The following is a 103,277-nucleotide window of genomic DNA, read 5'->3' as shown; positions in this document are numbered from 1 at the left end:
ACTCAATGCAGCAGCTTCCCCCTGGTGGTCAAGTGTATTCAGCCACTCAGCCAGAAGCCCTGAGCCAGGCAAACGGCTGGCAAGTGCTAAGGGATGTCCAACTGATGGCTTAGGTCTGCTCTCCAGGCGTGGGCCTAAGCTGTCAGTTGGGCATCCCTTGAGGGCTTCTAGACTGTGAGATGGTGCAGGCCAGGCTGAGGAAACTCCCCTGAGTGAGTGAATTTCATGCACCAGGCCTTTAGTAATTAAATAAGTTTGCATAAGTAAAACACTATCGTATAAACAAATATAGAGACACAGAATCACAGAATGCTTGAGATGTTTGTCAATAGTTGTGTGCTATTTTGTCTTGTCAGCAAATCTTCAGGTTTAAATACATTCTTAGAAGGCATGGTATTAAATGGCTCATCATTCCACAATGCATTTATTTTTTAACACATTGGGAAAAAATAGACGTTAGTTCTTTTATCTCTTTCTGTCTATATTTTTTAATGTCTCTATATTTTTTACAATATTAGAAATACAAACCAATCTCTTTTCTATTCCAAAAATGTTTCAGTCTTTGTCTAACTTATCCACTGGAGGGCAGTAGAGAACCATTCAGGCCATCCTTGATTTTGGACCTTCCAGGCTCTTATCTGGTAAGTCAGACCTTAAAATTTAATACATATTTCCTGCTGATAAAATGCCACAATCAAAGTACCTTTTTAGGAAATCTATTTGATCGCCTAAAATCACAAATGTAATTTTTTTGTGGTGGGACTTTTACACAGGAGCTGAACTGAGTGAGGCTTCCTAAAATACTAGGCCACAAAAGTACAATGGGTGTGATTTGTATCCCATAAACTGATATATTTCATGCACTAGTGGGGGGATCCCTCAGCCCGGCCTGCGCCCTCTCACAGTCCAGGACCCCTCGGGGGATGTCCTCCTGCCTCCTTAGCACTTCTACGGAGGCGGGAGAGGCTGCTGCCACTGCCAGCCGTGAGCCCGGCTTCTGGCTGAGTGGTGCTCCCCCTGTGGGAGTGCACTGACCACGAGTACGCATCATATTGAACAGTCCTTCTGCTGGTAGTTCCTCAGTTGGCTCGATTTGCATGTTAGGATTTTATTATATAGGATGTCATATTAGATTGTTAAAATTAACTATAATTTGAGCTCACAGCCAACCAAAATGATGGGAAAGTAAACCTCAGTCATTGTTAAGGCTCTCTGGCTACTGTAATCCACTCTGAAGTTACTCATCAATCCCAGGGTCATATACTGGAGGCACCAACAATTCTCAGGCTACACTGGTTATGGCTGAGAGGCCCATTGTCGTTTGAAAATGAACAGGCCTCTAGCACTGGGCTTTTTTTTTTTTTTTTTGGTTACAGCTAGAAATCCCAGTGTCCAGGCCCCACCTCCCTAAGATTACCTGCCATCATTGACCAGCTTCTATCACCAACCTGGATGCTTTCAACAGCAGTCACAGTCCTTGACCTTGCAGAACCTCTCCCTCTCTTACTGACTTCTCTGGCCTACCAAGAGAATTCATTAGTCCCCTGCACACCTGTTCCCACCCAGATTCACAGCTCAACTTCTTCAGGAAGCTTGGGCTCTCACTAAAGGCTAGACCAGGGGTAGTCTTTAAGAGCTTCTGCTTAAGGCCCAGTAATACAAAGCACTTCTGAGATCAGCAAGCACTATGGACCGGCAATCATCAGCACAAGGTTGGGAAGGAAGGAAAAGTACAGCAAAAACAAAATACACTCTAGTGTTTCGACCAATTATCCTCCGCAAAAGCTGGAATTGAAGACAATTTCCCCCTAAGTAATCGCCCTACAAAAACCACAGGCATTCTTTATGCTTTTAAACACCTTCAAAATGCATTCAAAATTATGGTTGTGAGTCTGTAAATCTTCCTTTGCTAATTTGTTGTACATGAATGCCCGCAGAAGCTTTTGAATGGTAAATGCTGTGGGAGGGGCAGTTTCCATGGTGACTGTTCAATGCACCCTTTTTTTCTTGCACTCACTCTTGTTAGATCTTCATTGCTGATCTGCTGTGAATTAGAAGGTAACAGCTTAATCACATCTGGAGGGCAGGAAGAGATGTGAGAGAGGCAGCCTTTCTCTACACAGCCACATCCTGAACCCACTGAGTTGTACTATGCTTGCCTTGTGCCATTTCTTCTTCATGGTTGCCCTGGCCCCTCTGTAGAAAAATGTACTTGCCAACACACATGACAAAGAGCCAATTTCCTTATTAAAGAAGGAGAGCTTATAAGTGACTATGAAACATACCATAACGCAATAGGAAAAGGACAAAATAGGCAAAGGACATAAACAGGTAGCTTATAAGAAAAGAAAATGAATGGCTTACATTGTCTGAAAATATACTTAATTTCATTCATAATAAAGGAAACACTTAAATTAGATTTCATTTTTCACCTACCAGGTTGAAAAAGATCTAAAAGTTTGATAATGTATAGTGTTCAGAGAAGGTGGGAAACCCATGATTTTATGCAGTTTTAGTGGGAGGGTAAATCAGTATAATCTTTTTGGAAAGTAGAATTAGCAGTTCCTCTTTTATAAATTCATCCTACGAGTGTAATTACACTTGACTTAAAAATACAAGTAGAAGAATATTTATTGAAGCATTCTTGAAGCAAATGATTGGTACAGGTCAGAGTTATTGATACTTCTAAACAGTTAGGCACACAGGGCAATGAGAGGCAAAAATAAAATTGAGTTTTCATCACATCCAGTGAATTGTATGCTTAATCTGTTTGCTAAATGCATATTGTTAAAGGATAATTCAAAAAAAAAGAGAAAAAAAATGGCCCAATGGTGTGGCTAAGTTGTTGAGTATCAACCTATGAACCAGGAAGTCATGGTTTGATTCCCGGTCAGGGCACATGTCTAGGTTGTGGGAAGGCTCTGTCCCCAGTATGGGGTGTGCAGGAGGCAGCCAATCAATGATTCTCTTGTTGATATTTCTATCTCTTTCTTCCTCTACCCTCCTCTCTGAAACCAATAAGAACCAATTTTAAAAATTAAAAAAAGAAAAAGTAAAATCACCACTTTCATGCAGGTGTAAAATGAACATAAGTTGAAGATTTCATCTTGCTTACAATGAAGGGACTAGGCAGATGTCATGATTAGTTCAAAGGATAAGTCAAAGAAGCACAAATCACACGGAGTAAAGGAATGTTAAAGCGAATGCTTGGATGGAAGCAAAACAGATTTTTTTCCACGAGTGAGTAAGGATATCTCTCCACCTGACAGAATTGACTTGCATGTAAATTGATAGGAATTATTCTGCATTGTTATCAGTAATGGCTAATTTGCAGAATTATAAAATAGCTCTCATAGAAAAAGGATCGGTAATGATGCAGGGTCTGCGACAGTACAATTTTCCATTGATCGGAGCAATTTTCTATATAAGATTGAAATGATAACTGCAAGGATCTAACAGTATAAGATACTGGGGTCCCAATGACATATAAAAAAGGACATTCAAGTGTATGAACATAAGTATATGAATATATTCACATTCACATTGACTTCCTCAGTGGAGACAGAAGAAATTGGTAGTTGTGGCTGACACTGGGGAGAGGAATCTGAGACAAAAGGGGCATCTGTTTTCCACTGTAGACCTTTCTATACTGCTTGATTTTTTCTTTGCTTTTGCCATGGGCATATATCAAATTTTTTTTTAAAGAAAAAAAGGCAATCTTTCATAAACCTTAGTGTGACAAATGGTAAATAATGAAATATGTAAATCAAGCATTGCAGGAAATACAAGGAGAAATAGATGGAAATGTAGTAGTCATGGCAATCCTCTTTCTGGTTTTGATGATGGAGCAGACAAAAAGTAGGACTATGGAAAGCAGTTTTCAACAGTCTGCATATTAAAAGCATTTTGGGAGCTCCTTTAGAAAAGCATTTTTATTTCAAACACATGTAAAATAGACTAGTCTGATGAACTCACATGACCCACCATCCAACTTCAACACTCAACAATTCAAGACCAACAAATTCCCCATCCACTTTCCCCCTTTTTTATTGAAGCAAATTCCAGAAGTCATATCATTTGATCTATAAATATTTTCTCTGGTGAATAGCTCTAAAAAAAAATAAGAACTGTCTTTAAAGACCATAATTACAATACCATAACTATTTTAAAAATAAATTCATTAGTACAATAAAATAATTAGTACAATATCATTGTCAAACCTAAAAAAACGACAGTAATTCCTTCATCAAAGATTCAGTATTAAAATTTTCAATTGTTTCATAAATGTCCTTTAAAAAATTTCTTTGTTTGAATTAGAATCTGAATAAAAACCACACACTCTGATTATTTGATGTGTCTCTCAAGTCTGTTATAAACTATACATTACCTGGGGATCTTCTAGAAAATACTGTTGTTCAGGCTTCTTCTTGATAATGTTGAATTGAGCCCTCTGTTCCTGGAAAATAGTGACAGTTAAGACACACACACACATACACACACACACACACACACACACACACACACACACACAGCCTTGTCTGCGTTCTGGAAAAGACACTGCAAAGAACCATCATTTTCCATATGACTTAGGTAAGACTCACATAGCCCCCCTCATTTACCTATGACAAGGCCAGTCACAAACCCTTGAAGTTCCCCTTCTTGGTCTCATAAATAATTAGCTGAACTGCTTGTTCCACTGAGCAATCAGGACAAAAATGCGTGTTAGCCAAATTTTGGTTAAGATCCTCTCCTTCTGCCAGGTCCCTGAGTTTGGTCCCACTCTCAGCAGGAGCCAGTACACAGCTAACTCCTTCTTAACCTCTCCTGAGAAAAGGCTGACCTCAGAGTTAAACATTCTCTGACCTGCTATCCCATCAGGTCACTCTTGTTTTTCTCTAGTCTTGTTTACTCCTCTCTACTGTAAATGAAGAATTCTTTTTGCTTAACAGGAGATGGTATGTATGGTCCGAGCTTCTCCCTATGCAGTAGACATCCTCCATCTACTGAAGGTCCCTCCCACCCTTTTCCCCCTTGCAGTCATCCTTTCCAAATAAAGTCTCTCCTTAAATCTGGATTTTAAAAAAATGTGACAATTCCAAGAAATTTTGATGTTATTTTTCTGTAGTTTATTGTAATATGAAATGAGATTTGAGAACCTCGGCTTAGAGGATGTGAATAGTACAATTGCTAGGATAATCTAATACACACATGTCTGTGTTAGTCTGTGTTCCTCCAGAAAGCAAGTGCTGAGGCGAATCTTGGTGTAAATGGTTTATTTAGGAGGTAATCTCAGGAAGCACAAGAAAAAGCAGGGACAGCGAGACAGGAAGGAGGAAAACCACATCCAGGATGCATAAAGGAGTGGGCTTTCTGCTGTGGATAACAAGCTCAGTTCCTCTGGGGAACATGTACAATCGCCCTTCAGATTTGATCTCTCCAGATGACCGTCCTGTGGAGGTAAGTTGGGTATGTTTTTCAGCCACACTGTTGCTCACTGAATGTATAAAGTGGCTATGAGCCAAAACCGGTTTGGCTCAGTGGATAGAGTGTCGGCCTGTGGACTGAAAGGTCCCAGGTTTGATTCCCGTCAAGGGCATGCACCTTGGTTGCAGGCACATCCCCAGTAGGGGGTGTGCAAGAGGCAGATGATCGATGATTCTCTCTCATCGCTGTTTCTAACTCTATCCCTCTCCCTTCCTCCCTGTAAAAAATCAATAAAATATATTAAAAAAATAATAAAGTGGCCATGACATCAGGGATTTATGCCAGGCTTAGACTTTTTGTCATGAAGATTGATCTGGCTATTGCTACTGTATAGTGTGCAATATGCCAACAGCAAAGGCCCATGCTTAGCCCCTCATATGACATCACCCCCTTGAGGGAAAAGCCCTCAAGGGGGTGATGTCATATGGTGGGAAGCCCTGGTGGGAAGTCAGTTATACTGGAGCCCTTATTGTCAAGCAGGTAGAAGCACAGAGTGACTTTATGAGAGTGAGGTATGGGTTGGAGGATGAGAACAAAGGGTGGACCACACTGATCCTGTGCTTTATGCCTCGCCCTGTCCCTTCTGTGATTGTCTGGGGCTTGCCCCCTGCACGCTTCATTTTCCAGACCCCCATGTCAGCTGGCCTCTGGCTGGTTCAGCCAATGGGAGGCGCTACTGGGAGCCTGGAGAAAAAGAAAAGAAACCAGGGAACTTCTTTTTCCCGTGCTTCCTCTCTGCCTCATTTCTGGCAGGGACCGTGTTTCTTCCATAGTCTAGTTATGGCACAGCCAGAGTTGGTGTATGTGAGTTTGTATGTGTGTTAAGTCTTTGAAACGTGTCTCTGGACCACTACTTTTACTATATCTGCCAAGAAAAAGAGAATTGGAAGACACTGTTAAGGATGCACTTAATACACTTTAATAAAAAGTGGTTTTCTCTAAATGGTGACATTATTGATAACTTTTCGTTATCTGGTTATTTTTTTTTTTAAAAGAAAAGGATGCTCCCTCTCACCTCCATTAGTGCTCTTTGATGATCAGTGCAAATTGTCACCTGGTATTTATTTTCATGGGTCCCTAATTGCAGCTAATCAAGCATTTACCTTTGCATTTATAAGCTCTTACTGCAGGTACATTTTTAGCCATCCTTAGTAAAGACACATAATTGCAGTAGAAACCATAGAAATGAGCATAAGCAAAAGTAAGAGATGAGGATCATCACTTATTACTTAGGCATACTCCCTTTTTTCTAAGCTACATAGAGACCAGGAAGCAAAAACAGCATCTTAAGTAGAATTTATGAAGCAGGGAAGCGGGTGGCAGGGAGCCCAAATAAAAACATCATGGCATTTGCATGTAAAGAAGCCATACCCAGGACACTAATTTTATTCAACAAATAGAATTATGTATTATTTAATTTGTAAATCTCAAAGACCAAATATTTTTTTCTAAAATGTTCTTATTTCTATTTTAAAGATAAAAGAATTATCTTGTCTAGATCAGCCTGACCTGTTTTTGCTGTTCAGAATAGTATTGGGAGAACATACGATAATTTTCAGACTTAATTGTAACCTTGGTGACCATCAAGTGCAGCCCCTCTTATTCAACAGGAAATTGAGACCAAGTGCTTTGTTAGATGAGTAAGTGGCAGACCTAGAACCACAAACCATCCTCTTGACTCTATCTTCTCTGCTTCCTATAAATATTAGCGGTTCTCAAGTGAACAGTGGTTTTTCTTCAAGCCACATGTATCCCTTCTCAGCAACCCTGCTTTGTGATTCTTTATGCCTCTTCCCTAGATTGAGAATTTTCCGCTTCTTAAATCAAAATTTGAAATCCCAAATGTACTGCGATTGTGGTCTCTGAATCAAAAGACTAAACTGCATGCCCTCTCTCTCTCTCTCTCTCTCTCTCTCTCTCTCTCTCTCTCTCTCTCTCTCTCGTTTATGAAATAGGACTTTAAAAAATTTGATTTTAGAGGGAGAGATAAAAACATCGATCAGCTGCCTCATGCGTGCCCCCTACTGGGGGTAGTCTCTCAAACCCAGGCATGTGTTCTGACCAGGAATTGAACTGGCAACCTCTCTGTGCATGGGAGGACATTCAGACAACTAAACCAAAGCAATGTTTTCAAAGTTGAGGGCAAGCCCGGCCAGTATGGCGCAGTGGTTGAGGGTTGACCTATGAACCACAGTTTGATTCCGGTCAGGGCACATGCCTGGGTTGTGGGGTTTATCCCCAGTAGGGGGTGTGCAAGAGGCAGCCAATCAATGATTCTTTCTCATCATAGATGTTTTTCTCTCTCTCCCTCTCCCTCTCTGAAATCAGTAAATATATATATATATATATATATATATATATATATGTATATATATATATATATATATTAAAAACTTAAAAAAAATTGAGGTCAAGAAAAACAACAACACTAGAACTTCTACTTATATTTTTTCTTTTTTTCAGTTTTTATCTTAAAGTTATACATGATTAAAGTCAAATAGCTCTATAGGACTCCTGGGAAAACACTAGCCCCTCTTCTCCATTTCCCTCTCCCCAGAGGCTACCACTTCCACTTCTTTTCTCAGGCTTTTATGATTTATTTCATTCCATATCTCTAAATGACATGATTATATTTCTATATCATCTTTTTTCTTTTTTTTTAAGATATATATTTTATTGATTTTTTACAGAGAGGAAGAGAGAGGGATAGAGAGTTAGAAACATCCATGAGAGAGAAACATGGATCAGCTGCCACCTGCACCCCCCCCCACCCCCCCACTGGGGATGTGCCCACAACCAAGGTACATGCCCTTGACCGGAATCAAACCTGGGACCTTTCAGTCTGCAGGCTGATGCTCTATCTACTGAGCCAAACCAGTCTATATCTTCTTTTTTCAGAGTTATCTATTGACTTCCTACTGCACAAGATAAGGATTTGGTGTTTTATTATAAAGCATATAATTATAAAGAATAGCCAGATGGAAGAGTTGCATAGGACAAGGTATGGGGGAAGGGGTGTGGAGCTCCCATGCCCTGCCCAGGTGCACTAGCTTTCTGAACTCTGCCCTTTGGCTTTTTATGGAGGCTTCATTATGGAGGCATGATTGACTACATCTTTGGCCTTTAGTGATGACTGCAGGGGTCAGAAGGTGGAGCTGAAAGTTCCAACCCTCTAATCTCATGGTTGGTACTCCCTGTCAACCATCCCCCATCCTGAGGCTATAGGGACTTTCCCAAAATCACCCCATTAACATAAACTCAGGTGTGACTGAAAGAGGCCGGTTAAAAAACGACAAACTATCCAGGTCAGAAGCAGCAGTGCCTCCTAGAGTTGGTTGTAATGTGGACAGTAAAATCAGAAATGAAGCTTAACCTCAGTAGATGGCAGTAGTCACAAAGCAGATACTTGTGGGGTTTTGTTCTTTGTTTTTCAGTACTTTAGCTTTAGGTGTTGAACATAGCCTTAAGGCTTAAACACGCAGGCTCTGGAAACCACAGCCTGGATGGACCTTACAGTCTTCAGCCAGCATCACCTGGGTTGCAGGTGACCACCTTTGGCAGGGATGGACCATTCCCTCTTCTCCCGGTGTAGTCCTTTTCCCCAGAAACTGCAGTGCTGACTCCTGTTCGTGAGCTCAGGGGAGTCTTATTATCAAAGTAATTACTATAGGAATTCGCAAAATGAAGGTCATACCAACCCGAAATGCTTAGTAACAAATTCTTATAAAGCTAGTCCCCACTTCACACCTCCCTCTGGCTTAACACTGGCATCCATCTTCCCCCAACGATAATGTCAGATGTTTCACTGTGATTACTATGCCAACCAGTTGCAAAGTGAAATGGCCACTCTTGCAAAAGATATGGGATTTTACTAAGATACTGAAAGTGATGGTGGAGGTCTGATTCAATAATTATTAGGAAGTCTCCAAGAAATGAAGATTTGGCAGAATTTTTTTGGTCACAAACGGGAGAGAGAAAATCAGCATAGATTATCTCTCATAGGCTTCAGGAAGGGATGATCAGAAAAGGGATAAAGCCTTTGAATATTTTGCAAAATTTCCTTTCTTTACAACTTTTCTGTGAAGGTCCAATGAGAAGTGACAGGTGTCATATTTTGCTATCTTACAAATTTCCCCCCTGAAAAAAGCATTCCCAAAACATGTCTTGATGCCTGTTATGTTCTAAGAATTAGTTCACTGTTGCAGTTATAATAAAAATGTGGTTAAATATAAAATAAATTTACTACCATAATTTTTAATTCTTTTAAAGATAAAGCCCCAATTCACACTCCCCCCTACTTCCCACTATTTACTATAAACTCTTGCTTCCCATTTAAATAGGTTCATTTAAAGTGACTTTTTCCTAGGACCAATTATCCTCAAAAGGGTTTTTTTTCACCCCCCTAAAGAACTCCTTAATTGTACCCTATAAGAGCATATAGGGCCCACTAGGCATGAAAGCATTTTGAACGTGCTGTGTTTTTGGTTAGCGGAGATTGCAACCCTGGCTCCAGATCGTTGGCCCAGCTCCCTCTATAAGAGGAGTGAGGTTTCCTCATGAGAGTGGTATCTGCTTTTCCCAGACTTGAATCAAGGAAAGGCTGGGCTGGCTCACAGAAACGGCTCTCTGGGCTTCGTGAGAAATCCAGCTGCTGATGTAACTGGCTGTTCTTCCTCTCCTTAGCACTGCAGCCTCATTTCTTAAAAAGCAGTACATGTAAATAAAATATGTATAAGGTGAACCAACTCTTAGGAAGCAGGGGAGGCATTCATAGTAATCACAGTGAAACTCCCCCTTTCATGGGAGGGGATTGTTAAAGCAAATATTTTATTGATTTTGTACAGAGAGGAAGAGAGGGACAGAGAGTTAGAAACATCGATGAGAGAGAGTCATTAATCAGCTGCCTCTTGCACACCCCCTACTGGGGATATGCCTGCAACCAAGGTACATGCCCTTGACCGGAATCGAACCCGGGACCTTTTAGTCCCCAAGCCGACGCTCTATCCATTGAGCCAAACTGGTTTCGTGTTAAAGCAAATATTTTCTCTTTCTTGGGAAGGGGATTATTAAAATCCTTCCTTTCCCATCCCTAATTTATAGACATTTAATGTATTTATTTTATAAATTAGGTGGCAAAGGTGATGGCAGGAGATCAGCTAGGAGACCATTGCAATAACTGAGGTGGGAATTGGTGATCACTTACACCAATTCTAGGTGGAAGCAAAGGAAGTGTTAAGACTGATTGTCTTTGAAGATAGATCCAACATTTACCTTGATGCATTGGATATGTGATATGAAAGAAAGAGGAGTAAAGGATGATTCTTGGTGTTTGTTTGTTTGTTTGTTTTTTTGGCTACTGAAAGGACTGAGTTTCCGTCAATGGACATGGGGAAAACCAAGTGGTTTGAGCATGAAAAAATCCTATAGTTTAGCTTTTGATGTGTGAAGTTCAAGATGTCTACTATATATCTCAGTGGAGATATCAAATAGGCAGTTGAAAATATGAGTTTATAGATTAGGAGAGAGTTACAGGCTGGAGGTATAAATTGATTGTCAACAGCAGATAGATGGTAGTTGACAGATGAGACGACTAAGGGTGGTAGTGGAGAGAAGAGGCCCAGGATGGAATCCAAGGGCACTAATATATTAAGATCTTGTGGAGAATAGGAGGACACAAAAATGAAGAATGAGTAAGAGCTGCCAGAGAGGTTGGAAGAGAACTAGAAGAGTGTGGTGTATATATAAAAAAAGGTGTATATGAAAAAAGAGAATGATCAACTGTCTTCTGCAGTTAAATTATCAAAGATGTGGACTGGGAAATAGTCATCAGGTTTAACAACTTGACTTCACTGGTGATTTAACTTGAGAAGTTTTGTTATAAGGATAGAGGCAAAGGCCTCATTTGAATGGGTTCAGAGAAAACAAGAGGAAAGGAATTGGAGAAAGTAAGAATCGACAACCCTTTTGCTGCAAAGGGAAGTAAAGAATGGGGCAGAAACTGGCAGGGGATGTGGAATCAGAAGAAAGTTGTTTTTTTTTTTTATTAACATGAGTAAATGACAGCATGTTTGCAACCTGGTAGATAGAAATTATTCATTAAAGTGGAAGATATTTTTGTTGCAGAAGAGAAAAAGGGAGAAATGATGAAACTGTGTTTCTGAAGTTACAAGAGGGGATGAGACATGGGCACATGTGGAGGGGCTGGGTCTAGATAGGACCATGGAGAGTCCATCCAAAGTAAAGAGGGGAGTATGGTTAGCTTTTGTGGTGTAACAAATCACCCCAAAACTTAGTGGCTTAGCGGGACGGTTGGTTCTTATCTGGGCTATCTTGACTGATCTTTCCTGGGCTTGCTGTGGTCAGCTGCTGGATTGGCTGGAAGTTGGATGATCTCAGATCATCTGATTGGCACTCATATATTATATATCTGGAAATTATCTGGTTGTCAACTGGGGTGCCTCTTTGTTTTCCACATGGCCTCTTGTCTGCTGGAGGCTAGCTTGAACTTGTTTACATGGTGGTCTCCGATTTCCAAAGCTCAGCAAGGGAAGACAAAATACAGTGTGCAAATATTTCTCAAGCTTTCATTTTCTAATGTCCTACAGGCCAAAGCAAGTCATAAGGCCAACCCCATATTTAAGAGTTAAGAGAAATAGATTCTACCTCCTAATGGGAGAAGCTGCATATTGACATTGCAGTGGGAAATGGGTTCAGGACGGGGAGAATTGGTGGCCATCTTTGCAACTTGCTATAGGACAGAAGGCAGTGACTATGAATGCAGATGCTAATAGGTGGGTAGACGTAACTGTGGGATTCTGGGGAAATTATCTTCTAAGTGTTTAATTTTCTCAAAGGTAAGGTCTCATGTTGAAAGCCCCTCATGTTGAAAGCCCATGCCAGCCTTATGTTGATTTATTCACTGATAATGAACAATAAAACTGTCAAGAGAACCAGGTCTGTATGGAAGCTTCTGGAGTCTACCTTTAGGAAAAATGTCTCCTGGAAGCCATCTAAGCATGTCTGGGACTCCTACAAAAGGATCTAATTGGATAACTGCTGGCTGATGTCATGGAGCTTGACAGCCAGATGCATCCATTCTCGAAAAGGTCAGACTTTCCAAGTTGATTAAAATATTCTATCTGCTAGGCACCCCCTACTTTGGATAATGCTGTATGGGTGCTGCTGCGCTCTGCTCTTTGACTATTTTCTCTGTGCATCAGCCCTTTATCCACCTACTCTCCACGACGTGTTGACAACAAGGGTGCAATGGCTCCGGTTCTTCTTGATGTGGTCCTGGAGGACATTGTGACTTCTCAAACATATTTCATCCCAACATTTACCTGATGAATCTTATTAATTTAACTGCCAGTGTTTGAGAGGTGTTGACACTTGAGGTTTTCTTTCTTTGAATATATAGATTTTTTTCAGACCTCTATTCCTTTTGGACTTACAGTGTTTCCCTATAATTTTATGCAATCTCATTTAGTGACTAAAAGCTTCTATTGGCCTGGTTTTATGATCGATGCATGACTTGATTATTTCAGTGAAATTAATTCCTCTCCTGTTTAGTATAAAAGTGTGCATGTGGAGGGGCTGGCTCAAGACAGGACCATGGAGAGTCCATCTAAAGTAAAGAGGGGTGTTTGGTTAGCTTTTGTGGCATAACAAATCACCCCAAAACTTAGTGGCTTAGCAGGATGCTAATAATTTTAGAGAGATGAAAAAGAATCCAAGGTCAGCTTTATGGACTGAATGTTTGTCTCTCTGCCTCCAAATTAGTGTGTTGAAACCCTAACCATCACCACAATGATGATATTAGGAGGTGGGAAGTAATTTGGTTTAGATGAGGTCATGAGGGCGAAACCCTCATGATGGTATTAGTGCCCTTACAAGAAAAACCCAGAGAGCTTTCTCTCCCCACCCCTACAATCCCCACTTCTCTCTCTTTGGCAAGAAGGTGGCTGTCTGCAAACCAGGAAGTGGGCTCTCACCAGACACTGATCTTAGATTTCCCCTAGAAATCCAAGACCAGCCTTCAGAACAGTAAGAAATGATCTTGATCTTGGATTTCCCAGCCTCTAGAACTGTAAGAAATAAGTTATTTAAGCTACTTAGTCTATGGTATTTGTTATAGCAGGCTGAACTGGTTAAAATAATCAGCATAACTTTGAGACACCTAAATGGTCAGAAAAGGTGAGACAAGTTTTGGTTCAGTGCCTTTAAGTGGCATTTGAGATGCACTTTTGGTCAGGCTCCCTTTGCTGATTCTTGTAGCTTTGGTCCTGAATTCTTCAATGAGTAAGACTCCTAGGAGTGTCCCATGTCTGGGGTCTGTTGCCCCTCATGAACCCCTTTAGAAATATTTTCTGCTCTCATGGCCAGACAAGTGCATCCCCAAGCACTTGGAAGTCACATCACCTCAAACAAACACAGTCACAGTTGATCTAAGGCAGAAAAGTGCCTTGGGAGATGACTTTTTCTCTCCCTTTTTCATTGCAGTCATTTTCTGGGACTGAGTGGGCCAAGAGCAGCATAACCACTGGTCCTGAGAATCAGTCAACTCTACCTGTCCTTGAAAGTCACTGGATTAGAGAGTCAGCTCCCACATGGGCTATGTGATGCTCAGCAAGTCACCTAACCTATCTGTGCACTGGTTTCCTAATCTCTAAAATAGTGACTGCACCACTCTGGTGGGGTTTGCTCTAAGGATTAAGTGAGGTGAAAGGTGTGAAAGAGTTTTTATATGACACAGTGACTTTAAGGGTATTTTTACTATTTAAAAAGAAACAGGTAGAAGGTAAAGGGATTTCCCCTTTTGTTGATACATGAGTTATTCATGTAATATGCATGAGCAGGAGAAAGAGGTAATGGGAAGTTGGCTGTCAAGATAGATCAGCCAGAGGTATGCAGATTGTCTGTAAAGACAGATAGCAGAAGTCAGTAGTTATATTTAGTGAAACTATAAGCTTAGAGGAGAGCAGTGCCTTGTCTATCAGTGTTTCGGGGCATAAAAGCACAGAGCACTCTTGGGGAGGATTGAGCATTCAGCTTCGAGGAGGATTTGGCCACAGCCAGTCCTGAATAGATTGAAATCCAAGTCTTTACTCTCTGACTTAACCATGACAGATCAATTTATCAGGCCTTCAGTGAAAAGCTGTACCCATATAGAGGATGTGTGGAATGCAAAGGATGTGTTGAACTTTGTTCCTGCACTCAAGGATCTTGGGGAGAACAGAACTGTGGGACTTATTTGCAGTCTAAACCACAGACTGCAAGTTTAATTGCTTACCGGGACTTAGCAGGGGATGCAGCCAAGGGAGCCTACCAGTTGTAAGAAAAACAACAGCACAGAGGCAATATAAATGGCATTGACCTTAATGTGAGTGAGTAAGGGGAGTGGCAAAGGCAAAGATGGAGGCAAGCAGAGTGTGTGTCCTGTCCATGGGGCAACCTCAACTCAGCTTCCAAGTTGCCTGGTAGGAACGCACACCTAGAATTTTCCACATCTTTCAGTTTGGTAAAAAACAAACAAACTAAGAAATCCAGGTGTTTATATGGAATTTCACAGTTTTTGTAAATTCTCAGTTAATTTTTAAAAATTGCAAAACATGGGTCTGTGATTCTCCTTTGTGATCTTTGCAAACGTGGTGGTGAGTGGAAAGCTGGGTAAGCTTAGAGAGTAGAAAAGAGAGGTAGGGGGTCAGCCTGGCATCCTGGGCCTGAAGGATGGGCCCTTTGAATGGCCAGAGGGCAGGTCCCCAGCTCCCTCTGGGCAGAAGACAGGATTCAGAGGCTCATCTCTGCACACCTTTGGAGCCCAAGGACTGTATTTAACTGGTCAGCTTCCCTCTTAACAGCTGTTTCCCATGGCAGTGGTCGGCAAACTCATTAGTCAACAGAGCTAAATATCAACAGGACAACAATTGAAATTTTTTTGAGAGCCAAATTTTTTAAACTTAGATTTCTTCTAACGCCGCTTCTTCAAAATAGACTCGCCCATGCCGTGTGGAAGAGCCACACTAAAGGGGCCAAAGAGCCGCAAGTGGCTCCTGAGCTGTAGTTTGCCGACCACTGCTGGGGAACCATGGTGGGAGTGTGGGTAGGTGGATCTTTCCTTTGTTCATGTTACACAAAACAATATGGAATTCTAAAAGTAATTCAAGGCAAATTTTTCTAACATTTTCAGAGCATAAAAATAAGAGCTTCCCTCCCTTCCTTCCACTATTCCCCCATTTCCACTTCTAAGAGGTAATTACTGATAACATTTTTGAGGCTGTCATTTTAGAAATATCTAAGCATACAAAACCATATGCGTGATTTATTTCCCCCCCCTCTCCTGGCAGATAGCAGAAAGACATGATTGACCACCAAGCAGAGAGCAGAATCCTATCTCTGCACTTTTGTGTCTCCTGCTCAGAAGGCCTTTCTCTTCCTCCTCATCTCCTCCCATTGGAAGGCCGCACAGTGTAGCGACAAGGAACACAGACTCCGAGTCAGACTTTCTGGCTCGCCATCCTGGTTCTCTCATTTACTAGCTCTAATTCTAGCTGAATTACTCAGCCTTTTCATGCCACCATTTTCTCATCTCTTCAAGGGGATTAAAGTAGAATCTGCCCCAAAGAGTTGTGAGGAATGAATGCCTTCAAGTCCATGAAAGTCATAGGGCAGGACTTGGCACAAAGCAAGTGGGATATAAATGTTTACTATTATTATTGTTCTCAAAGGTCTGACACTCGTTTCTTTCCTGGTAAGAAACCTAGCTTGCTTATTCCTAATCCCAACCCCTTTCCTCCTCCATTTTACCTCTTTTAGGGCTAATTACACCTCCTAATGTTGGCATATTGCGGATGGAGGGCAGGCACCACACCTCTCACTACGAGTGTCTCTGCATGAACAGAGTTGAGCAGGAATGCAGGTGCCCAGTTCTCCAAGTCTGTGGCCTGCTCTGCCCCCTGTGGCAAGGGCTGTGAGATACAGCAGGGAGCCTGGGACCCAGGTGCCCTCACCCTCCTGTGCCTAGGCCCTAGGGTGAGAGGGAAATTGAGCGCTTTTCTTGTGTTGAGATGCTCTTTATATCCCTCAGAAGGTGCCTTGCCAAAATTTAGAGCAGTTTTAGAAATTCTCCACTAGCACGAGAGCCCTAAGGGAGGCAATGCTAGGCACTTCTCCTGTCCCCAGGGAGCCGCTGAGATCATCTCAGTAAAACTTTAATGCATGGAAGTCAATTAGAGTGGAGAATTCTCCTGTAATCAAAAGAGGCGATGCTTTTATTGGAAAGGTGCAAACTAGAGGGGAAGGATGACAGCTGTGTGGGGCTCTGTAGAGCTAATGGCTCGGGCTGGGAAAATTATTTCAGCAGAGTCAGGCCATATCTACTGGACAGCAAGGCCAGGGAGGGACCAGTGGGGAAACAAGCTGTAGGTAGCCATAATGAGTATCCTTAGAGAGTGCTGATGAGTTCCCAGAGCAGGCTTACACCTTCACTTTCCTGGATCGCCCATCAGATCCACGAAGTGAGAATTACTGGCTAGCTCTCATTTTATAGAGGAGGAACGAAAGTTCAGAGAGGTTAATGTGGCCCTGGAGTGGAAAACATAGCTTGTCCACTTCTTTCCAGAAAGCAGATCTGGCTGGAGTGACGGGTGTGAAAGTGGAGGGGGTAGCTTTGCTTTCTCTAAGCACATCCTCCAAAACTGCCTCCTTCTCATGGCTTGTTAAGGGAATTCTGAAAAACCGTTAGAGGAAGTCATGTGAAATTTATTACTTACACAGATGCACAGGTTGTACATGTCTGTTCCAGTTTCTGCTGCATAACAAATCACCTCCAAAGCGGATTGTTTTCCAAGAACCATTTTATTGTACTCATAGGTTCTGCAGGTCAGGAATTCTGGCAGGGCAACAGTAGGTGTGGCTTCTCCGACCCATGGCACCTGGAGCCTCAGCTGGGAAGACATACATGCAGGGGCGTCACTTGAAAATTGAGGGCTGGAATCTAAAGGGCATACATCTAAGGGTACCACTGGTTAGATATCCAGGATTGCACATACATGGCTGCGGGCTGATGTTGGCTGTTGGCTGGGAGCTCAGCAGGGGCTGTTGCCCAGAGCACCACATGTGGCCTTTGCAGCGTGGCAGTCTCAGGGTACTTGTGCTCTTATATGAAGGCTGACTTTCCACAGAGTGAGTATCCCAAGAGAACCAGGCAGGCTTTTTTTACCTAGCATCATTTCCAACTCCTTCTATTGATTGAAGCAGTCACAAGCTTGTCCAGATTCAGAGGAAGGGACACAGGCCCCCACCTCTCAGTAGTGCAAATATTATAAATAAATAAATAAATAAATAAATGCAACTATTGCTTTTATTTTTATTTATTTAAAAAAATGTCTTGATTGATTTCAAAGAGGAAGGTAGAGGGAGAGATGGAAACATCAGTGATAAGAGAGAATCATGGATTGGCTGCCTCCTGCACACCCCCTACTGGAGATCGAGCCCACAACCTGGGGCATGTGCTTTTGATGGGAATCAAACCTGGGGCCCTTCAGTCTACAGGCCAACACTCTATCCACTGAGCCAAACTGGCTAGAGCTTAGCTATTGCTTTTAAACACCGCTATGTTGTCTTATTCATTTATACCCTTATTTCTTTATGATCCCATTGATCTCAAATTATTTTAGGGATTGTAGTTGGAGTCAGCAGGCTCTAGAATCCTGCCTTGGCTTTGTCACTAAACAGCCGTGGGACATTGAACCAGCTATCTAACCCATTCAGAGTTCTGGTTTTTAATTTCTAAAAAAATCATATTACAAAATAAATAAACCCTTAGCTACCTTTCATCACTTATATCTTTAAAATGTAGCTCTCCTTTTAAACTCTGCCCAGGATTACTACAAGGGATTGGAATAGTCCCAAGCTGTTGGCAGAACTCTTGTTGGGCAGAAGCTTGGTGACAGTGGAGGGAGAAATGGAGGAGAGGGCATTGAGGACAATGGTGGGGAGATGGAATAGGGCTGGGCAGAGGTGAGATGTGTCTCCTTTCTGTCGGCCCTGCTATGTTTGTGGAGGGGAGGGAAGAGAGGTAGAAGGAAGCACAGAAATGCAAGGGACCACATTCCTTTTTGACCACGAGGCAGGAAGTGGTCCCGTATCTGGAAAATGCCATATGGTTCCTATTGAGCCCAGCTTCAGAGAGTCAGTGCAAACCTGGATCAAGAGCCTGAGCCACAATGCAAATGTGATAGGGTTGCTAGGACTTCACTCAGGTTTTCTCAGAATCATATGGGTTTGGTCTGCATTTCAGTCCCTCCTTGTCCTATGTTTGCTCCTTTCCAAAATGCTTGATCCCTGACTCAGAGCCATTTAATCCTGCTGCTTGCCTTTCCCCCATCCCCTCCTGAACCATCGACCATCTTTGTTGCGCAGCAGGTCACGTTTTAGGCAGCCACATAATGCCTCGCCATTGCATCTTTCAGGCGGTATTTCTGTTGTTTCCCCACTTTCAGAGAAACCTCCTTCTCTTAATAAATTAAACCTTTTGGGAAGTTTGTTCCAGGAAAACAATCCACAGGGTTCTTTCATTCCCCTTTACGTTTATAAACGAGGGGCAGCTTTAAAGGAGCTCCTCACCTTACTTTATTAGCTCTGTGGGGCTGTCTTATACAAACGTGGACTTTTCCACTTAAGTCAGAGGCTCACCTACCTACCCAGAGCCCATTAAACCATTAAGAGAAAAGGTGTCTTTGTGGGCCAGGACAATCTGCGCACTTTGTTGGAAGTGAGGCTAATTTCCTCTTGCGCTGTGAAAAACGCCTCCATTAAAGGTTCCAGGAATTCTGCATCCCAAGCTGGCCCAGGTGTTGTTCCAACACGGCAGGCAGCAGGGTTCCCGTTCCCTCCTGAGCACGTGGCTTGTTGGCCCTTGCAGCCCCAAACAGGGCCCAGTGCTGGCCCCAGTCTGTCATTTTGTCTTACCCTTGTTCCCATGGCTCCGAGTTATTGCTCTCTCACTTTACACCCCTCGTCAGGTTCATGCCACTCACTGGAAGGTCTGACATTGAATGGGGCTGCTCCTGGTCCCTCCTGGTTTTTGAGCTGGAACTCTCCCCGGAGATTGCCCTGTTGCTGGCCTTATCCTTTCCCTCGGGATGGTTACTATGGCACTTGACCTCAAATATCTGCCATAAGTCAGATGGCTTTCTGCCCTTTCTGGGGACCATAGGTGAAGTGTACAGAAAGGAACTGAAGACTGATCTCTAAAGACACCAACCACCATAGTCCGGACCCAGGAGGCACTGGCTCCCCTTGGTGTTTTTAACTGGTAGAGCTCTAACTTGTATCAGAGATAACTCGAAGCCATTTTCCAGTCTGTTTTTCTGAACTACTTCTTGAAAATAATTAAGGTATAAGGGGAGACAGTTACACTCTTTGCCTCTGTCTACCAGGTCGGGAGTGACATTCCTGGACAATTACAGTTGCCAGCTCTAAAAAAGCAGCTTGTAAACCTGTGGTTGATGAGACTATAAAGTTTTTCCGAATGAAGAAAACAAGGAGCTGTGTAAAATAAACTATAATCTTGGAAACTGCAATGTGCTAATGGCAGATGTCTATTTCTTAGCAAGTTTGTTTAACATGCCTACACTAGTTTAAAGCCAATCAACACTTGAATCCTGCTGAAGCAGATAATACAAGGATCTGAGGATGCTTGAATCTCTCCCTGTTATCCAATATTTTATTTCTAGTCTACTTTTTCACCCCTTAAGTTAGGCATTATTATTATTATCATTACTGTTATTAATTTTGAAGTCAATGTTTGCTTAGCTTTACCCAGACATTAACATATTTTTACTCACCTTCCTTTCATAGGTCTCAGCCTTTCCATTTAGGAAAATCTTTCTTCAGCTTGGGGTATATTTTTTTTAGAATTTTCTTTAGTGAGGGTCTTTTAGTGATAAACTTTTCTTAGGCTTTGTCTGAAACTCTTTGTATCCCACCATTATTTTTAAAAGATAGTTTTCTCCACATAGAATTTTAGACAGACATTTCCCCCCTGTCAGAACATGGGATACTTTATTCTCTTCCTCTCTGGATTCCTTTATAGATATTGAGGAGCCAACCATCAATTAAATTGCCTTTTCTTTATGGCAGTTTTCAGAGTCTGGTTGTTTTGGATGTTCTGAATTTTTTTTTTTATTAAATAATTTTAAAAAACTTTCTTTGGATATACAGAGCTTCTTGGACTTGAAGACTGATGTTTTTTTCTAACAATTCTGGGAATTTCTCCATTGTTTAATATATTTGGAATATTTTTTTCTCCTCTTTCAATTATTTTCTTGTGGAACTTTAATTGGACTTAATCTCCCACAAGTCTCTTCACACTTCTTACTTATTTTGTATCATTTTGTGTTTCTGTGATGCACTCTGGTCTGATTTCCTTATACTTACTATCTGGTTTAAAAGTTTCTCTTCAAATGAGTTTACTCACTGTGCTGTTTTACTTTTGTATTATATTTCTAATTGCAGTTGCTAAATATTTTCATTTCCAGCCCAGCCAGTGTTGCTCAGTGGTTGAGTGAACCGGGAGGTTATAGTTTGATTCCCAATCAGGGCATATACTTTGGTTGTGGGCTCAGTCTCCAGTGTGGGGTGTGCAGGAGGCAGCCAAACAATGATTCTCTCTCATCATTGATGTTTCTATTTCTCCCTCCCTCTCCTTTTCTCTCTGAAATCAAGAAAAATATATTTTAAAAAATATTTTAATTTTCAGATATTCTAAAATTTTAATTTTCAGATATTGTTTCACTTAAAAATTTGCTAAGATCATTCTTTATAGTCTCTTGTTTCTCATGTTTTTAAGCATTTCTATTAGCCCTCAAGCTTCCTGTCTGATAATCCTAGTGCCTAAAATCTTCATGTTGTCTGTTGCTTTGGTTCTCACTCACGGTGGCTTGTTTCCTTGTATGTTTTGTGATTTTGGTTATGAACTGCTAAGTGCTATTAAACCTTATTGTGGGAACTGCTTAGGGCCTGATCAGAGTGGAATTCCTCTAGAAAGGATTTGTGTTTGCTTCTGCCAGCCTGCTTGCAGAAACATATTTTATTTCTTATTCACCTAATATTATGGGTTCAAGCCCTTGGTGCTCCAACTTTACCCAGTAGATTCCTCTTAAACATCACATGTTCAATGGGCCCAGGTTTTCTGTCCTGCCTCACACCCCATGGAGCCATCCAAATGGAGCACGAGGTTTGCAGGGCTTGGCCTCTCAGTAAGAGCTGGTTCTAACACTTTCTTTCATCCAAGGGTTTCTGTTTTCTCTTTATCCAAAGGGTACTCAGAGATGTTTAAATGTTTTAATTTTTTAGCTTTTAATACAGCATTCAGTTGTCTCAACTGTAAGAATTAGCCAAGATACCTAGCTCTCTGTACTGATAGAAACGTCACTCCAGGATCTTCTTTAAGATACACACACACACATACATACACACATACACACACACGCACACAGAGAGAGAGACTGTGAGCCTCTAATTAACAGGCTTGTGAAAATGTTTTTTCTCTTGAGATTACATTTATTTACACAAAAGCTTCACTAAAAGAAGTGTAGCAATTAAAAACTTTTTCTTGTGATACAACTGAAGGTTGAGAAGAGTTCTTAAATGTAACATTACATATAAATTTAATTGCCCGTTTAGGAAAAGGGACAAGCTTAGACCTGTGTTATATCTTGTAACCCTCCTTTTCTGATTCTACAATTAGGAAAATGTCTTTTGATACTGTTTGTTAAACTACCTTGTAGACAGGTAGCATTTTAATGTTGTCTCTCCTGTCATGTAACCACAACTCTCCAAGCCTTACCAATTAATTTTCGTGCAAACATTGCTTGTCACATCCTGGTCTATGTCAGTTCTGTATGTTTCTAAATTCCTTTTTCTGCTGATGGTGTTATCAGGCTTGTTTTGCCTGCCTCTTCTCCCTTCGGCCGCAGGATTATTAATAAAATCCCAGACTCTAGCAGATTCTCAGTCTTAAATTAAGTGTTAGAAAGATTATTTTCTGGGCAGCCCACAATGGTTTCAATGTACTTGTATCTGTCCTCCCCGCTGAGTGAAGGCAGAAGCTCTGTCTCACTCATTTCTCTTTGTCTCCCTCCCCCACTAAGTGTTTTATAATTTCGTAGGAATGCAGGATAAATTTAGTGAATAAATAGGAATGTAAGAAAATTTCAGTCAAAATTTGCTGTTGGGGCCTTCTGGTTTTCTTTAGGGTGGGAGACATGGAGTAGGGCCCAGCAGAGACAAAGTTGGTGTTCAGAGCCTGGGAGACCTCCTGCCACTCAGCTCACCCCTCTGCTTCTTCCTCCCTCAGGCCACCTGGCTGCCATCAGATCCAGTCCGAGGAGGATCAGAATGTGGGTAAATGGGACCTGGCTACGCAGGAGGCGGGGGCTGAGATTGGCCCAGTGTGTCATCCCCACATGATGGCTTTGTGGTCTTGGAGAAGCTCCCAGCCTGGATTGCTCCCACCTCCCACCCCATTCAGGCCCAGCATTTTCTTCCCTCCAATTAACTGTGTATAACAGTAAGGAGTGAAAACAAGTGAATTAAGTAATAATTTATCATATTCAGTTCACCATTAACAGCCTTCTAGAGTTTCCTTTGCCCTTTTAAATGAGACTTTGTTCTGTCCTCAGCTCTTCTGTGTATTCCACAAGCTTTTAGTGAGTGCCTGCCCTTCCACCCTTCCCCCTCCTCCTGCTTTCCTTGGGCTTTAAAACATGAGTGTCTTTCTGGAAGCAGTTGAGCCATCTCCCATCTAGCATCTTTCATCCCATTTAATAGGGAACTTGGATGTTAATTTATGAGCATCAACTGCAGGCTGGGTGCTGAGAGACGGAAGGCCGAGGATACCGGTCTTTGCCCTGGCTCATCTTTTAATCTAACTGAGGTGATGAGGCTCATCCAAACATGAAATGGTCAGAGGAGGAAGCAGGGGACAGTATTTGTCAGTTCCAGCAAAGGAAGACCTTTCTGTGAGAAAAGCTCCCTGAAGGGGAGGACTTGAACTGAGTCCTGAATGTTGGTGTGAACTTGGGGAGGAAGAAGAGGAGAGGGCAGTCCGTGAAGTGGCGTGGCAGGAGCACAGTGTGAGCCATCATCTAGTGTGAGAGACGGTGAGGTGAGGAAGGATACCCAGGTGGCCTGTATACGCATGCTCACTTCAAGGTGTTATTTGACCAAAATGTCCTGAAAATGAGGCTTCAACAACAAAAACAGCATTAACTAAGATTTCTAGGGTCCATTTTAATTTCCAAAATTAAATATAAAATTGACAGTAAAACATAAGACAATATTACCTTTAATTCTAAATTATGGCAATCCCATGAGGTGGAGGCACTTTCTTTTGGGAATAGCATATTATTAACTTGAAAGACACACTCAGATAAATTGTTTGAGATGGAATGAAAGTCCCCAAGGGCCTACATGTAAAAAAAAAAGTAGAGGAGGAGGGGAATCTTTGACACTGTTATGCTCAAGGCCTCCAAAGAAATTTGCCTCATTCCTGAGAGGCAAGATGGTAGGAAATTGAAGTGAATAGAAAAACTGGGAGTCCAGTGGGGTTAGGGAAGGCTAAGAGAGATCCCTGAGGGCGGATATAAGGACACATTATTATTATTTTTAAAAAATGGTTTTATTGATTATAGAGAGTGGGAGAGATAGAAACATCAATAAGGGAGACCCATAGTGGAGATTGTGCCCTGACTGGGAATCGAACCAGCCACCTCTGGGTGCATGGGACTGCTCAACCAACTGAGACACACCAGTCTGGGCAAAAGGATATATTTTTTTAATGGTGACAGATGGCCACAGGGTCAAGCATACTTGGGGGTGTGGTTGGACCATCTTCTATAGAGGTAGCCAGGGGAAGATTTTAGAGAGAGAACTGAGATCATCAAATTCAAGTTTTGGCAGGGAGCAATTAACCTGAGGCCAAAGGTCCTCAAATTTCCCCTGTGACACCCAGTCATTCTTATTTTGCGCTTGAGTCTCGGTTAGCAGACATTGCCTCTCTTCTGTGCACACTGCGAATTCATTTCTGGATGCATTTACATTTGCTCCAAAAGTACAACCAACTGCTTTCTACCTAATCAGTAAAAAGCTGAGATGGCCAAACAATGGGGCATTCATCTTCAGGGGACACTGAACCACACAGCCCTTTTACCACCTGCAGCATCTAAGGGACGTGCAAGAGGAGGTTAGGGACAGAAGACAGAGGGGAGCTGGGGAAGGCAGCTTCACTGGCAGGTCAGAGGCCTTGCTTCCTGTTGGAACTCTCTCCCCCCGTGTGTTCTTTAAGGAGGGGCAGCACCAGTTATCTGATATCACAGCAGGCCACTGAGTTTTTCTTCAAAGCCTAAACCTTTTCCTCTCTCTTATATGCTTCGTGGTGCTGCCCCTTTAAAACTTTGCCTTGCCTTTCCCTTTCCTCTTTCCTTAACAAGGGCAAACTGAGAAGAATGAAGCCAGAGTAAATTGAGAAAATATTTGAAGCCTATTAAGTGTGGCTGCAAGTTTATTGTGATTCCTAAGTTAATTATATCCTTTTTGACTCCCAGCCAGTCCCTTCGCTGAGCTTCCATATAGACTTGGCCACCTATCCCAGCCTCAGGCTGGCGGCATGCCTCTGCCTGCCTTGCTCCTTCCCACCATCCCTCCTCCCATCCCTCCTGCACAGACAAGTCAGCAGTTCACTGTAGCTGCTTCTTATTGGAGTTTAAACTCGGTAGGGGCTATGGTGAGTATTTGTATTGTATGTATTTGGAATTGTATGTATTTGTATCTCGTGTAGGGGTAGGGACATGGTTGCTAGTAAGAGACCATATATGTAAACCTTAACTCTCACCACAGCTATATGCATTTATTTTAGCTTGTGCTTTACAAAGTATTATCCTTGGTCATCTAAATCTTGTGAATATTTTCACACTAGGTGTTATCAGGGCAATTTAGGGATTAAGAAACTGAGGCTCAGAGAACAAGGCAGAATTCAAGATAGATCTTTGATTTGTAAGTCCTGTGTGTGCTCATGTTTTCCTTCTATACTATACTGTTTTCCAAATAACAATAAAGTTGTGCCTTTGAATAACATCTAAGAGTATACAGAGGGACATTCAGACATATTGCCTCATTTATTTGGAAAATAATGTGATGTTGGTGCTATCCCAATTCCGGGATTCTTTAGGAATTCTTCCTCCCGGATCCATCTCCAGGTTGGCAGTGGGAGCTGCATGACTCCATTGATTGGTTCAGCTCCTTCTCCAGAAATTTTGTCTGAGAATGAAAGGGACCAGCATGTAAATAGAGTGGTTGAGAGTGGCCATTTTCAGTCAGAACAAGGAGGACCAGAGGAAGCCAGTTTACAGTAAGACAATACAACAACAACAACAAACCTGAGGAGGGTTAGATGTTTATGAGGATCCTATCTGTATTCAGTCCTTGGTTCTAGCCTATGAAGGTCTACCGCCTCTTTTTCCTTGGATTCTGTATGTTTCCTGCTAATAAAGTGTCTTTTATTTGCAAAGACTATGTGCTAAGGTGAAGATTTTGATTACTTGCAGCCAAAGTAATCCTAATAATACATATCAGAAAGTAGAAGCTAAGTGAACTAAATGTTGAATATAGGTACGAGGAAGGAAGTGTGGATGTTAGAGAATGGGGTGGTTTTCACTGTTGTTTTGCAGGAGACCTTGAGGCATTGAGGCATTGCTTAGTGCCTACATGTATGTGAAGCCCTTTGGCAAACCCTTTGGACAGACTAGAGAATACACAGGAACCATCTATTAGGAAGTTCCCAAGTATAGTAGATACCTTTTGGTATCCCTGTCACATTCCCTCAGCTGAACCCTGATTTCAGCTAAAGCTGTGGTGGACAGTTCCTGCATGCTAGCAGCATCCCATCTTGAGGGGCTGGCTGTCTTGCTTTTCTTGGCTTTTCTGTCTCAGTGCTTTCTCCAAAGCCCTCAGAGCTCTCTCAGCCCATGAGCAAGCATAGCCCAGAGATTTGGAGGTTGAAGGAAAATGATCGCCTAACTGAGATTTGGAGGATCTGCTTTCAAGATGATTTATGGTTGTTTGATCAATTGATTCTGGCTATTGCAAGAAGTCTCATTGCCTCTCCACATGAAGTCTCCATATGGCTGATTGAGTATTTTCACAGCATGGTGGATGTTCAAAAGAGCAAGAAAGAAGCCACCTTACCTTTTATGACTGAGTCTCAGAAATTGCACATTGTCACTTCTGCAATGTCATGTTGGTTATACCTGTTAAATTTGGGATGAGACTATGTAGTCTCAAAATGGCTACTCTCAACCACTGTACTTACATGCTAATATAAGAGATAAGGGTCATTGGGCCATCTTGGAGGCTGCTAAATCCCTGTGTACAATCCTCAGCTGATGAGGATGTAAGCCAGAGGATAAATGCCCAGCCTCCTAATTCTCAAGTGTATTCCTTCTACATGGTTCCTCAGAGGCTACCCAAAGAGGCTAAGCTCCAGTTGGCCATAACAATAATAATTTCAAGTGTGCACCCTCTCATGGTTTCTCCTCCTTCTTAGACTTCTATTCTTTTCTCCCATAATCCTGTTTCCTGGGATCACTTCCAAATAAACTCCTGCATCGAAGTGCTTGTCTATCAGTAATGCTTTTGGAGAAACACAAAATAATTTTGAAATGGTGTGGAGCTGATCATAAAAGTATATGCCAAAATCTGCTATTGGAATATTGATGATTACTTATGTGGAGGGAGCTCATATGTACTAGTAGAAGGATGACATAATTGGGGAAGGCTTTATGGAAGCAGCAGGAATTGAGGAATTGAGAGATCGGTAAAGGCAGTGAGAAAGAGAGCAAGAGGAGGGAGAAATATCTATAATCTCTCTATTTAAAAGCCTAATATGCTAAGTGTCCGACCATTTGTTCATCTGTTCAACCAGTCGCTATGATGTGCACTGACCACCAGGGGCAAACGCTTTGACCGGTAAGTTAGCTTGTTGCTGGGATCTGACCAATTGGGACTGGGTGAGATGGGCTGGGCACACCCTGGAGCCCTCTGGTGGTTCCTCCCCTACCAACCACCCCGATTACTCTGGCTGATTGGGACTGGGTGAGACAACCCCAGTTGGCCCTAATTGGGGCTGGGCAAGATGGGCAAGATACACCCTGGAGCCAGCCTCTCATGGTCCCTCCCTGGCCTCGAAAATATTTCTTCTAATTAATTTCCTTTCAATGTGCATGAATCTGTGCACTAGGCCTCTAGTACTATCAATAATAAAAAATATATTTTTAAAAAAGAGCAAGAGGAGGGCACTTTAGCAATACTCAAGAGTGGGTGCAGGGCCTGGGCATAGCAGGGCACAGAGAAGAGCTAGATATGGGTTGGTCAGGAGTGGTCAATATATGGGATAGTCTACCAGGAAGGGGTTGGGGCAGGCTGTCCATTAAGAAGGCCATTATGACAGTCTAGGTGAGAGATGAGAAGGGCTTGCATTAGGTCATGACTTGAAATGAAGGATGGGAGTAAAGAGCAAGATCTTACAAAGGAGGACATGCTAGAGCTTCCTTCCCAGGACCAGACATACCTGATATAGAAATGAGGAGCCAGTTCTGAGTTTCAGAAAGGACTGCGAGGAGGTTAGCAGTTCTTTTATTCATTCACAAATAATTACTAAGCACCTATTAAATAATATGTATTGTTACAATGGGGCCATAGGAGTGAACAAGATCATGAAACTATGTCCTCAATGAGCATGTTTCCCATAAGGATCTACCAAGAAATCTCCCTTACAAATCGAAATGCAAATGATTCCTAGGAATTGGATTCTGTACCTCCTCAGAGTAGTGTCCCCAAAATCAGTCCCAGCTAGTTCTGCCACAAAATGTTTTGTTCACTTTGGCCGCACACAACTGCTGTGACATACACCACACCCAATAACATCTTTTTATTTATGTGGATGTCTAATTGTCAATTAGATATCAGCTGTGGTACACATTAGGGAAACAGAAGACTTGGTAGTTACACATAAATATAAATTAAAACCTTAAGACAGTGCCAGTATTCATGCCTGTTACTCAATACAAGTTCAAGTTCAAACTCCTTAGTGGTATCCAAGTGGTATGCAAGGCCATGCGAAGCATCCCTTCATCCTCCTCTTCTATTCTCCTCCTTTTGCCAATATTCCATCCTCATGGAACCACTTGACATTTTCTACACATGCCTGTGTGTCCTTGTTCATACTTTTCCATCCCTATTTTGTTTGCATGTTCAGTTCTTACTCATCCTCTGAGCCTCAGCCCAAATCCCATCTCCCTTTGGAAATCTTTCCGAATGAGTTGCTCCCTGTTCTGTGCTGTGGAGGCTCTGTTTGATTCTTGTTTGCAGCTTTTTGATTCTCTTTTTCTTGTTTTATAGTTCTTTGTATACCTTTTATCATCAATGGGCAGCATGATCCTTAAGGGCTCAGGTCTTTGTTTGGTATCTCCAGGTGCTCTGCAGTTGTGGAGGTTCAATGTTATCTTTGCTAAATAAACAGATGGGAGATATGGCTTTTGATGCACCGTACTTGGCCACTGATGTTAAGGCTGGTCAGCTTGACAGATGGCAGGACTGAAACAGGCAGGGCTCTGATGTTAGTATTCTCTTATTATGAAGAGATGCCCCCACTTTTGCATCCCTGGAGCCATATAGCATTGTCACCACTCTTGGTTGCTACCACCTTGCCCAGGTGCGCTGTTCCGTCTCTCAAAGGCTTGCTTGGGTGGCCTATTTGTCTATTACTCTTTGACTTAAGTTCTTCCATTTGGAATCATTTACATTAACCTCGAAGATGGATGTAGGAAGATTCTCTGAAACGTCAGAGTTCAAAGTCTGAATTTGAGTAAATAGCTTAGGAAAATAATGCTAGCAAAGAGTTTATATTTTAAAAAATCAGGGCCTTTTAAGATGTCTTCTTTACCTCTTCAAATGCATAGTTTTTTTTTAAATTGATGTAAAAAATGCTTACAACTCCAAGTACTTCTCCTATTCGTTGGTTTTCTCTTATTTTGAGAGTCATCCTGAAATCAGACAGGGGCTTAGATTTCTGACCACTTATGTCTGCGGTGCACCAGGCTGGTACTAGTCTCATGTCTGATTTCAGTTCCTCTCTGTGGGATCTAGGTGTTGAGTCAGCAGAGGGAGAAGAGCAGCCAGGTCTTTTCCTTCTTAAAAATTAACAGATACTTACATCTAGTGTATGCAAAGTGCTTTTACAGCTATTGTTATATTTGATTCTTAAGACTAAGGATATTTGAAAGAATTATCCCATTTTACAGGGAGAAAAATAAGGTTCAGTGATTTTGAATGATCCCCTCATGATTACGCAGCTTATAGTGATGGAGTTGTGACTTCTGCCAGGTTTTCTGGGACTAGTATTTAGTGTCCCTTCTGACAGGACTGAAATCTGCCGATGATTCCAATCCAACACTCCTTTAAACACCTCCTTCCTACCTCCTTCTTATCTGTAAACACCCATCTTGTATCCTTCATCACAGCTGTCAGCTAGCCTATGGAAGGTGACAATGGCTGAAAATAGCTTATGGTGTGATACCTCCTAAAGAGATTTAAATTCTGCCCCCCAGAATTAACAGAACAGAAGTTTATGTGGGGAGTTTGAGTTTGATGACAGATGGATTGTGGAGATGCTTGATAGCCAAGGGATCTTCTTGGTGTCCCTTATGTCAACCGCATAACAAGCACACATTTTCCTGGGTCTGAACCCCAGTGTTGATGGCACAAGAGAAAAGGAAGGAGGAGGAGCTGATGGGGTGACTTGTAAACAGTTTCACACGATGGGCCTCAGGAGGTCCCGGGGGGGTGAGACCCTCAAGTCCCCCTGTTAGATAGCCTACAAGATAGTCTGGATTCAGAAACACAGCATGGCTTTCATAGACTTTTCTGTATTCTCTCACCCACTTGGATGGGGCCAAAGGAAAAAACAACGAGCTGTTTCTTTATTAATGATGCTTTCTGCAGAGTTAGATTAAGCACTGATTAAAGGCAGATGCTTCCAACGTATAAATGTAAGTACCATCTCAGTCACTTCTCCGGTTACAGGGTTTCCTTTACGATTCTTTAAACTCATTTTGGCTCTCTTCCCATTTGCCTTCCTCCATGCTCTCCACCCAGCTTCTGAGCCGCTCCTCCCAGAAGGGCTCCGACTGCTTGAGAGCAGGAGCTCAGACTCGGAGAGAGACTTGCTTTGAGGAGAGCTTCGAGAGGGGCCACGGAGGCTGCTGTCTGGAGCCACCTCACCAAAAGGCAGGTAAGTCTGAGTTGGGGACTTCCCTATCCTCTGTTCTTTCAAGTCTGGGACTTGCTCTGTTTGTGTGTGTGTGTGTGTGTGTGTGTGTGTGTGTGTGTGTGTGTGTGTTTTCCCATCAGGATAGACTATAGGTGTCTGTAACCATTTTCTGCTCAAATTAGAGGCAGAGACCAGGTGACTCAGTGATGGGATCCACCAGGTAGTGCTCCTTTTAGATGCTCTGAGAGGGGCAGGGGGCAGGAGAGGGCTCACCACATGAACTTGGTGTTAGGAATCGAACTTGGCTGATAAAGCTGTGCTTAAGTCTTATCTCCATTATGCTGTGGTACAAATTATCCAGATATTTTCTGAATTCCCTGTGGCCAGGTGACTTAATCAGAAATTAATGTGTACTTTTTCTTTTCTCTGAAGAGCTAACACACTAATCTTGGGATTCGTTTTAGATTGAGATCAATTGTGCTCCAGTCTGTTCCTGTTCCTTTGCTTTCTCATTTTCTTATGGGATCTAAGCAAGAGGAAGCGGGTATTGTTTTTTGTTACCCACTTTAATGAACATGGTCACCAAAGTTAAGACCTTGCTGTTCAGACCACCACCCAGAACAAACAGGGGCCATCTTACAGGGTACATTTTTCATTGGGCTATCTGCTTGGGAGGGAGGGAGGTCACACGGTGGGGCCAGTGGGATGCCTCTGGGAGTGAGATGTGATTGGGGAGGCAGCAGAGAAGCTGATGTCCTGGGAAGCATGTCGCACTCAGTGAGGGTGCTGTAGACCCAGCCCAGCTGGAAGCTGTGTGTCTTTCTTCTCCCGATTCCCTTCTCTCACTTCCTTGGGATGTCTTAGCTTTGAGTCTGAAGAACTAGTCAGGTAGGTGGGTTGCGGGAATGCCCCAGCACTTACCTATGTGATCATAGGCAAGTATCTCAATTTCTCTAAACTCCAATGTTTTCTTCTGTAAATGTGGATGGTATAATATCCACTTCGTACATTTCTTGGAAAATTATGCGAGATAATCCATTTAAAGCATTAGACACAGTGCTTAGCCCATAGCTTATAGCTGTACGAACCTCAGAGTAGACCTTTGGCATTTTGAGTTGTGTGGACCAGGTCCATGCTAACCAGTTTGGCGCCTTACCAAGAGAGAAACCTGGAGAGAAACTCTAGTCAGGAAGATATAAAACCTCTGCCTCTTAAAAGAAGGTTACAAATAATTCACCCTAATTCCAGATGAAGGATAATTTTAATCTCACGAGATTGTCCCGAGAATTAAATTTTACCTGGACCAGGGTTGATGTCATTAAATGACACTTATTATAGTAAAAATGTTTGTAATAAAGCATTGATTGAAAAGTTCGTGATGTAAAATTGCACATGTATTACAATGATAGCTTACAAATTATACACAATAACACTATGGAAAAGAAATATTCCAAAATGTCAAAACTTGCATGTGTTGGGTGGCTTTAGTGTGTGGGCAATCATTTCCTTTTCTTGTTTTCTAAATTTTGCTTAATGGATGACTCTATTAGCCAGGGCCCTGGCAGGAAACAGATGGCACATTCAAACTGGGCATTTCGAGGATGTTTTATTAAAGGGACATTTTACAAAAGAATGGGCAGAGCTCAGTAACAGAATCAATGAGGATGCAGTTCTCAAATGTGGTGAGAGTGGGTGCCATTACGCCCCACATCTGCAGGGCTAGGGGAAGGAGGTTTTATGGAACCTGAAAGAGAGCTGAGTGGGTGGGCCACCTGACAGCTGCTATGGCCCATGGCCACAGTCAGGCAGAGAGTTGGGGAGGAAAAACCTGACCTCACTTTCCACCATTCTCTGGTCTCTTGCTGGTGCCTCCCATTGACCAAATCCAACCAGAAGCCAAAGTTCAAGGGACCCCAAAGAGAGTTCCATATGTATCAGCTTCATGGGCACTGAGCAAGGTGGAGAAGGATGGGGACAGGTCTGGAGGGCAAGCTGACAATGCCCAGCACACAAGGTTATGTCATTTTTATAATTGTGGGGAAAGTCATAAATATGAAACAAAAGCCCTTGGCTATGCTTTGTGCTTTCACACCTGCATACACTTCCCTTTTTCCTCCCAGATCAGTATTTTGGATTCTTCATAACCATGCCTTTTTCGGACCCCCACAGTATCTAGTGCTACCCCCTTGTGTACCCATACTCATCATGTGGTTTTACTTTCCATTCTTGACTTACCTGATCTCCCACACCACTACAAGACCCTGAGGGCTGGGAATAGTGTTTTATATCACTTTGCAATCCCAGTAGCATAGGAATGAATGAACAATTGGAGTTAAGGTTTGTATCTATATATATAAAAGCCTAAATTACCTTTATGATGGAATGACCAGAATGACCAGTCACTATGATGTGCACTGACCACCAGGGGACAGATACTCAATGCAGGAGCTGCTCCCAGTCCACAGGCCCCAATCACTGATGATGCCTGCTGGCCAACCTCTTGATTCTCACCCCCTGACCCCCTACCCCCCCAAAAAAGCTGGCAGGTCCAGATTGCCCAATCGGGGCTGGGCCTCAGGCTGGGACAGGGAACAAGGGGTAGGTGGCTATGGATGCTGGAGGCAAGGAAAGGAGAAGAGGTGGGTTGTAGGGAGAGGGAAACCTGATCAGCCCTGATCAACGGTCAGGCCTAGAGACCCTACCTGTGCATGAATTTTATGCAACAGGCCTCTAGTATCTTTATAAAGCTTATAGACTTGAAGTAAGGCCTGGAGCTACCTAATCTTAACTGCAAGTAAATTCCTGAGGAATTTAGGAACCCTGCTTAGGGAAGTGAGGCCTTGGTCCGCTTTCCGAGGTGTTTGTTTTCTGTCTATTAAGGGAGAGCAGGCCCATGAGCTGGCTAGGCCAGTCTTCAGAGGAGTATGAGCAGAGCCTTCTCTGACAGGCAGCTCCCACCTCTCTTGCGAATCTAGTTCATCGCATCACAGAGGTCTCGCAGAGCCTTCTCCCATCCTTCCAGTCTCTGTGATTCCCCATGTCAAATCACAATTCACATGTTTTAGGATGGCAAGTTGAGATTATGCTTGCTTTCTTTACAGCTCAAGAAGATTTTGAGCATGTCACTATACCTGGTATTTCGACTCTGTTTTGAATCAGAGGATGTTTTGAGCCCTCAAAGGATTTTTACATTCCCTTTGCAATCCTATAAAAGTAACATGTACATGCACTAAATCAAATAGCTCAGGAGGAAAGTATGTTTGGAAGGATATAATATGAAAAATAAAATGTCTCAACCTTCACCTATATACTCAGTCCTATTTTTAACTCAGTTTTTCAGTGTTCTAGTCATTGTTTGTTACTTCTAAATAATTCTCTTAAGACATTTCTTGACTTATGAAGTTTAAGCAGGAGTTATTGAATTGCCCCTATGTGAGATGAGGAATTTATCTTACTGACAGTAATGGTGCTGTTCTCATGATTCTTCCAATTCTTGTTATTTACTTTTAATTTGGTTTCACACTCACTTTTCTGCATAATTTTATGGGATAGACTTATAGTTGCATTCCTTGGCTCTCCAAGTGTTTAGGATGAGGAAGTTGGTACCTCTGACCTTTCCTTTGTCTTTTCAACTCCAGCTTGCAATACAATTTTATAGCATTAATCACATTTGGATTTTATTTTGTAATTGTGATGAATTCTGCTTTATTCATAAGGGTGATTACTAAAATAAAAAAGTAGTTTATAACTTTGATGATATAATAATTTTGTAGCTGCTGTTCACTAAAACCAACCACCATATTTGAACCCATTGAGAAGGAGGTGAACTCTGATGTCTCTGTCGTTCTGCTAATGGAGAATGCTCTTAGTGTCAAGGTCAAGTGAACTCTCTTTTTTCCTAACTATACCATACTAGAGGCCCGGTGCATAAAATTCATGCATGGTGGGGGTGTGGTCCCTCAGCTTGGCCTGCAGCAATACAAGTGTTTTATGCCCGGCCTGGCCAGAGGCCCTCTGTGGCTGTGGTAGAATGCTTGCCCCATCACCACAGCAAAGCAAGCATTTCACCAGGCCACTCACAATGCTTGCTCTCAGCGGCTGCTCCCCTGGGACTGGGGGACTCTGTTGGGGCTGAAAGAACTGGAAGCCGCCAGCTTTGTGGTGGGGTGACAGTTAATTTGCATATTATCCTTTTATAATATTAGATAGGATCATATTGTGTCAGCTGTTCATATAATAAATATATTTTATTGATTTTGTACAGAGAGGAAGGGAGAGTGATAGAGAGTTAGAAACATCGATGAGAGAGAGTCATCGATCAGCCGCCTCTTGCACACCCCCTATTGGGGATATGCCCACAACCAAGGTACATTCCCTTGACAGGAATCGAACCCGGGACCCTTCAGTCCCCAAGCCGACGCTCTATCCATTGAGCCAAACCGGTTTCGGCGTATTGTGTCAGCTGTTCAAATCATTTAGTTGGCTTCATATGTAAAACATGACTTTCTGAAAAAATGATGTATTTTGATGGAATTTCTAATTACCTTTCGTTTTTACCTAATAAGAAACCATTTTCTTATTCTTTGGTATTAATGGCTTACTTTATTCTTGAAGGATTTTTCTGAGGGCTCTCTGTCTTTTAATTCTAGACAAATCAATTGCTTTTTAAGCCAATTGAAATGCAGGGATCCTTAAATTCATTTTATTGCACTCATGTTAGGTACATTATATCTTGGATTCGATGCATATACTTCATTTTTTTGATTCTCATTTTATTGTTTGGGAGCATATACTCAAGTAATTTTTTCTGAAGAGTCATTTAGTATCTGAAACATTTGCCTTCATGCTTGATTGTAGTAAGGCTTGGAAAATAACTGTACTTAGCCAATTTAATTCTTCAAGCAATTTCCCATGCAATGTATTCTATTTTCTGTGCAGAAAAATGTTCAGATTAAGTATTTTTGCTATAAACTTCACAATGAAGATTTGAACAATTTCAAATTTTATCAAGTATAGTTTGTGCCATATTGATTTTTATTAATTTAGTTAATTTTGCATGTGCAGCCTCTGTTTCCACAGTTCAATTTTCCTGAGTGAACTTTCATTAAAAATATTTGATTCTCCTATTAGTTTTTTCAGTTATTAACAAAATTTTATTGCATGTAATTCTATTTTGTCAGATTTATTTGAGTTGATAATTTTTATAAAGTTCTCTTTTTCCTAGTTTAGTTTTGCAGTATTCAGTGTTATTTTTAAGATGCAGTTCTTTAGTTATCTTATCATCTATAACAAACTTTAATGTGTGCAGTTTCAGGGGCTGTCAGTTTTATTTTGTGTTATTTATTCCTGTCAAGACTCTTTCCCTCAAGAACTCATGCAAAATATCCCCTGATAACAGCAGGGGCAGGTATCCAGTTTCTTTTCTACTAGTCTCATCATTATGGCAGTAGCATCCATTTGATTCCTTGCTGTAACTTAGACGGTCCAGTTTTTGCATCCACGGTCTTTCTCAGCTCATCCATTCTATATGATCAGCTAGCATACACATGTCTTTGAGTGCAAAATATTTCATCCCTATCTTGAATGTCTTTCGTGAGCTATAGAGCCAAATATAATAGAGTCTCATAATATGCCCATTTCATTTATACAAATTAGATTATGTATGTTTATGGGAGACAGAAGGATGGGGTGGAAGAGAAGAAGAATGGAGGGGACACGAAGGGAGAGAGAATAAATTAAACAGTATCACCAATTCCATCATCCAGACAAATCTATGAATATAATGAATGAATGGAGCAGAATGCAGTGAATCTACAGCTCACTTGTTTCATTTCAGTTCACATACGCTTGAACCTGAATGAATGGAATAGAATGCAGTGAATCTAGGGAACTTCCGCCCCTTCACTGCTGATTCATTCCCTTGCAATAGGATGGCATGACTATAGGACTAGGAGGAGGGAGTGTGGTTTTCTTCACCTTTGGTGCCTAGCACTGTGCCTAGAACAGACACTGAGCACAATGGTTGTTGAATGAACAAACCAATTCTATCTTGGATTCCCCTTCAGAATTCCCTGGAGTGGTTTGGGAGTCAATCCTAGATTGGCATTCAGTAAATAAAAAAGGAGAGAATGGTTGACATGGGGAAATAAAGGCATTCAGCCTGAACACTATTGCTTTTTCTCAGAATCTAGTTTTAAGACTGGGCCTGAAGAGAAAGTCCTTGTAGAAGGGGCTATCAGGGATAAGGCTGTTTGGGAAAGCTATCATCACATGGTTTGATAAATCTTAATTTCTTGGGGTCTTGTTTCTGCCAGTTCTGGGTTTCAGAAGTAAAGGAGCTGGCATAGAATCATAGATGTTAGTGTAAATGTTCATGCCTCTGTTCTACGCTGATCAGATGTGATAAAACACACATGTAATTGGTTTTGATTTTGCAAACCACTGCTATGGGCCACTTGATTCCCTATATCTTCCTCTTCCATTTACACGATGGCCACTTGACAACCATCTGCAGGCCTCACTTCAATAGTTCCGCTGGTTGGGTCTTATTGTCTTACCCTATGCTAGGGTCTGAATTTTAGAGACTGGGCTTATTCTGCCTCTTGTTCCAAATCCAACCTCCCACTTAGCCCTAGATTCTCCAGGAACATGTTCCTCCTTCAGTCATGCCTGTGCCCAGAGTTTCTACTTTATTTACAGTGGTGGTCACTTCTTCTGACCTGTCCCCCAGCCAATAAGCTCCCAAGGCCCCTCACCTGAGTTTCAACTCTTCTAGATCCATTGATATTGTCCTTAGAGAGAGGAATTCCAGGACAGGCTGTATGATCTCTACCTCCCAGAGCTCTCTTAGGATCTGCTACTTGTCTTTGTCTCAAGGGTGAAGATGGATGACTGGTGCTATCCAGTAATTTTTCCAGATGCACGGAACTTCCGCCCCTTCACTGCTGATTCTCTGGCTAAAATCGAGAAGCGGATTGCCATCCAAAAGGAGAAAAAGAAGCTCAAAGACCAGACAGCGGCAGAACCCCAACCTCGACCTCAGCTTGACCTAAAGGCCTCCAGAAAGTTGCCCAAGCTCTATGGTGACATTCCCCGTGAACTGATAGCAAAGCCCCTGGAAGACTTGGACCCATTCTACAGAAATCATAAGGTAGTTCCATAGGGAGGCTGGGCGTTCTAAGCATGCAGCTGAAACTGGTATTACAAGGAACTCCAAACACCAATCTTGGGATTTGTAGGGAGCAGGTTGTACTTCTCCTTTGCTATCACCCCCTATTATTGCCTTCACAATCCTGAGAACTCCTTTCAGTCTCCATTTTTCTTTGTAATGTGTGTAATGGAGAAGAACATGAAGACTAGAAGCAGCAGAAAGGTTAAAATGAGAACAGGTTAAAATGTCAGGAAAGAGGACTGGACTAAGCAGTTAGAAAAGTTGGGTGTAGGCCATTACAATGATTGGCTTTATGACTTTGGATAAATCACTTCACTGATCCTCATTTTTAATCTTTAAAATGGGAATGATGCCTTCTTTCCCTACTCTACAGCATAGACATGCTATGGAAGCACTTTATAAACTGTAAAGAATACCCATGTGAAGGATTAGTATTGCTATTTAAGACTGTCCAGTTCAGCAACAAGAGTTTACTTTGAAAACTTTTTAGTGTTAACCTTCTGAAGGTCAACACCCTAAACCAACACTTGACATATAATCAGAGCTCAATAAGTGAAGTCTAAGAATATGGTAATCAAGTGGACACATGTAGATTATACAGGGTATCCACCAAAAATGTTTATATACTTTTTTCCTGATAGCTCAATTGATGTTTCTTTTCAGATGTAACCCATTGCAATTAATTATTCAAAGTGTATGTACATTTTTTGGGAGATACCCTATATATAAACCCCATGCCAATATGTGATAGGCTTGCTGTTTCATCTACTTGGATATAGTTCTTACAGGAAAATTCTAGTAAAAGTTCCTTAAAAAGTTTCCCAGGTGAGGAAATGTGAATTCTGGACTCCTCTGATGGCTGTTTGAAAGCCTAGGTGGGCAGTGAGGACAGTTCTCAGCAGACCATCCCCTTTCAGGAAAGTTCCAGAAGATCTTGCCATTATCACCTCACTGTGGGATCCAACGAAGTGTGGAAAACCCACCTAACAGACTGAGGTAAGGGAGGAAGGAGGCTGGGGAGTTTGAGGGAAGTCCTGAGAGTATCCTTCACTAGCAACCAAGAGAAAGTCAACTCTCTGAAGAAATATTGCCTGGTTCATAAGTCCTTGAATTGGGATAGACTTAGGGTTACCAGGCAAAATGAGGACTGTGTGTATAGAGGAAAGTAGGGTAAAATGGGAAAAAGAAAGAGGAAGATAAATGAAGGAGCAAAAACAGTCTAATATTTCTCCTTCTCCCATGCCCCTGAATTCAGGGCTTCTTGAAGGCATATTGTTGGATGTGAGTTAACTGCCTCCTTCTGCCTCAAGGATGGTAGGAGACCCATGAGGCAGGCAGCAGCTTGGTGTGTTGTGAACAGTCCTAGAGGGTAGGTTCTGTTCTAGCCTGAATGGATGTTCTGGGAGTGTCTCTTCTCAGCCTGGGTCCTCCCTTCAAATCAGAAGACATGATCCTTGTTTAGAGCTCTACAGAACCATGACTTCACATGACCAGTGCTCTCAGCAGTCATGTGAGGTACGTCTAATAGTCATTAACATGCCACCTCACAGGTGAGGAAACCATAGACCATATGGGGAAGTGTCTTATGCCAGGTCAAACAGCCAGTGAGGGGTGGAGCTGGGCCTCAAATCCAAGGGCTCTTCCCATGGTCGCAGGCTACTTCCTTTCTAGGAGCTTCTATTTTGAAGAGCTACAGGGAAAGGGGTGGAAATGTGTCAGCAAGCAGGCAGAAGGAGTCGGTACATACCATTTTAATCATTAAAACCCTGGCAAGTATAGTTAAATACACCATTAGTTGAAATACTTAAAGTAGTCAGAGGAAACATTAATAAAATATCAAAATCAAAGGGCACAGAAACAGAGCCATATCATGCCACCTACTAATTTGGGATGAGCTCCCTTAAGGATAGGTTTGCTCTCTGTCCTGAAATTGTCTTTCTATCCAAAAGGAAGGGCACAGAATCCCCAAAATGGGTCTTGGGCTCCTGCACTCATTCATAGATTTTCAAGAACCCTGCATCCCATTTCATTTTGTTTTAGAGGAAACAGAATATATCCTACCCATATGGTCAGCAGACAAGTAAGTTCCAGCAACTCAGTGAAATAGCTGCGGTCAGCCAAGGTACCCCTGCCCTGTGGTCTTGGGCTTTGGTGACAAGGCCTGTCTTTCCTGCCTGAGAACATGCTGGATTACATGTCAAACAGTACTTTTTACACATATGAATGGGGCAGTGATTTGGGGAGACAGGAATTACCCTTGTTCTGTGAATACTTTTATAACAGCCTAAGGACACATAAAGGAACAGCTAGATTACAATTAAATGGAAAGAGAGAGGTCTGGTGTTGATGTTAGAATCCTAAGAGTGAAGCTTGTTGTCCAGGGGCTGCTTCATTCCCAGAGCCCAGGAGAATGTGCTCGGAGGAAATGGGTACAGGTTTGGTATTCTTTAGTGGGGCGCTATTGGGGATTGTGAGGGAGACAGTGCACCATGGGGTAGGTCTGTGCTGGGTTTGGCATCCCACTAAAGACCAGTGGAACTCCCAGTCATTGTGACAGACAACCGAAAACACCGCCATGCCTTTCCAGATGCCTTCTGTGGGGCCTCCCCTGCCAGTTGAGAACCACAGGCAGATTTGTCCCTATGTCCATGGAGGGAATTTAAAAACAAATCTGGGAACCTTGATGCGTTTCTTTACTGCAGATTCTCAAGGTTAGAATTGATTGGCAGACTATCTCATGTCAAACTGCTCAGGCATAACAACATGGACTCTGTAGGTCCCTGACTATTCTAAGATTCATTACAAAGTTTTTATGAGTCACCAAAATAATTTAAAACCATCTGCTTAATGTGAATGTTCAATTCTGCTTCCATCCCTTGCAGTCCTCTTCTAATTCTTGTCTCTGTAGATACACGCCCTAGAGCAATGATCGCCAACCTTTTGGACCTCTCGGACCACCACTGGCCCACGGACCACTGGTTGGCGACCGCTGCTCCAAACGTTTCCTTAAACCAGCTGTCCACCAACCTTTTGGACTTCACGGGCCACCAGTGGTTGGCGACTGTTGCCCTGGAGTACAGCATGAAGAGCTTTGTTTGCCTCAGCTATTACTCTTCACACCTCTTTTCTGTATTTGCAGGGCCCATGTGTTCCATCTCTGGGGCCTCCGGAGTATTCCACTAGGTGTATAGGCGGTAGCACAAAACTTATTTTAGGCTCTGAGTGAGACCCAGGCCACTGGGGACACCTGTCGGCTTCCAGAGTAACAGTGTTGGCTGGTCAGAAAGGGCCCCAGGCTTTAGAGTGCTAGCTCTCTAATCAGAAGCTGTAGTTATAATAATAAGCCTAAGCTAATACCTCAATGCATGGTTCCGCTGAATTTTCTCGAAATGAACTCATGGTAAATACTATTTTGTCACAGTGTTGTAATTCCTGTGTGTGTTTGGTCTTTTGCAGACGTTTATGGTGCTGAACAAAAAGAGAATAATCTACCGCTTCAGTGCCAAACACGCCTTGTTCATTTTGGGCCCTTTCAATTCAGTCCGAAGCTTAGCCATCAGAATCTCAGTCCATTCATATCCTTTTGTTGCATCTTTTATGAAGTTCAGGTCAAGTGGAAAGTGCATGCGCCCCAGGGCGTTCACATGTTTCTTGAGTGGAAACAGCTCATTTTTTCAATAAATACGTACGGGTATGGGTCGAGGGCAGGAGTGTGCTAGTGTTGGGTGTGAACAAGGCGTGGCCCCTGCCCTGGGAAGGAGCCAGGTCAAAGGCAGTCAGTTTCTTTAGTGAAATGGGTGGTTTGGAAGTGGTATTGTGGAGAGGCACCCACTGCTTTGGAGGCATCAGCGATGGCCTCCTGGAGAAAGGAACATCTCAGTTGAGACTCAAACAAAGGTTGTAAACTGCCAACCTGTGCATCGTACTTAGCTGATAAGTGTGTTGCACCTACACAATGTTTAAAACTTCTCAGAAACACCCTCTAATGTTAAATGTCCGGGTTTCAGTGGAACCTGTTAAGGCTGGACTTGCATTCCCATCTGTCCAAGTCGTTGTGGTGAGAAGCTGGAGCCTCTTTTAGAGGGGACGTGCACACTCTATTTCACCACATGTTCACACCCCCCCTGCAGCCCCACATCAGCCCATTTCACCTAGTTATGTGACTTTCCTGGCTCTGGAGACTGAGTTTACACCCTCAGTCTTAAGGATAAAGACGGGGAGGAATCATTGGCCTTGCGGATGTGTGCATGGGTGGTGGAGTTTTAGACTAGGGGAGGTGTGAGAAACATGGATTGATAGACAGAATGCAGTACTGGAGAGAAACAGAAGGAATAACTCTTTAGGTTGGTTTCCCTAGAAGCAGAGCCTGAGAGAGGGATTTTTACTTGGGGATTTAGTAGAGGAGTGCTCTCTAGAGAAGGAGAAAGGGAAGCAGGATGGAGCAAAAGGAGAAATCAAATAAGGACGGGGTCTCAGCTGAGTTTGAGAGCTCTGGGGCACCAATTGTACCCCAGAACTGCCACGCCTGGAGGCAAGGGCCTGTTTTTTTTGTGAGTCTCAAGTCAACCAGACAGGTGGAAGGGGGCTGTAGCCCTCCGTGTGCGGAGGCTGCCATTCCCCCAAGGAAGGGGATGGGTAACTATGAGCTGTTCTCAGCCAACATTCCGTTAGGTGCAGCTGCAGAGAATGGGACCTGGAGGGGCACCCGTGGCTCCACTATGTTAACTACTGGCACTTGCCATCCTGCAGTGTACCTGCCTTAACAGATGCTGGTCACATTGTTCAGCATGTTCATCATCTGCACTGTCGTCATCAACTGCATATTCATGGCCACGGGTCCTCGGAAAGAAAACATTATAGATACCGAACATGCTGAGTAAGTGTCTGCCCTGTTTTTAAACAAGTACATCTAAAAAAAAATTATAACTTTTTAGCTATATAATATATAGAGAGAGATTTTAGCTATATAGAGCAAGAAAAAGTCACACATAAACCCAATTCCCCAACACAGTGGTGGGAGAGTCCATTTTATTTTTGTATATTTGTGTTTTTGATGTCTTTAAAGGCCTTTTAAAACACATTGGTAATTAACAGCATACATACGAATTTTATACGTAGCTTTTAAGTGGTTTTCTTTGTCTTACAAGGGCTTTATGAGAATCTATTTTGATAGCTATATTGTGTTCTGTCAGGTTAATAAACCATAAATTACTTAACCATTCCAGCATTTTTGCTACTATAAATAGTATTGCAACAAGCATTTTTTTGCATAAAACTTCCTTTCAAAAGCTATTATTTTCTTAGAATAGAGTCTTAAAAATGCATTCACTAGATCAAAAGGTACATTTTAGTGCTTAAAAATATGTATTGACAAAATATTTCCTCAAAAGTGTATAGCAATTTAATTTGCCATCAGTAGTATATTCTGACAACCAGTTGTACTACATTCTTGCCAGCATTACATTTTTTCTTCATTAATTTATGAAGTTAAAATTACTTGCATTTCATTAATTTCCAGATGGGTTGAATTTTTTGTTGTTGTGTTATTTGTGAATTGTGTATTTCCATCTTTGCCCATGTGTCATTTTTTTTTTTGCTGGTCAGTTTGAGTGAGCTCTTTGTATATTATAGTTAAAATAACAACTTCTTGTACTTTCTAATTGCTTATTCAGACATAAAAGTTAATTTTTTAAAACTTAGAAAGTTCTGTATTTTGATAAATATTCTTTTATATGTTGTCCTAATTTTTCTGGATTTGACATATTTACTGCTTTCATCTTTCAGGAATATTGAAAGATGAAAGCAGTAACAAATTGAATAAATAATATGACTATTCATTTTTATCACATATTTTTAAAAAAAAAATATATATTTTATTGATTTTTTTACAGAGAGGAAGGGAGAGGGATAGAGAGTTAGAAACATTGATGAGAGAGAAACATCGACCAGCTGCCTCTTGCACACCCCCTACTGGGGATGTGCCTGCATCCAAGGTACATGCCCTTGACCGGAATCGAACCTGGGACCTTTCAGTTCACAGGCTGACGCTCTATCCACTGAGCCAAACCGGTTTCAGCCATTTTTATCACATATTTAACTATGTGATAAAAACCACTGCACTCAATATGTGGAACATTCCAAATACCCCCTAAAGTTTTCTCATGTCTCTTTGAGATTCAGTCTTCTGCCCACCACTCCCAGCCCTAAGCAAATGCTGAACTGCATTTTGTCACTCTAGACTAGTTTTGCCTCTCCTAGAATTTTATATAAATGGAACCATATAGTATTATGATACCATACTTTTGTGCCTGGCTTCTTTTACTTAGTGTAATGTTTTGAGGTGCATTTATGCTGTTGTATGTTTCACTAGCGTTTTTATTTTCACTGCTGAGTTGTATCCCATTGTGTGGCTACACCACAATTGGTTGTCCCATTCACCTGTTGAGGATTGTTTCCAGTTTTTGTACATACAAAGTTGTTATGAATATTCTGTATGAAAGTCTTTTTGTGGATATATGTTTGCATTTCTCTTGGAGAAGTATCTAGTAGTGGAATTGTTGAGTCTTAAAATAATTATATTTTAAGTAATTCTGTAAGAAACTGCCACCGTTTTCCAAAGTGGCTGTGCTGCTTTACATTCTTGCCAGCAATATATGAAAGGTTTAAAGCCCTTATTAATTTTCTCCCTCAATTTAATTTAACTTTTAATTTGCTCTTCTATGTCTAGCTTCTTAAGGTAGGAAATTAAATACTTGGTTTTAGATCTTTCTACTTTTCTTATATAATTGTATAAAGTTATAAATTTCCATGTAAGCATTGCTTTAGTTGTACCGCACAGATTTTGACAGTTATGTTTTCATTACCTTTCAGTTCAAAATATTGTCCACTTATCTTGTGATTTCTTCTTTGTCCTAATGTGTTATTTAGAAGTGTGTTTTGAAATCTCCAAATATTTCACCTTTTTCTAGTTGTCTTATTGTTATTGATTTATAATTTAACTCTGTTGAGGTTAGAGAATATACTTTTCTCAAAGATTTTAATCTTTTAAAATCAAGAGAAACTTGTGTTATGGTCAACCTTGGGAATGGTTCATGTGCACTTGAAAAGAGTGCAGATTTTGGAGTTGTTTGGTCTGATATTCTGTAAATGGCTCGTTAAGTTAGGGTGTTTAATATGTTATTTAGACCTTTTATAACTTTCCTGCTTCTATTAGTGCTTCTATGAATCACTGAAGAGAGGCTTGGCCTTTCCATCTGTGGTTATGGATTTGTTCATTCTCCCTTTCTTTTCTGTTAAATTTTGGTTCATGTATTTGCAGCACTGTTATTAGGCACATGAACATGGATGATTATCTTCCTGGTATATGCATTCTTTTATTATTATGAAATGCTCTTCTTTGTCTCTATAATACTCCTTTAACATTTGTTTTGTTGGATATTACTATAGCTCCGTAAGCTTTCTTATGCTCATTGTTTGGATGGTATATCTTTTTCTATCCTTTTTATTTTCGACACTTTTGTTCTTTTATATTTAAAGTATATCTCTTGTAAAGAACACATAATTGGTTTTGTGGAGTTTTTTTTCAAACAGTCTATCAATCCAATCTCTGTGGTTTTTTTTGTTTTGTTTTGTTTGTTTGTTTTTGTTAATCCTCACCCAAAGATATTTTTCTGTTGATATTTAGGGAGAGTGGAAGAGAACGAGAAAGGCATAGAGGAATATCTATGTGAGGGAAACACATTGATTGGTTGCCTCCTGCATGAGCCCCAACCAGGGCTTGGGCTGGGGAGGAGCCTGCGACCGAGGTACGTGTCCTTGACAGGAATTGAACCTGGGACCTTTTGGTCCACAGGCCAACGTTCCTAGACACTGAGTAAAACGGGCCAATCTCTGTTGTGTGTGTGTTTTTTAACTGGAATATTTAGTTCACTTGCATTTAATGTAATTTTGGGTAGGCTTGAATTTAGGCCTATTGTTTTTCTATTGATCTTACTTTTTATGTTGTTCACGTGCTCTTCTGTTCTCTATTCCTATCTTCCTTTGTGTTAATCAGGGATGGTTAATATGTCTTTTTAATTCTCTACTGGCTTTTTAGCTTTACTTCTTTGTGTTATTTTTTAGTGGTTGTGCCCTCTCTGTTGGTGAGCTGCCAGACAGCTCAAGGGCAGTGCCCTGGAACAGGGGCCATGTATACCCCTGGCATAGCAACCATCTTGTCAGTATCACTGGGGAAAATGGTTTTCCCTCCAAGAGTTGCTGTTCCATGTGAGGAGCTAACTGAATGCAGGGGCTACTGCTCATTGTTTACAGCAGTGTCCCTGGAAGCTTCTGTGGGGAAGACTGGGGCCTGTGGAGCAGACAGACGCAGGAGGTCGAATTGCTCCAGGCCTAGCAGTGGTTTGCCCAGCCCCGCACTTCTGCAGATATGTAATGAGTCCTCCCTTCCCATTAAGGAGAAGCAATGGCCCAACTGAAAGCTAATTTGCTCAAGGCCATTTTCACCACTAAAAGACCCATAAGGCAGAGAGATGGAAAAACAAAAAACAAACCTTGTCTAGGCTGTAGGGAAGCAGAGAAGCTAGCGGTAGGGATGGGAGGTGGGGAAAGCTGCTGCTGTCCCCTGGTGGCATTTGGAGTGGTAGTGGATGCATGAACGTGGGGCTGGGAGGAGGGTGTTGAAAATGTCCTCAGAAAAGGAAGCGTGTAGTTGAGTGGTTAGACCAATGGGAGAGAGTTTCTTCAGCATTCTTTGGTTAGAAAAATATTAAATGGAGGAGATTAAATCCAAGTTAATAGCTCTCAGAGAATGAATGCAGAAGTCCTCTAGGACCAGGCAATGGTATCCTGGACACCACCTATGGCCCTGCTGGATACTCTATCTATGCTTGGACTGACAGTGGCACACTCTAGAGGCCTGATGAGTTGGGGTCTCCCTGTTTAAGGATCTTCTAAGCCCTGCTTCATACTGGTGAGCATAGCTCTTACTCCATATCACATGACATCTTGGTCTGCTTGTCCCACCATTTGGCCAGGCTCCTGAAGAAAAGAGAGAACAATGGGGTCGGGAGATGGGAGGCTGCATAGTCAGGCTGAAATGACAGTCATGGGCTGCTGTCTCTTTTGCTTGAGATCTAAATGAAGATTTTCAAAAATCCCTCAAATCTGCAATTACAGCCTTTTCCAAAATACTTATAATTTCATAAATTATATTTGAGTTTAAAAAATGGTATTTCAAAACAGACATTAATCTTTAATGTTCATCTATTACCTAAAAGGTGGTCAGTTTAGAAAAGGGGCGAAGCTTACCTGTGGCAGCCTCATGACCATTTCTTCTCTTGGATTTGGCTGCTTTGGGATTTTTCAAGTTCACAAGACCTTAGTTCTATAGCTTTGAGGGCTAACAATGGCTGGATATTCTACCAGAAAAAGGTCCACTTTTAATCTGAACAAACAGATTGTTTGCATGGATTGTTTGGCCCCAAAAGTGGAACTAGTGTGCATGTGTGTGTGTGTGTGTGTGTGTGTGTGTGCGCGCGCGCGCGCGCGCGCATGGGGGAGGGGAGAGGAAGGAAGAGAGAGAGAGGGAGAGAGAGAGAGAGAGAGAGAGAGCGAGCATGTAGACCCAGTATTTTTGACACCTTGGGATTATAACAAGAGAAATAAGGTATTATGTTTTGGGTTTTTTTGGAGGAGGAAGGTGAAGAAGGGAAATAAATTAGAGATAGACATGGTGAAGGACTCAGGGAAGAAAATGAAAATGGTTTAGCCCGGACAGCATGGCTCAGTGGTTGACCATCGACCTATGAACCAGGAGGTTACAGTTTGATTTCCCTATCAGGGCACATGCCTGGACTGCAAGCTTGATCTTCAGTGTGGGGTGTGCAAGAGGCAGCTGATCAATGACTTTCTCTCATCATTGATGTTTCCATTTCTCCCTCTTCCTTTCAGAAATCAATAAAAAGGAAAGAAAGAAAAGAAAAGAAAATAGGTAACAAAAAAAGTGGTTCTCTAGCTGGTTTGGCTCAGGAGATATTGTGTTGACCCTTGGACTGAAGGTCCTGGTTTGATTCAGGTCAAGGGCATGTACGTTGGTTGTAGGCTAAATTCCCAGTTCCAGTAGGGGCTTGTGCAGGAGATAACCAATTGATGTGTCTCTCTCACATCAAAGTTTTTCTCTCTCTGCCTCTCCCCCTCCTTTCCACTTTCTCTAAAAAAATCAATGGAAAAATATCCTCAGGTGAGGATTAACAAAGAAAAAATGTGGCAAAATACGCATTACATAAAATATACCATCTTAACCATTTTAAGTGTACAGTTCACTGGTATTAAGTTACATTCACATGGTTGTGCAACCATCACCACCATTCATATCTAGAAATCTTTTCAAAGCTGAAACTCTGTACCCATCCTTTACAATCCTATATAATAAAAACCTAATATGCTAAGCATCTAGTTGTCTGATCATCCATTCAACCAACCAGAGCTTAATATGCTAATGATATGCTAATGTACCTCAACTACTTGCTATGACATGCACTGACTACCAGGGGGGCAGATATTCCAACCAGTATGTTAGCTTGCTGCTGGGGTCCAGCCTATTGTGACTGTACAAGATGGGCCAGATACACCCTGGAGCCCTCCTGCAGTCCCTCCCTGGCTGGGGTAACCTCCTGCATCCCTCCCCAGCCCGATTGTGCACCAGTGGGGTCCCTTGGCCTGGCCTGCTCCCTCTCGCAATCCAGGACACCTCAGGGGACGTCAGAGAGCTGGTTTCAGGCCGAGGGACCCCACTGGTGCACAAATTCGTGAACTGGGCCTCTAGTTAAACAATGACTCCCCATTCTGCCCTCCCCTTCATTTCCTGGCAAACACCATTCTACTTTCCATCTCTGTGTGGTATTTGACTGCTCTAGATGCCTCATATAAGTGGAATTATACAGTGTTTGCCTTTTTGTAACTGGTTTATTTCCCTTACCATAATGACCTTAAGGTTCATCCATGTCGTAACATGTGACAGGATTTCCTTCCTTTTAAAGGATGAATAATATGCCCTGGCTGGTTTCGCTCAGTGGATAGAGCATCGGCCTGCGGACTGAAGGGTCCCAGATTTGATTCTAGTAAGGGGCATGTGCCTTGGTTGTGGGCACATTCCCAGTAAGAGGTGTGCAGGAAGCAGCTGATCGATGTTTCTCTCTCATCAATTTTTCTGACTCTCTCTTCCTCTCTGTAAAAAAATCAAGAAAATATATTAAAAAGAAAATAAAGGATTAATACTATCCCATTGTGTATACCACATTTTATTGATCTATTCATCTGTATCAATGGATATTTGGGTTGCTTCCACTTCTTGACTATTGTGAATAGTGCTGCTATAAACATGGGTGTAGAAATATCTCTTCAAGACTGTGCTTTCAATTCTCTCTCTCTCTCTCTCTCTCTCTCTCTATATATATATATATATATATATATATATATATATATATATATATATATATAATCTCCAGATGTAGGGTTGCTGGATCACATGGCAATTCTATTTTACAGTTTTTACAGTTTTTAAAGAACCTCCATACTATTTTCCATTTTACAATTCCACCTATAGTGCACAAGGGTTTCAGTTTCTCCATATTCTTGTAAACACTTGTATTTTCTGTTTTTTTGTTTTTTGTTTTTAAGTAGCCATCCTAATGGATACAAAGTAATAAATCACGATGGTTTTGGTTTGCATTTCCCTGATGATTTGTAATATTGAGCATCTCTTCATATTCTCGCTGGCCTTTTGTATATCATCCTTAGAGAAATATCTTATTAATTTTAGTGAGAAGAAGGGAGGGGAAGAGAGAGAAAATTCAATGATGAGAATCATTGGTCAGCTGTCTCCTGAAAGCCCCCTACTGGGGATCGAGCCCACAACCCAGCATGTGCTCTGACCGGGAATCAAATTGGGACCTCCTGGTTCTTGGGTTAACGCTCAACCATTGAACCACACCGGCTGGACAGTTTGACCATTTTTAAATTGTATTATTTGTTTTTTTTGTTGTTGAGTCATAGAAGTTCTTTATGTAATCTGGATATTAACCTCTCATCAGATAAATGATTTTAAAATATCTTATTCTCAGAGTTTTATGCTTTCTGGTTGTATGTTTAGTTTTTTAATCTATTTTGAGTTAATTTTTGTACATGATATAAGATAAGGGTCCCACTTTATCCTTTTGCATGTGGATATTGAACTTCCCCAGCATCATTTTGTTGAAAAGACTGTTCTTTTTATGTTTAATAGTCTTGGAACCCTTGTTGAAAATCATTTGACCATATATGTGAGGACATATTTCTGGGCTTTCTATTCCAGTTTTGATTTTTTTTTTTAATTTTGTTATAAGTTTTTATATAATGATGTGTGAGACCTCAGACTTTGTTATTTTCCAAGATTGTTTAGGCTATTCATGGTTCCTTGAGATAGTTACATGATTTCAGGATGCATTTATTTTTATTTCTGTAAAAAATGTTATTGAGATTTTGATAGGGATTGCATTAAATCTATAGATCACTTTGAGTATGAACACCTTAACAACATTAACTCTTTCAATCTATGAAAATGGGATGTGGAAAGATTTAGGTTTTAGCCTTAAAACCTAAATCTTTCTTTTTTCTTTGCCATCATCTCCTTCTGTACATGAGTGACAACTGTAGAAAAGCCATGACAAACTATATTCCCAAGACCTAGGGCCCCATCTTGGCTGAAACTCTTACTCAAGAATAGCTGTGAAGCTAGGCATTGTAAAGTGGCTTTACAACTTTATCCATGGGCCCGTTTTTCAGAAATTCTAACTACCAGAACTTGCTTAAAGAGCTTGCCTTTCTGAACTCTGGTTTGCTAAAGATTAGAATGTTAAATGTCACACTGAAATGGATAAAACCTAATCAAGACCAGATGAGACAGGAAGGCTCTCTGCTTTTCACATCATTTATATTCCTTCTTATTCTGAATGATATTTACTTTGTAGGTATATATTCACTGGGATTTATGTTTTTGAAGCTTTGATAAAAATATTGGCAAGAGGTTTTATCCTGGATGAGTTTTCTTTTCTTCGAGATCCATGGAACTGGCTGGACTCCATCGTCATTGCAACAGCGTAAGAATGCTAAAGATTTTTATTGAAGAGTCTTGGGGCTTTGTGTGAATCCACATGTGTAGCTAAGTGTGGTCTAATAATGCCTTAGAGCAGGGGTCCTCAAACTTTTTAAAGTGGGGGCCAGATCACGGTCCCTCAGAGAGCTGGAGGGCCGGACTATATGAACTACTAATTCCTACTGTAACACCTCGGCTGCGCTCACTGCCCAAAAAACCTGGCAGGCAGGATCAGACTCCTCTGCGGGCCGCATGTGGCCCGCGGGCTGTAGTTTGAAGACCCCTGCCTTAGAGCTCTGAGGACAGTGTTGGTTGACCCTAAACAGCACCATGTAGTCAATTGGCCAGAGGCCTCCATGTACAAAGCCATTTCTAGGCCAACCCTCATGCTCTCATTCCTTCAGTCATTAATTCACCAAACACTGGCCTACTATGGGCCAGGTTCTGTGTAAGATACAGGGCTTGTGATAATGAAAAAACAAAACAAACACACCTCATTCTCAGTCCGGATAAGAAGAGAAACAATTAGTGACCATTACAAAAACAAAACAAACACACCTCATTCTCAGTCCGGATGAGAAGAGAAACAATTAGTGACCATTACAAAAACAAAACAAACACACCTCATTCTCAGTCTGGATGAGAAGAGAAACAATTAGTGACCATTACAATCAGGCACAGTGAGTGTTAAGATAGGAGTGGTGCATGTATCAGGCTGTCAGAGCATGTGTGGAGCTGTCAAAGTATGTATCAGGCTGCCAAGGCATGTATGGGGCTGTCAGCACATGTATTGGGCTGCTAGAGCATGTATGGGGCTGTCAGAGCATGTATCAGGCTGTCAGAACATATATGGCGCTGTCAAAGTATGTATCAGGCTGTCAGAGCATGTAGGAGGAACCAAGGAATCTAAAAAAATCTTTAGCTACTACAAGGACACAAAGAGTTTCTCTCATGTTGCCTTCTGGCATTTTTATAGTTGTGACTCTTACGTTGAAGTCCATGGTCCATTTTGAGTTCAATATTGTGTATATTGTATATGACAGGTGAAAATGGATGTTTTTCCTGAAGGAAGGGACATCAGTTTGGCATCTGAGTGATGAGGCAGAGTCAGCAAAATAAAAAGCAAGAAAAGAAATGGTTTATTGCAGGCACAGTAACAACAAACCTTTAATTAAGTTGTCAAGCCAGCCATTATTTTAAGTACTTGCATATATTTTCATATTTAGTATTCACAAAAGCCCTTTGAGGTAATTGTTATTCATTTCAGAGTTTTACATTTGAAGGTGTGCAATTGGATGCTCAACGCTATTGAAAGGTGGTGTAGTAAAGCAGTGAATAGTGCCGGCCCAAGGAGACAGACCATCTGTGGACCTTATGGGCTTGGCCACATATTGAGACCTTAGGGTAGTGCCTGGGGCCAATCAATAAATGTTTCAATTGATTTATAATAACCATGGATATACCCACAACTATTTCAAGGTATCCTTACCTTTATCCAAATATCAAGATTAGTTGAGAACAGCCTCCTGTACAATCTCTGGTGCATAGCAAAAGAGAATATCATGAGACCCTGAGACAAAAGTGGGCTTGGGAAGGTGAGGCCCAGATTCCACTTCTGTGGACCCAGGGCCCAGGCTATGCTTACTTGTGCCTTATGGAGGTGTGCAGTGCGACTGCAGGACTGAGCAAGCCCAGGCTTTCCCTGTGCCTTGTCTTGTAGGTTTGCGCCATTCTTACCATTTATCACGGTCAACAGCATCAGTCTGTCATCCCTGCGTACCTTCCGAGTGTTCAGAGCTTTGAAAGCCATTTCAGTAGTTTCAGGTAAGTCACTCTAACTTTCAACATTGATTCTTAGTGGGAGAGAATATTCTTTTATATTTATAATTTCTCCAAATGTCATATAAACCAAAATCAAACAAACAAACAAACAAACAAACAAACAAACTCTTCTTTTACTTTTCTTTGAGTGTTCAACAAATATGTATTGCACAGGCACTATGCTAGCTGCCTGGGATATATCAATGAGCAAACAGACAAAGATCCCTGCCCTCATGGAGTTTATATTTTTTCCTTTTTTCTCTCTTTACAAAAAAAAAAATTCCCTTTCTGGAGTTCTTTCCAACCTTCCATCTTTCCTACCCATCTATACCTTATGTTAATAGCTTAGCTACCGTATCAGAACTACAGGCAATTTGGGTCTTTTCAAACAGAGAAATGGGTTAGATTTTGAAACTCCATAAAAGTAGTTACACTGTGATAAGGAAACTGGTAGTCACAGGACAATTATGTGGAATTTGTCTCTCCTCCTCCCCCTCTTCTTTTGCAAAGTGGACCTTGGTTTCCCAGGTGGATTTAGGGGCTTTCTGCATGAGCTGAGTCCCTCGTATTATCATGCAAGTAACAATAGAATTTCACTTACTAGTCGTGGCCTTATTGTCTCTTTTCTATCTCTAAGCAGGTGACCGTAGTAGTCTCCCTTCTGACTCATGAATGAGCACATGGGATCCCTGAATGTTTTTTGGAAGTGAAGGTGTAAGGCACAATCTTTCTAAGGGACTATGTAAAAATTATTCAGGAATCACAATCATCTTCTTTCATTCAATTCTTCTTGCACTGGAGAAGACTCAAGTCTCTTATAGATTAAATTTGGACTTGGATGAGGTTGTAGCAATTTCTTGTTTGGCTGCAATTCGGGACATAACATATGCCCCAGGTTGGCCTCATGGCTTCTCCCCATGTGACATTACACGTTGTGGGAAGGTTATCTATGGAGGGTGCTGCTGCCTTGTGTTCTCAAGTCTACCATGTATGGTTTATACAAATCAATTGAAACGTTGTCAGGTAGTGTCATCCCACATGTTATAGTTCACATCTGGTTATCTCTCCAGCTGTGTTGAGAGCAGAGCCCATGACTCAGTTGTGAGCTAGGCTGACTTGTGGCTCCTCACCAGATTGTGCACATCTTTTCCAACTGGTACATCATGGTGGTAACTTGAAACCAGGGGGAGAGAGGTATATGAAGGGAGAAGAGGAATCTACACTTCAGAATTCAGCAAAGAAGGAAATCTATAAACGCTTTAAATGAAGAGTTTCCCATACCATCCTTGCCCTCCCCTGACTCCAGCCCTCCCTGGGAATTGATTTTAAATATTTGCCAGCACACTATAAGACTATGTTCTTATTTGTAGCTTTGGCGTTCTAACAGTGTGCCATGGACACAGTAGGTGCTCAATAGATTTTTTTTTGAATGAATGAAAAAAAAAATTGTAACTATCGGGTCTAGTAATAATTAATGTCGTTTCTAAACATTCATTTAAAACAGTGATTCCCAAAGTGGTCTATATCGACCCCCAGGGGTCTATGACAACCTGCAAGGGGTCTACGTCAGCGAAAAAAAAATTTGGGGGTCCATGAAATGAAAATGGGGGTCCACGATAGTGGATCTCAACATACACTGATAGTACCTATTTACTTACATCATATTATCTTATAATATAAAAACATATAAATTATTTATAAAAGTACCTATGAAGTAAAAAATTTATTATATATGTTTATAAAATTGTGTAAGTTGTAGGATAAAAACCTGCACATAATGATATGCCAGTATCATCTTGTTACAAGCATACCCGTAGTAAACATTCTTGCCAATTTTTGTCTCAAAGCTTGCGAACTTGCACCGACTTGTTCAATTCGTCACTCTATAAATATGAATGTGAGAAAAATACGTTCATTTGTTTCCTGAATCTTGAATAGGAAAGTGCTGAGAAAATATTTAAAAACAATATAAACTGGTAGTTTATCATACAAATTATAGTGAATCAGTGTTATTTTGTTTGAGAATGCCGGAGAAAAGTAGGCACATTATTTTTTATTAAATTTTAACACTAAACTTCACTACAGTTAGAAATTTACAAAAAAATCAATATCAGGTAAGTAGGGGGTCTACCCAAAACCGAAAAACATGGCAAGGGGTCTACGGCACAAACAAGTTTGGGAACCTCTGATTTAAAATCTTGCTTGGCGTTGACTTGTATTGACATAACCTTCAAACACGTGGTATCTACAGAACGTGTGAAGTGCAATTAACAAGTTTTGCTTGAAAAAGTTTGTGTTTGGTTTGGTTTTTGTTGCAAAACTAGGGCCAAGAAGATGGCGGATGAAGAGCATATTCGGCACTGCATGCTTTACGAGTTCCAATTAGGAAGAAAAGCAAGTGAGGCTGCAAAAAACATCTGTAGTGCTCTTGGTCAAGATGCAGTTAGCACCAGAAAATGCCAGCGTTGGTTTGAGAAATTTCGCGAGGGAAATTTTTTGTTAGATGACAAGAGTGGTCGAGGCCGTGTGTCCAATTTTGATCAAGAAGCTCTTCAAGCTCTTTTGGTGCAAAATCCTCAAATTACCCAACAAGAGCTTGTGACAACTTTAAATTGTTCACAAAAAACAATTTCCAATCAATTGCGTGCACTTGGCAAAGTCCAAAAGTTTGGAAAATGGGTTCCTCATGAGTTGACCGACAACAACCGTAATCAAAGAGTCACAATTTGCAGTTCGCTCCTCTCTCGTCAAAACCGTTTCCTGTTTTTAGAGCAAATTGTTACCAGAGATGAAGTATGGGTGCTGTATGTTAATTTGAAAAGGCGGCCTCAATGGTTGGACAAAAATGAGGCTCCGCAGCCCACGCCAAAACCTGACTTGCATGCGAAAAAAGTGATGTTGTGTGTTTGGTGGAATTTTAAAGGAATTCTTCATTATGAACTTTTATCATCTAACCAAACCATTACAAGTGCAGTGTATAGTGCCCAATTGGAAAGGTTAGCCCAAGCTTTAAGAGAAAAAAAACCCGCGCTGATTAATCGGAAGGGCGTAATTCTTCACCACGATAATGCACGACCGCATACTGCAAGAATCACTGCTGAAAAACTGCGCCAGTTGGAATGGGAAGTTCTCCCTCAACCTGCATATTCTCCTGATATTGCCCCTTCCGATTACCATTTGTTTCGTTCTTTGCAAAACTTTCTTCTTGGAAAAAAATTTAATAATGAAGAATGCCTCAAAAATGCATTGACCGAATTTTTTGCATCAAAATCACAAGAATTTTACAACAGAGGGATTAAAATGCTTCCTGAGTGTTGGGCACAAGTAGTAGAAAACAACGGCAACTATATTGTTGATTAAATTTTGTTGTATTGTTTAAATAAATTCGATTTAAAAAAAAAGTATTAGAAAAACGACATTAATTATTACTAGACCTAATAGTAAACTGAGGTTTCTTTTTTTCCTAGGACAGCTTTCTTATTTGAGTCCACACAAGGCTCCTCTTTCAGCTTACTGCCCTGACACCTCATATACCTTGTAGTAGGCAGTGACTACTAAATGTTAAATATAACCTTGGCTCCTTTTCTTGGATGGCCTCATTCTAACCTCAATGATATATGTGCCTCCCCTCCAGCTGTGGTAGTGCCTACACAGTTGTCATAGTTACTCCCATATGGCATATTTCTGCTCAAAGTCTTCTCATTTGTTTTCATAGCATCACCATGGCAGACCTAGGGCAGGGATGGGGAGCTGAGTCCTAGACATGTGGAGTACTCTGATGTCACACAACCTCTAAGTCACAGAGTTGGAACTAGAACTCATGGCATCAGAATCCTAGGCCAGGCCCGTTTCCAGATCCAGCTTGCAATCAGATAGCTTCTGAGGCCATGGCTGCTCCCTCCCGTGTCTGCCTCTAGCCTGCGTCTGAGTGGGGGCTTCTCTCCACACCTGTCCTCCTCCTCAGGTCTGAAGGTCATTGTGGGGGCCTTGCTGCGCTCTGTGAAGAAGCTTGTCGACGTGTTGATCCTGACTCTCTTTTGCCTCAGCATCTTCGCACTGGTAGGTCAGCAGCTCTTCATGGGAAGTCTGAATCTGAAATGTGTCAAGAAGGACTGCTTGAACATCAGTATCCGTGAAGGTAAATACCCTGCTTTTTATTCCTTAGTTTGAGCATAGTTAATTATTTTTATTCCCACTCATACCATTTATATGTGTGTATTACAGAGTCTCTTAGGAGCAGGGGGTAACCTCATCCACCCAGGGTTCTCCTGTGGGCAGATGCATGTCTTAGAGAATTGCCTTATTCTGAGGGTTTCTATGGGGGGGGGGGGGAGCCCAAAGTCACATCCTTAAGAACAGTGTTAGCTCCCATCCTTTCCACAGAGATTTCCACCCACTTCTTTGATATGTTTTGCCCGGATTTGGCCAAAGCAAACCAGCCAGTGCCCAGCCCTCAGCTCTGAGTATGTTCTCCGACGGTATCGTTTCTTTCTGCCTTGTGCCCTCTGCACACTGGGGCTGATCCTACTCTCATTTCATGTGGCGAATCTCATGTGGCCCCACTTTCTCCATGTTTGTCTGGGTTTATGAGCTTCTCATGGGCTGAGTCTGTGACCACTTCATGGGGTGGTCTCACCAGTTTTATGTCCCAAGGAGCAAAGTGGTGGTGATGTCACTGCTTTCCCTCCTCTGGCTTCTTTCCTTTCCCTCCTTTTCTCTTGCTATTTTCTGATGGCCTGGGTTCCCTATAGTTCCTCTCTAGACACCCATTTTAATGATTTTAGAGGGTTCTGAACCATCTATTTTAAGTATAACATGGCATATTTGCTTCTCTCTCTCATTTTTTTTTTTTTTAAATCTGAGTTTAATATTCTTTTCTTCTCAGACTATTGCTTTGAAAAGAAAGATTCCACTGAATTCAGGATGTGTAGCACCTGGTGGGGTGACAAGTAAGAAGATTATATTCTCCATTTTTCTCTCAAGCAGAGCAACTCTAGACCTTTTAAAGTGATGTGGCAAGCAGTCTTCACCTAATGATTTGTGGAAGCTAGTGATGGCAGTTCTCAAACAGTACTGATTTTTTCATATGTCTAAGCAATTTTAGATGTGCATTGTTAAATTAAAAAAATGATACAATTACAAAAATCATTAGTAGCATTAAGATAAAGTTGAGGAAATAGCAGCAACAAAAGACAGAGATAGAAATATCACAATAAATACCAATCCAAAAGTTCTTTTGACAAAGTAGGAATTCAAGAAATATAACATAGAAAAAACAAAAAGGAAGAAATTATCAGAGAAATAATACAGAAAATTTCCCTGGGATTAACAATTCAACTCCCTTGGTGTCCCATAAAGTGCCCAGTACAACAAATGTAAAAAGACCATGCCAAGTACATTATTGTGGCATTGCAAAATCTTTGAGGGGTGGGGGAAACCAAAGAGAAAAAGGTAATGGACAAATAATAAAAATTAAAATGAGATCAGAATTCCCACTAGCAACACAGGATAGTAGCTGAGCAGTACCTTCGTATTTCTAAGGAAAAATAATTTTCAACCCAGAATTCTATTTCTGGCAAAACTCTCAATCAACTATGAAGGTAGAATAAAGTTATACTCATATATGCAAAGCCACTCAGCCTTCTTAGGAAACTACTTGAGATCTGCTCCAGAAAAATGAGGAAGTAAAACTTGGAAAGGGAAACAACACAAGAGTCAAGAAAAAATATATTCAACTCAAGAGAGCCATTGACATGGGCCACAGTATTTTTCTATAAAGAAAAATACAAATAGTGATGAAGCAGGATGGGATTAACCACCGTAGTAGGAAGTTAATCAACAAGTATCAATGTATCAATTCAATATTAGCATAAGTATTATATTTAGAGATGTGGCTGTAAAATGCTTAAAAGTTGTTGAATTTGGGATGTGTAAGTGATGATTAAAGAATGATAGCATGGTTTTTATTATAAGCATAGGTGTCATGTGATTTTTTTAAACCACATATGCTTTAATTTGATAAAAATACTGTATTTATTAAAAATTAAGAAAGCGCATGCCCTGGCTGGGTGGCTCAGTTGGTTTAGTGTTGCCCCATACACCAAAAGGTTGTATTAGGAAATAGAACCTGGGTTCTATTCCAGGTCAGGGCACTCACATACCTAGGTTGTGGGTTTGATTCCCGGTTGGAGTGAGTATAGGAGGTAACTAGTTGATGATTCTTGCTCTCTCTCTTCCTCCCTTCTCCTTATCTCTCTAAAAATCAATAAAAGCATATCCTCGGGTGATGTTTAAATAAAAAAGGAAGTGCATATCCTTAGTATATCATCAAGATACACTTAATGATGTGTGCTTTGGTGATGTGGGTAAAGACCTATGTGCACCATATCCATTGTTTGTAGAGTAAAACCCCAATGTTTGTAAAGGCAAAAGAGTGTTAACTGAAATGTAAATATTCATCATTACTAGAGCAGTTAGATCCATCATGGGATTATAAGACATGAAAATAAATGGGGTATCTCCATTTCTTCATATCCCAAATGGGGTATGCTGATATGGAAAGATCTTCAAGATACATTGCTCCATGAAAAAAAGCAAGATTCATGAGAATGTTTAAAGAATGCTTCCAATGTATTATAGACGATATGTGTTGATATATATATGTGCTTCTATAATCATAGAAAACTTCTGGGAAGTCACAAAATAAGTTAAGCTGTTGCCTCTAGGAAGTAGAACTGGGGGTTGGAGGAGAGAGAGAGAGAGACTTGATATTTATTGTATGACCTTTGCTACTGTTAATTGCTCACTATGTTACTGCACTTAAATTTTCAATGAAAAAATAGCTAATATGAATTTCCTAATCAACCTATTTGAAAAGAGTCGATGGGTACCCACAATAAGGTATAGGCTGGGAGGGTTGACAGACAGGGATGGCCACTCTACAAATACTGACTTCACCTAGGACTTTTGTGTGTGAGCCCATGGCCCTCAGATGAGCCAGTGCTATGCGGTGGGATGAAGTTGTTTTTCTTTCTCTGTTCCCTTGTTTCCCATATCTAGGGCCTGTTCCAAACAGTTTGTATGCAACCACAGCCACATAAATCCAGACTACAACTTTACAAATTTCGATAACTTTGGCTGGTCTTTTCTTGCCATGTTCCGGCTTATGACCCAAGATTCCTGGGAGAAGCTTTATCGACAGGTTATCTATTTTTTTTTTTTTATTCTCTAAATATCTATCATTTATTTATAACCTTCCATCTGTTCTCCTTTGTCATCTATTCTCCACCTTAACAGTGGTACTGTTACATTATGCTTTATAAATTCTATTGGGAACATAAAACGAAAGACATAACACCGTATTTTCCGGCGTATAAGACGACTTTTGAACCAAACAAGTAAACCAAAAATTGGGGGTCGTCTTATACGCCGAGTATATCCTGAAAATAGGCGAATATAGGCCTAAACCTATGTTTTAACTGTAAAATTAGGGGGTCGTCTTATACGCCTGGTCGTCTTTTTTGGTTGACTTTTTTTCATTTCAAAAGTCATATTATACGCCGGAAAATACGGTATATGAAAGAATAGTCCACACACCTTTCTCTTCCTAGAAATACGACAGTTCTCCATATCTCCTCCTGCCTGAAGTTCCACCACTAGTGCTTCAGTTTCCATGAAGCATTGCTGTCGTTCTTGCCTCTTTAAAATTAAAATGCGAATACTCTGGAGAAATTCATAGGAAATTCACTGGGATTTCCATGGGAATGGATGGATGGCATCCTCTCCCTGAGAGATAGGGCATCAGGAGTCCCTGGGTAACTGAGGAGGCTATAGATGAGGCTGTGGGCAGCTGAGCCAACTACTGCTGGGGAAGACCAATTGGTGCTGTGCAATTTCTACTTGAGATGATGGTCACCGCTACGTGGAAGAAGGCTTCAGGTGCCAGCGTGTGCTTTGTCCCTTGCAGACCTTGCGTACCTCGGGGCCCTTTGCAGTCTTCTTCTTTGTGGTGGTCATCTTCCTGGGCTCTTTCTACCTCATTAACTTAACCCTGGCTGTTGTCACCATGGCTTATGAGGAACAGAACAAGAACGTAGCTGCGGAGACGGAGGCCAAGGAGAAGATGTTCCAGGAAGCCCAGCAACTGTTAAGAGAGGAAAAGGAGGTAGGGGCTTATGGGGTCAGACTGTGGGCTCTACTTAGGGAAACTCCAGAGGCCATGGGGCCTGAGGCTTGGGCCTCTGTATGAGGCCTGGTCACAGTACTTGTCCTACTGGTGCTTTGCTGAGTATTTAAACCCCTTGCAGACTGGCTCTGCTGCTATCTCTCACTAAGATGTCTAGACACAGGGCTCTTGGGAACAGGGAACCTTTGGTTTAGTTACTCTTTGACCTTCTGAAACCTGAGCCTTCTAGGACAGATTCCAAATTGCTGGCTAGAAGAGATATATTGTAGATATAGATATAGATATAGATATAGATATAGATATAGATATAGATATAGATATAGATATAGATATAGATTAATATAGAATCTCCAGGTTCTGCTTTAGACTTTATTGTGGGAATCTGGAAATGTTTATGTTCTGGACCTTGCTTGAGAGGGTCTGGGTAGCTCTAGAGACAACAGCCATAATCATCTGCAGTGTTTCATAGGGAGGTATAACCTGTTTATTAATTACTTTTCCCTTTCTAAGGCTCTGGTTGCCATGGGAATTGACAGAAGTTCGCTCAATTCTCTTGAAGCATCATCTTTTTCCCCAAAGAAGAGAAAGCTATTTGGCAATAAGAAAAGGAAGTCCTTCTTTTTCAGAGAGCCTGGGAAAGAACAGGTTCCGGGATCAGATTCTGACGAAGATTCCCCAAAAAAGGTAAGTGTTGGCCAAGGAATTAATGATGGGTCACTCTAATCGAAAGGATTCATTCATTTATTTACTCATTTATCCACTCTTCCATTTGTACATGCTTTCCTTCACCCATGTGTCTGTCTATTCAGTTACCAATTATTTACAAATATCAATCTAAAATGTTGACAGTGTTTACTATCTGCGTGCACTGGGGTCAGTTATGGGGGATACATGAGATGTGCAAGACAAACAACTAATGATGAAGATACACTACAAAGCAGACAGTTGCTGTTCAGTGTGATGACTGATGTGATGATCGCTGTGGGAGAACAGTGTTCCCTTCCAAGCAAACCCTGAGACATCCGAGTGCAAGTAGATTCCTTAGAAAGTGATCCCAGGAAGCACTGAGAGGGGAGGAGAGAAGCAATACATGGAGGAGACGGTAGCCAATGGAAGTGCCTTATCAAGCCATTTGCCACAGAAGATACTTGTGGTTTAACTTCCCTGTAGTGGGGGTGTATATACCAACTTTGGTCCATCCTTGGTTAAAGACTGCTAGGGTGAAAAGACAGTAATTTTTCGGTATTTTTTAACTTGCTGTGTAGTAGGGCAGAGAAAGCCTTCAGGTGAGGCCCAAGGACATATGGATGGGACCAACAACAGCATCTGCTTCAGATAACCAACCCAATGACGTGGCTTAAACTGTGGTGAGAGCAGGGAGGATGAGGCGAGATGAACAGATTAACAGAGTACCGTGATGTGAAGAAGGTAAAATTTGGCAATGGACTAGATATAGAGAGTAAGGATGATGCCCACTTTATGGCTTTGGTGGTTGACTTGATGGAAGGTAATTTACTGAGACAGAAAAGGAACTTGTCCTGGAGATGTTGAAGATGGCAAGTTCAGTTTTGGGAGTGTCAAGTTTGATGTACTTATGGATCATCCAAGCAGAGTAGCCAATTGGATATACAGAAATGAAGTTATTGGGGAGTGTGCAATAGAAAATACTAGTAAAAAGCGATTCTTATCATTAAGGTAGGAGATGTTGAAACATGTTTTACTTGTAGACAAAGGAATCAGAAACAGGGAAAATGTTGAAGATAAGGCCATGGAATAATGGCTATGGCCACTTTCCTGGGATGGGAGGGAGAGGATGTAGGCAGCAGGTGTATGTGCATGTCTGAGGACCTGGGGATGTCGGAGGGAAGGAGTTGAGGGGCCTTTGGAGAAGTAGATGAACAGATATCATCTACTGCTGCGAGTAGTTCTCTGATGGAGTGACAGAGTGTAGAGGCTTCTTTCCAGTCAGAACATAGCATATTGAAGAGACTGCAAATACTTTTTTTTTTTTTAATTCCTCACCCGAGGACATTTTTCCATTGATTTTTAGAGAGAATAGAAGAGAGAGAGGGAAAGGCAGAGAAAAATATCAATGTGATAGAAACACTTCAATTGGTTGCCACCTGCATGAGGAGACTGGGGAGGAGACTGCAAGTTACGTATGTGCCCTTGACCAGAATCAAACCTGAGAGCTTTGGTCTGCAGGCCAAAGCTTTAACGACTGAGCCAAACTGGCTACGGCTTCAAATACTTTTTTTTTTTTTTTTTTTTTTTTTTTAGTATTCTGAAAGTTTCTCCTTGTTCCATAAAGACAAATACCCAGACAACCTAATATAAAGTGTCTTTGTCCTTCAATTAGAACAGGAGATAGCCACATAAAGATTACAGTTTGCCTTTAGAACAGGTGATCACAGAGGAATAGTTCCCTTTGGGGCTCTGGTTGGTCAGAACTTTGGGGAAATAAATCATTATGTATACTCGAGGTTCCTGGATAGCTGAAGGTTTATGTCCTTTAATCTCCAGAGAATTTAGGATTATAGGTAAGTAAGCTCTTGAGCACAGCCTGAGAGACGGCTTGCGGATCAGTACATAGATCTTGTGATATTTATTTTGATTGTTCTCTTCCAAAATAGTTACTGTTTCCAAATCTATTTAGGTAGCCATTTAAGGCACTTCACTCTCTGGCTCCAATCCACTTTTCTAAATTTATCTCTCCCTCTCAAGCATTGTTTCCAAATTAGATTTTTTTATTGCTTTCATATCCAGAATCACTGATCATTAGTGTTTTTGTTTCTGTTTTGTTTTTCCCCTTTTAAAACAACAACAACAAATGTTTATTGTTACATAGCTCTTTGAGTTTGAAATCCCAAATAAAGTTGTTGGTAGGACCGAACTTCCTCTGGAGCCTCTAAGGCAAACTCTTCCTTGCCCATTCATAGCTTTTGATGGGTTGCCAGCAATCATTGGTATGTTGATTAGTTTTTGTAAATTTTTGTTTGCTTTTGTTGACAATGAATAAATCACAGAGGAAAACAATTTCTGTAGATAGGCCTATAGAACTGTGCACCCATAAGAAACATGAGTGGTCAAAGCATATTTCTCTTATTTATTATATATGAAATAAGAGAACTGAACATTGTCATGATCTTGAAATGAGTCATCCTTTGTAAAATATTGAACATCTTTGTTGATGTAGTATTGAAACTCAGTAATTTGTGAAGTTTTGAAGAGAGGTGTCGTCTTCCCTTAGAAGGGCCATTATGTCCTCTTTTATAGCCACACCTCCTAGAGCAAACCAAACGACTGTCTCAGAACCTGTCAGTGGACTTCTATGAGGATCATAGAGACCCCTTTCAAAGGCAGAGGGCGCTCAGTGCTGTCAGCATCCTCACCATCACCATGCAGGGTAAGTTCTGCCTCCCAACCCAAGGGAGAGTGTAACTTAAATCATGTCCTTCCATTATTCTTCTCTTCAGTGTCCCCCCAAGTCCTCTGCAACCCATGTACTTCTTGCAGTGATTTCCTGTGCCTTTTGGAGCATGTAAGCCAAATTATTTGGAAGAAGGAGACTTTCCTGTAGGCCCACCCTGAGTTGGCACTTGGATTGGACCAAGAGCACACACAGAACCTCTTGATTAGGCGAGGCAGTCACAGGAGGTCTCGGTGACAATGATACTCAGCCTAGAAGAGCAGACATAGAAGTTTCTACCCTGTTTCCCCGAAAATAAGACAGTGTCTTATATTAACTTTTGCTCCCAAAGATGCGCTAGGTCTTATTTTCAGGGGATGTCTTATCTTTCCATGCGCTAGGTCTTATTTTCGGAGGATGTCTTATTTTCGGGGAAACACGGTAGTAGATGGCAGTTGTCATTGATGTTAGAGTTAGGAATGTGGCATGGACAATAGGAGACCTGTGTAAACAGGCTGGATCCATCTGATGGACCTGGTTAACAACAGGTAATAAGGGTTGGTGTTCAAGGACAGGACTCAAGTCCCTCTAAGGAGAGGGTCATATGGGTCACTTAGCACTTTTGTGCCTATTGAATCACCTCATTTGGCCTGTATGAGTCTCTGAAATGGTTCCAGGGAAATCAGAGCTACAGCTGCTTTCAGGCCTCAACTCATCCGGCTTATAGAGTGCTGCTTATCTCTGAGTAAAGATGCTCCTGTCTGAATATCTCTCCTGCCCCTGAGCCCTGAAAGCTCTTGTGCCTCTGTTACAGCTGTCAGCATGGTCTGCCTTGAGTGAACATAGCATGGGCTTGTGTCTCTCTCTCCCAGGGGTTCACAATATAATGACTTGTATACAAGCATAAAGACTCAATGTACTTGATTATACCACAAGCAAGTTGTATGTGAAAAACCTTTCTGGCTACACCAATCAAGTCTTCTTGGCTGGTCATGTTGTGTCACAAGAGATCCTGGGGAAGAGGAAGGAAGGAATACAGAGAGCAGCCAGACCAGTTCAGAGATCACTCCTCAAATGCTCTTTCATTCTCCTTCTCCAGAACAAGAAAAATCCCAGGAGCCTTGCCTCCCATGTGGGAAAAATCTGGCATCCAAATACCTCATTTGGGATTGTAGCCCCCAGTGGCTACGCTTTAAGAAGGCCTTGAGAACCGTGATGACCGACCCCTTTACTGAGCTGATCATCACCCTCTGCATCATAATCAACACTGTCTTCTTGGCCATGGAGCATCACAACATGAAGAAGAGTTTTGAGTTGATGTTGCAAACAGGAAATTTGGTAACTTTAGGCTTTTTATAATATAAAACACATTTTAGACTTTAAATTCTCTCTTTCAAAGTCTAAGCATTTTGTAAGTGGCCCAACCTAACCTCTATCTTTGGTCCTCTTATGTGGAGAAGAGTGAAAAGGTAACTTTTAGGATTTTGCATTTACCCATTTCAGTAATTCCCCATGGTCTCTGTGCTGACCCCTCTAGTATATTAAGGTGTCTTTTAAGTCATCCAGAATCACCCAGTGGTAAGCCAGAAGCAAGTAAACATCTTAAAATGTCAACCATTTGGGATGATTAAGAAAACATTAACTATATCCAGAGTCCCTTTGTAATAGCGGTCCCTGGTGATACTGATGACATCATTTGTCACAAAATAATGTGATTGCCATTACGAGGCATTATTCCCCTGGAAAGATGAGTCAGGGTCTGGCAGCTGTGGGAGGTTTGCTTTCTGGGAAAGAGGTGTCTGGAGCTGGAGGTGGGGGGGTGGGGTAGGGTTTCATGTTTCCATTTGGATGGATCTAGTCTTAGTTAGATTGGGTAAACTGAAATAAGAGAGTGTACTGCATAATTCCTGCAGAAGGCATTTTCCCCCAAAGGAAAATTAGTCTTCCAAATATCATAAATAACAAATAATTACTCATTGAATGATCTACCCTAATTAGTTCATGAGTTAATAGGCTAAAACTCTTACCAAAATGTCTAGTCCTTTCTTCTTAAAGCTTTATTTTATTTTTTTCAATTAAAAAAGCAACACATGCTTTTTAAAATTTTAAAAATAAGGGAAAATACAAAGAAAAATATAAAGAGAGTCATTTCCAATGGTTCTACTAGCAAAGATAATCATTATTTAGCATTGCAGAGTGCTTCCAGGCAATATGTGTGTGTATATATATATACTTGTATTTTTAATTCTTTCTTTTTTTTTTTTACATTGATGAGAACCCACTGTACCTGTTGAATCAGAAGTTGGCCCACAGAGCTACTTCTATGCATCAAATTTAGGATGGGGTAGGACTGGAGATGGGAAACCTCTCACCCTCAGTCCCACATTCCTCCTAGGAGGACCAGGGCTCCAGTGAGACTACAATGCAGGATCACTGTGGCTCTCCTTAGAGACAGTCTGTCTCTAAGTTCCTTTCCCCATACCGCCTTTCAGAAGAAATGCCCTGTGGGTGTGCATGAATCACATTCGATTCCATGCTACATGATAAACCTAACACATACTGTACCTTCTGACAGGTGAGGTCTTTTGGGCTCTAGGCTAGTGTATTCAGCTAGTTCCTGCTCAGGTACTCCAAAAATGGGCTGATGGTATTGTTTCACTTGGAAGCTGAATGCTGTACCTTCATGGCCATGCTTCCTACCTCAACAGTCAGCAGACCCATCTTTCAGCACCTCCTCATGATGGATGGTTATTGGATAAGTTCCAGAGAATGCCCAAAGGACCCAGAGTTACCCCCCTGGACAGGGCTTTGCAATTGCAGAGGTGGTCTGTCCATCACTTTATCAGCTGGTCCAACTATGGGGAGTGACAAAAGCCCCCTCTCAGATTTCCCACTGGCAAGGCATCCTGGACTTTGAGATGAAGCTGCATTTTTCAGTCAGAAGCTGGCTCATTAAATCACTTTCTTCTTCACTCTGTCCAGAGGCAGAAAGAAGCACAGGGACATTGTTGGTGTCTGAGGACATGGGCAGCACCTGCACCCCAACTCCTGAAAATTGATGAGAAACATAGCACTGGCCACCTTACCTGTCTTCCATTTCATGTGCACTATGCCCCTAGACACACAACACAAAGGTGGCAGCCACCCATCTATTATATCCCTATGTTGCTGATAGAGGGGAGGCATGTGAACCTTGAGTTCCAAAGAACACATCCACACCTCCCTCCTCTGGTGGGTAGACTTATAGGACTGGACTTGGAAATGGACTCTCTAGGCTCCAGGATTGTTCTAATCAAGGGAGTACATTAAGCTCAAGAGCCCATCCATAGCAGTGGAACTGGACTGCAAAACCAATGATCCCAAGGCATCAGGGAGACTATAGTCTAGACACCTACCAGTAAAGTCTGAAGGCACAGGAGGAAGAGGAGTGTGTCAAAAGGGGACAGGGATCAGTCCAGCATAGTGAACTAGAACAGGAAACACTGCCTGCCTTTAAGTATTGGGTGTGGCATTGGGCAGGGGTCGACAGCAATAGTTAAAGGGAAAAGATCCCTTGATTTCTTTTTATTTGCCTATTATGGATTTATCTGTTCCTATCCTTTTAACTTATGTCATTTTATTTTAGGGATTTAAAAAAATAAAACATAAGTAATTATTTATAAAAAAAAAATAGATCATGTTACTTTTAATAGGGAGATTTAATCATTAATGGGTTGTTGTTGTTTTTCCCAGAATTGTAGAGGAGAGTCTTATAACTGACAGCATTTTTAAAGACTTTAACCTTTTTATATTACCTTGTCATTTTCATACTGTTGTTTTTCTTTTTATTTCTCTGTGTGTGTGAGATGGAGAATGTGCTGTTTGCTATGAGGATAGGCTTTGATTTATCTTCTGAAAGATAGTTTTGAATTTAGCTACTACTTATTCAACATTGTGCAGGTTCCTTAAGCCTGTATTTACCTGATTATCAAAAATAAGGCAAAAATTATTTTTGTCTATGGTGGTATAATTTAGCATTTTTATTTTTTTATTTTATTTATTTTTAAAAAAAATATATTTTATTGATTTTGTACAGAGAGGAAGGGAGAGAGATAGAGAGCTAGAAACATCGATGAGAGAGAGTCATCGATCGGCTGCCTCTTGCACACCCCCCACTGGGGATATGCCCGCAACCAAGGTACATGCCCTTGACCGGAATCGAACCCGGGTCCCTTCAGTCCCCAAGCCGATGCTCTATCCATTGAGCCAAACCGGTTTCAGCATAATTTAGCATTTTTAAAAACTGTTACTTCTCCTTTTGATTCTTTGATGTTTTGTTCTGGAATGAAGAGCCTGCATTCCACATGAGTTTTTAGGGTTATGTTCCAACTCACCTATCCTCCTTTTAACTATATTCAACCTCAGGTTTATCCTGTGAGTTGCCCAAAGGTAACTAGTAATGTTTTCTGTCCCTAGTAATGTTTTTAGTTCTCTGTTCTGGGCCCCTTTTACACTTTTTCTTTCTTTTCTGATCAAGGTACTAAGATTGAGTGGTTAGGTGAGCTCCTCCTGGATTCTGGTTTTATAGAGGTTATCTGTCTTTAATTCATAGAGCTGTTGTGTAGTTCCCCTTTTTAGAGTTCTTACCCCCTGGTATTTTTAAAGAATTTGATGGAATTGATACTTGCTATCATTCTGCCATCTACCAAGAAGCCAGCTTTACTTTAATTTCAACAGAATGAGAAATATTTTTTCTCCATCCTGAGGTGTCTGTGAGCTTGGTAACACTGAACTGGGCACTATGGAAGGGGGTGGAGAGAGAGCAAAGTTAGAGTAAGGTACATGCTATAGCAGTTAAATATTTCTTTTTCATAGATTTTAGGGAATATTGTGCAACCAGGAGAATGCATTATATTTCTTTGTAACTCCTGTAATTCCTTGGAACCATTTTTTCCCCCTGGAACCATTCTTAACTTGTGTGTGTGTGTCTAAGAAGAGGTGGCTTCCTTTTCCCACTTTTCTTTGTCTCAATATAGGTCTTCACTGCCATTTTTATAGCAGAAATGTGCCTAAAAATCATTGCGCTCGATCCCTACCACTACTTTCGCCGAGGCTGGAACATTTTTGACTTCATTGTTGCTCTTCTGAGTTTTGTAGATGTGATGATGCCATACAGTTTGCCAGTTTTCCGTTCCTTCAGAGTGGTAAGGCACTTACTTTCTTATTTTGCTGACTAACTTAGCAGCCAGGATTGAAAAGAGTCTTCAGTGAGTTCAGTGGTTAATTTGGATTAATGAGTTCATCTTCCTTTAATCAGAGAACCCAAAATGTACTCCTCTTCCTACTCAGGTCTTTAATAAATGCCCTCGGGAGTCCCAGGGGCCTTCTCCCAAATGAATCCCTACTCTCCCCTCCACCCTTCCAAGATGAGCCTTTAGGCAACCAGTTGCAAAGTGTGGCTTACTGTCAGGCTTCTGCCCTTTGTCACCCTAACGATCTCTTTCTCCACAGAGCTCTCAGTCAGACACCCTCACTTCAGGGGGTTTAGAATCCAGAGCCCAGGAAGGGGATGGGCAGTGCTGGTGGCAGGTGCTTTCTCACAAGTCCCTCCTCAGGGCTGCCAGTGCCACCTTCCACATGTCACAGCCATTGAAGGCATACTGACACAGGAAATGCTCAGAGATGAGGAAAGCACTATCTTCAAGGAGTTATAGTCTAGAGATGATGCAAGTCAGGCCCAGGAATGACCATGAAGCAAAGTAGAGTGTGACCAAGCCCACAAGAGGTAGGACAGAAATCATGGAGAAATCACATCTGAGCGGGAAACATGGAACCACGAAAGGTGGCCTTTTGTCCTCTCTCAGAGGTTAATTTGGCATAGATAGGATTTCTAAGCCTATAGAGCGAGACCTTTGGTTCTGTTACCTACGTAAGTGTGCATTTGATACTTGGGATTTATCAGGAGAGCACACTGCTCAAAGTCAGGCATTCTTAGGCTGCTCTGCTAAAGTTTCATGGGTGCTCAGGTGAGCAAAATTGCATTTGTTTAGGCTTATTACATCCACACACTTAGCGAGAAACTCTGGCGTTGTCTGCATATGAGACACAGTTTCTCCCAGCTCCCCTCTGAGCAGACAGTCTTTCTCTTGGGACATAATACTTTCTGACCTGCAATATTTCCACCCCCAGATAGTTGAAACCTAACAAGATTATACTTTGGACTTAAACCACAGTTTATATTGAGTGTTAATATAAAAATAACCTATGAAACTAGTTGCTGTGTTTTCTCCAAGGTTAATGTCTCTAACATATCTGTAAGGTTTCATGGAGGAAATTCCTCTTTGGAAAAAAGTGTGTGTGTTTTGAGTAACCGATTGCCAGTCCTCTCCTGAGTAAAAACATCATATGTCATTCATCATTGTCATAAAGTTTAGATTCAGAGTTGTGATCTGAATAATATAGTGCAGGAGTTTGCAAAACTTTGCTTTAAAAGGTCAAATGGTAAATATCTTTGGCCTTATAGGTCATGTGGTCTCTGTGAAAACCATTCTGCTTTGTCACTGTAATACAAATGTAGTCCTAGATGTTGGAAAATGAATGGACATGGCTGCGTTCCAATAAAACTTTAGAAGTGTGGAAATTTGAACTTCATATAATTTTTATGTGTAATAAAATTATCCTTCTCTTGATTATTTTTCAACCATTAAAAAATGTCCTTATCCCTCAGTCCGTATAAAAATAGGCAATGGGATGGATTTGATCCTCAGGCCTGAGATTTTTGCCTCTGATACATATTTTATATAATAAGCATGTATGCTCACATCTATCATCATGACCCCAAAGTCTTTATCATTTAAAAATAACATATTTTCATTTTTAAAACCAAATTAGATACAAGAGAGTGTCAGATTGGGATATGGAGTTGGTGGCAATATTTGGTATGGATTGGCTTTGAAAAGATTTTTGAAAATCATAAATGCTGTGGCTTGAGCCGATGCCATTTGTTTTGTGACTGTACAGATAGAATTTGTCCTTACCTGGCTTTCCTTCCATTTGTGTTCATTGTCTGTATCTACAGCTGAGAGTTTTCAAGTTGGCCAAATCTTGGCCGACTTTAAACACACTGATTAAGATCATCGGCCACTCTGTTGGAGCCCTTGGAAACCTGACTGTGGTCCTGGCCATTGTGATCTTCATTTTCTCCGTAGTTGGCATGCAGCTGTTTGGCTCCAGTTTCAATTGTGCAAAGAAAAATCCAATAGCCCCCAATGCTACGACAAACTCATGTCTTCGTCGCTGGCACATGGGAGATTTCTACCACTCCTTCCTGGTGGTGTTCCGCATCCTCTGCGGGGAATGGATCGAGAACATGTGGGAATGTATGCTAGAAGCTGATAAATACCTGTGCATTGTTGTCTTCTTGTTGATCATGGTGATAGGAAAACTCGTGGTGAGTGTTTTAGACTTTTTAATATGAAAGTACATGAACTAAAGAAACACATTAGCTTGTTTTGCAACATTTCACTAGTGACATTCTTTTTTTTAATTTTATATTTTATTGATTTTTTACAGAGAGGAAGGGAGAAGGATAGATAGTTAGAAACATCGATGAGAGAGAATCATCGATCAGCTGTCTCTTGCACACCCCCTACTGGGTATGTGCCCGCAACCAAGGTACATGCCCTTGACCAGAATCAAACCCAGGACCTTTTGGTCCACAGGCCAACGCTCTATCCACTGAGCCAAACCGGTTTCGGCGACTAGTGACATTCTTATTCTAAACAGAATATGATGATGTTATATAATATTAGTAATTTGTGTTTGAATTTGGCTTGAGGCAAGTATGATAAGCATGAAACAAAACCTCCTTGTCACAATAGTGCTTGTGTTGACTGATGTCCCAAAAGCTATTTTACCCCAGGTGATAGTATTCTAAGATAATCATCGTATTCTCTTTGCCAGTGGTTGGCTGAGGGAGGGGTTTGTGACTAAATTTGGTCAATATGATGTAAAGGGATGTCCACTAGGTTTCTTATTCTTAAAAAAAAAAAAAAAAAGTGATACAAAGTTGAGAAGAGCAGGACACCACCAATGGGAATGAGGAAGGGATCAGTAAGAAAGGATTTGTGTAAGATATGGTACTTGAGACTGGCATTTAAAAGGCAAGGAGACCTGAGCAGATGGAGGAGAGCTTGAGCAAAGATCCAGAGTTGGCAATTCTCATGGTGAAGATGAAAAATATTGGCTCTACCCATTCACACTCACCAAGACACTTCTTCCCAAAGGATGTATATTTTTGAGCTGGTGAGAGCCACAGATGAGTTTGAGGAGGTAAAGATGATGAATTAGGGGTGTGTGAATGTAAGCAAAAATCCCAAGTAGGGAGCTGTGGAGATGATCTGAATTTAAAGGGATATGTGCTTCAATAGAAGAGTTGTAGATATTTGATTCAAACCCTCCTGCCTCAGCGCCAGTACTTACTGCAGTTCAGGCAGTGGGATCTAAAGAGCCTGCACAAAGTACATCAAGTCTCCAATTTTGCAAACAGAAGAGGACCCCACAGCAGTCTTAGACATCAGGCCCATGTCCTTGTGGGCAGTTCCAACAAGTGTCCAAGCTTATGATTCTGGCTGATTCACAAGGAATATACTTTTGATTATACCACATGGTCACACTGTTCTGCTTTACTCTGGCCAGAGTCTACAATAGGTATTGCTTATATGTAGATAAGTTGGATTTGGCTGTTTGTACCCCTTAACATCAGTTTTTCTTTTGTCTTATCTAGCTATCTCAATTACTCCTCAATCTCTTCTCTTTTTAATTATTTTATAGATGTAATTTCTTGGGAAATATAATAGAAGGACATAAAAATTTCATTTGATTTGGTTTTGGGTCTTGGGGAAAATTGTTCTGGAAACCTACTGTATCCTTTTGTTTGCTAAATTGTCCATTCTGCTTGTGCCCCCCACTCCAACCCTTCCCCAGGTACTCAACCTCTTCATTGCCTTGCTGCTCAATTCCTTCAGCAATGAGGAGAAGGATGTAAACTCGGGTGTAGAGGCCAGGAAAACCAAAGTCCAGTTAGCCCTGGATCGCTTCCACCGGGCTTTCCATTTTGTGATATGTACTCTGGAGCAATTTTGTCGCAAACGATGCAGGAGGCAAAAGTCACCAAAGCAAAAAGAGGTGAAAGAAGGCTCTTCTGCAGAGAACAAAGACGTCATTCCCATGGTCGTGGAGATTAAAAAAGGCCCAGAGATCTGGGAAGAATCCAGTGTACTAACTCCTGCACCAAGGCCCTTGCGTGCTGGGCCCGATCGGACTTGGTTGGCCCCGCTCGCAGAGGAAGAAGATGTTCAGTCTCCTGTAGACAAGGAACAGACTGGCACACAACCCGAGGCTGAGAAGCAGGTATGAAGGTTCACACATAGACTTAGAGGTTGTGCAGAGCTACAGTTGCTACAGGGCACTGGTTGCTACAGGGCACTGGTTGCACTATGCATGGATAATAAAGGTAGAATAGGTGGTGGCTGCCTCTCCATGCCATGTGCCCATCCCAGGGCTGTGCTGATCATGGCCCTATACTTGTGACACGGATGAGGGGTGTCGGAGGAGTTCAGAGGGGAGCGAGATGAGCGTACCCCAGGGCAACGGGAGAATCGAGTGCCTTTAGATGGGCCCTAAAAGAATTTGGGTTGGATAAAAGGTGAGGAAAGAGTGCGGAAGGTGAAGTGAATAGCATAGAAAAAGAGACAGTGATAGGAAAAAACTCAGAAGGGTCTTGGGGAAATTGTTCTGGAAACCTACTGTATCCTTTCATTTGCTAAATTGTCCATTCTGCTTGTGCCCCACTCCAGCCGCTCCCCAGGTACTCAACCTCTTCGTTGCCTTGCTGATCTGTGCAGGGATCAGTGGTGGGGCTCATGGGTGAGGAGTAGTGGGAGATGAGGGCTGTCAATTTCTTTTACCCGTATGTTGCACCTTTATAATTGCCCCATGGGTCTTGGGTATTCCCTTCTGGGTTATTTTTCCTCCATATTTTTCTCTTTGCTTTTTAGTTTTGGAGGTTTCTGTGCAGATATCCTCAAGCTCAGCTGTGTCCAGTCTACTAAAGCCCATCAGTGGCATTCTTAAATTTTGTTACATTTTTTACCTTTTGTTCTTTCTTAGAATTTCCATTGCTCTGATTAAACTGCCTGTGTATTCTCACATGCTGTCCACTGCATCCATTAGAGCCCTTAGCATTTTAATCATGTTGTTTTAAATTCCTGGTCTGATTAATTTGAAGGTCCTTGCCATATTGAGTCTGGTTCTGATGCCTGCTCTGCCTCTTTAAATGACATTTTTTGCCTTTTAGTATTGTTGGAACTTTTTTTTTTTTTTTCATACTTGGATATGATGTATTGGTAATGAAAGTGCTGTAAATAGGCCTTTAGTTATATGTTGGTGAGGTGTGGGGGGTACGGAAGAGTTCTATCAGAGAGGAAAGGGGAGGGGGAGGGATTCACAAGTATATGGAAATTAAGGAAAACATTCTTAAATAACCAAGTCAAAGAAGAAATCACAAAAATATTTCAAATACTTAAAGATAAATAGAAATGAAAATATAATATGCCAAAATTGTTGGCTGCAGTTGGCTGCTCTCCCTTTTTTTCCTCCCTCTCCTTCCTCTATGTTGAGGCCTCAGGCTTTCAGTGAGCCTGAGCTTCTGGACTCTGGACTTCACAGTGCCTCTCAGTAGCCCTGTCCTTAGGTGGGACAGAATGGCTAGAGTAAGCTGGAGTTGGCTATTTCCTTCCTTCCACTTGGAAATCTAGAGCTGGCTGGAATCGGGTATTATCTTTCCCCCAGGTCAGTAAGACCGTGATAAAACCCAGCAGGTTAGGTTCTGATTAACTAGTTTCTCTTGGGGGCAGGGCTTGTTAGGAAGAACAGAATACTCTCATACCTTTCAAAATGATTTCTTTTACCCTGCCCCTGCTGAAAGCATAAGGGGATTTTTCTCCAATATTCACTCTGGGAACCTGCCAGAGCTCCAAGAGGTAAAACTCACAAAAGGGGCCCCACCTGCAGATAGTCCTACGAGCTTTTATCTCTTAAACTTGTCCACACTTAGCCTGCAGTTTGTGGAAAAACTCAACATAAAACAAATCTGGAGAAAATACTATAGAAAACAGTGCAGCCATCTTGTGGTGGCCATCTTGTGATGATGTCTTGTGATGTCACCTAGGCTATTATTATATAGAATTATTTCTGAGTAAATTTTTATTAGCAGTTTGTCAATTATAGTTCAGGTTTCCCTACTCTAACACTGTTTTTATGGAGGTTTTTTTTTCTTTTTTTTTCTTTTTTCTCCCTGGGCTTCTGCTCTAATAAGTTGTGGTTTGGGGCTGAGGTCAGCATTTGCCCTCAACCTCACTTTTCTTATGGACCTAAAAAGGGTTGTTTATCTTCCAGTTTGTACAGCTTTTTACTTGTTAGGATGGAGAGTTGAAACCTCCAGATATCAGACTACAACTGGAAGTTTCTGGGAAGTTTCTAAATTATAAATTCAATCTCTTTACTTGCTATAGGGCTATTCAGGTTTTCTATTTCTGATGGGTCTGTTGTGGTAGAGTTTTTATTTTTTTTCTAGAAATATGTCTGCTTTATTAAAGTTACCTAATTTGTTGACATAGAGTTTTTTTGTTTGTTTTTCTTGAGTAAATTCACCTCCAAGTAGTTACTTTGGAGATGGGGAGCAGCTATTTATTTTATGGTTATCTCATACTAGGTGTACCGGTTAAAAATGCGGTTTTTTTCCCCACTAGCTGGAGTTACACATATGTTGATATATATATATGTGATTTGATATGTATGTTATTTTGTTGTATTGACAACAAGCTTCAATACTTCATATGTTACATTTGCTGAAGGCGTTAACATCATAGATATTTTTACACTTAAAAATATTGAATTTTGTGCCAAAAAAAATTTGTGGATAGAACTTTTTGGATATCCCTGCAAGTCATTGGATACAATATTTATTTATTTATAATTTATTTTATGTAATAATATATTTTCATATTTTCTTTTATGCCTTTTGATTTTGATAAACCAACCTATTTTCCAAAAATTTCTTCTAACTTCTTTACTCATCTGTTTTTACATCAAGTTAAGAATTTTATTTTTACTATATTCTGGTACTGTATTAATTTTTCAGGGGTAGATAATTATACCAATACCATTTATTAAATAATCTATTATTTAGCTGTGAATTGAAAGGTCACAATAAGTTTTACCTTTAAATTTTTTGGTAAGTATTGTGCCAGAACCGTATTATGATTATATTAGAGGTTCAGTGCATGAAATTCATGCATGGGAGGGGATGTCCCTCAACCCGGCCTGAACCCTTTCCTATCTAAGACAACTCTGGGGATGTCTGACTTCCAGTTTACAGTCAGACATCCCTCTCACAACCCAGGACCACTGGCTCCTAACCGCTTTCCTGCCTGATTGCCCCCAACTGCCCACCCCTGCTGGCCTGATCATTCACAACTGCCTTCCCCTGCTGGCCTCATGGCCCCCAACTATCCTCTCCTGCCAGCCTGATCACCCACAACTGCCCTTCCCTACCACTACCTGCTTTCTCTGTTCGAGGTGGCAGAGACACCGAGAACGCCTCCTCCGTGCCACGCAGAGCCGCAAGACCCCCAGGCCTCACCATGCAGAGTGGCAATTGGGCCCTGCCTCCACTGTGCATGCGGCCATCTTGTGGTGGCCATCTTGTGATGATGTCGTGTGATGCCCCCTAGGCTTTTATTATATAGGATTGTTTCTGAGTAAATTTTGTTATCTGTTTTCTATAGTGTTTTCTCCAGATTTGTTTTATGTTGAGTTTTTCCACAAACAATTTTAAAAACTAAAAAGAAAAAGAATAACAATGTCACAATTTTCATAACAAATAGAAAACCAAAGAGACTGCAGTCTTGTTTAATCTCTGAGATTTCCATGAAGAATGTTAATTCTACTCTGGGCTTCTCTGTATTCAGGTCTTTGAGTTTAATCAGGAAGACAAGTCCACCAGTCCAAGAGTTCAAAATGTGGAAATTGAGTTGTTCTCTGAAGATGATACTAATGTATCAGGACAGAATACCCGAAAGGTAATTTCCCCAGCCTGTTCCCAGATCATCCATACTCTTTTTTAAGAGAGCCATTATGGAAAATATCAAGGCTAATGCAGAGAAAACTTCAAGGTTCACATCTTAAGCAAAGGTCTATACCAAGGTTTCTCAACTTCTCCACTATGACTTTGGGGCAGGATAATTCTTTGTTGTGGTGGGTTGTTCTGTGTATTTTAGGATGCTTAGAAGCATCCTTGGCCTCTACTCTCTATATCCCAGTAGCATTCCCCAGTTGTGAAAATAAAAAATTTCTCTAGACTTTGCCAAAATATATCCTGGAGGGGGAAATCATTGAGAACCACTGGTATAGGCCTGTTATTGCAGGAGTTGGGATAGCTGAATATTACAATCTCAGTAAAGTAGCCTTCTCCTCATTACCTGTTTCCCTGTTTGGGATTAGGCAGCTGACCAGTGGTATGATTTGAAGGGAGGAAACAGTTGAGATACTATGTCTTTATACTCCTTCCCTTTAGTCCACCAGGGAAGAGCAATTAGAGAATTCTCTCCTGAAGTCAGGGCTGGTCAGAGCATTTGGAAAAGGACCCAATAAGAGGGATACTTTATTTTTTTTAAATTTAATATATTTTATTAATTTTTTTACAGAGAGGAAGAGAGAGGGATAGAGAGTTAGAAACACTGATGAGAGAGAATCATCGATCAGCTGCCTCTTGCACCCCCCCCACTGGGGATGTGCCCACAACCAAGGTACATGCCCTTGACCAGAATCAAACCTGGGACCTTTCAGTCCACAGGCCAACACTCTATCCACTGAGCCAAACCAGTTTCTGTGAGGGATACTTTCTTGATGCCCCTCATACCTACAGGCCTTTGCCTGGTTATTTTCATACCTAAAAAGTCATACTTTTTATAAGGTATTAGGTACTACAATGGTGAGAGAGGGTGTTGATAAATGATTCTCCCTTTCCTTTGCTCTGATGTACAGAAGTCTGATGCTATCAGTGTGCTCTCAGAATGTAGCACCATCGACCCGCAAGATCCCTCTCGGTGGAAACCTGAAATGGTTCCCCGAAAGGAACCAGAGAGATGTTTTCCCAAAGGTGAGTGGTAGTATTCCTGCGTCCAACTCACAGAATACTTGGATGGGATTCTGTTATTCTTTGAAGCTCTATGGTTTTAATACATTTATTCTTCCTACTTCTACTGGAGACAAAAGTGAAGAGACGTCACTCACAGGTTCTTGGGGTCATTATCAGTTCTAGTCTTAATTTGGGTAGGCTCAGCTTACAGAGACTGACAATCAGGATAGAAACTCCAGAAAACTTTCCAGAAAGCCCAGTGAGCCAATATGTCCACCACTTTGTAGAGTCCCCTGTACATCAGTTGTCAGATAGACTAAAAGAACTTGACTGTAAGTTTAGGGTTGACTGAAACCCCTGGCAGGCCTCCAACTCATTCCTCAAGATTCTTCTCTGAACACAGGATAACATTGTAGCTAAGAGCTTTGTGTCAGGAGCCAGCCCACCTGAGCTCAAATTCTGGCTTCTCGGTGTTTAGCTTCATTAACCTCTCTGTACCTCATTTACAAAATGGTTCAGTAATAGTACCTGCTGAAAAGGGTTGTTATCGGTATGAAATGAATGAATGTAAATCACTTAGAAGAGTGCCTGGCACATAATAAGCAATCAACAAATGCAGCATTTTATGATTCCTTGAGTGGATGTAGTGGTTTCTTCCTCTGTGCTTTCATTATTTTCTGTATTCACTGAAGGGAATTTATTTCTGTCCATCTCTCCCATGAGGTTCTTAAACACAAAAGCAATAACTTACTCAATATTGTATATCTAGTGCGAGGATAGAACCTGCCCAGATTATGGGCTCAATAAATGTTAAGCACATAAACAAGTAATGTACAAATGAATAAATGAATCTAAAAATTAAAAATTTCTCCATCAGTTTGGGACTAGATCGGGTTCAGAAGGAACACTAAGAATGGGTTTTAGTGTTGTTTGACAGCTCTAAAGCTGCCCAGGGGGTCAGGGGTTAGGCTAGGGCTAGATTGCTATTCTATTTACTTACATTTGGACTGGTCCTTGAGATATGGCCAGAATGTCAGCAATGGAGATGAAGGCAAAAGGGGAGGATGGTTCTAGAAGAAGAGAGGAGTAGGGTAAGAAAAATACACTTTTAGGAAAATTAATTTATTGATGTTCTGAAAGATGGAGAGAGGTAAGGGGCAGACTGAGGAGACCTCACAGTGATTTAGGAAGATGATGAGAAAAGGAGTAGAATGCTGTAGTCACCATGAAGTATGTACCCACAGAATTTAGGAGGAGATCAGGAGACAAGGTAAAAGGTGATGTGATTCAGATGGCTTGAGTATGTTGGGACCAAATGCTCAGTTATTTGTAAGTATCTTGACAATTGATCAAACTCTCCCATGGGTGGTTGACAAAGCCTGTGTCCATCCATGCCTCATCCCCTACAGTTCTTAGGACACTTTTTACTATTGCCAAAAAACATTGCTGCATAACCAACAACCACGAGACCTCAGTAGCATACAGTGATAAACATGATTCAGCTCATCTAGGCTGACTACCTCTGCTGATCTTGGCTGGCTTTATTCATGTGAGTGGTATTAACTAGGAGTTGGCTGATCTAGCCTGGGTTTAACTGCAATTTGGCTTTGTGTAACATGTCCTCTTCCTGGAACCAGTTAGTTGACCTGAATGCACCTTTCTTTAAAAAAGAGGGGGGGGGTGGTGAGGTGGGGTGAGGGGGGGGGCTTATTGATTTCAGAGAGGCAGGGTGAGGGAGAGAGAGTTAGGAGCATCAATGATGAGAGAAAAATCATTGATCGGCTGCCTCCTGCACACTCCACTGGGGATTGAGCCCAGAACCCGGGCATGTGCCCTGACTGGGAATTGGAAATGTGACCTCCTGGATCATAGGTTGACACTCACCACTGAGCCACACCGGTCTGGCATATACACCTTTTTTATGGAGATAGTGGAGGAGAGTGATAGAAACATGCAAGGCTGCTTAGGGTCTAGGCTCAGAACTGGCTCCCTCTGCTCTATTGGCCAAATCAAGTTACATGACTGAGCCCAGATTCAAAGGGTTGGAAAAAAGACTCTACATCTTTAGTGTGAGGAATTGCAAAATCACAGAGCAAGGGGAACGTGTACAGGGAGGGGTGAAGAGCTGGGTTGTTAATGTACTTTACTACAGACACTAACGGCAGCGCTACTGCCCGTTCCTTATAGGCCTGGCTTGCTGCTTCCCATGCTGTGCTGTGAACAAGAGAAAGTCCCCCTGGATCTTATGGTGGAACCTGCGGAAAACCTGCTACCAAATAGTGAAACACAGCTGGTTTGAGAGCTTTATTATCTTTGTGATTCTGCTGAGCAGTGGGGCATTGGTAAATTATCACATCGTGTGGGGACATTGGGGAACAAGGCAGCTGGGGGAGCTGCATTCTGACTTCACCTTCATGGGGCTGTGAACGTGGGGGGAATAGACACTAGTGGGATCTTTACTGCTGGCTCCCCTTGGGGACAGGATTTTGCAGAACAACCTCTGGAGTCATGCTGCACATGGGAAGCCCCCAAGCCAAAGGCACTTTACCTCCAGGGAATCGTGACCCAGCCTAGCACTCTAACGTGGCCCCTGAAGTCCGGCCCTTTACCCCAGGTCTGTCTGTCATTCTTGGAGGATTTCTAGACATTTTCACTATATCCTAGCAGTTTCCTCCTTTAGACAGAAACACTCCTACTCTCTCTTTCCTTGAAGACCATAATGCTGCTTTCTAAAAGATAAAATGTGAGGAGAAGGCTACAGGGACCAGAGGAGGGTATACTAAGTTGCCTTAGTGTTTTCCATCACTTATAATCCCTTGAGAGGAGAGACAAAGAAATGCCGCTTTATGTGCATGGCAGATCCTTCCAAACTGAGGTGTCTTGTGTGAAGTCTGGAAATAACTGAATCCATCAGCCTCCAGAACCACATAGTCATAAACTCCTTCCAGCTCTCTATCCTCACATTTTGGTCCTTTTTGCTCCCCTGCTTCACCTCCCCCTTTGCTCTTATCACCAATATCTCTCTCTCTCATTTTTCCTTCTCTCTTTCTCCTTGCCTACCTGCTTCCCTCCCTCCTTCTACCTTGTGTCTTCCCTTAAAATGGCCATACTATAGAACCAAATCAAATTGTCTTCCTACTTGTTATGTCAAGTAAATGGAGCCCTGGGCTCCTCCTTTTGAATTTGGAGTGACAGACATCTTGCAGTATCTTCCTAGCAAATAGAATGGGACAAGGAACTGTCTAGCTTCTTTACCCCTGCCATTCTGGTTAGTGCTCTACACCCGTGCAATCTCTGGGTGAAAGCACATGAGCACATCCTGGGGCCCATCATAGGCTATGACCAACAGAGTCCTCATTTATCTGCTCACCACAATGTAAATTATTCCTCCATCAAAAGAGCAGATCTCTCTAAAGCTATCAAGAGAAGTTCCTTGATTAATTTCTATTGATAGTCCTTGGCCTTTGGTTTCCTATAGTCTTCTGGTGATTATAATCTCACTAGCTGACTACTCATTCAAGTGGTAAGGGGTTATAATTTACCCCACAAATGGTACTTGGTGTCTACCAAGCCCTGTGCTAGTCAGTGGGAAAGCAGTGGTGTTATCAAAAGGCCACACATGCCCCATGGCACCATGTGAGAAAAGGTATAATCAGAGAAGTAGCAGGGAGCACACAATCCTCCTCTTTCTCATCTGCCTTCAGCTGAGGCAAGAGTAGGCAGGACAGAGAGAGTTAAACACACAAGCAGAGGTTCTGGAGAGGGACCCAGGCCCTGTTTCACTATACATTATTTGCAGAGAAATCGAGAAAAGAAACACCTTGTTGATTGCCAGCTGCCTTAGTTATCACATGGAAGTTTATTAAAAATGCAGAGTCTTGAGCCCAGCCCAGACCTGCTAAATCAGAACCTAGGTGATTTGGGGCTCACCAGAGTTTGAGAAGCTCTGGTGTGGGAACGTATGTAGTAATGGGAGCTTCCTGGGTTAGTAAATGGCCTCATGATAATGTGGAGCCCCCAAAGAGCAGACGCTGATGATCAGCTTGCTCTTCCATTGAGCTAACTCAGACCTGCGGAGCCAGCTTGTGCCAAGTTTCCAAAATGAGAGAGAAAATGAGCTTCCAAAGCCATTCATGCTTGTCTCTCTTGAAGAGACAAACACACGGATAAGTCCCTGACTTCCAGGAGCTTGGAGTTCAGTAGGAAAGACATAATTGCCAGACCCCCCATGACATACGAGGTCTGGTAATTATAGACCAGGACTATAGTGTTATACTCAGAGAAGCAGTGAGCGACATGGGGCTGTGTAGGGTGGCAGCTAACCCAATCTCGGTGGAAGGATAGTTTCCTATAGGAAAGATCAGCTAATATAAGATCGAAGGGCTGACAAGGAGCTATGGAGCAGAGGCAGAACAGAGATGGAGGCCCTTCCCTAGTCAGTTCCACTGGGGAGTTGGAAGCGAGACTTACTCTTTTGATTTCTTTTCCCCCAGAGCCTTGGGACTGTGGAAATCTCAGTCCTGACAGCAGGGCTGCTTGCTTTCTTGCTTTCTGAGTTTGCCCAAATGTCTTGGCAGATTTATTTATTTATCTATCTATTTATTTATTTATTTATTTATTTATTTTTTAAATGACAACTTTCTTTAGGCATTTTCTTTCTTTCTTTCTTTCTTCTTCTTCTTCTTCTTCTTCTTCTTCTTCTTCTTCTTCTTCTTCTTCTTTAAAAAAATATTTTATTGATCTTTCTTACGGAGTGGAAAGGAGAGAGATAGAGAGCTAGAAACGTCGATGAGAGAGAAACATCGACCAGCTGCCTCTTGCACATCCTCTACCGAGGATGTGCCCGCAATCAATGTACATGCCCTTGACCTGAATCGAACCTAGGACCTTTCAGTCCGCAGACCGACGCTCTACCGCTGAGCCAAACTGGTTTCAGCTGTCCTGGCAGATTTAGTGGCAAGACCCCTTCTCTCCTTCCTTTCATCTTCCGTAACTCTGTGAAGGCCCCAACCCCCCCCAAAAAAACAAACAACAGTGTGCATCCTCATTCTATAGACCCCAAAGAAGCACACGCACAATTGGGGTGAAGGAAATATTTGTATGTAGCATGAAAATGGGTCTCTCTGAAAGCTAGAGTGTCTTGCTTTCATAGTCACAATTAATGAATGTTTAGTTTTCAAAGTAATTTACATTGGGATCTGTAGCCCATAGCATCTCGAACTTTTGCATGTCATGGAGCACACACAAAATGATCATGTGTGTAGGGAACACTGAGGCAAGTAGATAAGGCTGTTTGTGGTAGGAGACAATGGGCCTCGGGGTGGGCCAGCTCGAGAATGTGGACTAAGGTGTTTGGATTTGATGTTATAAGCAACATAGAGCCACTGAATAGAGCCCTAAGGTAACTAGGAGGACATAAGAGATGGTGTGTGTGTGCCATTCAGTGGTTTTAGAAAAGTCAGCAGGAGAAGACAAGGAAATGGTATGGTGATTTGTTAGGAAGGTCTTTTTATATTCCAGAAGCCAGTGATGAGAGCCTGGGGAACATAGTGGCAACAGAAGTCTAGAAATAGGATTTTTCTTCTTCCAGTTTTACTTAAAGAATTGATTCCATTGGAAAAATTCAGCCTTAATATCTGTTGAGCAAAACTTTATCCCCAAGAGAGATACTACTTTATTTGAAAAAGAAAAAGTAAAGTCAGCAAGGATACCTGTGCGAATATTCAGCCTGGCCTATGGCTTTATCATTTCAGATATTTGAAGATGTTCACCTTAGTAAACAACCCAAAATCCAAGAATTACTTAATTTTACTGACAATATTTTCACATACATTTTTATCCTGGAGATGGGTCTGAAATGGGTGGCCTTTGGATTTCGGAAGTATTTCACCAGTGCCTGGTGCTGGCTTGATTTCATCATTGTGATTGTAAGTGTACCATCTCTTTTAAGGGGTAAAGGAGGGTGGTGTCTGCATCTTTATCTCCAGCAATTTAGGGAAAAAATAAGAGAGAAAGTGACAAAGCTGATGGGGTGAAATGTTAATAATCAATGTGTATTTCTTTTATTTTTTTAAATATATTTTTATTGATTTCAAAGAAGAAGGGAGAGGGAAAGATAGAAACATCAATGATAAGAGAGAATCATTGGTTGGCTGCCTCCTTCACAACCCTGGCAGGTGCCCTTGACTAGAATCGAACTAGGGATCCTTCAGTTCGCAAGCCAATGCTCTATCCACTGAGCAAAACCAGCTAGGGCCATCAGTGTGTATTTCTAAGAACAAAGATATTATCTCACATAGTCACGGTGCAATTCTGACAGTAAATTTAATAAGATCCAATACTAAAAAAATCCATTTTCATATTTTGTCAATTGTTATAACAAATTCCTTTATAGTTAATTTTATGTATTCCACCCATCACTATCTCCCCCTTTCCATAACTCACCCCAATCCAGTATCCAATTCAGGACCCCACATGACACATCATTGACATGATTCTTTGGTTTCCTTTAATTCACAACAATTTCTCAACTTCACTTTTCATTAAACAACTAATGCAAATGCATCATTCTTACCTGCATGAACTATAGTTTTGCCAGACAAGGAGGAAAGAGCCTCTTCATCCGTTCTTCCCCTTCCAGCAGTGTCTATGTGTCTGGATAATCCACCCGCCTCTTAGAATGAAGGCTATTAACCCCACATTGTCTTCTCTGAGCATTCAGCAGGCATACTACCCAGCAGGCTTCTCTTCCCACCAGGTGTCTGTGACCAGTCTCATTGACTTAAAGGGCTTGAAATCCTTCCGGACTCTTCGCGCACTGAGGCCCCTGCGAGCTCTGTCTCAGTTTGAAGGAATGAAGGTACATTCCTCAAGTGCACGGGAGGTACTTCCTTTAGCTAGCAGGGAAAGGCGGAGCATTTCTCTCTGGGCCAAGAGGGCTTTCCTTAAATTTCCAAACTTTTCTTGGATTCCTTCCCATCCAGCCCATTGCTTAGAATGTGAGAAATGGAGAAACGTGTAAGATAAAGCCACCATCCTAAAAGAGCTTCTGGGACGTGGACTATGGCTTCCCTTGAATGCTAGGGCAGGTGTCCCATGCGTCTCCAATACCATCATCAGAGGACACTTCTCAAGAGATCCTTAATGGCAATGAAAGGACCCGTTACCTATGCAGTTGAGAGCAGGGCTTGTCGTGGAATTCGGGGAGGGCCAGGGTGGCGGGTAGAAACAGGAGTTCCAGGAGCCTCAGGCCTATCCTGGGACAAACAAGAGCATTTTTACGAGTCTTACACATCTATTATGTTTTTCTTCTGTTTTGTTTCCTTAAGGTGGTAGTTAATGCTCTCATAGGTGCCATACCTGCCATTCTGAATGTTTTGCTTGTCTGCCTCATTTTCTGGCTTATATTTTGTATCCTGGGAGTAAACTTGTTTTCCGGAAGATTTGGAAGATGCATGAATAAAACAACTAACCCAGCTTTACTTATAAATCACACCATTATCGCAAATCGAAGTCAATGTATAAGTGAAAATCTCACCTGGGACAACCTGAGAGTCAACTTTGACAATGTGGGAATGGCTTACCTCGCCCTGCTGCAAGTGGTAAGTGCTGTCAGCATGTTTGTCACTCAGGAAAATCACAAATTATTTTTCGATGAATAAAAATACAGTGACTCCCCTGAGGCAATAGAATCAAATCCCAATTTCTCATGTGAGAGCCAGTGGAATTGCTCTTCACTAAGCATCCCCAATTTGATTTTCTACTGAGCCTCAACCTTCAAGTGATGCCCCTGTAGGGTCTGTCCCTCCTACTCTGCCATGAGTGATGCCTTGTTCTTCAGAGCTCCAATCAGAGAGGAGAGGAGCCTCCGAGGCCCTGCTGCACCATGAATAACATTTTCTTGTTGGAAGTCAGTCCCAGGTCAAGCCACAGCTGCCAGGTCTTGGACTGACAGTGAAGACAGATGTGGCATCAGGAGAGAGCCTTAAACAGGCTCTTTTCAGAAATTGATTTGTAGCTCCTCTAGCAATTTTTAAGGCAGAACTTCCTTGTTTCTAAACTTTCTATTTTGTATAAATTAAGAAGAAGAAAAATCCAAGACACCCATCCTTGCATTCCTTTCTACTGTCCTTTTATTTGGACATTCTGTGCTGGAAGAACATGGTGGTACATCATCTTACACACATCTGCCCACTGGCCTTGCTTGCTTTTGCCTGGGACCTATATGTTGATGGCAAGTCTATAATTGTGTTCATGTTTACCTACTTTTTTGTTGCAGGCAACATTTAAGGGCTGGACAGATATTATGCATGCAGCTGTCGATGCCAGAGAGGTGAGCTTGTGTTCTACCATGTTTTCGAGTGCTGGGGTCAAAACAGGGATGTTATGACTACATCCTAGCATGCTCCAAAGTCCAGTCCTCTTTCTCCATAGTGGCCAAACAGAAACCACTCATGTAGGAGATGGAGCCAGAAACAGCAACAGAATCACAGGATGCCTTGATTTTCTTCTCACACCTTTTCTCCAAATGAGTGGGTAGGCAGAAGCCATTTTTCAAAGGGTACTTGGCCTTGACTAGGAAAATTGTAAGATGGGACTAGGTATGAGCATGACAGCCCCTCTCATGGCTTCAGGCTCTCCCAAGACTAAAGGGGTTTCTGATGGTTGTCAACCATTGAATTCTAGTTAAATAGAAAGTGATCATGGATTCCCAAAGTTAGACAAATACTCAGCGATCTTTTATTTCTATTTCCCAATTGGAAAATTGAGGAATTGAAAGGATGAGTGTTGTCCAAAGTCATATTGTAAACAGATGGTTGAATCAAGAAAGGAATCAGCATTGTTTGATTTTTTTTTTTAATCATCACACACGTGTGTGTGATGTTCCATTTGAGAGTCTTTAGAGTTGATGTCTGGCACATAGCAGGTGTTCAGTATATGTGAGCTGTAGTAGCAATAGAAGTACTATGAGTAGTTATATGAGTGGTAGAGCCAATTTATAATCAAGGAAATATTTAAAAATATTAATGTGCTCATTTTCTTTTTGGTCTGAGTATATCTAAGTCACATGAGAACTGAAAAAAGTTTGAGACCCTCTCTCTATCTGCGGCATCTGATGCTTTGAGTCACACTTTGAGCCGGGGAGCTTGGTTTTAAATAATTTGTGTCCATTCTGGAGCTTGATCATTCATTCATTCATTCATTCATTCATTCATTCATTCATTCATTTATGATATGCTACATGTCACAAGGTATGCTAGGCATCAGGGATTCAAGAGTGACAGGACATACGCATAAATTAAATACGATGAGGGCTCTGTATGAAGGATGTAATTGTTCAGCAGGAGTTGGCAGTTAGTCTGCCTCTGGTAGTCTCACCTCCAGTCTGGCTCCCTCCCACTGCATGTTACCCTGAGCTAGGGGAAACTGAGGGGCTTTCTGCAGGCACCATGGCTGTCTGGAGTGGGCTGAGGAGTTAATGCTGACGCTGAGAAATACTTGGTCTTCTAGTTGAGATAGTTAATATGGCTTATATTTCTCTCCAGTAATTATTTTCTTCTCTCATTAAAAAAATCCTTAGAAGGAAGCCCAGCCAGCATTTGAGACGAACATATACATGTACCTTTACTTTGTATTTTTTATCATCTTTGGCTCATTCTTCACTCTGAATCTCTTTATTGGCGTTATAATTGATAACTTCAACCATCAGCAGAAAAAGATAAGTATCGGGGTTGCCCTGGTTTGGTATTTTACTTCTCTTCTCCAAAGCACTTGAGTGAAACGTAATCCTGGTCTAGGTTGTTGTGCAGAGTAGCCTTTATCATCAGCATGAGAACAAAGAGGGGGCCATTTGGAGACGGAGCTTGAAGATGTGGCTAAAAAGGGACTAAAAAGAGCTGGGTTTTATTAAAGTTTAATAATTAAACCATTGGGTTTTTTTTAAAATATATTTTTATTGATTTTTTACAGAGAGGAAGAGAGAGGGATAGAAAGCTAGAAACATCGATGAGAGAGAGTCATCAATCAGCTGCCTCTTGCACACCCCATACTGGGGATATGCCTGCAACCAAGGTACATGTCCCTTGACCAGAATCGAACCCGGGACCCTTCAGTCCACAGGCCGATGCTCTATCCATTGAGCCAAACCAGTTTTCGGCTTAAACCATTGTTTTATCTCTCCATTTCTCTCTTTAACACAAAGGACATTGTTGAACCCTGATAAAAAGGCAACTACCAGAATCAGTATTTATGACACTACAGTGATATGTTAGTAATCTTTCAAGTGTAACTTGTTACCCAGAATAAAAAGAATACTCTCTATAAAAACAAACAAATAAATAAGTAAGTAAATAAGTAAATAAATAATTTTAAAAAGCCCTAGCTGGTTTAGCTTAGTGAATAGAGTGTCAGCCTGGGACTGAAGGGCCCCAGGTTCAGTTCTGGTCAAGGGCACATACCTGGCTTGATGGCTTAATCCCCAGTAGGGGGCATGCAGGAGGCAGCCAATCAATGATTCTCTCATTGATGTTTTCTATCTCTCCCTTGCTTCTCTGAAATCAATAAAAATAAATACAAAGGAAGGAAGGAGGGAAGGAAGGAAGGAAGGAAGGAAGGAAGGAAGGAAGGAAGGAAGGAAGGAGGGAGGGAGGGAGGGAGGGAGGGAGGGAGGGAGGGAGGGAGGGAGGGAAGGGAGGGAGGGAAGGAAGGAAGGAGGGAAGGAGGGAAGGAAGGAGGGAAGGGAGGGAGGGAGGGAGGGAGGAAGGAGGGAAGGAAGGAGGGAAGGAAGGAAGGAGGGAAGGAGGGAAGGAAGGAGGGAAGGAAGGAGGGAAGGGAGGAAGGAGGGAAGGGAGGAAGGAAGGAGGGAAGGAAGGAGGGAAGGAAGGAGGGAAGGAAGGAAGGAGGGAAGGAAGGAAGGAAGGAAGGAAGGAAGGAGGGAAGGAAGGAAGGAGGGAAGGGAAGGAAAGAATACTTTCCCCTATAGCAAACTGTGTCCTGGCTCCCAACACCCAAACTCTGCAGATTAATTGGAACAACTAGAAAAGAAGATGGTTGGGAAAGTGGCATATTGTTTTAGGGAAATTCCCCATGCATTGTAACAAACAAGCTTTTTTTCTGATTTTACCGTTCATAGTAAATGTGGAAGATAAAAGAAAATGTAAATCATCCAAAAGGTGACCACCAAATAATAGCCGTTTTGGGATAAGTCTCATCTCTTTGGTACAATCCAACCCATTTACTTCCCAACTAAATATGTATTCCTTTTACGCAGTTGAGATTGCATGGTATTTTAAATTTTATAGCCCCCTCTCCTTCCCATTAGTCATGGGTCATGAAATTATCTTTGTTGTAAGAATTTTGGACATTGAATTACATCCCATACTATGGATAGATCATAATTTATCCTGATCATTCTCCCCTTTCCTAGACATTTAGTTCAGTTCTAAATTTCTTGCTCTCCTAAAACTGTCACAAACATTCTTCAACTTCTCTCTGTGTATCTGATTATTTCCTCAGGATAAGTTCTTAAATTTAAGGCATTAAAGATATACTATCAAATAACTTTCAGAAATAGTGCTGGGTATGCTCCTTTTGCTAGATATGAAAATGCTTCTTTGTTCTTTTCTTATCACTCTGGCTTTTATAATTTTTTAAAAATCTTTTCTAGCTTGATGAATAACAGTGTTATCTCATTGCTTTATATTCACTTACATGATCATTTGTGAGGTTATTCATGGTTTCACAGGATGGTGGCCATAAGTATTTTTCTCTTAAGAATTCTGTTTTTAGCCTTTGTCTCTTTTTAAAATTGAGATTTTCATATTTTTCTTATATTTTTATATAGTTAGTCCACTTTGTGACTTGCTTCTTGTATTTTTGTAGTGACCTTTTTGACTTACAGACATTTAGCATATTCATGGAGTCAAACTCCCAATCTTGACCTTTTTGACTTCTTTTGTATTTCTGAATTCTAAAAACAGGTAACTAAATATTATTCACCTTTGGTTTTCCCAGTTTTGGGGGGCTCTTTTTTATTTTTTCTGTTAAACTCTTTTAACCCATCTAGAATATACCTTGATACTGATGAGCCCTCCTAGTATCTGCAGGGAGAGCCATTCACTACCCTTACGCGACTATTAGCCACTGCTGCTAGTTGGGAGTGTGCTATATGGAGTCACCTCTGCAATATGCAGCTTGATTGCAATCAATACCTGCAATTTGGGTGTCAGGCCTTATGATTTTAGGTTTCAGCTTACATTTGAAATCACTATTCTGATTAGCCTGTAGCAATTTTGTTTTGTTTCATGTTTATTACAGAAAAAATTTCAAACATGCACAAGAGTATACTAAAATGAACCAAACTACCTATTACCCATCACAATATTTATTGATTTAAGAACATCCTTATGCTATCTGGCCTCACCCAAACCTGCCACCAGGTTTTTTTGTTTTGGTTTGGTTTTTTGTTTTGTTTTATTTTGTTGTTGTTTTTGTAGCACTAATCAGATACATCATACCATTTCATCCACAGGTTTAGAGAACATAGCTCTTTTTAAGCATAACCACAAATCAGTTATCTCACCTAAAAAGATGAATATGAATTTTTTAAATTTGTCAAATACCCAGTCCATGTTCAAATTTCCCCCAGTCTTTCATTTTCTTAAAATACTTATTTGTTCTTTCATTGATTAATTCATGTGTATTAAAGTTAGTTTCTTTTCAAATCAGGATTCAAATAAGGCCCTCCCATTTGACGGCTTCCTTGCTCTCTGGAATAATGAGATGTGCCAGGCCTAGTCAGACCCTTCCTGTCCCAGATCTGGAATCAGCCATTCTCTAAGGAGCGCTGGGTTGGTTGTGTGAGGTGGTGTTCCAAGACCGCAGTTTGGAATGCTCATTGTCATTGTTTCGAGGCTTTTTCAGTGGACAGAGCTACTTCACATTTAGGGCTCCTGGGAGATATATGTGGAAATATGAATACTGACCATTCAAATTCAGGACTCTGAGGTTTCCATTTAACCGATACATCTGTATCTCCTCCCTTCTACACTGAGGAACCTGGTTCTCATGGGCACAGGAGATGACTGCAGTACCATTTCCCGTACTTACTCATTTTCTTTACCCCACAACCCACACTTAGGACAGGCTCAGAAAAACAGTGTGAATACTAGCATAATGCATATCATTACTAAAGACACTTGTGTCTGCCAGGCATCCTGAAACAACCTGATTAACCTCTAAGGCTCTATTTTTATTTTATTTTTACTTTGGTACCATACACATAGCACAAAATTGACCACCTTAACCATTTTTATCACACAGTTCAAGTGGTATTAAATACATTCATCACTACTATCTCTCTTAATAACTCTTTTCATCTTGTAACACGGAAACTCGGTACCCATTAGACAATAACTCCCATTCTTCTTTCCCCAGCCCCTGGCAACTACCCTTCTACTTTCTGTCTCTATGACTTTCACGACTCTAAATATCTCATATAAGTGAAATCTTACAGTATTTGTCTTTTCGTGACTGGCTTGTTTCATTTAGCATTATGTTCTTGAGTTCATTTTGTTAGTTTATTTGTCTTATTTGTTGCTTTCTGTTTTATATTTACACTAGAGTAGGGGTGTCGAACTCAATCAGAGAAGGGGCCAAAATCTAAAATCCAGCCTAAATCGTGGGCCGAATGGTTTACTGAACAGTCATAAACTGACAATGTCATAAACTGACAGCGGAGTGCAGTGATGACAGTGCAGTGCGGGCCACATTGCAAGGCCTGGCGGGCTGGATTTGGCCCGCGGGCCTTGTGTTTGACACATGTGCACTAGAGGAACAGCGCCCAAAAGTTGTGCACTTGGAGTGGGTGTGTCCCTCAGCTTGGACTGCACTCTCTCACAGTCTGGGAGCCCTCAGGGGATGTCTGGCTGATGGCTTAGGCCTGCTCCCTATAGGAGCGGAGGCAGGAGAGACTCCCACCACTGCTGCTGCGCTAGCCATCCATGAGCCGGGCTTCTGGCTGAGTGGCACTCTCCCTGTGGGAGCACACTGACCACCAGGGGGCAGCTCTTGCATTGAGCATCTGTCCCCTGGTGGTCGATGTGTGTCATAGCAACTGATCGTTCCGCTGTTTGGTTGATTTGCATATTAGCCTTTTATTATATAGAATAATGTCTTATTATGGGCAAGGCCTCTAATTCAATTTTTTTTTAGTAGTTAAAAGGAGGGGCAGAGTTTTCACTTGAACCTGAAGCTAAAATTGCCCTCAGCTCAAAATGTGCATAACACTGAGACACATCTTAGTGAGGCTTATTCTGAACCCTCAAACTGTTCTATTATGTGTATAAGTATTGGGAATCATCTTATCTCTTTAGCGAAAGGAACCTTTTGTTATGTTACAATGACTAACTTTATCTCATGAATTGTATTTTGGCTTTAAGCCTGTTTCCAGTATTCACACAGCAACTTCAGCTCTTCTGTTCAATATTTACCTTATATATCTTTTATTTTATTCTCTCTAAATCTTTTTAGATTTTTATGTATTAGATAGGAATAGCCCATGGACACAGACAATAGTCTGGCGAAGGATTGGAAGGCAGGGCCAGTGCAGGATGGATGAGATCAATGGGGGGGAAAAACAACTAAAACAAAGGGATATCTGTAATACTTTGAACAATAAAGATATATTTTAAATGAAGGAAAATATCTTAGTTGAAAAGAATTTTATGTGAAATAATATAAGTAATTGCTCTACACTGTACTTTATATTCTCAACTCCTCTCAAAGAGATATTAATTGACCCTATGTTCACTGACTGCAGGACTGACTTCTGCGACGCCGAGCCAGCACTGACTGCCACAGGGGCTGCGATCAGAGCCTGCTTCTCTCTCCCGGTCTCTATGCCTGATCATAGTCCCCTCAGCAGTCAGTGCTGGGTCGCTGAGGTGCCTGCAGCATGGCAGTCAGTGCTGACTTCCGGTGTTCGGCCAAGTCTGCGGTCATTACAGACCCTGGCTCTTTATATATATAGATGTGAGTGAAGTCATATGGTTCTTGACTTTTTCCATCTGACTTATTTCACTTAGTATGATATTCTCAAGATCCATCCATGTTGTTGGAAATGGCAGTATTTCATCTTTTTGTATGGCTGAGTAGTATTCCATTGTATATGTGTATAACATCTTTATCCAATCATCCATCAAAGGCATGTAAATTGGTACAGCACAATGGAAAACAGCATGGAGGGTCCTCAAAAAATTACGAATAGGACCCAGCAATCCTTCTTCTGGGTATCTACCCCCAAAATTTGAAAACATTTATTCATAAAGATATATGTTTCTTTGTTCATTGCAGCATTTTTCATGCCGACTAAGACACAGAAACAACCTAAATGTCCTTTGATGATGCGCTAAATTTTTATGAAGTTTAATTTATTTTTCTGTTTTATCCATCTAAAATGTCTATATATTTTACTGAAAGTCCCCTAAAACTTTCAGAAATGAAAAATCTAGTTCATTTTTCTATTCTTTCTTGCTCAGTAGTGAAAACCCTTAAAGCTGTCTAATTTTTACTTCTAAAAATGGCTCTGGACAGATTCTGTGAAATTTTATTAGTAGTGAGTTATATATTCATTCATTTAAGAGAATTTTAATTGTCACTGAGTGGGATTTTTTTTTTAATTGTGTCACTCATTTATATTTTTGTTGCACTGTGGTTTGATTTATGCAACCTGAAATATTTCCAGTTTTGTAAAGATTCTTTAGATGTTTGCAAATAATTTATCTTTGTTTATATTCTAAAAATGATATATAATTGATAAAAAGTAATATTTCTCCCCTATTCCTTAATTTAAACCCGGTTTCCTTTCAGTCCTCCCATAGAGTCCAGCTTCGTTTGCTTCCCATTGCAATTTTAGGAATTAATGATAGAAGTGAAATATAACTTTATTTCTGACAATTCAGAATTATGTTCCTAAAACCGTTAATAATAACTCTCCTCTTCTTCATATACTTAGGTGGCCAAGACATTTTTATGACAGAAGAACAGAAGAAATACTATAATGCAATGAAAAAATTAGGATCCAAAAAGCCTCAAAAGCCCATTCCAAGGCCTCTGGTAAGAGAAGTCATTGTTTCTAAATACACAGCTCATTACGTGGTTAGGAGGAACTCAGATGTCAGCACTCCTGCTCTTCTTTAATTTTTAAAATCTACAGACTTCTTCCAAGAACAATAAAAACCCAGATGCACAGGTGTATGTCTCAAGTCCTTAGGAAAATTAGACCCTCATATTCAATAGTAAGAGTCTGGGTAACAACTTTCCTTGCTTTTTCGTGAGCACACAACAGGTGCTTAGTATATACTCATTGCAATGACGAGAAGTTAGCAGACTTTTTTTTTTTTCCATTGAATTTATTGGGGTAACATTGGTTCACAAAACCATCCAGGCTTTGAGTGTACAACTCAACAAAACATCATCTGCACACTACATCATGCACCCATCCCCCTAGCAAAGTCTCCTTCCGTCTCCATCTCCTCACCGCCTCTGCCACCTCCACCTCACCAACCCCCTTTCCCTTCGGCTGTCACTACGCTGTTGTCTGTGTCTGTTAACAGACCGGTTTAATTTCATCTTGACCAGTTTAAAATGTATTTATAATATATTTAGTCAACTTTTTCAGCTGTGAAGTTGAGGCCATGCATACTCACTTTCACTTCACAAATGTTTATGATAAACTTTCTCTGTCAGGCTCTGGCAAACATTTCCTGAAAAAGGTCAGGCAGTAAATATTTTCGGCTTTGCAGGCCTTATGGTCTCGGCTGCTACTGCTCTGTCTGCCATTGTGCCAGAAAAGCAGCCACAGACGACACAGAACATATGTGTATGACTCTATTCCAGTACACCTTGATGTAGAGACACTGATGTTTGGGTTTCATATATGTTTCATAATGTCAAAACATTATTCTTCTTTCGAGGTTTTTCTCAAACATTTAAAAGACATAAAATCCATCCCGAGCTCCCAGGTTATATAAAAACAGGCGGTGGGCCAGATTTGGTCTATGAGTATAGTTTGCTGATCCTGCTTTAACTGATATGAAAGGGCTGCTCAGTGCTCACAGTCTAATCGAAGGGCTGGCATTTGAGAGCATTCAATTATAAAGTAATACAACAAGCACCGTTGGTAGCTCTGACAAGTGAGTTTGAAGACTTTCAAGGTGGAGAGGGTCAGCGGGGACAGCAGAATGGAAGAAGGGCTTGAGAACTGAAGTGTGCGGAGGATTTTGAGATTTTCATTTGAACATAGATCCCAAAGGATGTTAAGTTCACTGCTGTTCCCAGCATGCAGAATAGAGACTGGCATCAAGTGTGTCCTCTGTATATGTTTGTTTGTTTTTGCTTTTCAGATCATGTGTATTTATTTAATTTTCTAAAGTTTTACATATGCCTCCTTTTCTCTCAGTTGACCTCCTTTCCCCCAGCCATTCGCACCCTGGGCAACCCCTCACTGCTCTAGTGTCTGTGTCCATTGGTTATACTAATATGCATGCATATAAGTCCTTCAGTTGCTCTCTCATGCCACCCCCATCACTTGCCATTTGTCTCTGGATCAATTCTTGTTCATCAAATTACTATGTTGAACATAATATCCCACATATGAGTAAGATCATGTGATATTTATTTTTTCCAATGAGCTTATTTTACTTAGCATAATGCTCTCCAGTTTCATCCATGCTGTTGCAAATGATAAAAGTTCCTTCTTTTTTACAGCGGCATAGTGTTCTATTGTGTAGATGTACCACGGTTTTTTAATTTCCTCATCTGCTGATGGGTGCTTAGGCTGTTTCCAAATCTTAGTCATTGTAAATGCTGCTGCTATGAACATAGGGGTACATATATCCTTTCTGATTGGTGTTTCTGGTTTCTTGGGATATAGTTCTAGAAGTGGGATCAGTGGGTCAAATGCGAGTTCCATGAAAGAATGTTTTAGGGCACATGCACACAGCCCATCCCACTAGGATTAAGTATTTGTGTTGCACTAAAAATGTCTGAGAATGGCAGGGCTAAGTATCTAGAGTTTATATAATGAAGAATTTTTGACCAAGGAGTTAATGATGGAATTATATTTGGGGAGATTAAATCTGTCAACAGTAAGTGTCAACTCCCCTAAATCTAGCTATTAGGTACCAATCTCACCTATTAGCACTAATTTCACTTTGAAATTTTTATCTGAACTTGAGCCGATACAAAAGACACAGATAATTTTTACTTACATATATGTGCTATACAACCACTAACTCAACACCAGTTAGTCCCAGATTTGGAATTAATTCTACTTATGAGACACGGTATGTTTCCCCATAATTACCAGTCTATTACATGAAGGATATGGAGCTAGCAATGCATCATACAGCCGGACAAAAGTTGCAATGACACAAATGCAGCGTCTAGGCCATCTATATACAAACAGCATACAAGTTCACTATTGGTAATAACATCAAGTAATCAACTTTCTGTTTCCTTGTTTAGTAATCATTGGATCAGAATCCTATTTACCTAACCTTATCTGCAGGTGGAACAAAAATTAGAAACTCGGCATCTAAGAATTGCTTGAATGTAGTTTTGGTTAAGAGTAAGGTTTGATTATTTTGAACTGACAAGTGGAGCCTTGGAGGTGATAATTCCATTTTGTCCAACATAATTATGTGAGCAGGTATTCTCTGCATTAATAATATTGAAATAAAAATATAGAAACAGATGAAACATAGAGACCAAAGTTTATCTTTTCATTATTAAATCATTATTAAATTATTATTAATAAAACATGAGCTGTTTTATTTTGCAAAACGTCCTCCATCACATCAAAATTACATTGTTACTAAGAATTTTATTTATTTATACTTTTTTGTTTTAAAATAAAATTAAAGCTATAAGCCTAAAGCTTAAAAACCAATTATTTAATTTAATTTAAAGAAATAAAAATATTATAAAGAATGTTTTGCTCTTTAAAAAGAGTTTGTGCATTTTCCAAGAAGCTGTTTTAATTGTAAGAGAAAATACATTCTATTGTTTGTTATTTCATCCTTACAACTCCAAGTGATCTATGATTCCTTTCTTTTTCTCTCTCAGAACAAATGCCAGGGTTTCGTATTTGACATGGTCACAAACCAGCTCTTTGATGTCTTCATCATCATCTTCATTCTCCTCAACATGGTTACCATGATGGCGGAGTCAAATGACCAGTCTAAAGACATGAAATCCACCCTTGAGCATCTCAACCTGGCCTTTGTGGTCATCTTCACAATTGAGTGTCTCATCAAAATCTTTGCTTTGAGGCAGTACTACTTCACCAATGGCTGGAATTTGTTTGATTGTTTGATCGTGGTCGTTTCTATTGTTAGTAAGTATAATCAGTAGCCAGAGGGGTGTTAATCTGAGAGCCAGGAGTAAATTTGTATTATTACTTGGAAGTATGTCCAAACTTTCCATAAAGCAACAAATGAAGCTTAATGTGATTTCTGAAAACATAGGTGTGCTAATGCCATTCTTTACCGGGAAGTTGACAGGTAATAGAGTAATTTCCATTCCCTTGACTGTCTACCCAGTTGGAGTAGAGAGTTAAATAACAATGTGGGTCATTTAGTCAATGGAGATAGACAAAATTAAGGTGACTTAGAAGTCTCTGTAGGGTTACCTGGTTAATCTTGGTAACTGAGTCAGAGTTCTACCTTCCCTATGAAATTATAAGCCCTAATGAACATTTTATAATTTTAAGGATTGGCATTTAGTTTCCATATTTTTCTTTAGTTCAAAATCCATGAACTATGCTTATCTCTACTGCTTGGACCCCATTCACCAGCTAAGCTCACTCTATAACCAGTATATTTTTCCTAACCATAGGCAGAATTAACTATAAGGTTTATGAAAGAAGAATGGGGTAGGGGAGAGGGTTATTGCCATATACCTTATTCTTCATGCTTAACCATCGAGTTTACTCTGAGTTTTTGAAGTCTGCTTTTAACTAAACCAACAATTTGACTTTTTATAATTGTGTAAAATTGCCCGGGGGCCTTTCTTATAATTCAAAAAGCAGTGGAAACAATAACAACTGATTTCACAGGTGGAAGCTTTTGTGCTATTTCAGAAAGGATGTATCAAACAGATATTTTGGATAAAAATATTTTGGTTCCTATCACTGCAGCAATGCCATTTTTCAGAGAGCAAGTTCATAGGCTATTCTGGCTTCTAAGCCATGTAGATAAAGTTTACCAATAGGTCCTTCCATGTGCTTACAGTTAAATAGATCTTTAATTTTTATTAGTGAATTCCAATCATAAATTCTGGTGAAATTGATGGAGGTAACTGTGTTAGGAAGTGGTGGTTGGATGATTCTGGGGCAGCCCTCTTTTAGTTTACAGAGTCCTTTCTCCACTATGCAGAGAGCAGCTCTTCCACTCAACTCTATTGAACTCCGTCCAGGAGGTGCCAGGCATCGTACAGTTTGTAGAAACACCTCTGACTTCCGTCCCTTAAACAAATATTAGGCTATTGCAGTTAAACTGGAGAACATTTTTCACTGGAGAACTTTTTGCTCCAGTGGTTGAGGAAATAGGCACATTGAGCCAAATCCTGCTCACCAAAGGCAGCATTTTAAAAAATTCTTTGGCAGTAGGTCTGCCATTCAACTCTTAGCCACTACACTTTCTCAAGCTCTTTCCTAAGCTTCTAGAGAAATATACAAGGAGAGTGAGCCACAGTGAGTCTCTCTCTAGGAGTTAACAATCAAGTGGTTAAGACCTACTCACCTTAAAGAGTCAGAAACAGAGAAATTAATTGAACACCAAAGTACATGGTACACAGATGATTGGTCTCAGAGATGGGACAGATTACTGTGGACTTGATTACTTAAAGTACTATTCCTGGAGGGGGTGGGCCTTAAAGGATGGACCTCCTCCAGTGGTTGCTAACTTGGTACTTAATGAATTCTACATCTCACCAGGGCTGGCTGCCCAAGTAGCATGTGAATTAAACTTCTTGGGCACAATTGGGCAGTCAGTGAAATATGTCATAAATTAGTTCTTAGTGGTCATTAAAAGGACCTTGGAGGACCACCAGAGCAAGGCCATGTCTTCACATTCCACCCATTCTATGATATAGGGGCCAGAAGGTGAGTTGTTTTAAATCTTTGTTTCACTTTCCCACAGAGTAGGCAATGAGAGAAGAGAGTGACATTTTAAGCCAAATATTAGGCAGTTTTCAGAAACCTCTGCTTGAGATGCCATTTCTGAGGTGTCTACCACAACAGAGAAAGTATCTCTAACTTAGTCCCTGAAAGTTTTTGAGTTTGGACTCAGGAATCCTTAGAATTAACATATTAACAAACGTATGAGAGATCCATGGCAGCTTTAGCCCAAAGATGAGCATCCTAACACTACCATCTTCTGGCCACACCTATGGCAAGCTGTGTTCAAATTCCTCTATCCAAATAAGAACCTGTTACTTTAAGGAACTTTGAGGTTAGGTTTTCCACTGAAACTCTTCCTCAAGCCAGCCTTCATTAGATTAGAGTACAAAGAGAAATTTCTCTTTGTACTCTAATCTAAAAGTCTCTATCTGTAGTCCACTCTATACATCTGTTTTCCACTCTATACATCTAATAAAAGTGGAAAACTATTATATTATTACCCCACGAATGACTTTAAATGCCCAATATAGATAATATATTTCAAGTTCATGAGATAACTCACAAAGTAGCCTTTCATAAGCTACATTTTCTTTCCTTTCCTTGGGTCTTTAGGTCCCACCTAAACCTGTGTGGCCCTTGGAAATTGTTTTCCAAGTTAAGGTACAAATAGATATTTCCCCTTACATGGGTAAAGAAAATTCTAAATTTTGTGTGTAAATTAAAAGGTATCGATAAAAGTCAGTTCCACTAAGATTGCAAGGCAGGAGAGACAGTCTGGTCTAAAACCGGAGGCCAGCTAGAAATTGACGGGCTCTTCTCCTCTTCCTCAGGCACAATGATTTCTGCCTTAGAACACCAGGATCACATTCCTTTCCCTCCGACACTCTTCAGAATTGTCCGCTTGGCTCGGATCGGCAGGATCCTGAGGCTTGTCCGGGCGGCACGAGGAATCAGGACTCTCCTTTTTGCTCTGATGATGTCCCTTCCCTCCCTGTTCAACATCGGCCTTCTACTCTTCCTGGTTATGTTTATTTATGCCATTTTTGGTATGAACTCTTTCTGTGCAGTGAAGGAAAACTCTGGGATTGATGACATATTTAACTTCCAAACTTTTGCAGGCAGCTTACTCTGTCTCTTCCAAATAACCACCTCAGCAGGTTGGGACACCCTCCTCAACCCCATGTTGAAATCTGAAGATCCAAGTAACCCCAACAAAGAGAACTATCACCTCCCTACCATAGCCATCATCTACTTTGTCAGTTACATCATCATCTCCTTTCTCATTGTTGTCAACATGTACATTGCTGTGATTCTAGAAAACTTCAATACAGCCACCGAAGAAAGTGAGGACCCTTTGGGTGAAGATGACTTTGAAATGTTCTACGAAGTCTGGGAAAAATTTGACCCGGAAGCCACACAATTTATCAAATATTCTGCCCTTTCTGACTTTGCTGATGCCCTTCCCGAACCGTTGCGTGTGGCAAAGCCAAATAAATATCAATTCCTCATCATGGACTTGCCCATGGTAAGCGGAGATCGCCTCCACTGCCTGGACATTCTCTTCGCTTTCACCACGAGGGTGCTCGGCGACTCCACTGGCCTGGACAGCATGAAGACGATGATGGAGGAGAAGTTCATGGAAGCCAACCCTCTGAAGAAGTTATACGAACCCATAGTCACCACCACCAAGAGGACAGAGGAGGAGCGATGTGCTGCTGTCATTCAGAAGGCCTTTCGGAAGTACGTGGTGATGGTGAAGACGAACAAGTGTGCCTTGGAAGAGAGGCCGCAGTCACCGCCCCAGACCCTCTGCAACGGAGACTTGTCTGGCTCCGGGGCGGCCGAGGGCAAGGTCCACTGTGACTGAACCCCTCACTGCCACTCCTACCTTCCAGCCTCACGGCCTCTGAGCACTGGGGACCCACAGCCCAGCGTGTGAACAAACAGTGGACTCGTTGAACTAGTTATTCCATTTTCCTGGATAAAAGAAGTGCTATTTCAGGTCTCACTTCAAATGGTGTCTACAGTGCTAGGAGATGAGGCTGCCTGACTATAAGCACTGGTACTGTTTTAACCAGAAAGGGCTGGAGAGGACACACTAATGCTAGGATTGAAACACGGTTCGAATTATGTCAAAACAAAAGAATAAGAAAGAAACAAAAAACATTAAAATTTTTAATTGTTTTTCCATATGCTTTGAGGTACATTATCTAATATCTTTGTTTAATGTTTTCCTCAATGCAAGTATGTGGCTTATCACATAGAGCTCTTTTGCATGCCAAGTAGTAAAAATTCAAAACCTGCCAATAACAAAATAAGCACACTGCAGGTATTTTTACCAACATTAGATAGTTGTTGATTTCAAACCCAAAAGCATGCTCTTGTCTTGTCAATTACCACCATATCTTTCACCAGCTGCAATCTCTGTTATATATATTTGGATAAATAAACAAACAAACAAACGAGGCTTTCCATTTTGCATTTTATTTTGCATTTTGCAAAGTACACTAAAAAGCCTATTGTTTGGTGGCTGTGTAAGCAATGGTTTAAATGTGGTGCTTTGCTTGGAATTAAAGGTGGAAGCAAGTGGTATACTGATAAGGTGTAACAGTTGACTCTTCAGGATAAAGAAAAGCCAGGATTTGCAGTATTTGCTGATCTCTGTGGCGAATACCTCCATCCTGGCTGATTTTAAGCTACTGACATGGCTCTGCAGATGGCGTTGGGAAGAGCATCCGGTCTCACAGGCTGGCCCCAGCCGGCTCCAGCACACCGCTGGCTGGAACCAATGATAAAGGCTCGTGTGACTTTGGTAACAAATATGCAGAGGGCCCCTTCCGTGGAGACAGCACCCTCTCAGCAGCACCTGGACCCTGGGATGTAGATGCCATGGGACACAGTGGTTAGCTGGTGACCTTAGCCACCGGATGGACCCTACACTTAGTTCTGGCTGGATGTCTGCTTGAAAAGCAGCCCAGAGAACAACTCAGGCCTATCAGGAGGGCCTGGCCCCAGGGCTAGCTCAGGACCTCCCTAAAAACCGGAGACACCCCGAGGCCAAATAAAACATTAGGCCCGCAGCCCCCAGAAACTGGACTGGGGGCACAGAACCTGCATTGTGATCATCTAAGTGTGAGGGAAACCCTGCAGAACTAGCCCTGGAGCCCTGTACCTCACCCAGCCAGGCAAAGCTGATGTTTCTACCAGCAGCCTGGGGTCTGAGGGTTGAGCCTCTGACTGTCCCCTGGAGGCATGGCCAGTGCTGGACGCTGTGGCACACTGAAGGGCGATCATTTTCAACATGTGCAAGATCTAACCGTGACACAGTGTACTCATGTCCAGGGCCTGGGTTTCCTGAGTTTTGTAGGCAGCCTTGTGTTCTGGAGCATTG

The 103,277-nt window shown here is 41.3% G+C and overlaps 1 protein-coding gene across 2 annotated transcripts; it reads left to right on the top strand.

Moving 5' to 3' along the window:
* Window positions 1-520: 520 nt before the first annotated feature.
* Window positions 521-102,331, top strand: SCN11A (sodium voltage-gated channel alpha subunit 11; the record flags this gene model as incomplete). Of its 2 annotated transcripts, XM_084902783.1 has the most annotated exons (28): window positions 521-641; window positions 5,281-5,457; window positions 37,688-37,961; window positions 41,439-41,590; window positions 42,769-42,858; window positions 50,987-51,115; window positions 52,832-52,935; window positions 56,897-57,070; window positions 57,818-57,881; window positions 59,992-60,133; window positions 60,899-61,096; window positions 61,628-61,801; window positions 64,394-64,523; window positions 65,626-65,864; window positions 69,542-69,709; window positions 71,584-71,955; window positions 73,491-73,916; window positions 77,537-77,647; window positions 78,612-78,726; window positions 80,893-81,047; window positions 84,459-84,632; window positions 85,463-85,564; window positions 86,034-86,306; window positions 86,984-87,037; window positions 88,286-88,427; window positions 94,718-94,818; window positions 97,831-98,101; window positions 100,717-102,331. In XM_084902783.1, 27 exons carry the CDS (start codon window positions 5,441-5,443, stop codon window positions 101,751-101,753), a joined length of 5,388 nt encoding a protein of 1,795 aa, XP_084758909.1. In that variant the 3' UTR covers window positions 101,754-102,331. The 2 variants fall into 2 exon arrangements, with proteins under 2 accessions (XP_084758909.1, XP_084758908.1); XM_084902782.1 differs by lacking the exons at window positions 521-641; window positions 5,281-5,457; window positions 37,688-37,961; window positions 41,439-41,590 and having other exon boundaries at window positions 42,770-42,858; window positions 88,286-88,423; window positions 94,714-94,818.
* Between the last annotated feature and the right edge of the window lie 946 nt (window positions 102,332-103,277).

The sequence above is a fragment of the Pipistrellus hanaki genome, assembly GCF_964339955.1.
Source record: "Pipistrellus hanaki genome assembly, chromosome: 13".
Taxonomy (NCBI): domain Eukaryota; kingdom Metazoa; phylum Chordata; class Mammalia; order Chiroptera; family Vespertilionidae; genus Pipistrellus; species Pipistrellus hanaki.
The sequence above is the reverse complement of the archived record's forward strand: the minus strand, read 5'-3'. Positions and strand labels throughout refer to the sequence as shown.